The sequence below is a fragment of the Tachyglossus aculeatus genome, chromosome 18, assembly GCF_015852505.1.
Source record: "Tachyglossus aculeatus isolate mTacAcu1 chromosome 18, mTacAcu1.pri, whole genome shotgun sequence".
Lineage (NCBI taxonomy): Eukaryota > Metazoa > Chordata > Mammalia > Monotremata > Tachyglossidae > Tachyglossus > Tachyglossus aculeatus.
This window is the reverse complement of record NC_052083.1, coordinates 40,296,583-40,404,169: the sequence shown is the minus strand read 5'-3', so window position 1 is coordinate 40,404,169 and position 107,587 is coordinate 40,296,583. Positions and strand designations below refer to the sequence as shown.

Sequence of the window (107,587 nt, the reverse complement as noted above, 5' to 3'; positions counted from 1 at the left end):
GAGCCTCTGACCACTCGGCCACAGGGAAAAGACTCTCCTCGGTTTCTCAGTGACTTTCAGAATCCCCTTCCAGGAATTAAACACTTTGATTATCTTGTACCTACCTCGGCTTGGCACATAGTAAACACTTAACAAGCATTATTATTATTGTTATTAAAATGGAGAAGCAGCATGGCATAGTGGCTAGAGCATGGGCCTGGGATTCAGAAGGTCATGGGTTCTAATCTCGGGTCCGCCATTTGTCTGCTCTGTGACCTTGGGCAAGTCACTTCACTTCTCAGGTCCTCAGTTACCTCATCTGTAAAATGGGGATTAAGACGGTGAGCCCCACATGGGACAACCTGATTACTGTGTATCTACCCCAGGGCTTAGAACAGTGCCTGGCACATAGAAGGTGCTTAATAAATACCATTATAATGATGATGATGATAATAATAACAATAATAATAATTATTATTATTAAACTTGAGTTCTAGTATATCCATCCCTCATGACAAGAAGCAGCATGGCCCAGTGGAATGAGAACGGGCCTAGAAATCACAGGACCTGGGTTCTAATCCCAGCTCTGCCACTTGCCTGCTGTGTGACTTTGGGAAAGTCATTTCACTTCTCTGTACCTTCTACCTCACCTGCAAAATGGGTGTTCAATACCTGTTTTCCCTCCTTCTTAGGCCAACAGCCCTGTGTGGGTCAGGGCCCATTCCAACACTTAGTACAGTGCTTGGCACCAACTGAGGGTTGAACCAATACCACAATTATTATTATCTCACAGTCCCAGAAGGACTTCCTAAGGAGAAGCAGCATGGCTCACTGGAAAGAGCACGGGCTTTGGAGTCAGAGGTCATGGGTTCAAATCCCAGCTCCGCCAATTGTCAGCTGTGTGACTTTGGGCAAGTCACTTAACTTCTCTGTGCCTCAGTTACCTCATCTGTAAAATGGGGGTTAAGACTGTGAGCCCCACGTGGGACAACGTGATCACCTTGTAACCTCCCCAGCGCTTAGAACAGTGCTTTGCACATAGTAAGCACTTAATAAATGCCATTGTTATTATTATTATTATTAAGGGGAGATAAAGCCCTTTCGGAAATTCAGGCCTCAAGCAACGCACAGTTCAAGGACGAAGTTGAGCTGAACAAGGGGAGGGGCAAAGAAGGAAGAAGAACAGGCCACAATACAGTCCCTTCGCAGAGCGGAGTTACGATACTGAACAGAGAAGCTTAGATGCCAGCTCTGTGCTGACAAAGCCCAGCCGGCGGTTTACGGGGAGTTAAAAGGCGTGCAGCTGGCATCAACCAGAGCCGTCCTCGGCTTTCTGAATAGAAACAAGGCTGGAGCTGCTACCCTCTGCTGGAAATTAAACCGTGAAATAAAGAGAAAAGGGTTTCTGGGAACACTGGGACAGAAGCAGCTTCAGCAGCAAAGTGCCAATTTTTACCATCTGCGCGAGAGGTGGCTTTCTATCTACTGGCGAGCCAGAAGAAAGAAATCCAGAGGGACTCCAGGCTCTTCACTATCACCCATCCCGGCAACAAACTTGTCTGAACCCTGAGACTCGGGTGGAGGGACGGGGGGAGACACTTACATCTGGCATGGTTAGTGACTGCCCAGCAACAGCAATGTGCCTCAGTGCCCCATGAGACTGTCAGCTCCTTGACTGTCAGCTCACTGTGGGCAAGGAATGTATGTACCAACTCTGTTGTACTGTACTCTCCCAAGTGCTTAGTACAGTATGGTGCACATAGCAAGTGCTCAATAACTGACTGATTAAAGGCAGGGATGATGTCTACTAAGTCTACTGTCCTCTCTCCGGAGGACGGGGGTGGTCGGTGGTTGGCCCGTGGTGTAGGCCCTCGGTAACTGTTACTGAGCAGTGGCTTGGTTGGCTGACTGGGCCCTGTGAATGTGATGGAGCAGTTCAGGCAAACAGGGTTTACTCACAACTGCAAACTCATCCCGGTCCAGCATGCCATCGTGGTCAATGTCACTGAGCTCCCAAACCTGCAACAGTCGAAACAGAGAGGGCATGGTGCTTTTCAGTGCTTTTCACCCCAACTCCTCTCTCGCCCGGCAGAGGGGTACGAATGCCCAAAGCACACCTCTCGGTCTCCCGCCCACCCACGCGATAAACCTTTCCGTTGAACCACCCCACTTCTTGTTCTATGAGTCTTGAATCATCAGTTTTGCTCTTCGATACACAGAAGAGACAAGTCCTGGGTTTTGGAAGACGATTCTTTATTTTCCCCCATTGGTAGCAGTAATAGTATTTATTAAACCCTTACTGAATGTAGAGCACCACACTATATGCTGAGAAACAATACCCAGGTCCCCAAGGTCCCTAGCCCTTGAAGGTTTGGGGAGCTTACAAGCTGAATAAAAGTGACAATAAGCAGCTCTATAAGACCACTGTGATCAAACCTAGAAAACCTTGAAGCCCTTTTTACAACCAAATGTCCAGTGTGGCCCCACCCCTTCAGATTTAATATTACCCCAAAGATGAGCGAAAGCAAGGAGTGAGAGCTGGGTGCCAAACGACAATGGCGGGGGGCATCTGCTTTGGCCAAACTGTCGGGAAACTTGGCTTGCGCAGGGAACAATAGCCAACTGGGAAGCAGCAGGCTCTCATCTTGCCCTTCGGCTTCCGAGTCCCGAACATCCTTAGCATGAAGGGCCCCTCAACGCCGGGGGGACCAACCCTCCACCCTGCCTCGCCTCGGCTCAGACCAGTCCAGACCCGGGACGAGCCCTGGCTTAGGTGGCCCGGGGCGGGTGCTTCGGAAAACAAAAAAAGGTGGTTGGAAAATTGTCCCTATGGCAGATAATGGCCAAGCTGTGAAACCGCCCAAGTCAGGGTTTATGGAGTCCCCTCTCCCTAGTGCCCAGTTAAAGTGCCCTTCTCCCCGTGAGTTGCGCTTCCACCCTTTCCAGGCCCAGTCTTACCCTTCCTAGGACATCCACCGGGAGTTTGGAGTTGAGCAGCACGGGCTTCACTTTGTCCCCGGATAACAGCCCGTTCACCGGGTTCAGGCTGTCGAAGATGGCATCATATTTGGCCTTCTCTTCTACCTGCAAAGTCCCACAGAAGATGACACAGGCTCAAAAACGACGGTACCGTCCACCTCTCGAGGACACAAATATGTACCCCTACAATCTCTTTGAGGGAAGGGGAGCCATTCGAAAGAAATTTACAATAATGACTACTCAGAGGTTTGTTTGCTTCCTCCATACTGTTGGTTGCTGGGAAAGGAGAACTGAGGGCAAAATGGCAGTGACACAGTCTTTATTCCTTAATCAATCAATGGTATTTATTGAGCACTTACTATCTGCAGTGCAGTGTACTACGTGCTTGGGAGAATAATAATTATGATTATTATTATGGTATTCGTTAAGCGATTACTATATATCAGGCACTGTACTATGTGCTGCGGTGGATACAAGCAAATCGGGTTGGACACAGTCCCTGTACAGCGTGGGGATCACAGTTTTAATCTCCATTTTACAGATGCGGTAACTAAGGCACAGAGAAGTTAAGTGACTTGCCCAAAGCCACAACAAGTGGCAGAGGCAGGATTAGAACCCATGACCTTCTGACTTCCAACCCCATGCTCTATCCACTACACCGTGCTGCTTCTCCAACGGAGAGTACAATACAAGAGAGATGGTAGACACGTTCCCCGCAAGAGGAGCTTACAGTCTCTAACCACTAAGACAGTCCTTTTTGCCAAATAAAATGATGATCCCCTTTCTTTCCAAGAGGAAGAACCCATTTAGCAGCCAGAAGAACAAGTGTTACCCTCTCCTTAGATAATTACTGCCTGACTGCTAATTAATGCTGACTGCATTTGATGAATGCAAATGTTGCAAGATGTCATTTCCCAGCTGAGTTCAGAGCTCAAAAATGTGGACTTGGCCCTTAATAACTAGCTGGCTGGCAATGATTCCAGGTGGCTTTTTCTTAGCCCGGTCAGCAGCAGGGATCCATGGTCTGCTCCCGCATCCCACACAGCCCACTATTCAGCTCACCGGGTGGGGAGGGAGGGTGGGCTCCCGGTTCCCCTACTGCCTCCCGGATCCCAGGCTCTGGGCAGAAGGCAGACTACCAGGAGGCACCCCAGCTCGGAGCTGCGAGCACAGAGGCTGGGAAAGGGTCTGTCTTGGGTCCGGAAACTAGGCCCTGCCTCTGAGGCTTCCCTGGGCATGCTCTTGTCCCAACAGGAGCCTCCCCTGGGCACTCAATCAATGACTCCTGGTCAGGCACTCCTCATTTAGACTGTGAGCCCACTGTTGGGTAGCGACTGTCTCTATATGTTGCCAACTTGTACTTCCCAAGCGCTTAGTACAGTGCTCTGCACACAGTAAGCGCTCAATAAATACGATTGATGATGATTTCACTAGCTCACCACCGGGTACTTCATCCACCAAGCGCTACCACCGTCTGGGTTTCCATTTGCCGGCATGTCTCTGGGCCCACCGAACCACTAATGACCCAAGGGCTGAATCTGGAATCCATTCATTTGGAATAGGGAAGCAGCGTGGCCTACTGGAAAAACCACGGGCCTGGGAATCAGAGGAAATGGGTTCTAATTCTGCCTCTGCCATTCAGCCGCTCTGTGCCTCAGTTTCCTGATCTGTAAAATGGGCGCTCAATACCTGTTCTCTGTCCTACTTTGAGTGCGAGCCCCAGTTGGGATTAGGGAGTGTGTCCAACCTGATTAACTAGCATCTACTTCACTGCTTAGAACAGTGAAGCGTTGAACAAATACTGTCATAAATAAATTAAAATGAATATTTCAGAAAGATAATGGAAGTGTCACATCTTGGTGCTACAGCTTAATTTGAAACCAGGCAAGATACGGGCTTCTCCCACATCCATAACTAACTGTGTGTGCCCCACAAGTTTCCCCAAAGTGTGTGTGTGTTGGGAAGGGGGATACCCAAGAGGGAAGGGACCACAGTCTCTAGATCCCACCTGGGCACCTCTTCCGATTTTTTACTGACCTTGACGGCCCACGGGACCTCCGCCGATACAGCTCCGCTGATCCGCAGAGGGCTACTGGGCTCATGCTAGAAGCACAAAACACTTGACGTTTAATAAAAACCCATTCGCAGAAGGCAAGAAGAAGAAATGCTCATTTAGAGGGGTCAGGGAGGATCTGATTCGGCTGGTCATTCAATATTTCTCTGACGTGCAAATCTACCCTTTAACTTAAGAGTTTGGTGTCATGTATCTTGACATTGTTACGGTATTAGGATCCCGGAAGTCTAAAACAAAACACCTTTTAAGCGCGTTGTCTCTACATTAAGCTCATTGTGGGCAGGGAATGTTTCTGTTATAGTGTACTCTCCCAAGCACTTAATACACTGCTCTGCACACAGTAAACGCTCAATAAGCACGATTGACTGGCCTTTTACCCACTCAAACCCGGCTCCAGAAGCCAACCAGATCTCAGACATGAGGCTTCAACGGCAGCCAGCTAGCCGAGGGAGGCAGAGGGCAAGGAGAGCGCAGGGAGTCCCAGCCTGCAGAGGGCTAAGAGAATCGCGGGGAGAAGCTCCGGGGCCAAAGAATGCCAGTCTGGGGGAGGGCAGGCTGGGACTGTGGAAGCAGGAGGAGCCAAGATATGGAGAGATGGTCTGGAAGAGAAGAGGGGCAACCCTGGGTACCTGCTGGGGGGTGGGGGCAGGGGAGGAGAACCGCCCCAAGAGGGAATGTGGTCCTGAGTCTGGCCCAGGAGACATATCCCAGGAGACGGTCCCAAGATCCATCTGGGAGCGACCCTGAAAGCCTGACTGGTTCCAAGCCCCCACAGCACTAGAAGACAACTTGGCTCCCTCAAAATGGATTCTGCCCACCTACTCTGGGTGCGTTTGTCGTCCCCAGCACCCCAAAGCCCCAGCCTGATGTCCCAGAGCTCTTCAGCCTGCCTGTCACTCTCAGAACCCACCACCACCTCAGGGGTCAGAGGGCATCTCGGGAAGCTGGCAGGCCCGAAGGCATTCCCAACTCCCGAAAACCTAAGGGCGGGCTCTCGGCAGGACTTCCCGGGTTACGGAGTGAAAGCCTGTGCTCCTTACGAATCGGGGTGGAGGGACGGGCAAGTGCAGGCTGCTCAGGGAGACGTCCAATCCGTTCTGGGCACACGCCACAAGCCGCAAGGCCACGAAGAATTCCTGGAGAGGAAAAGCACCCTGTGAGCGCGGGAGTGCCCAACGGCTAACGGAAAAGCTCCAATACGATACTCCCTGCACGCACTGCATGGACGTGGCACGGGGGTGTGGAGAGAGCTACGGCTTAATAGCATGTCCTTGTGCAATGTTACATCGAGCAGCTCTCTCCACGATCTTATAAATAGCTCACCCAAAAGGCCAGTGCAAGTGTGCATGTTGGAAAGGTTATTTTCATGCTGCCACAGGGGTGGAAATCGATCCCGCTGGGAGCCGGTGCAGCATGGCCCCAATCCCTAGCCCCCGAGCTTCTGGACTCCTGCTTGGGCTCTGCTTTCCCGAGCAGCAGAAGAATGGGGAACTTTGTGGAGAGATCACCGGGGGACAGGAAAATCCTGTCTAACGTCTCTCCGGTCGCTCAACACGAGGGACCACCAGGCCCTTTGTCGTGACCCAGATCCCAGGCATTAAAGAAGGGAAGAGAGCTGTGATAAAGAAGGGATAATCAATTGGTCGATCACATAAAGTGGGGAGGCAGTGTAACCTGGGGGAGAGAGCGTGGGTCTGGGAACCAGGAACCCTGGTTTCTAAGCCCAGTCTGCTGTGTGACCTTAGGTAAGTTCTTCCACATCTCTGGGCCTCGGTTCCCCATCAGAAAATGGAGCTATTCTTAGACTGAAGCCCCGTGTAGGGTAGGGCCTGTGCAATCTGATTATCTTGCATCTGCCCCAGAATTTACCACAGTGCTTGGCACACATTAGTGCTTAACTACCGTCACCATCACTGAGCACCTGCCATGGGCTGAGCATTGTGCTAAGCACCTGGGGGAGTTAGCAGACACGGTCCCTGCCCTATGGTAGTTTCCGATCTACAGAGGGAGATGGAACCATAAATACTTTACAGAGAGGAGGAAAAAGAGGGGGATGAAAAATGATCTAAGTAATAGGGATAAAAGAGAAGTACATCACTGTTTCAGGAGGTGGAGGTTCTTCACTGCCCCCGAGAAGCCTCAAAGTACACAACCCACCCTTTTGGTTTAAGTTGTAAGCGCACGAGAGTGTAAATAATCCAGAATTATCCCATAGAGATGTTTAACAGGGGGGAAGCTTACCTGCTTGCTCAGGGCCCCTTTGCCATCTGAGTCAGCTAAATCCCAAATCTACGAGGGGTGGGGGGGGAGAGGGAGTCACAAAGACAACGGTTTAAAATCTTCACATTTTGCAAGGCCCAGTCCCCCCACAAGCCAGCCAATAAATGGCTCCTATAGGAAAGAATCCAAGTACCAGGGACACAGGCTCCTGGAAACCCAGTATCTGGGAAGCGAGTGCACGTGTTCACTTGGGAAATTAGGAAAACACCAGGTCTGACGTTTGCTTTCTCTGCCTTTTACCCTGAGGTCCCTGGTTTCCCCCATGAGGTGGCAGACTCGGGGGGGGGGGGGGGGGGGGGCAATGGGAACTAGGCCTGGGGCTCTGAAGACCTCCATGTAGCACAGCCCCTTCCAGCCTTCAGACCAGCCTGGCAGTCACTAGGCAGTGGCTCGTGCCAGTTTACGGGCTTGCCCATTAATGAGGGAGTGCTCCGGGCTGCCCACCCATGGCTTGAATGTTCAGGTGGAGAGGGGGTGGCCTAACCCAGGTGGGAGCAGCCCTGGGAGAGAGTTTGGTGGTGTGGGGGAGTCCTGCTGAGCCTGGTTAGGGGACGGGCACAATTCATTAGCTCCTCCCGGGAGCTTGGGTTAACCCTCGCCTTGGCACCAGTCTTCCAGATTATGATGGAAAGGAGAAGTGATGGTACCCCGGGGCCCTGAGAAGAGACACAGCATCTCATCTTTGGACACCCGTAAGGACACCCTTAAGGAAAGGCTTGGCTTGGATGCCTTGGCCTTTCACCAGCCAGGGGGCAGGGGGCTGGCCAAGATGACCTCATGGCTCTCAGACTCTAAGAAGCCATTTCTTTCTTTGATCAGAAAGATCTCCTGTACAATGTATGCTCCTCCAGAAAGTTCAGGGATTCGGGGGCCCTGCATCCTTCTAACCCTTCTACACCAGCTTCCGACACCATTTTTCATTAGTGGGTCGGCAGGAGGGGAAGAATGGAGGTGAGGTCCAGGAAGCCATCCCCCAACACCCCCCACAGCCAGACCCCCAGAGCAGATGGGGAGCAGCTGGAGGAGAGCTGCAGAAAGCCCAGACTGGCAGTGAGAACACCAGGAGGGTGCAGGCTAGAGGTGAGCCGGGGGCCACCTGCGTTCCCCCCTACGGTGCTTGGGCCAAGAGCTGCCACTCCCTCCTCGGTGCCCAGGAGCACCCTGGGTCCTGGCGAGTGTTGATGGCCCCCACTGAGTTTCAGGGACCGAGCAAATCGGTAAGCGAGACGCTACCTTGCCCAGGATCAAGTCCGTCAGCCCTGATTTTTTCAGAAAAGCCGCAGCCTCAGAAGCCAAGACCCTTCCGGTGTTCCCCGAGTCCACCTGAAAAACAGACATGCAGCTCCAATGACTCTCCTCGATTTCAAAGCCTTACTGAAGGCCCATTTCCTCCAAGAGGCCTTCCCCAACTAGGCCCTCATTTCCTCTTCTCCTGCTCCCTTCTGCATCACCCTGACTTGCTCCCTTTATTCATCCCCCCTCCCAGCCCCACAGCATTTACGTCCATCTCTGTCATTTATTTACTTATATTACTGTCTAGACGGTAAGCTCACTGTGGCAGGGAATGTGTCGGTTTGTTATACCATACTCTCCCAAGAGCTTAGCACAGTGCTCTGCACACAGTAAGCACTCAATAATAACTACGATTGACTGACTGAACAGTTACGCAGGCACTTCCCCGCTTCCTGCCAGCTGCCAGTCTAATCCTGTTTTCTCTCGGTCAGGGGCACGGGAAGCAGGGGGCCGGCAGAAAGGTGGAGGTTGGAGAACTTGTAGTGAGAGAGGCCCCAGCTGCTCAGCTGAGCTCCTTGGATGGCAGGTGGGAATATGGTTGACAGGACACAACTGAAAATGGGGCCGACATTGCTGCTTTCCCTCCCTCCCTCCCTCCTGGCCCGTGAACCCCATGTGGAGCACGGACTGAGTCTGGTGTGCTCTCATCTGGGCCCGGGTCTGCATCTTCCCAAGCGCCGAGAACCCCGCTCAGCAATGAGTCAGATCTGGCTGGACACCATAAAGGAGGGTAGCAGTGTGGCCTAGTGGATAGAGCCTGGGCCCGGGAGTCAGGACCTGGTTCTAATCCCAGCTCTGCCACTGGTCTCCTGTGTGATTCGGGTGAGTCGCTTCACTTCTCTGGGCCTCACCTGTAAAATGGGGAGTAAGACTGTGAGGCCCATGTGGGACAACAGCCTGCGTCCAACACTATTTGCTTTTCTCCACCCCAGCACTTAGAAGAGTGGCTGCCACATAGCAAGTGCTTAACAAATGCCACTATTATTATTATTATTATTACTACTAAACTAACTTCCTTCTGTCCAGGGGAGGCCACCCTTGACAGTTGACTACCACGACCCCTCTGAGAGCCCAGAAACTTGGGGTCACGCTCCCTGGGGAACTTGTAATCTAATAAGTGACATTTTCTAATAGCGGATATTTTATCTTCCTCGAAATTGGTTCCTGCCCATTTCAGAATGATGGGTGTTTTGCAGACATCCAGAAGATCCCTAAAAATCCACAAAGACCTCACTGACTGTTCTAGTTCGGGAAGTTTGAGGAAGCAGCTGAGGTTATTCAGGGGCCTGTTTATTTAGAGGGGCCCCATCCAGGCAAGACCCACAGCCAAGGGGCTTTCTGATGAGGCTGCTCGGATGGTGAGCAGGTCCAAGTGCAAACAAATACTACTTGGCAGTCCAGCGGAAGAGAAATCACAGATGTAAACTTCACCCAGAGTTTTAATGGCTACGAGCTGGCCCCTGGAATCACGTCGGGGCTAATTGGAATTAGAAAAAGAAGAATTGGCTAAAACAATTCTTAACTTGGTGGAATGAAAACTCGGAATCAGATTTTTGAGTAAAAAAAACGACGTCAACCTTTCTGGGGACCAGTTAAATAAACTGCAAATTTACTCAGTTATATATTTCATGCCAAACATAGTGCTAAACCCTAGGGTGGATTGGACACAGCTCTGGTCCCACATGGGGCTAATGGCCCAGGAGGGAGGGAAGGAGGCAAGGAGGGAGGTAGGGAGGAATGGCAGGAATCTTAGCCCCATTTTACAGATGAAGGAAACTGAGGCCAAGAGAGGTTCTAACTACCTCACCCAAGTTCCCATAGCAGGCCAACAGCAGAACCCGGACTAGCAGCCAGCTCTCCTGACTCTTGTGATCTTGCCATCAGGCCAACCTGCCTCCCCTCCAAATTGTGCTCACTTTTAAAAATGCGTCTGGTCCAGAAAAGTGCCACATTTGCATTTACTTCTATAGCCCAAATGGCACTCTTGGGTGCCTTCCCTAGACAGCAAGCTAGCTGAGGAGGGGGGTGCAACAGAAAGTCAGCGGTGACCACCAAGACTTTGCTGTGATCAGAGCCCTCAGGCCAGGACCAGAAAACACTCGGTCCGGGAGCCAAGGCTCTCACTGACCCAAGCCCTCTGGCTGGCTTTTTCTACTTTCATTCAGTGGTATTTATTGAGTGCTTACTATGTGCAAAGCACTGTACCAAGCGCTTTTTGCGTAAAGGATTTCTGGCACATCCCTCCCTGTTGCTGCTTCTCCCCTCAGAGAAAGATCTGGGACTTGGGTGAACCAGCAGGAATTTAGACTGTATGCTCACTGCAGGCAGGGAATGTGTCCACCAACTCTGTTATATTGTACTCTCCCAAGTGCTTAGTATAGTGCTCAATAAATACCATTGATTGACTGAGTGAGCATCTCAGCCACAGGGTTAGACATTGATGACCAAAGGTTCATCTCGGAGAAAGATCCCTAGATTCACTGAAGCAAGAATGACTTTACTGTCAGCAGAGGAGAAAAGAAAAAGATCCACAAATGCCTTACCTGACGATAGTACTTCTCGTAGACTGGATTTCCACTCGACAACTACAAAAAGAAAAAAAAAAAACCCATTTAGAAATTATGCCTCCTGATGCCTGAGATGGATAACACACTTTTTTTTTTACCAGCTGGGCAGATAAATCAGTATTTTTTCAATTCCAATTGAACCAAATGCTTACCATTTGCCTGATGAGGAGAGAGCCACAGTGACTCCTAGCCACTTTTAAATGTCAGACTTATTGCAACTGTGAGTCATACCCTCATCTGATCACAAAATTCTCATGTCACACACACACACACACACACACACACACACACACAAAGCACCCACTCTCCATGAAGGAACCCAACAGTTTTTTTCCCTTTAGTATTTGTTAAGCACTTACTATGTGCCAGGCACTGTACTAAGTGCTGAGGTAGACACAGGCTAATCAGGTTAGACACAGTCTCATTTGGGGCTCACAATCTTAATCCCCATTTTACAGGTGAGGGAACTGAGGCACAGAAAAATGAAGCGACTGGCCCACGGTCACAGAGCAGACAAGTGGTGGAGCCAGAATTAGAACTCAGGTCCTCTGACTCCCAGGCTGAGGCTCTATCCACCAGTAATAATAATGATGATATTTGTTAAGCACTTACTATGTGCAAGGCACTGTAGCAATATTGTGTAAACCGGAGATCTCGGGGACCCTCAGCTGGGAGCCTTTATTCCAGACCAGGCCTCTCCTTGCCCCTTCCCCAGAGCCATCGCAATTGCAGGCCAATCTGAACTCTTCCGGGCTGGCTGCACATTTTCAATGATTCCAAATCCAAGGAGAAAATAAAAGGGACAGAACTTTTAAGCCTGCTTTGATTTGGAGGCGTATTTCCAGCAGGAAGTCAGTGTGACCTACAGCAGAAATCACAAGACCGAGTGCAGAGAGACCCAGGTTCTAATCTCAGCTCCTCTACCTGCCTGCTGTGTGACTTTGGTCAAGTCACTTTGTTTCTCGGGGCTCCAATTTCCTCATGTGTAAAATGAGGATAAGATTCCTGGCTTTTCCTCACAGCATGAGTCCCATTTGGGACAGGGACTAGGATTTTTGTTGTGGTATTTGTTAAGCGCTTGCTACATGCCAGACACCATATTAAGCGCTGGGATGGATACAAGTTAATCATTCATTCACTCATTCATTCAACCGTATTTATTGAGCGCTTACTGTGTGCAGAGCACTGTACTAAGCGCTTGGGAAATACAAGTTGGCAACATATAGAGACAGTCCCTACCCAACAGTGGGCTCACAGTCTAGAAGGGGGAGACAGAGAACAAAACAAAACATATTAACAAAATAAAATAAATAGAATAAATATGTACAAATAAAATAGAGTAATAAATACATACAAACATATATACATATATACAGGTGCTGTGGGGAGGGGAAAGAGGTAAGGTGAGGGGGAGGAGGGAGAGAGGAAGGAGGGGGCTCAGTCTGGGCACAGTCCCTGTCCCACAGGGGGCTCAGAGCCTTACTCCCCATTTTACAGATGAAGGAACTGAGGCACAGAGAAGTGAAGTGACTTGCCTAAGGACACACAACAGACAGATGGAGGTGCCACAATTAGAACCCAGTTCCTTCTGATTCCCAGGCCCATGCTTATCCACTAGGCCATGCTGTTTCTGGACCGAGTTCGCTCCAATTGTCCTGTATGTGCCCTGGCGCTCAGCGGTGCTTGGCACAGTGAGTCCTTAGTAAATGGCATCATTATAGTAGGCGGGCACGGCCCACAGAGCTGTGGGAGCCCAACACCCTCCCGGCCTGGCTCATCCTAGGCCTCGGACCCGACCCGAGGGCTTCTGATCGGGACTGGTAGTTTTCTGGCCTGTGGGGTTTTTGTACTCACCCGACCCTCATCCCCGCTTTAAAATCCCAACCCCGTTTCTGTCCTCATCCTCCCGAAGACGGTTTCCAGTAAGCCCGGTGAAATCGCCAGGGCTGCCCTTCGGTTAGCCCCGCACCAGGTCAAGATTAGCTAGTCCACAAGCACAGAATCTCATCACCAACCCTGATAGACTGTCCTCTCCCAAGCACTTAGTACAGTGCTCTGTACCCAGTAAGTGCTCAATAAATAGGATTGACTGATTGATGGATCCCCACTGAGTGGCCGTGGGGGTTTGGGGGGTGTCTATGTCCCCGGGGTGGGGGTTCAGAGACTTGCTTCACTTGGCAACCGGACCATACACCTCCGTGTCCTTTTTATGGTCAAGGGAAGTGAGGCTATCTGAGGGTTCAAAGCAGCGCTGAGCATAAAACTCAACTCTTTAATCCTTTCCCTTTTTTTGTGGCATTTGTTAAGCACTTACTGTATGTCAGCAACTGTACTAAGCGCTGGGATAGATAACAGCTCATCAGGTTGGATTAATCCCCTCTAGACTGTAAGCTCATTGTGGGCAGGGAATGTGTCTCTTCATTGTTATACTGCACTTTCCCAAGAACTTATTACAGTTCTCTGCACAACAGTAAGCGCTCAATACAACTGAATGAATGAAATCCTGCACGTTAAGGTTTGCTGCTGTGAAGAACCTATGTCTCACCTGAGTTGTCATTACTACTCATCAATCGTATTTATTGAGCGCTTACTACTACTACTAATAAAAATAATTGGGGTATTTGTTAAGCGCTCACTATATATCAGCCACTGTACTAAATGCTGGGGTGGATACAACTAGATTGGGTTGGACCCAGTCTCTGTCCCACATGGGGCTGACAGTCTTAATCCCCATTTTACAGAGGAGGTAACTGAAGCCCAAAGAGGAGTGAAGTGACTTACCCAAGGTCACACAGCAGACAAGTGGCTAAGCCAGGAAGAGAACATAGGTCCTTCTAACTTCCAGGCTCTATCTATTATGGTACACTGCTTCTCAGTTGCTCTAAACTCAGTACTGCTGAAAACTCAGAGATTATGGGGTAAAATTAGACACTTTGCATTTGGCTTTGGGCTACAAAAAAACACTAATCTGGGCTACAAAAAAACCCACTAATCTAGGCTACAAAAAAACCACTAATCTGGGCTACAAAAACCCCTACTCTGGTCTCGCTTGGGAGCCGAAACGTCCTTGGAATTTCACTGCTGGTCTGTGAAGACTTTCAGACAGAAGCAACCAAGCAACTTTCATTCATTCATTCATTCAATCGTATTTATTGAGAGCTTACTGTGTGCAGAGCATTGTATGAAGTGCTTGGGAAGTACAAGTTGGTAACATATAGAGACGGTCCCTACCCAACAATGGGCTCATAGTCTAGAAGGGGGAAACAGACAACAAAACAAAGCATATTAACAAAATAAAATAAATAGAATAGTAAATATGTACAAGATCTTCTACATCTTCTTCTAGATGCGGGGTGGGATTCCCAAAGATCACAGCTACAGAAACCCAGCATGGCAGGCCCAGCGTCTTGATGACTGCAATTTCTACCAACAACTTGCCAGGCGGCATTGTGCAGACGTGGTTTGTCAGGAAAACACACCCTAATTCCTCAGCAATGTTCTCTCTCAGGCACTTGGATTTTTGGGGTTTTTCTTATGGCATTTGTTAAGCACTTACTACATGCCAGGCACTATACTAGACACTGGGGTAGATACAAGCTAATCAGGTCAGGCATAGCCCCATTTTCCAGATGGGGTAACTGAGGCCCAGAGAAGTGAAGGGACATGCCCAAGGTCACATAGCAGACAAGTGGCAGAGCCGGGATTAGAACATGGTCCGGGAGAAGTGACTGCTGTGGCAAAATCAAGCACAGAATTTCCCATAGGCATGTGTGGGTGAGGGCTACATGCAGCTGATAACATGCTGAGTGGCTCTGGGAACCTCACAACCTTCTGGGGCCTTAATTTTCCCAGGTGTAAAATGGGATAATAACACCCGCCCCATCCTGCTTCCCTACTGAGAGCTCACCTCCTCCAGGAGGCCTTCCCAAACTGAGCCCCCTTTTTCCTCTCTCCCCCCATCCCCTCCGCCCTGCCTCCTTCCCCGCACAGCACCTGTATATATGTTTGTACGCATTTATTACTCTATTTATTTTACTTGTACATATTTACTATTCCATTTATTTTGTCAATGATGTGCATCTAGCTTTACTTCTATTTATTCTGATGACTTGACACCTGACCACATGTTTTGTTTTGCTGTCTCCCCTTCTAGACTGTGAGCCCGTTGTTGGGTAGGGACCACCTCTATATGTTGCCAACTTGTACTTCCCAAGCGCTCAGTACAGTGCTCTGCACACAGTAAGCGCTCAATAAATACAATTGAATGAATGAATGAATGAATGAATGAATGAATGAAACACTTTGCAGGGCAAATGATATAGTGGAGAAGCAGTGTGTCCTAATAGAAAGTGCCCGGGCCTTGGAGCTAAAGAACCTGGGTTCCAATCCTGGCTCTGCCACTTGCCTGCTCTGTCACCTTGGGCAAGTCACCTCACTTTTCTATGCCTCAGTTCCCTCATCTGCAAAATGGGGATTAAGACCATGAGCCCCATGTGGAACAGGGATGTGTCCAACCTGATTAGCCTGTATCTACCCCAGGGCTCAGTACAAAGCCTGGCCCATAGTAAGCGCTTAAAAAAAAAGTTTCTAAAAAAAAAAAAGTGCCAGCCCCTTCATGACAGGAACATGCAGGCCTGCTTTCTGCCAGGAAACCGTTCCACAGGCCGGGCTTGGGGACAGGAAACACAAACTGTCTTCGGGGCTGGAACATGCCAACGGAACAATAGCGGAGAGCCTCCGAGCACTTCCGGGGCAGGCTCCCCAGCGCTCCCGGACAAACCTCTTCCAGCACAGGGCCACGGGGAAAGGACGTCTTGGGAACGGAACCACAACTACCGGGAAAACCACAATGACTCGAGCCAGTTTAACGGTCCATTACCACCCTGCCCATTTCCTCTCCCCACATCCACCTGCAACTGCTAGGGAGACGGAAGAGAATGGGGATGCTAACTCCAAGAGGCGGTGTGGCCTAGTGGAAAGAGCTTGGGCTTGGGAGTCAAAGGACTTGGGTTCTAATCCTGCCTCTGCCACTTGTCTGCTGTGTAACCTAGGGCAAGTCACTTCACTTTTCTCTGCCTCTGTTCCTTCATCTGTAAAATGTACATATATATATATATATATATTTACCTGTATATATGTATATATGTTTGTACATATTCATTACTCTATTTATTCATTTATTTTACTTGTACATATCTATTATATTTATTTTATTTTGTTAGTATGTTTGGTTTTGTTCTCTGTCTCCCCCTTTTAGACTGTGAGCCCACTGTTGGGTAGGGACTGTCTCTATATGTTGCCAATTTGTACTTCCCAAGTGCTTAGTACAGTGCTCTGCACACAGTAAGCGCTCAATAAATACGATTGATGATGATGATGATGATAAAATGGGAATTAAGACTGTGAGCCTCATGTGGACCCTGGACTCTGTCCAACCTGACTGCCTTGTATCTACCCCAGCGCTTACTACAATGTCTGGCACAAAGTAGACCCTTAACAAATGCCATTAAAAGCCAAAGTGCTGGGAACTGAGAAAAGTTTAAGGTGGCCCCTTTGTAGGGGAGGGGAGGAAGTAATAACAGATGACCTGGATAGGAAGAAATAATATTAATGATATTTATTATTAGGTGCTTACTATGAGCTGCACACTGCGCCCAGCTAGTTCATTCATTCATTCAATCGTATTTACTGAGTGCTTACTGTGTGTAGAGCACTGTACTAAGTGCTTGGGAAGTACAAGTTGGCAACACATAGAGACGGGTCCGTAACCAACAACGGGCTCACAGTCTAGAAGGGGGAGACAGACAACAAAACAAAACATGTGGACCGTCATTTATTTATTTCTATTAATGACTGTCTCCCCCTCTAGACCGTAAGCTCGTTGTGGGAAGGGAATGTGTCTGGTTACTGTTATACTCTCCCAAGCACTAGGTACAGTTCTCTACACACAGTAAGTGCTCAATAAATACAACTGAATGAATGAATGAATACCTTTGGAGTCTGGAGGACTCCAGGACCCGGCGGGTCCACGCCTGCCCCAACAGCAATCCCAACGTTCAGGAAATGCCCCCCCACCCCCACCCCCACCCCCAGAGAACTCTGTCCAGGCTAAAATCGTTGGCAGCGAACCAGCCCAGGCTCCGGAACAGAGAGCCTGAGATCAGCACCAGTGGCAGGGGAGGGGGGTAGCCGGAAGCCCTCCCCGACCATGGGGTGCTCCAGCCAGCGGGCACACGGCTCACCCCACGCACCCCAAATGGCAGTCCTGCCCTCCGGGACACACGGCGTCCAGAGGACAGCCCTGGAGACTCCAAACCACATGGAAACCACTGGGCACCAAGCCTGGCGACTAACCCCACCGGACTTCCACGCTCCGGGGCCCTGGCTCCGGGCTCAGCCTGGCTTTGTGCACAACAAGTTTCCCAAGCACCTGCAGTGTGTTCTCTCTACAACAACAACAATTGCGGTATTTGCTAAGCGCTTCCTACGCGCCAAGCACTGCTCTAAGCGCCAGGGTAGATCCAAGATTATCAGGTGAGACACGGTACCTGTCCTGCATGGGGCTCACGGTCTAAGTAGGCGGGAAAACGGATATTGAAACCCCTTTCTACAGATGGGGGAACTGAGGCACACAGCAGTGAAGTGACTTGCCCAAGGTCACGGGGCAGGCGAGTGGCCGAGCCGGGTCTGGAACCCAGGTCCTCTGATTCCCAGGCCCGTGGTCTTTCCACGTTGCTCCAAGAGGAAGCCAGTCAAACATCCTGTCCTCAAAGCTGACGCGCTCACCAATGAATGGGAAAAATTCCCGAACTTCCTTTCACTATGAGTGAGCAAGAGAGACGGAGGAGGACAGAGAGTGTGAGACAGTGAGAGAGAAGGAGAGAACATCATCACTGCTGCTTCAACATCAGCCTCCGAGAGACAAGGATTGGGACTCAACACCTCTCATCACCCTCTAGACTGTAAGCTCCTTGTGGACAGGGGAAGTGTCTACCAATTCTGTTTATTTGTACTTTCTCAAGCACTTAGTACAGTGCTACACACATAGTAAGTGCTCAACAAATACCACTGATTGGCGATAATATTAATAAAGCTGGCATTTGTTAAGCACTTACTATGTGCAAAGTACTGTACTAAGTGCTGGGAGGGAAACAAGGTTGTCCCATGTGGGTCTCACAGTCTTAATCCCCATTCTACAGATGAAGTAACTGAGGTTCAGAGAAGTTAAGTGACTTGCCCAAGGTCAAACAGCGGACATGTGGAGGAGCCGGGATTCGAACTCATGACCTCTGACTCCAAAGCCCGTGCTCTTTCCACTGAGCCACACTGCTTCTCTAATAATCCCATAATGGATTATTATGGATATTATGGATAATAATCCCATAGCAGATCCCATAATCCACCCCAGATAGAGTCTGGTGCAGTGCTTGGCATACAGTAAGAGCTAACTCGCCGGAAAGGGGGCTTCAGATGGGCCCAACGGTGACCCCAGAAGGCAGAGCAGCCGGGGGGGAGGAGGAAGGCGGGGGTGAGGGAGAGAGGCCCAGGGAGACAACCAAAACGGTGCCGGGACGACAACATGGCAGAAAGCCCACTTCTTCCCGTTTGCCAGCTCTTCTCCTACTCAGGACCAAGGTTGGAGGGGTTTGGATTTGCTAACCCTCACCTGGCATTCTAGACTGTGAGCCCACTGTTGGGTAGGACCTGTCTCTATATGTTGCCAACTTGTACTTCCCAAGCGCTTAGTACAGTGCTCTGCACACAGTAAGTGCTCAATAAATACGATTGATTGATTGACTGATTTCCCTGACCGTTAGGACTGACCGGTGGGTGGGCGGGTGGGCTGGAGCGGGCTCCTGGGGCCTGCTGATGTGGCAGGAAGAGCTCATGTGCGGCTCAGGGCTCCTTGAAAAATGAGATTAGAGTCGTAAATGACCCAGGCAAGTAGGAGGAGTGGGTGGAGAGAGACAAGATGAAGTTTGACGTTGGACCAGACAAGTCCAGCATACTTGGTTGCCCGGGAACGGCCACCTGGCCAGGAACGGGTCAGAAGGATCTGACTGGGCTACCAGCAGGATAAATGCCTGCATACCTATCAATCAATCAATCATATTTATTGAGTGTTGACTGTGTGCAAAGCACAGGGAGAGTACAACACAGAATTGGTAGACACGTTTTCTGCCCAGGCCCTGTCCCCAATCCCTGGGCTAGTCAGGACGGCCTTCCTCTCCCACAACCGGTCAAGCTCCCAGAGGATACCCCACCGTCCAAGGTCGAGGCCCCCAAGTCCCGCAACGACCTGGGAAATCCGGCAAGAGGCCGGAGGGGGGCTGGGAAGGTGAGTGAAATGAGCCTGCTGACGGCAGCAGGGAAATGGAAATGGGAAACAGTTGCTCAGCTTGGAGAAAACGGGAAGGAAGAGCCCATCTCTGTCCAGGCCTGGACTGCGGAATGTCGCTTAACCACACGTCAACCGCCCGAGTGTGTGGCGGGGGTGGGGGGCGGTGGGCAAGTCTGGCCCCGTCCTCCCCCGCTGAGTTACGTCGACTTTAAGTCACGATCCGAGACCACCCTCCTCCCACCCAATTGCTCTTTAAACTACTGGTGCTGGCCTTTCCCAGTCAAGTCAGCGGAGAAGCAGCGTGGCCTAATGGATAGAGCACGGGCTTGTGAGTCATAAGGACCTGGGTTCAAATCCCAGTTCCACCACTTTTCTGTTGGGTCACCTGAGGCAAGTCACGTCACTTTGCCTCAGTTACCTCATCTGTAAAATGAGGACTAAGACTGTGAGCCCTATGTGGGAGATGGATTGAGTTCAACCTGATTAGCGTACATCTTTTCCAGCACTTAATACAGTGCCTGGCACATAGCAAGCGCTTAATACCATAAAATAAAATGTAAAAAAAGATCAAGGTTTTTTTGTAAGCTTGTTGTGGGCAGGAAGCGCTTAGTACAGTGCTCTGCACAAAGTAAGCGCTCAATAAATACGATTGATTGATTGATTGTTGTGTTGCATTCCCCAAGTGCTCTGCACAGAGTAAGCGCTCAATAAATGTGATTGATTGATTTTTGTAGTCTGACAGTCATTTCAGAGCCCCCTCCGTAATCCAAGTCAGCAAACACATTCGGCGCCCCCAGCATCGCTGCTTCGACCCAGAGCCCGACCAAGAGAAAATGGGGTTCTAATTGTTCTGACCTGAGCAGTTTTAAACTCTTGCTAATTACAGCCAATATAATTCCCCCCCTATTATCTTGTGAAATGCTTTACGAGAAGTTGCATTGCATAATGGCCATTGACCCAGTTGGGAGAGTAAGAAATCGGGAGGTGGGGGCAGACGGGACAGGCTATTTGGATTGTCACTCTTCAAAGAGCTTGCAAAGATGTTTTTTCTTTTCTTAATTTCAGCAGGAAAAGAGATTGGTTTTCTCACCTCCCTGAGACAAATCAATCCAGGAGACTCCTGCGGCGGCAATGGAGGATCGTGACTGGAATAGCCTCATCTTGGCACCGTTTTAGATGCCTGCCCAACTCCCCGCGGGTTCAGGATCCAATTTCTCAAAGGTGAATTAAAGCCACAGCCTCACCGGCTCGCCGGTCCTCAGAAGGGCAGTAAGGCAGTCTGGCTCAGGCCCTGCCCCTCCTCTGCCCTGCCCATCTCAGCCAGTTTCGGCCTGGAGTCGGCACTCACTTTGAGCCAAGGAACAGTGCCCAACACGGGGTCTTCAGATGGGAAGCAGTCCCCATCCCTCAGGGGGCTCGCGGTGCAAGCTGTGGGCAATCAGTCAGCCAGTCAATGCTATTTATTGAGCACTCGGTGTGTGCAGAGCATTGCACTGAGCACTTGGGGAGAGTACAATACAACAATAAACTGACACTTTCCCTGCCCATAACAAGCCTACAGTCTGGGGGGAAGAAACGTGTTTAATAATAATAATAATGATGATGATGGCATTTATTAAGCACTTACTACGTGCAAAGCCCTGTTCTAAGCGCTGGGGGATACAAGGTGATCAGGTTGTCCCACGTGGGGCTCACAGTCTTAATCCCCATTTTATAGATGAGGTAACTGAGGCCCAGAGAAGTGATGTGACTTGCCCAAAGTCACACAGCTGACAAGTGGCGGAGCCGGGATTTGAACCCATGACCTCTGACTCCAAAGCCCGTGCTCTTTCCACTGAGCCACTCTGTTTCTCTCTGTTGTATCGCCCTCTCCCAAGAGCTTAGTACAGTGCCCTGGCCACGGTCAGCGCTCAAGAAATACCACCGACTGACTGACCGTGCGGGGATCCCGGCTCCAGGCCTGGAGTTGGCACCTCTGGCAGCCAAGAGTCTGGCCCCAGGAGGATGGGCAAGGGTCAGCAGGGCAGAAAGCAACGAGCACTGCTGCCTCCGCTGCCCCAAGCCCACCGGTGGCAGAGGCAGGACCTCCGCCGTCACCGAGGTCCGGGACCCAGTGCCACCTTTCAACCGTTTCCCTCCTTCTAGACTGTGAGCCCGTTGTGGGCAGGGATTGTCTCTGTTGCTGAATTGTACTTTCCAAGCGCTTAGTACAGTGCTCTGCACACAGTAAGTGCTCAATAAATATGACTGAATGAACAAATGAATGAACCATCAGATTCCCAGGGGCCTCTGGGGTGGGGGAAGGGAGGGGATGGGGCCGGCTGCTGAAGCTGCTGGTTTTATGAGGGCACGAACTCCAAACGCTACCATGAAGCAGCAGCCGCTGCCACTACCACCCCCAGAAGCAGCAATCGATGAACGGTTCCCTCCGCCACCGCCCGCCCCGGCAGGAAAAGCCCCCCTCCTGGGCTCCAGCCGGGCAGCCAGGCCAGGGCTGGGTCGGGGCCCAGGGGGCTGCCCACCCTGGGGGAAACGGATGAATTCACCAGCACAGAGTGGTCGCCCATCCACCTCCACCCACATCCCGTTGTTGGGTAGGGCCCGTCTCTATATGTTGCTGATTTGTACTTCCCAAGCGCTTAGTACAGTGCTCTGCACATAGTAAGCGCTCGATTGAATGAATCAAATGGAAACTCCTTGCCATCAGCTTTAAAGCCCTCAATTAGCTCGCGCCCTCTTACCTCACCTCTGATTTCCTACTGCAGCCCAGCCCACACGCTTCACTCCTCTAAATGCCAACCTACTCACTGTACTTCCGTCTCACCTACCTTGCCGCTGACCTCTCACCCACAGCAATCAATCAATCGTATTTACTGAGTGCTTACAGCGTGCAGGGCACTGTACTAAGTGCTTGGAAGATTATGACACAAGAACGACCTGCCTCAGGCCTGGAAAGCCCTCCCTCTTCATAACCTACAAACTCTCTCCACCTTCAAAGCCTTTTTGAAGGCACGTCTCTTCCAGTCAGTCTTCCTGACTGAGCCCTCATTTCCTCTTCTCCCACTCTCAACTGTGTCACCCTTGCACTTGGATTCGCTCCCTTTACTCCCCCGTCCCTCAGCCCCACAGTACTTAGGTGTTGAATTGTACTTTCCAAGCGCTTAGTACGGTGCTCTGCACACAGAAAGCGCTCAATAAATATGACAATGAAGGAATGAATATCCGTAATTTATGTATTTATATTCATGTCTGTCTCCCCTTGAAGCTCGCTGTGGGCAGGGAATGTGCCTGCCAACTGTTATACTGTGATATACTGTACTCTCCCAAGCTCTTAGTTACTGTTCTCTGCACACAGTTAAGTGCTCAATAAATACAGCTGATTGATTAACTGATTGAAAAGTCCAACTCTGCGCTCCAGGCGCCAAAGCAGACACAGTATTGGCCAATGCTTTCGACCTCCACGTCTCCCCCAAGGGGCATCCGGCCCAGAGCCACCGGAGAAGGCAGACCGACTGACAGTCCATGGCCGAGATCTCTCCGGGCTCAACCCAGAGCTGCTCTGACAGCGATGGAGAGAGGACCTAGACTGATACTTTTGGGGCTCCTTGCTATTCCCCAAAGATCAATTCCCTCTCTGGCCCAGCCACTCCTGCTGACCTTAGGAAAAGAAGCCACCCAACAAATACCAAGGCCCAACATGGGCTCACGTACACAGGCATGCACACACACACTCACTCTCACAAGCATCCTTTCCACCCGAGTGTGACTGTTCAGAGGACACCATCACCGTGTCCCCTCCTATCTTATCTCCCTAATTTCCTACTACAACCCAGGCGGCACACTTCACTCCTCTAGTACCAACCTTCTCACTGTCCCTCCATCTCGTGTAACTCGCCGCCGACCCCTCGCCCACATCCTGCCTCTGACCTGGAACTCCCTTAATCTTCACATCCATCAGAGGATCGCTCTCCCCCTCTTCAAAGCCTATTAAAACCACATCTCCAAGAGGCCTTCCCCAACTAACCCCTCATTTCCTCTTCTCCCACTCCCTTCTGTGTCGCCCTGACTTTCCTCCCTTTATTCACCAACTCCACTCAGCCCCACAGCACTTATGTTCATATCTGTAATATAATTTTTTTTACGGTATTTGTTTTTGGTGTGGTATTTTTATTAATGCCTATCTCCCCCTCTAGACTGTAAGCATGTTATGGGCAGGGAACGTGTCTACCAACTCTGTTATACCCTGCTCCCCCAAGCACTTGGTACAGTGTTCTACATGCAGTAAGCACTCGATTAAATAGGATCAATTGATTCATTGATTGACTGCCACAACCCACGGGTCCCTGAGGCTGATTGCGTCTCCCGGGGGGACCCCAGAGATTGCCGGAGGCTGTGAGTCAGGGTCCGCTTGGCGGCAGGAATGCCCGCGGGCATAAACCCAGGGGCCGGGGCTCCAGGCCAGGCAGGTGAAATTGACTGGTACACCTCCTTACCTTGGATCCCCCGGCTGCCACCTTGGTCCTTACGAATCATCCAAGGTTGACACAACCACCCGAGTGTCTCGTACAGCTCTTACATAGACTCTATTATCCCCAACCATCCATCTGTTTTTTTATGGTATTTGTTAAGCCCTATGTGCCAGGCACCAATAATAATAATGATGGTACTTGATAAGTGCTTACTATGTGCCAGGCGCTATAGCACTAGGATAGATACAAGATAATCAGGTTGGACACAGCCCCTGTCCCACATGGGGCTCACCATCTTAATCCCCATTTTTCAGATGAGGTCCCCGAGGCACAGAGAAGCGAAGTGATTTGCCCACGGTCACATAGCAGACCCCTGTGCTTAGAACCCAGGTCCTTCTGACCCCCAGACCCAGGATCTAGCCACTAGGCCACACTGCTTCTCAATGCCAACAACTGTAATGTTTGCCGGGTCTGTCTCCCCCACTGGACTCTGAGCCCCTTGAGGACAGAGATTGTCTCCCAGCTCGACTGTATCCCTCAACCAGAGCTCAGAACAGTGTTCTGCACCCAGCGGGCGCTCTAAATACCACGGGTGAGGACAGCCATGACCTTCACTGTGATTTCCAGATTCAGAAATAGTTAACTTCCTCAAATCACTTCAGGAAGTAAACGCCAACATTCTCTCGGGTAAAGACCGAGTCCCTCACCCCCAACAGGGCACAGCGCGTGTTTTCCCCCTCCGCGGGCTCTGAGGGTCCGGCGGGGGGGCATCGACCCATCGGGATGTCTGAGGTTGGCCTCAGACCAAGCACGGGGAGGAGGGACGGAGCCAAAATAGGCCTTGATGAGAAAACCGTTTGGATGAGATTACTTCAATCTTCTCCACTGGGTCACTTCTGATGCCAAACTGAAGACAACCCAAAGGGGAACAGAGATCAGCTGAGCCTTCATTACCTGAATCAACTGACCAAATGGTCATAAAATAGTCTGATAAGAAAGCCCTGGCCATATTTAGACTTTAACCCTAGACTGTAAGCTCGTTGTGGGCAGGGAACATTGTCTAAACTCTGCTGGATTGTACTCTCCCAGGCGCTTAGTAAGGTGCTCTTCACACAGTAAGCAATCAGCAGAGAAGCACTGTGACCCAGTGAGCATGGGACTGGGAGTTAGAGGACCTGTCTTCTATTCTCAGCTAGGCCACTTGCCTGCTGGGTGACCTTGGATAAGTCACTTCTCTGTGCCTCAGTTCCCTCGTCTGCAAACTGGGGCCTCAATACTGTTCTCCCTCCTACCTAGACTGTGAGGCCTATGTGGGCCCTTATTATTATTATTTTATATCTATTCTAGTGCTTGGTACAATACTTGCTACATAGTAAGAGCTTAATAAATACCACAATTATTATTATAATTATCATTATTAAATACCACTGACTGATTGATGGATATTGTTTTGGAATTCTAGCACATCCAAAGAGAACATCCACAGCTCTGAAGAACCGGGAAAAGGGGGGGGGGGGGTGAGGAAGGGAGGTGGGAGGAGGAGGGAGAGAGACATTAAGGTTCAATGTTGGAAGTGGAGTTTCACACTAAGCACACAATAAAACTCTCCCAAGTTCCCTTTTGAAGTCTGCTAAAAAAAAATTCACATATACATTTTACACCCTGCCTACAGGACTTTCCTCCTAAGAAGTTTCCTTTTCTGAGACCTTTTGTTCCGTCGCCCCTTAAAAACCTCTTGAGTTAGTGTCCTAGTTTTGATTTTTTTTTTCTGCCGTTCACAATGAACGATTCTCTTGGACAGGAAAGAAATTCCATGACTGCAAACAAGAGACTTTATTTTCTTCTCTCCAATTCATCACACTTTAGCCTTATTTATCACGCTAAGTGGGGATAAAAGTTAGTGATGCCAGGGAGCTGATATTCAAATGCCAATCGCCATGCAGTTTTTGTCGTTAAAAGGTCTCTCTTTTGACCTCGGCGGGCAGATTGATTGTAAACAACTTCTGCTGAAGCAGAGGCTTTTTCCGCTCCCCACAGTCCGCTCCGATGCCAGCGGCAGCAGGACTAAAGCCCCATGTGTGAGACTGGGGCTGGGGGAGGTGGAGAGGAGACGTTTGCCAAGCCTGGAGACCAAACGCGCTTCTCGCTCTCAGCAGCTGTGACACTAAAGTGGTTGGGTTTCTCAACTCTCCTATAACGGCGGAGCGCCAAGAGGGCTCTGGAACCTGCGACCCTGGGGACCGCTGACAAGCAGTATGGCTAGTGGTAAGAGCATGGGCTGGGAAGCTACAGGACCTGGGTTCTAATCCCGACTCTGCCACCTGTCTGCTGTGTGACCTTCACTTCTCTGTGCCTCAGTTCCCTCACCGCTAAAAGGGGGACTGAAACTGTGAGCCCCATGTGGGACGGGGACTGTGTCCAACCTGATTAGACTTTATCTACTCCAGTGCTTAGTACAATCAATCGTATTTATTGAGTGCTTACTGTGTGCAGAGCACTGGACTAAGCGCTTGGGAAGTACAAGTTGGCAACACATAGAGACAGTCCCTACCCAACAGTGGGCTCACAGTCTAGAAGGGGGAAACAGAGAACAAAACCAAACATTAACAAAATAAAATAAATAGAATAGATATGTACAAGTAAAATAAATAGAGTAATAAATATGTACAAACATATATACATATATACAGGTGCTGTGGGGAAGGGAAGGAGGTAAGACGGGGGGATGGAGAGGAAGGAAGGGGCTCAGTCTGGGAAGGCCTCCTGGAGGAGGTGAGCTCTCAGTAGGGCCTTAAAGGGAGGAAGAGAGCTAGCTTGGCGGATTTGCCTGGCACATAGTAAGCGCTTAGCAAATACCACACTTATTATTATCATTATTATCATCAGACCATGTAGAATGCCACAAAACCTATGGTCATCCTTGGGCAATCCGGCTTTCAGAGAGACCGCTGGGAATAGACTGCATGCAAATATCCCAATTCACTTTTAACTCCGAACTTCCGGTGGTTATTTCCTGTGGTAATTTACCTTTGACCTAAAACGCACACCTGCCCTACAAAGCAACCTGAACTCTGCTAAAAAAAAAAAAAAACCATGTGCTCAGACTCAGTTTCCACAACTCTGAGCCTCTCTGCCGGGAAGTGACTTTACTGGGCAAGGACCTTCACCTAACTCTGTTGTAACGGACTCTCTCAAGTGTTTAGTACACTGCTCTGCACACAGTAAGCACTCAGTGAACACCACTGATTAGTCACTTCACTACTCTGTGCTTCAGTCTCCTCATCTGCGAAATGGGGATTCAATACCTGCTCTCCCTCCTACTTAGATTGTGAGCCCCCTGTGGGACCTGAATATTTTGTATCTTCCCCCGGGGCTTAGTACAATGCCTGGCTCACAGTAAGCGTTGAACAAATACTATTAAAAAAGCAAAAGGTTCACTAAGCTCCCCAAAAACTCAAAATACACTTTGTAGTCACACAGAGAGACTAGAGAAGCAGCATGGTCTAGTGGGTAGAGCACAGGCTTGGGAATCAGGAGGATCAGGGTTCAAAATCCTGGCTCCGCCGCTTGTCAGCTGTGTGACTTTGGGCAAGTCACTTCACTTCTCTGGGCCTCAGCAACCTCATCTGTAAAATGGAGATTAAGACTGAGAGCCCTATGTGGGACATGGACTGTGTCCAACCTGATTACTTGTATCTGCCCCAGCGTTTAGAACAGCACCTGGCGCTTAGTAAGCGCTTAACAAATACCATAAAAAAAAAAAGGTTGAATCCCAAAATGGCAGGCCATGGAAACCAGGTAAGAACGAAGCCACTTAAACAGCGATTTCAAAGGGGTTCGTTCATTCACTCAATCACATTTACTGAGCACTTACTGTGTGCAAAGCACTGTACTAAACGCTTGAAGAATCTGCCTTTCCCAATGTAGAAACACATCCAAGCTGCTTTCCTTCTGTAGTTGCCTCTGACGGCTTCAGAATCGGTAGCCCTGGGCAGTCGGCATCTCGACAAACACTGACACAGCAGCGGAAGCGACACTCACTCCAACTGCTGGGACGGCGGGCAGGGAATATGTTTGTTTATTGGTGTACTCTCCCAAGCGCTTAGTACAGTGCTCTGCACACCGTAAGCGCTCAATAAATACGAATGAATGAGGACGGCGAGGTCAGGAACAGGCCAAGGATTCATCAACCCGACCTGAATTCATTCAATCATTTATTGAGTGCTTGCTGTGTGCGAAGCACTGTACTAAGTGCTCGGGAGAGTACAATAGAACAATATAACAGACACATTCCCGGTCCACAACAAGCTTCTAGTCTAGAGGGGGAAGCTTACATAGGACTGCGCTGTGCAGTTGAGAGAGTACAATATAATGAACTTGGTAGACACGTTCCCCGCCCACAATGAGCTGAAAAGCAGCGTGGCCAAGTGGATAGAAAACTGGCCCAAGAGAAGACCTGGGTTCCAATCCTGACTCAGCCACTTGTCTGTTGTGTGACTTGTATGACTTTCTAGACTGTGAGCACACTGTTGGGTAGGGACTGTCTCTATATGTTGCCAACTTGTACCTCCCAAGCGCTTAGTACAGTGCTCTGCACACAGTAAGCGCTCAATAAATACAATTGATTGATTGATTACTTTGGGCAAATCACTTAAGATCTCTGTGCCTCACTTATAAGACTGACTGCATCCACCCCAGCATTTAGTACAGTGCCTGGCACACAGTAAGCACTTAATGAATCCCACAGTTATTAAGTGACAGAGCCGGGATTAGAACCTGCAGAAAATCCAGGGCCCTGGGATGACCCTGCAGGATTTTCTGCTTCCGGCCTCCGGGAATCCAGGGGGAGGAGAGCAGGTTGCTGAGGGCGGGACCCTGGGGGACGGGGACAGGGGGGCAGGCAGCTTAATTGTCCACTTCACCAGTGTGCTCCCCCACAGCATGAGGCCTCCTTTTGGCCAGTGGCTTGTCCAGGATCCCCCTTTTCTTGGTAACCTCCCAAGCACCCTGCTTCGATCTTTGGGGACCGAATGCCAAATCAGCACGCCCGTGCCACCTAAACCTTACCTCCCATACCACTTCTGTGCCTACTTCGGTACTAATGCACCGACGCAGGCCCTTGCCCTTCTTCATCACATTTCTAATATAAGTCAGTCATTCATGGAGAGCCGCGGGGATTGCGTCTACTAACTGTACTGTACTCCCACAAGCGCTCAGTGCAGTACACGCACACCGACGCTCGGTACACACCATCGATCGCTATTTGCACGGCAGCACTCAAAACTTTTGACAGTGACGGGTGAAAGTGGTCATTTTTGCTGGGGCTGCATCAAAAAGCTAAACACCGGGAAGTGCAATTATACGCTCTGTTCCTCTAGTGCCAGCAGGCCTGTTGGACCCCGATCTCATCTAGCTCGCCATCGACCCGTCACCTATAATAATAATAACGATGGCATTTATTAAGCGCTTACTATTTGCTTTGCACTGTTCTAAGCGCTGGGGAGGTTACAATGTACAGGCCATATCCGTCCTCTGGCCTGGAATGCCCTCCCACTTCATATTTGACAGACAATCACTCTCCCCACCTTCAAAGCCTTTCTAAGGTCACATCTCCGCCAAGAGGCCTTCCCGGATTAAGCCTTCTTTCCCCCAGCTCCTTCTGTGTCATCTATGCACTTGGACCTTTGACCTTTGGGAATATGACCCCACCCTCAACCCCACAAAACTAATGCTTATATCTATAAATTATTATGATTTATTTATTCATATTAATGTCTGTCTGCCTCCCCCTCTAGACTGCAAGCTCCCTGTTGTCCTGTACTCTCCCAAGTGCTTAGTTTTACATCGCTCCAGAATGGGATTTGCATTCAAACACAGGCCCGCACTCTCTTCGTTCCCCAGGGAACGGAAGCCCAGCCCACGCTCAAAGGACACGGGGACCCACCCCAGCCGAACCGGCGGCAGAACACGCGTGCCTTCCACGCCGCGGCACAGCGAGGGGAGGATCAACTAGTGAACCCGATAGTGGTCTACCTAGAAGACCTGCGCTCCAGCTGACCTTCCCTGCCCGCTCTTTTATTTCATAGATTTAATAACCGATAATAATCATGAGGTTTATTAAGCACTTCAGAGGTGCCAAGGACTGGGCTAAACACTGCACTAAGTGCCTGGGGAGACATGGGATAATCAAGTTAGACATAGTGCCTGCCTCACTGAGAGGGACAGTAGTATCTTATTTGATCAGTCACTGGTATTTATTGATCATTATGGCATGCAAAGCACTGGCCTAAGCAATGGGAGCAGTACAATATTGTAGGTAATAATGATGATATTTGTTAAGCACTTACTATGTGCCACGCACTGTTCTAAGCACTGGGGTAGATATTCGGTTATCAGGTTGTCCCACGTGGGGCTCACAGCCTAAATCCCCATTTTACAGACGAGGGAACTGAGACACCGAGAAGCGACTTGCCCAAAGTCACACAGCTGACAAGTGGCGGAGCTGGGATTAGAACCCACGACCTCTGACTCCCAAGCCTGTGCTCTTTCCATTAAGCCATGCTGCTTCTCTAGGTAGACACGATCCCTGCCCTCCAGGAGCTCACAATCGAACGACTGTAAAACTTCTTTTTTACAGATGAGAAAACTGAGTCTAGGGAAGTTAAGTGACTTACCTAAGGTCCCACAGCAGGCCCGTGACAGAGCTGGGACGAGAACCCGTACCCCCGCCCCCAACTCCCCAATTTCCCTCGTCTGCCCTCTGAGCCAAGATTCCAACAAAGTCATATGCTTTCAGTGCCCAAGATCAAATGTCAGAAGCAGAACACTGACTTTAGGGACACCTCTTTGGTTGCCTGGGTTATTTTTATTTGGGGCAGAGGACGGATGGGAATGGGGAAGGAAAGAAGATACCATAATCTAAAGCCTTTATCAGAATATCCTCCCGCCCTTTCATTTTCCATTATTTTATACTGCACGACTTTAAATCACAACTTCTCTGACAGAGGGAGCCGGTATGGCCGCTCTGTGGATTTCGGCACCGTGACAGGTCCTGAAGTCGTAACTCTGAGGCTCATCATCATCACTTTTTTTTTATGGCATTTAATAAGCATTTACTATGTGTCAGGCACTGGTCTAAACTCCGGGGTAAATATGAGCAAATGGGGTTGGACGCGGACCCTGTCCCACGTGGGGTTCGGTTTTAATTCCCACTTTAAAGATGAGGGAACTGAGGCCCAGAGAAGTAAAGTGACTTGCCCAAGGTCACACAGCAGACAAATGGTGGAGCTGGGATTAGAACCCAAGGCCTTCTGATTCTCAGGCCTGGGTTCTACCCACTATACCACTCTAATCACTCACCTGAAGGCAGGCAGGACAAGTTGCTGTCTCTTCTCTGAGGGCCGTGACTCCAATCCCTCCCTCCGTAGCCAGTTGCGATGTTTTATCACCCTGTCAGGACATTCTCCCTTACAACCAACTGCAATCTCTTCTGCTTTCATTTAAGCCCACTTCCTCCTCTGCGCACCCCAGGATTATAATAATTGTAGTACGTGTTAAGCATTTACTATGTGTCAGGCACTGTACTAAGCACTGGGGTAGATACAACGTAATCGGGTTGGACGCGGTCTCTTTCCCACTTAGGGCTCTCCCGGTCTTAATCCCATTTTACAGAGGAGGGAACCGAGGTCCAGAGAAGTGTAGTGACTTGCTCGAGTAGTGTCACAGCAGGCAAATGGCGGAACCAGGATTAGAACCCAGGTCCTTCTGTCTCCCAAGCCCGTGCTCTATCACGCTGTTTCCCTAACCTTTCTCCCTCTGTGACCACGAGCAGCCAAAGCCAGCTTCACTGCATTCTCTCTTCTCACTTGGTAGTCCCTGTGGGCTGGGCCCTCTCATCGACAGTTTGCATTTGCTCTGGTATTAAAGCAGAAGCGAAAGAGCCATTAAAAGCCTCCGCCTTTTCCCCCATCCTCGGCTACCGACTGTCCCTTCATGTTTACCGGGAGGATGACAACACTGTCCCTCACCCTCTTCTCCAGCTCCACAGAATCTCAGAACGTTTTCTCGTTTTCCCTGACGTCTCGTGCGCTCTAGCTATCTCTTTTCTCATCTCATCCCTAAACCGGTGTGCTCCTCCCTCCTTCTCCTCTTCCCTAGTGGGTCCAAAAGCCTTAATAATCGCGGTATTTGCTAAGCCCTTCCTATCATCATCATCAATCGTATTTATTGAGCGCTTACTATGTGCAGAGCACTGTACTAAGCGCTTGGGAAGTACAAATTGGAAACATATAGAGACAGTCCCTACCCAACAGTGGGTCCACAGTCTAAAAGGGGGAACTTACTAGTTGCCAGGCAGTGGGGAGGATAAGAGCAAATCGGGTTATTCGATCGTATTTATTGGGCACTTACGGTGTGCACAGCGCTTGTAGACACAGTCCCTGTTCCACAACTTAATCCCCATTTTACAGCTGAGGTAACTGAGGCCCAGAGAAGTGAGGGGACCCGCCCTAGGTCACCAGCAGACAAGTGGCGGAGCCGGGATTAGAAGCCAGGTCCTTCTGACTCTCAAGGCCGGGGCTCTAGTCACTAGGCCACGTTGTTTCTCACTGCTCTTTGGGCCACTGGGTATTTGAGGTGCAGGCCGACCATGCTCCCTACTCCCCTCCTCATCCCGGCTTGGCCCAGGCCGCGTCGGTTCCCGGACTGTTTCCAAACAATGGCAGGAAGCGATCCCGGCCGACGGCCTGCTGCAAAGACGGCACATCGGGCCCGAAAACCAGTCGCCGAAAACGTGCGGCCGTCCTGGAGTGCCCACCCGCCTGGCCCCAGGGCACCGAGGGGCTGTCACCAGCTCACGGGCCCCGCCGGTCGGCTCCACCATCTGTGGTGTTATCTCCTCGCGCACACGCAAACGGGAAAACATTTTCCATACACACCCTCACGCAAATGCATGCACACATTGCTGGGGCGTTTTAGAAATTTCCCCGAAAGGATGCGAAGGCATCTAAGAAACAAGAACGGGTGCCGTTTCGCCACACCCGGGGCAGTTACGTCTAATTAATCAATCAATCGCATTTATTGAGCGCTTACCGTGTGCAGAGCACTGTACTAAGCGCTTGGGAAGTACAAGTTGGCAACATATAGAGACAGTCCCTACCCAACGGTGGGCTCACAGTCTAAAAGTCTAATCAAAACTAAACCTCTGCTTTACGCCTTTATAGATCCGGGAGAAATTCCTCCACCAGCCTCCTGCCAAAAGCAAATGAAAATGAACTCTTAAGCTGGAGCCGGGCCCCAGTGGCGGGCCCACTTGGGGTGCAGGTGGCACGGCCAGGCTCCGGAGAACCACGACCGGGCCGGTGCTGCCCGGTCTGGGCCCCGCTGGCGGGCCCATGTGGGGTGCAGGTGGCACGGTAAGGCTCCGGAGAACCATAAATAGGCCGATCCACCCAGGGGTGTGAGTGGCACGGGAAGATTCAGGAGAACAGTGACTGGGCCCGGGTTGCCCAGCCCGGGCCCCGCCTTGGCGGACTTGGCTGTGCCCAGCCGCGGGGCCTAGTGGAGCCTGGGCATTCAGGAGGCAAAGGAGGAAGTGAAACGGCTCAAAACCCTGCCCACGTCCACGCTACCGATGCCCACCTGACTCGACGTGGCAGGCCTGCCCAAGGGCAGCCACCAGCCTGACCTCGGGCCCTGGCCGGGCAAAGGTGTGAAGCCGGGGATTGGCGGGTAGGCCCCGGGTCGGGGCCTGGGGTTTGGCCTGGGGCCTCTGCGGCTCCTCCAGGGGTGGGCTCGGCTTGCCACCCACTGAAGGGGCACCGGCCGGGGGCTTGCCCTAGTTCTTTGCACGTAGTAAGCAATTAATAAATGCCATCATTATTATTATTATCCCCTGGCTCGGTACATCCCTCGTGGGCAGGAAACGCGTCCACCCACTCCCGCGCTCTCCTCCCCCTCGGCGCCAGCAGTAAGCGCTCAGTATATAGCCCTGGCCGCTGGATTCCCGGGGGCACATGTGCACTTGTCACCTCGGGGCACCAAGTGCTCAATAAATACGATTGAAGGAATGAATGAATGAATAGTCCAGTGCTCTGCACACAGTAAGCGCTCAATACGATTGGATGAATGAATGAAATGACAACCTGATGACCTTGTATCTACCCCCGCCCTACCTCCTTCCCCTCCCTACAGCACCTGTATAGACGTTTGTACAGATTGATTACTCGATTTATTTTCCTTGTACATATATACATATTCTACTTATTTTATTGTTACTATGTTTTGTTGTCTGTCTCCCCCTTCTAGACTGTGAGCCCACTGTTGGGTAGGGACTGGTCTCTCTATGTTGCCATCTTGTACTTCCCAAGCGCTTAGTCCAGTGCTCTGCACACAGTAAGCGCTCAATAAATACGACCGAATGAATGAATGAAATGACAACCTGACGACCTTGTATCTAACCCCACCCTACCTCCTTCCCCTCCCCACAGCACCTGTATAGATGTTTGTGCAGATTGATTACTCGATTTATTTTCCTTGTACATATTTACATATTCTATTTATTTTATTCTGTTAATACGTTTTGTTTTGTTCTCTGTCTCCCCCTTCTAGACTGTGAGCCCGCTGTTGGGCAGGGCTGGTCTCTATATGTTGCCAACTTGTACTTCCCAAGCGCTTAGTCCAGTGCTCTGCACACAGTAAGTAAGTGCTCAATAAATACGACTGAAGGAATGAATGACACCCGCGTGGCTCTGTGGAAAAGGGCCCGGGCTTTGGAGTCAGAGGTCGTGGGTTCAAATCCTGGCTCTGCCACTTGTCAGCTATGTGACTCTGGGCAAGTCACTTCACTTCTCTGGGTCTCAGTTCCCTCATCTGTAAAATGGGGATTAAGGCTGTGAGCCTCCCTTGGGACAACCTGATCCATCAATCAATCGTATTTATTGAGCGCTTACTGTGTGCAGAGCACTGTACTAAGCACTTGGGAAGTACAAGTTGGCAACATAGAGAGATGGTCCCTACCCAACAGTGGGCTCACAGTCTAGAAGGGGGAGACAGACAACAAAACAAAACATCAATCATATTTACTGAGCGCTTACTGTGTGCAGAGCACTGTACAAAGTGCTTGGGAAGTACAAGTTGGCAACATATAAAGACAGTCCTGACCCAACAGTGGGCTCACAGTCTAGACGAGGGAGACAGACAACAAAACAAAACATCAATCAATCAATCAATCGTATTTAATGAGCGCTTACTGTGTGCAGAGCACTGTACTAAGCGCTTGGGAAGTCCAAGTTGGCAACATAGAGAGACGGTCCCTACCCAACAGTGGGCTCACAGTCTAGAAGGGGGAGACAGAGAACAAAACACATTAACAAAATAAAATAAATAGAATAGATATGTACAAGTAAAATAGAGTAACAAATACGTACGAGGGTCACCTTGTAACCTCCCCAGCGCTTAGAACAGTGCTTTGCACATAGTAAGCGCTTAATAAATGCTATCGTTATTATTACTATTATTAGCCGGGCCAGTCCCGAGGTCCCCGCGGGCTCGGGGGCCGCTTTTGGGGTGGGGGGAGGGCTAGGAGAATCAATCAATCAATCGTATTTATTGAGCGCTTACTGTGTGCAGAGCACTGGACTAAGCGTTTGGGAAGTCCAAGCTGGCAACCTATAGAGACAGTCCCTACCCAACAGTGGGCTCACAGTCTACAAGGGGGAGACAGAGAACAAAACCAAACATACTAACAAAATAAAATAAATAGAATAGATAGGTACAAGTAAAATAAAAAGAAGGCGGGAGTCTCCCCGCGGCGAGGGCCCGGGAGGCGGAGGGGCGAGTAGGAGCAGGCCCGGATGTATATATGTATATATATTTGTACATATTTATTACTCTATTTATTTATTTATTTTACTTGTACATATCTATTCTATTTATTTTATTTTGTTAATTGGTTTTGTTCTCTGCCTCCCCCTTCTAGACTGTGAGCCCACTGTTGGGTAGGGACCGTCTCTAGATGTTGCCAACTTGGACTTCCCAAGCGCTTAGTCCAGTGCTCTGCACACAGTCAGCGCTCAATCAATCAATCAATCGCATTTATTGAGCGCTTACTGTGTGCACAGCACTAGTCTAAGCGCTTGGGAAGTCCAAGTCGGCAACACCTAGAGACGGTCCCTACCCAAGAGCGGGTTCAATAAATACGATTGATTGATTGATTGATTGATTGAGGGGCGGGCGGGCGGGGTTACCTGGGTCAGGGGGAGTCGTGCGGCCGCGGCCATGGCGTTTCCATCCTGCAGAGGAGGGAGGAGGCGGGCGGGCGGGCGGGCGGGTGGGCGAGCGGACGGGGCAGGCGGGCGACCGGGCGAGCGACTCGCCAACTTCGGCAACTTCCCGGCGGGCGCGGAAGCCGGGGACCCACCCGCTCCGCCCCCTGCCGGCCGCCGGAGGGAAAACCCGGAAGGGAACGCCCGGACCCATCCGGGACCGCCGCCGCGCCCCCTGCCGGACGCCGCCGCCGGGAAAGCCCGCCCCCGCCGTCCCCGTCCGCACCGCGCCCCCTGCCGGACGCCGCGGGAAAGCCCGCCCCGGCCGGCCCCATCCGAACAGCGCCCCCTGCCGGCTCCTGCAGGGAAAGCCCACCCCGGCCGTCCCCATCTGCACCGCGCCCCCCTGCCGGACGCCGCCGGGAAAGCCCGCCCCGGCCGGCCCCATCCGCACCGCGCCCCCTGCCGGACGCCGCCGGGAGAGCCCGCCCCGGCCGTCCCCATCCGGACTGCGCCCCCTGCCGGACACCGCCCGGAAAGCCCGCCCCGACCGTCCCCATCCGCACCGCGCCCCCTGCCGGACGCCGCCGCCGGGAAAGCCCGCCCCGGCCGGCCCCATCCGCACCGCGCCCCCTGCCGGACGCCGCCGGGAAAGCCCGCCCCGGCCGGCCCCACCCGGACCGCGCCCCCTGCCGGACGCTGCCGGGAAAGCCCGCCCCGACCTTCCCCATCCGCACCGCGCCCCCTGCCGGACGCCGCCGCCGGGAAAGCCCGCCCCGGCCGGCCCCATCCGGACCGCGCCCCCTGCCGGACACTGCAGGGAAAGCCCACCCCGGCCGGCCCCATCCGGACCGCGCCCCCTGCCGGACGCAGTCGGGAAAGCCCGCCCCCGCCGTCCCCATCCGCACCGCGCCCCCTGCCGGACGCCGCCGCCGGGAAAGCCCGCCCAGGCCGGCCCCATCCGCACCGCGCCCCCTGCCGGACGCCTCCGGCATAGCCCTCCCCGGCCGTCCCCACCTGGACCGCGCCCCCTGCCGGACGCCGCCGGGAAAGCCCGCCCCGGCCGGCCCCATCCGGACCGCGCCCCCTGCCGGACGCCGCCGGGAATGTCCTCCCCGGCCGGCCCCATCCGGACCGCGCCCCCTGCCGGACGCCGCCGGGAAAGCCCGCCCCGGCCGGCCCCATCCGGACCGCGCCCCCTGCCGGACGCCGCCGGGAATGTCCTCCCCGGCCGGCCCCATCCGGACCGCGCCCCCTGCCGGACGCCGCCGGGAAAGCCCGCCCCGGCCGGCCCCATCCGGACCGCGACCCCTGCCGGACCCTGCCGGGAAATAATAATAATAATAATAACAATAATAATAACAATAATAATAATAATAATAGCATTTGTTAAGCGCTTACTATGTGCAAAGCACTGTTCTAAGCGCTGGAGGGGGATACAAGGTGCTCAGGTTGTCCCACGTGGGACTCACAGTCTTCATCCCCATTTTACAGATGAAGTAACTGAGGTGCAGAGAAGTTAAGTGACTTGCCCTAGGTCACAAAGCTAACAATTGGTGGAGGCAGGATTTGAACCCATGATCTCCGACTCCCAAGCCCGTGCTCTTTCCATAGAGCCAGCCCGCCCCGGCCGTCCCCATCCGGACCGCGCCCCCTGCCGGACGCTGCTGGGAAAGCCCGCCCCGGCCGTCATTCATTCATTCATTCAATCGTATTTATTGAGCGCTTACTGTGTGCACAGCACTGGACTAAGCGCTTGGGAATCATCAATCAATCAATCGTATTTATTGAGCGCTTATTGTGTGCAGAACACTGTACTAAGCGCTTGGGAAGTCCAAGTCGGCAACATATAAGAGACGGTCCCTACCCAACGGTGAGCTCACAGTCTAGAAAGGGGAGACAGAGAACAAAACCAAACATATTAACAAAATAAAATAAATAGAATAGAGATGTACAAGTAAAATAAATAAATGAATAAATAGAGTGATAAATATGTACAAACATATATACATACATACAGGTGCCATGGGGAAGGGAAGGAGGTAAGACGGGGCCGTATTTATTGTGCGCTTACTGTGTGCACAAGCACTGGACTAAGCGCTTGGGAATCAATCAATCAATCGTCTTTATTGAGCGCTTACTGTGTGCATAGCACTGGACTAAGCGCTTGGGAAGTCCAAGTTGGCAACATACAGAGACGGTCCCTACCCAGAGGCGGGCTCACAGTCTAGAAGGGGGAGACAGAGAACAAAACAAAACATATTAACAAAATAAAATCGATAGAATAAATATGTACAAATAAAAAAGAGTAATAAATACGTACAAACATCTATACAGGTGCTGTGGGGAGGGGAAGGAGGTAAGTTGGGGGGATGGGGAGGGAGAGGAGGGGGAGAGGAAGGAGGGGGCTCAGTGTGGGAAGGCCTCCTGGAGGAGGTGAGCTCTCAGCAGGGCCTTGAAGGGAGGAAGAGAATCCCCCCCCATCTGGACCCGCCGCCGCGCCCCCTGCTGGACGCTGCCGGGAAAGCCCCGGCCCGCTGTGGGCCACGCCCATTGCCCGCCTAATAATAATAATAATAATAATAATAATAATAGTTTTTATTACGCGTTTACTACGTGCCAGGCACTGATCTTGAGAAGCAGCGTGGCTCAGTGGCAAGAGCCCGGGCTTGGGAGTCAGAGGTCACGGGTTCTAATCCCGGCTCCGCCACTTTCATTCAGCCATTCAATCGTATTTATTGAGCGCTTACTGTGTGCAGAGCACTGGACTGAGCGCTTGGGAAGTCCAAGTTGGCAACATAGAGAGACCTAACAACGGGCTCACAGTCTAGAAGGGGGAGACAGACAACAAGACAAAACATGTGGACAGGTGTCAAATCAGCAGAATAAATGGAAATAAAGCTAGACGCACATCATTAACACAATAAATAAAATAGGAAATATGTGCAAGTAAAATAAATAGAGTAATAAATATGTAATAATGGCATTTGTTAAACGCTTACTATGTGCAAAGCACTGTTCTAAGCCCTGGGGAGGTTACAAGGTGATATACACCTGTATATATGCACCTGTATATATGTATATGTGTTTGTATGTATTTATTACTCTATTTTATTTGTACATATTTGTTGTATTTTATTTTGTTAATATGTTTTGTTTTGTTGTCTGTCTCCCCCGTCTAGACTGGGAGTCCACTATTGGGTAGGGACCATCTCTATATGTTGTTGCCAACTTGTACTTCCCAAGTGCTTTGTACAGTGCTCTGCACACAGTAAGTGCTCAATAAATACGATTGATTGATATACAAGGTACAAGGTAATAATAATATTACTAATGGTTTTTATTAAGCGCTTACTATGTGCCAGGCACTGATCTAGAGAAGCAGCGTGGCTCGGTGGAAACAGCCTGGGCTTGGGAGTCAGAGGTCACGGGTTCTAATTCCGGCTCTGCCACTTGTTGACTGTGTGACTTTGGGTGAGTTGCTTCACTTCTCTGAACCTCAGTGACCTCATCTGTAAAATGGGGATGAAGACTGTGAGCCCCACGTGGGACAACCTGATCACCTTGTATCCCCCCCGGTGCTTGGAACAGTGCTTTGCACATAGTAAGCACTTAACAAATGCCATTATTATTATTATTATTATTTCTAAGCACTGGAGTAGATACAAGGTAACAGGTTGTCCCACGTGGGGCTCACAGTCTTCATCCCCATTTGACAGATGAGGTCACTGAGACCCAGAGAAGTGAAGTGACTTGCCCAAAATTACACAGCTGACATCGCTGCTAGAGAAGCTGCGTGGCTCAGTGGCAAGAGCCCCGGCTTGGGAGTCAGAAGGCGTGGGTTCGAATCCCGGCTCCGCCACTTGTCAGCTGTGTGACTTTGGGCAAGTCACTTCACTTCTCTGTGCCTCAGTTACCCCATCTGTAAAATGGGGATTAAGACTGTGAGCCCCATGTGGGACAACCTGATCACCTTGTATCTCCCCCAGGGCTTAGAACAGTGCTTTGCACATAGTAAGTGCTTAACAAATGCTATCATTATTATAATAAGTGCTTAACAAATGCCATCATCATCCTCATCATCACACGGACTGGCCCAGGTGGGGGGCCGGGGGGAGAGCGAAGTGCCGAGACCCCTTCTTGTTCATTCATTCGATTATATTTATTGAGTGCTAACTGTGTCCAGAGCACTGTACTAAGCGCTTGAGCACTGCACTAAGTGCTTGAACCACGACAGACCTCTCCTACTGCGTGCAGGGCAATGGCCTGGGGGGTTGCTATTTGCAGAGTAATAATAATAATAATAACTGTGGTATTTGTTCAGCGCTTACTATGTGCCCAGCACTGTTCTAAGCACCAGAGCAGATACAAGGTCATCAGGTTGTCCCACTTGGGGCTCCCAGTCTTAATCCCCATTTTACAGATGAGGGAACTGAGGCACAGAGAATCGAAGTGATTTGCCCAAAGTCACACAACAGGCAAGTGGCGGAGCCAAGATCCACGTCCTCTGTCTCCCAAGCAGGTGCTCTTGCCACTAAGCCACGCTGCTTGTCTACTATACTATGTACTATAGTCACTGACTACCAGGGGCAGGACTCTGTACTGGACCCTACAAGGGGGCACAGCTTTGAACTGAGCAACTGCTGGCCATAACTGGCCATAGTTATGGGAAACCGCATGGCTCACCGGAAAGAGCTCGGGCTTTGGAGTCAGAGGTGATGGGTTTGAATCCCGGCTCCACCACATGTCTGCTGTGTGACCTTGGGCAAGTCACTTAACTTCTCTGAGCCTCAGTTCCCTCATCTGTAAAATGGGGATTAAGACTGTGAGCCCTGCATGGGACAACCTGATCGCCTTGTATTCCCCCCCAGCGCTTAGCACATAGTAAGCGCTTAATAAATGCCATTATTATTATTATTATTATTATTATTATAGTTGCCAGAAAGTTGACAAAGGGATGTTACCCTCCTGAGCATGCCTCCAAGCAACGTCATCGCTACCATGTCTAGGCAGTAGTAGGTGGGGAGGCACCCCCTCTACGCTGTAAACCCATTGTAGTCTTGTCCTCTCCCAAGCACTTAATACAGTGCTCTCCACATAGTAAACATTCAATAAATACAGTTGATTGATTGACTGAGGCAGGAGTTCCTCCACTGGAAGTCTTTGCCTAGCCGTCCTGCACTCTCCCACACTGGATCCTTTTGGCCCAACCCCACGTTTTCCATTACCACGGGGCCAATTCCCATTGGCCTGGTGCCGGGCTCCCATCCCCACCCTCGTCCATTTACTGGAACCAGCCCTCGGCACCGTCCCGAATTCCAGTGGCTGATGGGCCTGTGGGGTCGGAACGGGAATCGTGTCTGGACCTGCCAGTCTCTCTCAGCAGCATCTGAAGGGTTAAGTCCACTCCAGCAGTGTCATGTGGAGAGAGAGGGGCTTCTGGGGCTCGTGTCTGTGCCGAGAGGGTGGGCACTGGAACAGAGTCTGGGGCCACCGAGGGCCCAGACGGGCCCAGGATGTTCTGATCTAGACCCGGGAGCTGTTCGGTCTAGCCCAGCGCAGCCTGATGCCCGTGGCCCATGTGGACATTTGCCCTCGGGTTTCAGAGCGTCAGCCCCTTCAGGGCTGAGACATCTTGAAAACCAGAGAAGTTCCCATCGCCCTTGGGCGAGTCTTACTTTTCCCCGGGGTTTGGCATGAAAATTCATTCCTGGGGTCTGTTTGGCGAGCGCTGACGGGGGAAGGATCCAAGCAGAAGGATTCCGTGTCTGCCAATTTATTTCTTAGACTTGGAGTGGAGGAACACAAGGGAGCATCCAGGGGTGTTAAGTGGCCTCGTCATACCCACAGACAGGGTTCGACTATTCCCACTTGACAGGGCACACGTACATGTACACACAGGCAAATGCACATATATGCACAAATATACAGACACGTTCACACAAACATGCACACAAATGTATGCACACACTCACCCAGAGACACCCACGCACACACACCATCTCTTGCCCACCCATGCCCATACACACGCACAGCATCTCGAGCATCAGGAACTGCCCTTTCCCATCACATTCACCAACCATCACAATTCATCTTTTCCCTCTCCAGGACCCTCCCCTCCTTGCTCCTGTTGTTTCCCCCTCTCCTCTTCGCCTTCCCTCGGCTCTGTGGCCTCTCCCCTGTTTCCCTCAGACACCAGCTCCCATTCTCCCTCCTCGTCCTCCTCCTCCTCTTCGTCCTCCTGGGCTCCCTCGGCTTCCTCTTTCGCTTTCTGATCCTTTTCCAGCTGCTGTCGCTGCTTCTCCTCCTCATCCTGCTTCTCTTTCATTTGCTTTTCCGGCTCCTAATGCGGAGAAGGTGAAGCATCAGCTCTGCCTTGATCTAGGCACAGCTGGTTTCTGGAGGGCCGGGAGAGAGCCGTGGATGATCGCCTTTCTTCTCGGGGGTCTGGGATGGGGAGCCCGTTTCCGGCTTCACTCTCAGCTCACAGCCCAGTCAGAAGGACAGGCTTCTGGAACCAGAGCTCTCTCTCGGGGCCAGACTCTTCCCAAAACTTTAGAAAGGGCCCCAGACTGGATCCTCTCTCCCAGAAAACTGGGCCTCACACCGATCTGGAAAAAAGCCACTCAAGGCCACTAAAACTCCAGAAAACGTGCCACCCATGGCCACCATGGCCCGGGGAGCAGCTCTCAAGGTCCCCTGGATGAGAGGGGACGTCAGCACCGGGGTGTTGGTGTGATCCCGATGTCTGAGGGAGGCAGAGGGCCCCATGTCCCTACCCTTCCATGAAGTCCCACATCCCCAGGGAGCCCCAGTGAACCCAAACCCAGTTGTTCCTCCCAACCTGTGTTTCCTGCTGCATCCTGCCAGGGACACCCCCAGCTTGGGAGATGGGGTGCAGAAGCCAGCCCTCATCCCGGGGGGTGGGAGGTGGGGGGAGACACTTCTGCCCTGCCAGATCCCGTTACCTTCGTCTCCCCCCAGGTCTCGTTCCCAAACTGCTCGGCGAACACTTCATCGTTGGTGAGGAGAAAGTTGTCGAATATGGTTCCTGACTTGACCTGTTGGAATGGGAGAGCAGAGTGGGGACCCTCTCCCCGGTCCCCACCCTAGCAGGAACCCCTCCACTCATTGGGAGCTCCCGGAGGGCAGGGATCGGGTCTACTGACCTTACTGTCCTCTCCCAAGCACTCAGTGCAATGCTCTGCACACAGTAAGCACTCAATAAATACCATTAATTGATTGGTCAGGGGCTATGTCTCATAATAATAATAATAATAATAATAATGATAATAATAATAATAATGGCATTTGTTAAGCACTTACTATGTGCAAAGCACTGTTCTAAGCACTGGGGAGGATACAAGGTGATCAGGTTGTCCCACGGGGGGCTCACAGTCTTAATCCCTATTTTACAGATGAGGCACAGAGAAGTTAAGTGACTTGCCCAAGGTCACACAGCTGACAATTGGTGGAGCTGGGATTTGAACCCATGACCTCTCACTCCCAAGCCCGTGCTCTTTCCATTGAGCCATGCTGCTGTCATGTTATCCCTTCTCAAGCGCTCAGTAGAGTGTCTGGCTTCCAGCGGAAGCTCAGGAAACACCACTGCCACCAGTACCACTCAACGCAGTCGCCAGCGGCTTTTTGTACATTTCCCTCTCCAGGATTTCTGGAGTGCCCGTGAGAACTGGGCCAGGAATGCTCAAGCCAGGAGTACATGTACCAGAAAGTGCTCATGCCTGGAGTGCTGGCACCAGGAGTGTTGCGGGATTGTCAGGAAAGGCCATCCACCATGCCGTTTGTGAGAGTCTTAAGGTCCATGGGGAAAACAAGCCGTGTTAGCCCAGCCATTATGGGTTGAGCCGGGGAAGACCTCCAGGAGTCATTCAGTCGGTCAATTGTATTTTTTGAGTGCTTACTGTATTCAAAGCACCATACTAAGTGCTTGGGAGAGTACACTATATAAGCAGAGATATTCCCTGCCCACAGTGAGCTTAGAGTCTAGAGGGAGGAGGTGGGGACTCTTTGAGAAGGGCTTGGAAGGTGGAGAGGGAACATGGTTTGAAGGATTTGAGGGTGGGGGATTTCCAGACTAGCAGTTGGAATTGGAACCGATCACTGGCCAGCTTGAAGTTTTCAAGGACCCTTCTAGACTCTAAGCTCACTGTGGGCAGGCAACGTCTCTGCCAACTCTGTTGTACTGTATTGTCCCGATCACTTAGTACGCTACTCTACAAATAATAAAGGCTAAGTGAATACCATTGATTGATTAATGAAAGACCCCTTCCCTTTAATGGTTGGGTAGGTTCCAAGCCACATGGCTCTCTTAGGGAGACCTCGGGGTCCTCAGCCCCCAGATCTCCAGAGGACTTGCTGCTGACTCCATCGGCGGGGAGTGCTGGCCCCCGGAGAAGCCGCCTGCTCCCCACACCCTGCTGGACCTCAGTCCCTGGAATGGTGCCGGGCTGAGCCTGGCTGGGGCAGGGGAAGCGGCCCAGGGAAAAGGAAGAGACAAAGCCAAAGTCTCAGCCAGTCAGAGCCAAGGGCTCAACCTCAATCCCGGCTCCGCCCGCTCCCAGCTGGGGTTTCCAGAAATGTTTGCCCTGATTCCGCCATAAAAGGCCTAGTTCATTTTTAAGGTCACAATTAGGTCGGGCCTCCTCCCATGGTGGTAGCCATACCTGCCACAGATCCAGCCCCAGGACGCTGATGTTGTGGAATCGGTAGATGTAGGCGTCAGCCTTGTACTTTGGGTTGTCGATTATTGGGTGCACCCACTCCCCCTTGTAGTTGGGGTTGTCGATGATCTGGGGCTTCCACTCCCCCTGCATGAAGGGCAAACCAGTGGCAGTCAGAGGGCAAGTCAGGGAGCTGGGGGGCATAGCAGACCTGACTCTTTGAGAAAGGCAAGTGTGAGTGAGGCCAAGGGAAAAATTGGGACTCAGGGCCAGGAAGACAAGAGGAAAACCTAAAAGTAAAGATTGCTGAAATTTTGGAATTTGTGATCCCCCCCTCGTGGGAAGATGGGGGCCTGGGACTGTCTGGGAGAAGTTGCTTGTTCCCAAAGAGGGAGTTGGCAACAAACTGAAGTCCAGGAAGCCCGGGGCCGCCCTAGAGATGGCAGGTCCGGCCCCCGGGGGGCCACAGGAGCAGGCAGGGGTGAGTCTCCTTTTCCCTGGGCTGAACCAGCTCCCCTTCGACCCTCACAGGGCTTGATCGGAACCGTGGTCCTCCTCCATGGCCAGGAAGGGAGGCTATGTTTACCTTGTACTTGGCGTTGGGGATCAGGGGCGGCTCCCACTTGCCATCCATCTCGGCATCCCAGTCACTCGGCTTCTTGGCCTCGGGGTCAGGGATGAGGGCGAAATCCTCCCAGTCCTGAGTGGGAAGGAAACAGCCATCACCGAGCCCCGGGGCAGGTCCTCAGTTCCTCCTACAGCCACCACTGCCATCCCAGGAATCCAGTCCACCCTGCCTTGGCCTCACAGTCACGCTCGCACCTACGGGTGGCCCCATTACCAGGGCACCCCCTTCCACAGCAAAGGGCAGTGCGGGGGTGGACTCCGGATCCCGGTCGGCCTCGTGTCCTAAGCAGAACCAGGTGGGGCCAGGGGCACTCCTGTGGGTCTCCCCACGCGTGGGCGAGGTGCATCCCACTGAAACTGGGATCCGGGGTGGACCCGCCTACCCACCTATAAGAGACAAGTGTGGTTGGCTGGACCGTGAGGACACAGGCCCCCATCCCCTTGGGGTGACCCCCACTTAGCTCCAAGCTGGACTGAGAGGAAGGGCCAATAGGTGGCTGCTGACGGTTTGGGACAGACGGTCACCCAGGCACCACAAAGGGACATGGTTCCGGGCCAACCACCAATCTCTGGGAATGTAGTGAGTCCCCGCTGGACCCTGCCCAGGAGTCTCCCTGTAGTGTTGCTCCTCTCCCCTGAGTGCTGTTGTTCTTGAGGCTGCAGTGTTGGCTCATTCCCCCAGTAGGCTCTGATGTACAAGTACGTCTGTCCTGTTCTCCTGGGCAGGGCTACCCTCTAGCTGCACTGCCTTTCTCCTTTTTCAAGGGCCTGTATGATGACAATGATGATGATGATACTTCTGGTATTTGTTAAGCAATTACCACGTGTCAAGCGCTGCTCTAAGCGCTGGGGTGGATATGTCAATCAGGTCATCCATTCAATCATATTTACCGAGCACTTACTGTGTAGAACACACTATACAAAGCGCTTGGGAAAGTACAATACAACAAGAAACAGTTTCCCCACCCACAGCGAGCTGACAAAGTCCCTGTCCCACATGGGACTCACAATCTAAGTAGGAAGGTAAATATGTATTGAATACCCATCTTACAGATGAGGAAACTGTGGCACAGAGAAGTGAAGTGGCTTTCCCAAGGTCACACAGCAGTTAAGTGGTGGAGCCAGGATGAAAACCCAGGTCTTTCTGACTCCTAGCCACGTGCTCTTTCCTCTTGATCAGGCTGCTTCTGTATACAGCCTCTCCAGGTATTCAGCTTTCCCAGAAAACCCTACTAGCCATTGGATTGTAAGCTCCTGACAGGCAGTGATCATGAGCTAACACTTGATACACTACATCCATTTCTGTTTGCTCAGGGTGACACCTCTTTCCCATTGATTTCAGAATCTTCTTCAATCCCCTATTCCTGGGAGAGACTTCAGGCTCATCCAGTTACCCAAAGAGACTCCCCAATCCTGACTTTCCTACTCAGAGGCCTAGGGAAAATGTGGAATGCAAATCATAGACTTCCTGGAAAAACAGGATACTGGCTCAGTTGAGCCAGAGGGAGGCAGCAAAACTCTGGGAAAGATCCTTTCTTCCTCCTCCCTTCTACCTCTCCCTGCTTCCCCCCACCCCATCCCACCCCATCCCCACCCCCACACCCAACCCCTTTTCCTTAGGGACACGGAAATGGGGCTCATCTTGGGGTACCTTCCTGGTTTCTCATCCTGGGACTCTTTGCTACCTGGCTCACCCCAAATCCCGGGGCTCCAGAGAGCACAGTTGAGACCCTCAAGGGGACAGGCAAAAAGTCGGTGTCCTAGGTACCCCGGTTCCAGATTTCAGTCCTGCCCCAGATGGACAAATAATAATAATAATAATTTTGGTATTTGTTAAGCACTTACTATGTGCAAAGCACTGTTCTAAGTGCTGGGGAAGATACAAGGAGATCAGCTTGTCCCATGTGGGGCTCACAAACTTAATCCCCATTTTACAGATGAGGGAACTGAGGCCCAGAGAAGTGAAGTGACTTGTCCAAAGTCACACAGCTGACAGTGGCGGAGCCGGGATTTGAACCCATGACCTCTGACTCCAAAGCCCAGGCTCTTTCCACTGAGCCACGGTCTCTAAGTGTCCTTGAGGTTCTTGGGAAAATCTTGGGCATGCATCAAGCTGAGGTGTCTGGTTGAGTCCCCCCTCCACTTACAAGGGCTGACTGGACACCTGTGGTAACTGTCCAGATGTTGGCGGGGATGGGAGAACGGATGGATGGATGGATGGATGGATGGATGGATGGATGGATGGACGGATGGACAGACGGATGGACAGAATGCATGTAGGGCCAGTTCTTTGTCATACATGATGAGATGATGGACTGTGCGTGACCCCATGAAAACCTCAAAACTGAACCAAAGCCCAGAAAAGCCCCCAGAGAAGGGAGGAGGTGACAGCTCAGAGCTCCGGCCCTAGCCCTTCCGCAGGCCCACCTCCGGCTTCTTCTCGTTGGGATCCTCAATTTTCTCCCGCTCGTCCCACTTCCGTGGCTTCCGGGCGTGGGGGTCTTTAATTCTCTTTGGGGGTAAGAAATCCCAGTCTTCCTCCAAGCTCCCTGATTCCACCAGCTTGTTGTCGATCTTGACCGCATACGTGGAGTTGGGCCGAATGATCAGTGTGTACAGGTGGGTGAGCTTGTTTATCTGAAAGGACCATGGAGAGCAGGGACCCGACCCTAGGCCCAAAGAACTTTCCTTAAGGGGATGAAACCTCTTCTCCCTCCCCCTTCTTCTTCTTCCTCCTCCTCTCCTTCCCCCATTCTTCTCCCTCTTCCTCTCCCTCCCCTATTCCTCCTCTGCTTCCCCCTTCTTCCACCTCCTCTCCCTCCCTTATTCTTCCTCCTCCTCTCCCTCCCCTTTCTTCTTCTGCCCCCTCCTCTCCTTCCCCCTTCTTCCTCCTCCTTTCCCTCCCCCTTTCCATCCCCCCTTACTCTTCCTCCTCCTCTTTCTCCCCTCTTCTTCTTCCTCCTCCTCCTCTCCCTTTCCTCCTCCTCCTCTCCATCCCCCCGTACTCTTCCTCCTCCTCTTCCTCCCCTCTTCTTCTTCCTCCTTCTCTCATATCTATTCTATTTATTTTATTTTGTTAGTATGTTTGGTTTTGTTCTCTGTCTCCCCCTTCCAGACTGTGAGCCCACTGTTGGGTAGGGACTGTCTCTATATGTTGCCAATTTGTACTTCCCAAGTGCTTAGTACAGTGCTCTGCACATAGTAAGCGCTCAATAAATACGAGTGATTGATTGATTGACGGCCTCCGGTCTCTCCCAGAATCCCTGGGTGGTGGGCGGGACACTCGGCATTACTCCATGTCAGTGGGGTAATAATAATAAGAAGAAGAACTATTATTATTTCTGTACTCGATGAGCGCTTACTGTGTGCCAAGCACTGCTCTAAGCGCTGGGGTAGATACAAGGTCATCAGGTTGGACACAGTCCCTGTCCCACGTGGGACTCACACTCTTACCCCCGTTTTACAGATGAGGTAACTGAGGCCCGGAGACGTGAAATGACTCACCCAAGGTCAAACAGCAGACAGGTGGCGGATCTGGGATTAAAACCCAGGTCCTTCTGACTTTCAGGCTTATGCTCTATCCACTAGACGACCAGCACCAATATGATAATAATAATGACGATGGCATTTGTTAAGCGCTTATTTTGTGCTTTTATTTATTTTACTTGTACATATCTAGTCTATTTTATTTTATTAATATGTTTTGTTTTGTTCTCTGTCTCCCCCTTCTAGACCGTGAGCCCACTGTTGGGTAGGGACCATCTTTATATGTTGCCAACTTGTACTTCCCAAGTGCTTAGTACAGTGCTCTGCACACAGTAAGCGCTCAATAAATACAATTGATAGATTGATTGATTGATTGTGCGAAGCACTGTTCTAAGCGCTGGGGGGGGTATACAAGGTGATCAGGTTGTCCCACTTGGGGCTCACAGTCTTACTCCCCATTTTACAGATGACGGAACTGAGGCTCAGAGAAGTGAAGTGACTTGCCCAAGGTCACACAGCAGACATGTGGCAGAGCCGGGATTCGAACCCATGGCCTCTGACTCCCAAGCCCGGGCTCTTTCCACGCTGTTTCTCCACTGCTTCCGCTCCACTGCCAACGTTCCCACCACCAGCCCCCATGCCAACACCTAGGCTGGCACCAGCACCCCACCACCCCTGCCCCTGCCAGCCCCTATTCTAGCACCCAGACAGAAACCAGCACCCACACTCCTCCACCACTGCCAGCAACCCTACCCACTTCACCAGGGGCACCCACACCGTCGCCCTCTCCCAGACTCGCACCAGAACCCACACCTGTGCCAACCCAGCGGGAAGCCATCAGGAGAAGAGAGGCTGAGGGGAGAAGCGGGCGGAGATGCAAGGATAGAACCGGGAGGAGAAGGTGTTGGTCACACACAGGGCTGCAAAGAGGATCTAGCAAGGAAGCCGAGGGACAGGCTGGAGGCAGTAGACAGTCTTGGGGGGGTTAGAAGCTGGGTGTGGGTGGGCTCTCAGCCGCCCACCCCCAGCCTGAACCCCATCCCCCTCCTGCCTGAGAAAAGCAGGACGGAGGCCTAGTTCAACCTGAGGGACGAGGGACCGGGCTTGCTGACTCACCCGGCATCGGATGGTCTTGTTGTTGGCATGGTACTTCCCTCGGTAGTTAAGGATGGCATGAACATAGTTGTTTCCGGTTCCACATATGTCTGGCCCTGAAACGTCCATGGCGTGGGAGGAAATCAGTCCCAGCCTCTGCCAGGGCTGAGGATGGGAAGGGGCTCCCTTCCCTCTAACTTCAGAAGGGCCAAACTCCTCAGGAGCACAGACCTCCTCAGCCTCCGGACTTCCCCCCGGTGTCCAGCCAGTATTGACGCTTGGATTTGCACTTGTACACTTGGAAACTACACTTGGATTTGCTCCCTTTCTTCACCCCTCCCTCAGTCCCACAACATTTGTGTCCATATCTGTAATTTATTTATTTATATTAATGCCCGTCTCTCCATCTAGACTGTAAACTCGTTGTGGGCAGGGAACTTGTCTACCAACTCTGTTGAAGTGTACTCTCCCAAACACTTTGTACAGTGCTCTGCAAACAGTGCGAGCTCAGTAAATATGATTGATTGATTAATTGATTGATTCACAGGCTGAGACCAGCAGGGCAGAACCGACCCAGGGGATGAGGGGAGGTTCCTGCCCTGAGGGGCTGAGAGTAAGGTTCATCCAGATTGAAAGCAGAGCATAACACCTGGGGATCAGATGCCTGTCAGCCCCCCAGGCTCCTCGGGGCACTGACCCCCGAACCCAAAAAACTAACCAGAGCCTAGGGGTTCGGTGGGGAAGACTTCACATTGGAGCAGGGGGAGGTAGGAAGGGGAAGGAGAGGAGCAAAAGTGCCACTTGATTGTGCAAAGCACATTGTTCTCCCATCCCTTGTCTCATTTTATCATCCATCCAAGCCCCGGGAGGTACAAATGACTCCCAGCCCAAGTGCAGGGGTAGCAGGGGAGGTCGGGAGAGAAACCAGGATTCGGAGAGAGAAATCTGCCCTGGGGGATTTCTATCACCCTCCTGCCTCTCCATCCATCCATCCATCCATCCATCAATCAATCAGTCATATTTATTGAGCACTTACTATGTGAAAATGACTGTACCAAGCCCTTGGGAGAGTACAATACAACAATAAACAGATACATTCCCTGCCCACTACAAGCGTACAGCCTAGAAGGGGATACAGACATAAATATAAAAAAATGCCTTCACATCCCAGAATCTGTGCTACACTACAAATTCCCCTATCTTTAATGTCTGTCTCCCCCCAGACCCCTTTTTTTATTTTTTTTTTTGGTATTTGTTAAACACTTTATAATGTGCCAGGCACTGTACTAAGCAGTAGGGTAGATACAAGGTAATCGGGTTGGACACAGTCCCTGTCCCACATGAGGCTCACAGTTTTAATCCATATTTTACAGAAGAGGTAACAGAGACAAAGAGAAGTGAAGTGACTTGTCCAGGGTCATCCAGCAGACAAGTGGCGGAGTTGGAATTAGAAACCAGGTCCTTCTAATTCCCAGGCCCATGATCCATCCACTAGACGACACTGATTCCTTGTGGGCGGGGATCGTGTCTACACGATTGTACTGTACTCTCCTAAACGCTTGTACAGTGCTCTGCACACAGTAAATGCTCAATAAATACTACAGATGGATTGAAGAGCCAGCCTCCTGTCTTCCTTCTAGACTGTAAACTTGTTGTGGGCAGGGAATGTACCTGTTTATGTTATACTGTACTCTCCCAAGTACTTAATATGGTGTTCTGCCCACAGTAAGCTCTCAGTAAATCAATTGAATCTCAGCAGCTCTCTCCTCCCCGGCAATCCTCCCCGGCAATTGTCCCCAGCAGGAACTTCCCAAGGCAGAGCTCATTCCTGACCTATCCCATCCCCGGCCCCGGGCCCGGGGCGATTAATCTGGGGAGGAGGGCTGAGCCCTGGCCAGGCCGAGGTGGTCCAGCTGCACGGACTCACCGAACATGATGAGGTAGCGGGAGTCAGAGTGCATGTCCCTCTGGTCCAGCTCGGCCGGAAAGAGTTTGACGTAGCCACCACCACAGTCGATGCCTTGCTCGTGCTTCACTGTGAACTGCACCACCAGGCTCTCGCCCTCGTTGCTGAAGGGCTGGAACCTCGTGGACAAGGCATAAAACTTGGCATCCTGCGTGGTCTGGAGGCCTGTAGAGAGGGACGGAGGCCAGCGCACATACTGACCAGCGGCCTGGACCGGAGTCCTCGGGGGCAAGGCAGAGGAGAGCTGAGGGGTTGGGATTGGGGCACCATACATGGGTTCAGAGCAGGCTGCAATGGGATGGGAAGGGTGTGGTCCTTAATAATAATAACAATTCGTATAATTTGCTAAGCACTTACTATGTGCCAAGCACTGTTCTAAGTACTGGGAAATATACAAGATAATCAGCTCCCACATGGGCTCACAGTCTAAATAAAAGGGAGAACAAGTATTGAATCCCCATTTAGCAGCTGAGGGAACTGAGACATGGAGAGATGAAGTGAGGGCCATGTGCTACGGGGCTGGGGGTGGGGGTGGGGGTGTGCATAGGAAAGCTATTGGGCAGAGACCCCATCTGGAGTCTTTCCAGCCCCGCTCAGTTGCTCTAAGGCCCAGTCAGAGACCCGGTGTGAATGAGGTTGGAATCCAGCCCAGACAGATGTAGGGACACCGGTGGGGGCACCAGCCCCATCAACCCCATAGCCGGGGTCCAGGGGCACCAATCCCACCGTCGGGATGCGGGGTCGCTGGCCTCGTCATTCCCGCAGCTGGGGTCCAGGGCACTGCCGGGGTCCGGGGCCAAGCTCACCTTTATCTTTCTCTTCGTCACCGTAGAAAGAGCCGGCCGAAAGCTGGAATTTGCCATAGTCTGAACTGTGTTTGGATTCCACCCAGCGGCTCTTCCACCCGTCTGCCCAGAGACACAGATATAAGGGGCTTTGGGTTAACGGTGCCCTCCTCCCTGCAGGCCTGACCTCCGCTCTCCTGCTACCCCAGGTCCCTCCCGCTGCTGTCGTGCCCCTCTCCCACTCTCCTGTCCCCCTGATGCCCTGCTCCCCCTCCCCCCCTTTGCCCTTACCATGTGCGGAGCACTGTACTTATTGGGAGAGTACAATACAACAATAAATGGACACGTTCCCTGCCCAAAACGAGCTTACAGTCTAGAGGGGGAGCCAGACATTAATGTAAATCAATAAATGACACATATGGACACCAGTGTTGTGGGGCGGGGAGGGGATGATGAGCCCCCTGAGGGGCAGGGACCAGGTCTAATTTCTGTCTGTGGATTCTCTCCCAGTTTAGCACAGTGTTCGGCGCAGTGCTCTGCATGTTGATTACTTAAGAAGTAAATATTATTGCTCCTGCTAGGGATAATGGGGCCGGAAGACCCAGTAGACCCTTCATCCACCTCGCTCCTAGTCTCTGCGAGGCCTATAGAGCTTCGGGGGGCAGGGATGTCCTGGGCCCGTGCTTTCTGGCCGTGTTTACCGCTCTGCCACGGGCACCTCCCTGTGCCCAGCCCCTTGGGGCCTGGGATGCATGTTGGTTCATGTCTGGAGGCCGGAGGAGGGGGAAAAGAGGATGGAGGGGGGAGGTAGATGGGGTGAGAAGCAGAGTGGCCAGCTCAGGGCTCACCCCCAGCCCAGCCCAGGCAGAGTTCGGGATCTGAGGACCCTCCTCTTCCCAGGGTCCCTCTAGATGGGAAGCATCTTATGGGCAGGGAATGTGTCCGCTAATTCTGTTGTACTACTCTCTTCCAAGCGCTTAGTAAAGTGCTCTGCACATAGTAAGCTGTCAATAAATACCATCGATCGATTGATCGATTGATCGAGCGGGACCCTGAGCTCTTCTGAGCGGCCTCCAGGCCTGGGCGCCGGTGATGGGGTAGAGACAGGTTCGGGCAGAGACAGGCAGGAGGAGACTTCTAGACTGTGAGCCCACTGTTGGGTAGGGACCGTCTCTATATGTTGCCAACTTGTTCTTCCCAAGCGCTTAGTACAGTGCTCTGCACACAGTAAGCGCTCAATAAATACGATTGAATGAATGAATGAGAAGACTGTTGGCTCACTGTGGGCAGGGAATGTGTCTGTTCTACTCTTGATGATGATGATGATGATATTTGTTAGCCTCTTACTATGTGCCGAGCATTGTTCTAAGCGCTGGGGAAGATACAAGGTAATTAGGTTGTTCCACATGCGGCTCACAGTCTTAATCCCCATTTTACAGATGAGGGAACTGAGGCACAGTGAAGTGAAGAAGTGGCTGGCCCACGGTCACCCAGCAGACAAGTGGCGGAGCTGGGATTAGAACCCACGTCCTCTGACTCCCAAGGCTGTGCTCTTTCTACTAAGCTATGCTGCTTTCTCTTATTATATTTCATTCCCCCAAGCAATTTAGTACAGTGCTCTGCACACAGTAAGCGCTCGATAAATGACTGACTCTGAGATGAGAGCAGGGACAGGGATGGGCCAGAGACAGAGAAAAAGATAGTGAGGGGGGCGGAGACCGAGATGCATTTGAAAAAGGGACAGAGACAGGTCCAGAGGTAATAATAATATAATGATAATAATAATAATGGTATTTGGTATTTGTTAAGAGAAGCAGCGTGGCTCAGTGGAAAGAGCCCGGGCTTTGGAGTCAGAGGTCATGGGTTCAAATCCCCGCTCTGCCACTTGTCAGCTGTGTGACTTTGGGCAAGTCACTTCACTTCTCTGGGCCTCAGTTACCTCATCTGGAAAATGGGGATTGAGAATGTGAGCCCCACGTGGGACAACTTCATTACCTTGTATCTACCCCAGCGCTTAGAACATTGCTTTGCACATAGTAAGCGCTTAATAAATGCCATCATCATTATTATTATTAAGGGCTTACTATGTGCCAAGCAAGAGAAGCAGCGTGGCTCATTGGAAAAGAGCACGGGCTTTGGAGTCAGAAATCCCGGCTCTGCCAATTGTCAGCTGTGTGACTTTGGGCAAGTCACTTAACTTCTCGGTGCCTCAGTTACGTCATCTGTAAAATGGGGATTAAGACTGTGAGTCCCCTGTGGGACAACCTGTTGGCCTTGTAGCCTCCCCAGCGCTTAGAACAGTGCTTTGCACATAGTAAGCGCTTAATAAATGTCATCATTATGATTATTATTCATCCTACCTCCGTCTGTAAACTGCTCCCGCAGAAAAACGCGCCGGGTCTCGGACCCGCAACTTCGGGCCAGCAGAACCAGCAGCAGCAGCAGCAGCGCCGGCCCGGGCCCCGGGCCCCGCAGCCTGTCCATGCCGTGCGGAGCTCCGAGCCGCCGGGTGCGGGAGCAGGGGAAGGTGAGGGAGAGGACGGTGCGGGGCAGGGAATGCAGATGTGGATGATAATAATGTAATAATGATGGGATTTGTTAAGCGCTTACTATGTGCAAAGCACTGTTCTAAGCGCTGGATGGAGCGGGGCAGGGAGGTACAGGCGTGGGTGGAGCGGGGAAGGGGGGTGCGGACGTGGATAATAATAATATAATAATGATGGGATTCGTTAAGCGCTTACTATGTGCAAAGCACTGTTCTACGCGCTGGATGGAGCGGGGCAGGGAGGTACAGGCGTGGATAATAATAATATAATAATGATGGGATTTGTTAAGGGCTTACTATGTGAAAAGCACTGTTCTAAGCGATGGATGGAGCGGGGCAGGGAGGTACAGGCGTAGGTGGAGCGGGGAAGGGAGGTGCGGACGTGGATAATAATAATATAATAATGATGGGATTTGTTAAGCGCTTACTATGTGCAAAGCACTGTTCTAAGCGCTGGGTGGAGCGGGGCAGGGAGGTGCGGACGTGGATAATAATAATATAATAATGATGGGATTTGTTAAGCGCTTACTATGTGCAAAGCACTGTTCTAAGCGCTGGATGGAGCGGGGCAAGGAGGTACAGACGTGGATGGAGCGGGGCAGGGAGGTGCGGACGTGGATAATAATGATATAATAATGATGGGATTTGTTAAGCGCTTACTATGTGAAAAGCACTGTTCTAAGCGCTGGATGGAGCGGGGTAGGGAGGTACAGGCGTGGATGGTGCGGGGCAGGGAGGTGCGGACGTGGTTAATAATAATAATATAATAATGATGGGATTTGTTAAGCGCTCGCTATGTGCAAAACACTGTTCTGAGGGCTGGATGGAGCGGGGCAGGGAGGTGCAGGCGTGGATGGTGCGGGGCAGGGAGGTGCGGACGTGGATAATAATAATATAATAATGATAGGATTTGTTAAGCGCTTACTATGTGCAAAGCACTGTTCTAAGCGCTGGACGGAGCGGGGCAGGGAGGTACAGGCGTGGGTGGAGCGGGGCAGGGAGGGGCAGACGTGGATGGAGCGGGGCAGGGAGATGCAGACGAGGATGGAGCGGGGCAGGGAGGTGAAGGGAGGATGGAGAGGGGCAGGAGATGCAGGGAGGATGGAGCGGGGCAGGGAGGTGAAGGGAGGATGGAGAGGAGCAGAGAGGTGAAGGGAGGATGGAGAGGGGCAGGAGATGCAGGGAGGATGGAGCGGGGCGGGAGATGCAGGGAGGATGGAGCGGGGCAGGATGTGCAGGGAGGATGGAACGGGTCCGGAGCAGAGTGAGGCAGGTGCAGGGAGGACGGTGCGGGTCCGGAGCAGGGTGAGGCAGGTGCAGGCGTGGTGGGTCGTCGTGGACGGCTTGGTTGGTCGGTCGGTCGGTCGGTCGGTCGGTCGGTGGGTCGGTGGGTCGGTGGGTCCTCCCGGTGCCCGGGCCTCCCTCTGCCCCGGGCCGGCGCCCCACACATGGCTCCTCCCCATTGGCCAAGCCGCCGGGATGCCGCGGGCCTGCAGCCAATCAGAGCGGCCCGGGGGAGGGCGGGGGGGGGCACCGACAGGGGGGCACCCATAGTGGGGCACGGAGAGGGGGGCACCGACAGGGGGGCACCGACAGGAGGGGCACCGATAGTGGGGCACCGAGAGGGGGCACGGAGTGGGAGCACGGAGAGGGGGCCCGGACAGCCCGAGCCCACGGGTCGGGTAATAATAATAATAATAAATAGTAATAATAATAGCATTTATTAAGCGCTTACTATGTACAAAGCACCGTTCTAAGCGCTGGGGAGGTTACAAGGTGATCAGGTTGCCCCACCGGGGGCTCACAGTCTTCATCCCCATTTTACAGATGAGGCAACTGAGGCCCAGAGAAGTGAAGTGACTTGCCCAAAGTCACCCAGCTGGCAATTGGCCGAGCCGGGATTTGAACCCATGACCTCTGACTCCAAAGCCCGGGCTCTTTTCCACTGAGGCACGCTGCTTCTCTACACAGAAGCAGCCTGGCTTAGTGGCAAGAGCCCGGGCTTGGCACTCAATCAATCAATCAATCAATCAATCCTATTTATTGAGCGCTTACTGTGTGCAGAGCACTGTACTAAGCGCTTGGGAAGTACAAGTTGGCAACATCTAGAGACGGTCCCTACCCAACAGCGGGCTCACAGTCTAAAAGGGGGAGACAGAGAACAAAACCAAACATATTAACAAAATAAAATAAATAGAATAGATATGTACAAGTAAAATAAATAAATAAATAAATAGAGTAATAAATATGTACAAACATATATACATATATACAGGTGCTGTGGGGAAGGGAAGGAGGTAAGACAGGGGGATGGAGAGGGGGACCCGGGTTCTAATCCCGCCTCTGCCACTCGTCTGCTGGGTGACCTTGGGCCATCCGCTTCACTTCCCTGGGCCTCAGTTCCCTCATCTGTAAAATGGGGATGGAGACTGTGAGCCCCTCGTGGGACAGGGACTGTGTCCAACCCGATCTACTTGTATCCAGCCCAGCGCTTATTACAGTGCCTGGCACGTAGTTAAGTGCTTAACAAAGACCATAATAATATCCATCCATTCATTCAATTGTATTTATCGAGCGCCTATTGTGTGCGGAGCGCTGTACTAAGCACTTGGGAAGTACAATTCGGCAACAGAGGCAATACGCAGCGTGGCTTAGTGGAAACAGCACGGGCTGGGAGTCAGAGGTCGTGGGTTCTAATTCTGACACAGCCACTTGTCAGCTGTGTGACCTTGGGCAAATCACTCAACTTCTCTGGGCCTCATTGACCTCATCTGTAAAACGGGAATTAAGATTGTGAGCCCCACTTGGGACAACCTGCTTACCTTGCATCTACCTCAGCGCTTAGAACAGTGTTGGGCACATAGTAAGCGCTTAACAAATACCATTACTATTATTATTATTACCATTAAAAATAAATCACCAGGCCCAGGGAACTGGTCAGAGTTTAGAACAATGCTTCACACATAGTAGACGTTTAACAAATTATATTAAAAAAAAACCGAAAACAACACACGGGGCCCAGGGAACTAGTCAACAGTGCTTGACACATAGTAAGCGCTAAAAGAAATGCCATTAAAGAAAAAAAAATCACGGGGCCAGAGAACTGGTCAGTGATTAGAACACAAAGTAAAGCGCTTGACACATAGTAAGCGCTTAAGAAATGCCATTAAAGAAAAAAAATCACGGGGCCCAGAGAACTGGTCAGCGCTTAGAACACATAGTAAAGCGCTTGACACATAGTAAGCGCTTACCAGATGCTATTAAAAAGAAACAGGTCAGTAATAGGGGGGACCTCACGTTCTTCAGCTGACCTCTCCCCATCCCCTAGTTACCTTATCTGTAAAATGGGGATTAAGACTGTGAGCCCCCCATGGGACAACTTGATCACCTTGTAACCTCCCCAGCGCTTAGAACAGTGCTTTGCACATAGTAAGCGCTAAATAAATGCCATTATTATTATTATTATTATTATTGCACACTCCTGCGAGTTCGCAACGTTGCGTTCGCGGGGGCATTTCCCACCCAAAATCGGCCTCGCCGGAATCTCCAGTTTAGGCCGGACTTCCCAGAGGATACAGAACATTCCGGTCCGGGGGCTGGATGCGGGGAATCAATCAATCAATCGTATTTATTGAGCGCTTCCTGTGTGCAGAGCACTATACTAAGCGCTTGGGAAGTACAAGTTGGCAACATTTAGAGACAGTCCCTACCCAACAGTGGGCTCACAGTCTAAAACATGCCCGGGTTCCCCCGGAGAAGCAGAAAGATGAAGAGCCGTGAGAACGAGGAGCCCCCCACCCCCGACCCCCGGGCCGCAGCTTGGCTTAGTGGAAAGAACCTGGGCTTGGGAGTCCGAGGTCGTGGGTTCGAATCCCGCTCCTCCACTTGTCAGCTGTGTGACTTTGGGCAAGTCACTTCACTTCTCTGTGCCTCGGTTCCCTCATCTGTAAAATGGGGATTAAGACTGTGAGCCCCACGTTGGACAACCCGATCACCTTGTATCCACCCCGGCGCTTAGAACAGTGCTTGGAACATAGTAAACGCTTAACAAATACCATCATTATTATTAGTATTATCTGGGTCCCCTTCTGTCCTCCATCTACTCCCATAACAATAATAATAATAATAATGATTACGGCATTTTTAAGCGCTTACTATGTGCCAGGCACTGTACTAAGCACTGGGGTGGATATAAGTAAATCGGGTTGGACGCAGTCCCTGTCCCACGTGGGGCTCACAGTCTCAATCCCCACTTTACCGATGAGGGAACTGAGGCCCAGAGAGGTAAAGTGATTTACCCAAGGTCACACAGCAGACAAGTGGCGGGGCTGGATTAGCACCCACCACCATCGGATTCCCAGGCCCGGGCTCTATCCCTACTTCTCTATTTATTTTATTTTGTTAGCATGTTTGGTTTTGTTCTCTGTCTCCCCCTTTTAGTCCGTGAGCCCATTGTTGGGTAGGGACTGTCTCTCTAAGTTGCCAACTTGGACTTCCCAAGCGCTTAGTCCAGTGCTCTGCACACAGTAAGCGCTCAATAAGCGCTCTCTTCCTCCCTTCCAGGCCCTACTGAGAGCTCCCCTCCTCCAGGAGGCCTTCCCAGACTGAGCCCCTTCCTTCCTCTCCCCCTCGTCCCCCTCTCCATCCCCCTCATCTTACCTCCTTCCCTTCCCCACAGCACCTGTATATATGTTTGTACATATTTATTACTCTATTTATTTATTTATTTATTTTACTTGTACCTATCTATTCATTTTATTTTGTTAGTATGTTTGGTTTTGTTCTCTGTCTCCCCCTTTTAGACTGTGAGCCCACTGTTGGGTAGGGACTGTCTCTAGATGTTGCCAACTTGGACTTCCCAAGCGCTTAGCACAGTGCTCTGCACATAGTAAGCGCTCTATAAATACGATTGATGATGATGATGATGAATCAATACGATTGATGGATTGATTCTGCTGCTACTCCATCTCCACTCCGGGGGTCGCATCTCCCGACGCGTGCTGCGGCGGAGTCCTCCCAGGCGCTCAGTACGGTGCCCCCAGAAAGGGTTCAGTAAATCCCCCCTGGCTGAGCGGGGCTGGAGCCTCGGACACTGGGAGGGGAGTTGGGCGGTGGCGGTCCGGAGCCGGTCCGGTGAGTGAGTAGCCCCCCGCCGGCTTCTCCTGGCCGGCGGCGGGGCCCGGGGGCAGCTGGCTGGCATTGGGTGCCGGGGAACAACGGGCACCCGGCGGCGGCGGGAGCCCCGCCTCCACCCGCAGCCCCACCCCCTGCCCCCGCCCCCGCCCCCGCCGCCGGACCGGATCGGGACGGGACGGCTGGAGCCCCCGACACCCCCAAGGACAGACATGAGCGCACCCAACGCCCCGGGCCCCGGGCCCCCCGGGTAAGCCCAGCCCCCCGTGGCAGGACGGAGGCCAGCTCGGAGGAGGGGGGCTGCCCCTGCCGGGACCGGCCTGGGATCCGTGGGCCCCCACACACCCTACTTCCCCTAAGACCCCCATCCCCCCCCCCCCCCCAACAACTTTGGCTTCCTCCCTTCAAGGCCCTACTGAGAGCTCTTCCTTCCTCTCCCCCTCGTCCCCCTCTCCATCCCCCCCATCTTACCTCCTTCCCTTCCCCACAGCACCTGTATATATGTACATATGATTGTACATATTTATTACTCTATTTTACTTGTACATATCTATTCTATTTATTTTATTTTATTAGTATGTCTGGTTTTGTTCTCTGTCTCCCCCTTCTAGACTGTGAGCCCGCTGCTGGGTAGGGACCGTCTCTCTATGTTGCCAACTTGGACTTCCCAAGCGCTTAGTACAGGGCTCTGCACACAGTAAGAGCTCAATAAATACGATTGAATGAATGAATGAATTCTCTCCCCCTTGTCCCCCTCTCCATCCACCCCCCTTACCTCCTTCCCTTCCCCACAGCACCTGTATGTATGCATATATGTTTGTACAGATTTATTACCCTATTTTACTTGTACATATCTATTCTATTTATTTTATTTTGTTAGTGTGTTTGGTTTTGTTCTCCGTTTCCCCCTTCTAGACTGTGAGCCCGCTGCTGGGTAAGGACCGTCTCTCTATGTTGCCCACTTGGACTTCCCAAGCGCTTAGTACAGTGCTCTGCACACAGTAAGCGCTCAATAAATACGATTGAATAAATGAATTAATTCTCTCCCCATTGTCCCCCTCTCCATCCCCCCATCTTACCTCCTTCCCTTCCCCACAGCACCTGTATATATGTATATATGTTTGTACATATTTATTACTCTATTTATTGATTTTACTTGTACCTATCTATTCTATTTATTTTATTTTGTTAGTATGTCTGGTTTTGTTCTCTGTCTCCCCCTTTTAGACTGTGAGCCCACTGTTGGGTAGGGAATGTCTCTATATGTTGCCAACTTGTACTTCCCAAGCGCTTAGTCCGGTGCTCTGCACACAGTAAGTGCTAAATAAATACGATTGATTGATTGATTGATTGATGGTTTGGGGACGTGGAATCCGGGTCAATATTTGCCAAATGATCCGAGCCCGGGCTTTGGAGTCAGGGGTCATGGGTTCGAATCCCGACTCCACCACATGTCCGCTGTGTGACCTTGGGCAAGTCACTTCACTTCTCTGAGCCTCAGTTACCTCATCTGCAAAATGGGGATTAAGACTGTGAGCCCCACGTGGGACAATTTGATCACCTTGTATCCCCCCAGCACTTAGAACAGTGCTCTGCACATAGTAAGTGCTTAACAAATGCCATTATTATTTTCTTCTAGACTGTGAGCCCACTGTTGGGTAGGGACCGTCTCTATATGTTGCCAACTTGTACTTCCCAAGCGCTTAGTACAGTGCTGTGCACACAGTAAGCGTTCAATAAATACGATTGATTGATTGATTGATTGATCCGATTCTAACCAACTTTCTCCTCCTTCCCTTTCTCTTTCCTGGGGAGGCCCGGGGGAGCCTCGCCGCTCTCCCCCCCCCACCCTCTGGGAAAGGGGCAGGGTCCTGCAGGGATCGGGGAAGCTGAGGGGGACCTCGGGTGGATTTCTCCCCATCCACTGGCCACGCCACCCCCAAACCCAGCGTGCGCCTGGCGCGGGACGAAGAGAGAGACCTGGCACCCAGGGCTCTGCCATCTTCGCCCTGTGGAGCTTCCGAAGGACAAAACCTGAAGCTCGGGCGCCCGTAACTATTTGCTTAACTGGGAGGAGGAAGAAAGTTCCATAAAATAGTCTTTGTTATCTGCAGTAGCCAGCTGGAAAAGGCATCGCTGGATGGCTCAGAAGGCAAGCAAAGGTCAGAAAGGGTAGAAGGGCCCTTGGTGGGGGGCTCCGGCGAGATGGGGGGTGGGGGCGTGGGTTCCTGAGCCCACCGTCGGTTCCTGACTGGACCATCCCGGTGGGCGAGTGGCAGAGGGGAAGGGAGGAGAGAGGGTTGACCCCCATCAAGAACCCCCGGCCCTCCTGAAGAGCAGCGGGGCCGGAGGAGGAGAAGGCAGCACTGCCCCTAAAACATGACAAGTGCCACAGCACCCACACCAGATCACAGTGCCGGAGAGGCTAGTGCAGACCACAGGGCAGCCCGGGCCAAGATCCCTGACCCCAATCGTCCACTGTGGGAGCCGGGGTCTGGGAATCGACCAGCAGGCAGTTCTGGGCTGAAGCCGAGGTCTGCGCTGGAAGGATCACTGGGCTGACCAGAAATGGTCCCAGCCTGGGAGCCTATCGGCAGTTGGTTCTAGGCCAACACCTGGGCTGGAAGAACTACTTGGCTGACTGGGCAGTGGTTGCTGTCCGTGTCCCTAGAAGGTCCTGGGGCCTTATTTCCCTCTTCCTCCAAGACACGCCTGCCGCCCCCACGCCTGCCTCTTGGAAGGTTAGCTGGGCAACTTCCTGGGCAGGGACCCAGGTCTCCTGAAAGCCCACCTCCTCCTGGAGGCCTTCCGCGATCAGTTTCCTCTTTCCCAGCCTTATTCTTCCCGACAGCCACTTCAGCCCTCAGGCACCCACAACAGTCGGAGTGCTTTTGTGTGGACCGGACTGTGAACCTGAAGACTTAGTTGTTCACTCATCCATTGTTCCTTAGTTGTTCCACTCCTCCATTGCTCTATCCTCTCACGACGATATGGAGAGGGGAAAGTCAGGGGTGTGGGATGGCCCATCTGGAGCCATGAGAGTGGGTTTCCAGGGAGGTCACCAGCACATATCTCCTCCAAGTATCCTGCCAGTGATAGACTCCTACCTGGAAAAGTTGGGGGGCAGAGCTTCGTGTGTTTGTGTGTGTGCGTGCACGCACACGCAGGGGGTCACTCAGGGTCTCATGTTCTTTCCCTTAGAGGTGAAGGGGAATTGGAAATAACATTTTTCTCAGGAAAAAACAATTGATGAGGGTGTAAACAAGAAGGAAGGAGAGGAAAAAATTTCACAATTGAGTGACTTTCCTTCTTTTTGGTCGTACAGATCTCCGGCGCCCAGTCTGAGCACGGCGCTGGACGAGTGCATGGCCGCCCTGGACCTATTCCTGACCAACAAGTTCTCGGCCGCCCTGACCTGCCTGGAGCCCAGGTACCGGGGCCCCCACCGGGGCAGGCTTGGGGAGGGGGACCCGTTGAGGGCATCACTGTACAAGGAAACGGATCCCGGACCAGACGCCCGCTGAGGGCCGGGAGAAGCGGTCAGGGACCCATTGGTGGTGGTGATGGTAGGTGGGCAACTGTAGGAGCCCCGCTCGGGGTACCATGACTGCCGATGCCCCATTGCCAAGGCTCCCAAGGTTCACATTACCAGGAGCCTCCCTTGAAAGGGCGGTTTCTGGAGCCTCCTCCCTCAATCAATCAATCAGTCAATCAATGTGGTACTTATTGAGCATTTACTCTACGCAGAGCACTGTACTGAGCATTAGGGAGAGTACATATAACTGAATTAGCAGACATGTTCCTGCCCATAATAAGCTTACAGTCCACTTCCTCTTCTTCCTCCTTTCCCACCTCCTCCCTCTCCCCTCTCCACTCGGTTGTATTTATTGAGTGCTTACTGTGTGCAGAGCACTGTATTAAGTACTTGGGAGAACACAGTGTAACAATAAACAGAAAGAGTCCCTGGCCACAGTGAGTTTACAGTCTAGAATCTGCACTCCTGCACCACCACCAGTCCACCAAGTAATAGTATTTGCTGAGCACCTATTGTGGGCAGACCGCAGTACTGAGAACTTTGGAAAGCTCCCTAGCGTAGGTAGATGTGATTTCTGCTCTTTATTGCATACTGAATGTTGTGCTAGCAGTTGGGAGAGTACAATGCAATTACCAGACATGATCCTTGTGCTCAAGGAGTTTACAATCTAGCACTATAATGACTTACCGATTGGGCTTCTCGACTGTGAGCCCATTGTTGAGCAGCGACCGCCTCTATATGTTGCCAACTTGTACTTCCCAAGCGCTTTAGTACAGTGCTCTGCACACAGTAAGCGTTCAATAAATACAATTGAATGAATGAAATGAATGGCTATGAATGAGAGCTTAAGTAAAAGGATATCTGAATTCTTAAGAGAGTAGTTGGAGGATGTTATAATCTGGGGAGATGAGAAATTAATTGGGTAAAGCTTCCTGAAGCAAGTGGGATTTCAGAAGGGCCTCTGAAGATGGGGAAGAGTTCTCGTCTGGTGGATTTGAAGCAGCGTGGCTCAGTGGAAAGAGCCCGGGCTTTGGAGTCAGAGGTCATGGGTTCAAATCTCGGCTCCGCCACTTGTCAGCCGTGTGACTTTGGGCAAGTCACTTCACTTCTCTGGGCCTCAGTTACCTCATCTGTAAAATGGGGATTAAGACTGTGAGCTTCCCGTGGGATAACCTGATCACCCTGCAACTTCCCCAGCACTTAGAACGGTGCTTTGCACATAGTAAGTGCTTAGTAAATGCCATCATTATTATTATTATTATTATTAAGAGGGAGTTCTCGGCATGAGGAAGGATGAGGTCAGTGGTCAGGGAGACAAGAACGAGGCCCAGTGAATAGGATGGCTTGAGAGGAAAGAAGAATGCAGGCTGGGGTGTACAGGGAGAAGAGAGTGGATAAGGAGAGAGAGAGATCGGGACTTGGAGGTGTCATCAGGCATTCCGTCCCGACCTGGGGCGCGCTGGAGACATCAAAAGGCACTTGGGCCTTCTCTGCAGGCTCAGGGCGGGTGGGTGCAGGGCTGGGAGGGGTCAGGCCTTCGAGCACCAGATCATCGACTCCTGAGCACCGCCCTCCTTCCCCTCCATCCCCCACCTCCTCCAGTCAGCTCTCCGGTTGGTCCAGGATGGGATGGTGGGAAGGAAAAGATGGGAGACGCCCAGGCAGCGTGCGTTGAGATCTGGCATTTCCTAGCTGTCCCTTTGCCCTGGAGTGAGGGGGTGGTGACTCCCTCCCAGCTAGGCTCCTAGCTACTGCCCAGGTGAGCCAGGCCATGGTCTGCTGGGACAGTGTGTCCTGGACTCGCTCACGTGGCAAGGGATGCTGCTGTTCCTGTGGGTTGGGGAGAGGACAGGAAATTCCAGTTCCTGGGCCAAGGGCTTCCGGCCGACACCGTCCACACCCGGCTGAAGCGTCACGGGAGGCAGGGCCATGGGACCAGCCTGCCGGTTGGTAGGAACGCTGAGAGATGCCCACCTCTTCCTGAGAGCGAAGGGAGGGCCCCGGCCGGTGGGCAGGGCAGACAGGTGGGCAGCAGGAGCAGGATAGGCTGGCAGGGTGGTGCGGGGCGGGCCCACCCGGAGATGCAAACAGTGGCCTCTGGGAGAAAGGGGCAGGTTGGGGAACAGTTCCATTTCTTTGCTGAAGGATTATAACAGCTCTTATCAGTGACCCATCCCGTCAGGCGAAGGCTGACTTGTAGGAAGTCTTCATGGGGTCAGGTGTCTGACAGGAGAGCACCCGGCAAAGCACCCACTGGCCGATGCCCAGCCCAGGTCCGCGTGGCCGCCTGAAACACCCCGGTTTCAGTCCTGGAGAGCAGACCCTGCCACCAAGAAGGCCAGGCCTCACTGCCTCCCCCTCTCCCGGCACCGGGGGCAAGGGCCCAGCCTCATCCCTCATCCTAATCATGATAATACCAATAATAATAATGGGATTTATTAAGCCCTGTAGACCGCAGGCTCTACGTGGGCAGGGAACATGTCGGCTAATTCCGTTGTTTTGTACTCTCCCAAGCGCTTAATACGGTATATCCCCCTCTAAGATTGTAAGCTCCTTGTGGGCAGGGTTTGACTCAATTTGTATAAATTTGTACATATTTATTACTCTATTTTCTTTGTACATATTTACTATATTTATTTTATTAATGTGTATATAGCTATAACTCTATTTATTCTGATGGTACTGACACCTGTCTACTTCTTTTGTTTTGTTGTCTGTCTCCCCCTTCTAGACTGTGAGCCTGTTGTTCGGTAGGGACTTTATATGTTGCCGATTTGTACTTCCCAAGCGCTCAGTGCAGTGCTGTGCACACAGTAAGCACTCAATAAATACAATTAAATGAATGAATGAATGAATGATCTGCACTTAGTAAGTGCTCAATAAATACCATTGATTCACTGATTGATAAATCAATCAATCAATCAATCAATCGTATTTATTGAGCGCTTACTGTGTGCAGAGCACTGTACTAAGCACTTGGGAAGTACAAGTTGGCCACATATAGAGACAGTCCCTACCCAACAGTGGTTTCATCATCATCATCAATCGTATTTATTGAGCACTTACTATGTGCAGAGCACTGTACTAAGCGCTTGGGAAGTACAAATTGGCAACATATAGAGACAGTCCCTACCCAACAGTGAGCTCACAGTCTAAAAGGGGGAGACAGAGAACAAAACCAAACATACTAACAAAATAAAATAAATAGAATAGATATGTACAAGTAAAATAAATAAATAAATAGTGGTTTCGCAATCTAAAACCCTTATTAGATACGAAGCCCTGTGCTAAGAGCTGTGGTGGATACAGGATAATCAGACCAGGCCAGGTCCCTATCCCACACGGGGCTCCGGGTAAGGAACGCAGTTCTAGAGGGCTCTCTGCCAGACCCACAGGTGTGGGCCACTAAGCTCCCTGAGGACAGGGATCGCGTTTACAAACCGTATCACACTCTCCCAAGTGCTTAATACAGTGCTCTGCACACAGATGCTCAGTAAATACCACTGACCGATCGGAGGGGCTATTACCATCCCCCCCCCCTCGAGCCCAGCCCGCCACTCACGCTCCGCTCCCCTCTCAGAATCAAGCAGAGTATGTACCACTCTCTGACCTACGCTACCATCTTGGAAATGCAAGCCATGATGACCTTCGATCCCCGGGACATTCAGAGCGCCAGTAACATGATGAAGGAAGCCCAGAGCCTCTGCCAGAAGTGAGTGGCCTACAGCAGGCAGCTTGCACCCTCGCCCAGGAGTTCCGGGAGGCACTGCCCTGGGGTGGGACGGGGAGAGCTTCCAGGCAATGCTTTGCTGCAATCCCTTCCCAACTATTGAGAGTCTTCCGGGGGGGTCGGCGTCTCCTTCCTGGGCCATGGCTGGAACAGGTCAGTGAGGGGGGGAAAAGGCAGGATGGGATGCAGGGAGTCTGGGCACGCACCGCGAAGCCGGCTCCGGATACTCCCCTTTCCCAACAGGTACAGGAAGAAAGCCTCCGTAGCCGATTCCTTCAGCAGCCTCGTGCACCGACAGAGCTTAGAACAGTTCACTGAAGGTGAGGGGCCTCTGGTCTGCTCCCCACCCACGCTCCCGGCCCCCCCGAGGGCCGGACCTGACCCTGAGCAAGGGGACGGGCCTATGGATTAGGATCGGGCCCCAGCTCCGTCCATGCTGTCTTCCCCGGTGGCTGGGAAGCCCAAGCGGAGAAGCAGCATGGCTCAGTGGAAAGAACCCGGGATTTGGAGTCTGAGGTCGTGGGTTCGAATCCCGGCTCTGCCACATGTCTGCTGTGTGACGTTGGGCAAGCCACTTCACTTCTCTGGGCCTCAGTTACCTCATCTGTAAAATGGAGATTAAGGCTGTGAGCCCCACGTGGGACAACCTGATCACCTTGTAACCTCCCCGGCGCTTAGAACAGTGCTTTGCACATAGTAAGCGCTTAACAAATGCCATCATTATTATTATTATGGGGGACGGGAGGTGGGACTGGCAGCGGATGGGTCTCTTCAGGGTCTCAGCGGTGTGACTTAGTGGATAGAGCACGGGCTTGGGAGTTAGAAGGACCTGGGTTCTAATTCTAACTCCACCGCTGGCCTGCTGAGTGAACGTGGGCAAGTCCCTTAACTTCTCTGGGCCTCAGTTACCTCATCTGTAAAATGGAGAGTAATTTGGCATCCCCATGTGGGACGGGGACTGTGTCCAACCTTTCTTTTTTTGTTAAGAGCTTACTATATGCAAAGCACTGTTCTAAGTGCTGGGGGAGATACAAGATGATCAGGCTGTCCCGGGGGGGCTCACAGTCTTAATCCCCATTTTCCAGATGAGGTAACTGAGGCACAGAGAAGTGAAGTGACATGCCCAAAGTCACACAGCTGACAAGTGGCGGAGCCAGAATTTGAAACCACGACTGTGCTCCCCCCCCCGCCACTTTTAGACTGTGAGCCCACTGTTGGGTAGGGACTGTCTCTATATGTTGCCAATTTGTACTTCCCAAGCACTTAGTACAGTGCTCTGCACACAGTAAGCGCTCAATAAATACAATTGATGATGATGATGATGATGTGCTCTTTCCACTGAGCCACGCTGCTTCTCTGATTAACTGATTAACTTGTAACCAACCCAGCGCTTAGAAAAGCGCTTGGCACATAGTAAGTACCCTAATTACTATTATTATTGTTCTTATTCTGCTCAGAGGAGATTCACGCAGAGGTTTGCTACGCTGAGTGCCTCCTGCAGAGAGCAGCGCTCACCTTCCTGCAGGTAGGGGCAGGGCCGGGGACAGTAGCGGGGAGCTCCTGGGGGAGGAAATAACTCCTTTCCTCTGCCCCTACATCCCCCCTCCAGCCCCTACCCCTACCAACTCTCCCGTTTGATCGGGGCAGCGTTCCCCCTGGGGCTCCAGAGCTGAAACAGCATGGTTGGGGGCCTCAGCTTGGGGGGTCAGGCCCACCCCAACCTTTTTTTAGGAGGTTCAGGCCTGAGCTGGGGCAGCAGGACCACTGGGGCATATCTTCAATCTTGTGCGGCCCATCTCCTCTCTCCCAACTCCACCACAATTCTCCATGCTCTCAAGACAGGCTGATTATCTTGTACTCACCCCAGTGCTTAGAGTAATGTTTAACACAGAGTAAACACTTAATAAATGCCATAATAATGCTTCCAGATGCCACCAACAGACCATCCTCACCCAGCATTCCCAAGAGCTGCCCCTGTTGTGGGGATCAGATCCCAACTGGTGCCTTCTCTTCAGGCCGAGGTGGACCGGGCATGCGCTTCTGCCGTCCCCCTCCCCACCCTTCTGGCCCTCACCCTGGGTCACGGGCTCTTTGCTACTCCCTTGGGGGTCCCAGGGCAGGGGTCCACTGCATCCAGCTGACCATCCTAGCCCCCAACGTCCTAAGGAATCTCCCCAATCCCCACAAGAAGACCCACCCTCCAGTCCGGGGCTCCCCACAGCTGCCCGCCATGGCCTCATGCCCCCTGCCCAGGGCCCGCTCGTGGGGGTCCTGAACCAGGAACCTCTCCTTGCTGCAGGATGAGAACATGGTGAGCTTTATCAAAGGGGGCATCAAAGTCAGGAGCAGCTACCAGACCTACAAGTGAGTGCCGCTCACCACGGCCACCGGCCCAGGCTTCGGTTTGCGAGGGTGGAGCGGGAGTTCGCCAGGCTCTCTGAACCTGCCGTCGGGACTCTGGGTCTGGGCACTCCCAGGCTGCAGCCCTCATCTCCAGCCTTGCCCTGGGCCCTGCAGTGCTCATGGCTCACACCCCTGTCTTCCTTGGCCACTGCATCGTGTCTGTGCCCAGTTAACAGGCAGGTGGGCTTTGTGTGTGTTCCCTGAGCCATTCATTCCCAGGCAGGCACCCCTACCCATGCTCAAGGCAGCTTCAGCTGTGGGTGGGAACTCCAGGACTGGCTCGGTGCCGGATAACCCAGGGCCCGAGGAGGGGCTGCAGTGGGAGAAAGCCCAAAGTCGTCATAGACATTTGGCTGATTGGGTGGTGGGTGGGTGGGCTTCCCTGACCTGGGTCACCCGATTCCGGTGGCACCGGGAAGGGAGACCCCCCTCAGTGGAGGAGGAGGGATCTTCCCCGTGCAGGTGGCATCTTAGCCTGTCTTTCTCGTCCCAACCCTGGCTGTCTGGGCAGGGAACTGGACACCCTCGTCCAGTCTTCCAGCTATGCCAGAGGAGAAAACCACCACCACTTCGAGGGCGGAGTGAAGCTGGGCGTCGGAGCATTCAACCTGGTAGGTCTGCCGTCCTCCTTCCTCCCCCGGCCCTGCCAGATCTGACTCCTGTGGGGAGGGGCCTCGCCAGAGCTAAGAGGAGGGGATGGCGAAGGGGGCAGGCAGGTGGGCCCAGGGCGGGACATGGGTGGCAGAGCATTGCTGCCCAAATACCAGGCAGGCCACCGAGGCAGTAGGTTCTTAGACGGTCAGCCCCCTGAGGGAAGAGACCATGTCTCCTCCACTGTTTATTCCCCAAGCAGATGCCCAGCCCAGAACTCTGGAAAGGAGGGAACAATGGTTGGTTCCCCGATCCTGTGGGGAGGGGGATGACGTTGGGCCAGGGCAGCAGACCAGACAAGTCGGGGGGCGGGAAGGAACAGTGGTTAGTTGCCCTGGCCCTGCGGGGAGAGGGGCACTGTTGGGCCAGGGTGGCAGCCTGGGCAGGGATGGAGAGGGAGGAGGCAGGGTGGGAGCTCCCCGCTGGCCTATCACACTTACTCAGTGGCCACTCTCCCCAGACGCTCTCCTTGCTGCCCACCAGAATCCTCCGACTGCTGGAGTTTGTTGGCTTTTCTGGGAATAAGGTAAGCCCGGCCCTGGCCTAGACCCGGCCCCAAAACCAAGGCCCAGAGTGAGCAGGGGGAAATGGGGGAGGCACAGCCCACCCTGAGTGGGGCCACTAGGCAGATGTGGAAGGTTGACTCTGTCCTCCCTGATCTTTGCCCGGCTCCATGGGGAAGGGGTTTCTGCCCTGCAAGAGTCTTGCCCTTCCTATAGAAGAGGTGGCCTGGCCTAGTCCTCTCTGGGAGGCTGGGGACACCACCTGCCCACCCATTCTTGTCACCACCTCTGCCCTCCTGCATGCTTTTCTCTCTGATGGGCAGGTTCAGGGTGCCAGGGAGAAAAGGAAGAGGGACTTTCCCCTTCTTGACCCCCTTCCTCCTCCTCCCAACATCTCCCGCCGGCCCAGGCCCTGTCCATTGTCGGGCCTCAGAGAAGTCCCTTCCGGCCCACCTGAGCGGACACCGGGAAACGTGGTCCCTGCCCTCAAGGAGCGCCGGGCAAACGGGCGGCTCCAGGGACCGAAATGCTAACACAGATACCAAATTTCACCCAGCCTCCCTCCCTTTCTGCTTCCCTGCCTTCTTTCTGAGCCGCCCCGGGCTTCACCCCCATGCTGTCTGCCCAGGCCCCAGAGCAGGCCCTGCCTTGCTACCCGCACCGGTGCCAGGGAAGGGGGCGACCAGCTGAGCTGACTGCGGAGCCCAGTCCCCTGGCCCAGTGAGCGGTATGGCGAGAAGAGAGCTCGGCCCCTTCCTACGTGGTAGCCGACCCTGTGCCCATGAGCCCCAGGGGCACGTGAGCCTGAGCCCCACAGCAGAAGCCTGAGAGTCAAGGGACCTAATCCTGGCTCCGCCACTTGTGTGCTGTGTGACCTCGGGCAACTCACTTCACTGGGCCTCAGTTTTCTCTTTTGTCCAATGGGGACTCAATCCCTATGTTCTCACCCCCTTAGATCGGGCACCCCATGTGAGGCTGGAACCGTGTTTGATTCTGATCGTACGGCATCTGCCCTAGTGGTTAGCATAGCGTTGGGCACATGGTGACCTCTTAATGGCTACCCCAGTGGTGATGATGATGATCCCTGTGCAGGACTATGGGCTGCTGCAGCTGGAGGAGGGTGCTGCTGTTCACAGCTTCCGGGCTGTGCTGTGCACTATGCTGCTGCTGTGCTACCACACCTTCCTGAGCTTCGTGTTGGGTATGACGACAGCCCCTCGCCTCCCTCCCCCCCCTGCCCACCCGCCTGCATGCATGGGTGGGCGGGCACACACGCCTGCAGACCCCCGCCCCCGCTTCGGACCCCACTGGCTGAGGCCTGCGGCTGTGGGTGGGGAGTAAAGAGTCGCTTGGGATAACAGCTAGTGCTTTGGAACCCCTTCCCCTCTCCTCCTTCCAAACCCCTTCTCCTCTCCCCTTCCCATTTTGTTCTCACAGCAGCCCAGTGCCGCAGGATTTAGAGGCATTGCAAATGGGAGAACTGAGGCCCAGAGGGGCTGTGACTTGCCCAAGGCCACCCTGCAGGCCCATGGGACCAGAATCTGGGTCTCTCTCGCCTTCCGGGCCTGCGTGTGCTTCTCCCACAGCTGGATATTTCCCGACGGGCGGTGGTTTAGCAGGATTCAGAACCTCACACCCACGCTCTGGGGCCGGACCTGCCCCCGCCCCGGGGTGCCACTGAGGGAGATGGGGGGTGGGTGGGACAGCTCACACTTATCGCCGGGGCTGACCCCCACTGCCCTGCAAGGGATGCCAGCCCTGGTCCCATCCCGTCTCCCCCAAACTTCCAGGTACCGGCAACGGCAACGTCGAAGAGGCTGAAAAACTGCTCCGGCCCTACCTGGGCCGGTATCCCAAGGTGCGGCCCCCCTCCCCAAGCTTCTCACACCCAGCATCCCCCCATCCTGGGGGTGCATTGTTGCTCCTTTCTCCTTGTGCCCATTGCTGCCCATGACCCAATGCTCCCACGTACCCTTCCTCTCTGTGCCCGGTGCTTCCTGTATCCCAATGCCCCTATGCCCCCTCCCTCCCATGTTGCCCATGCCCACTGCTCCCTAGTCTCTTTCCTCCCCATGCTGCCTATACCCACTGCCCCCTTGTCTCTTTCCTCCCCGCGCTGCCCATGCCCACTGCCCCCGGGTCTCTTTTCTCCCTGTTCTGCCTGTGCCCACTGCCCTCTAGTCTCTTTCCTCCCCATGCCCACTGCCCCGCGGGTTTCTTTTCTCCCCGTTCTGCCTGTGCCCACTGCCCCCTAGTTTCTTTCCTCCCCATGCTGCCCATGCCCACTGCCCCCGGGTCTCTTTCCTCCCCGTGCTGCCCATGCCCACTACCCCCAAGTCTCTTTCCTCCCCGTGCCGCCTATGCCCACGGGTCTCTTTTCTCCCTGTTCTGCCCATACCCACTGCCCCCGGGTCTCTTTTCTCCCTGTTCTGCCTATGCCCACTGCCCTCTAGTCTCCTTCCCCCCCTTGCTACCCATGTCCACTGCCCCCGGGTCTCTTTCCTCCCCGTGCTGCCCATACCCACTGCCCCCCGGGTCTCTTTTCTCCCTGTTCTGCCTGTGCCCACTGCCCCCGGGTCTCTTTCCTCCCCATGCTGCCCATGCTCACTGCCCCCGGGTCTCTTTCCTCCCCGTGCTGCCCATGCCCACTGCCCCCGAGTCTCTTTCCTCTCCGTGCCGCCTATGCCCACGGGTCTCTTTTCTCCCTGTTCTGCCCATACCCACTGCCCACGGGTCTCTTTTCTCCCTGTTCTGCCCATACCCACTGCCCACGGGTCTCTTTTCTCCCTGTTCTGCCCATACCCACTGCCCCCGGGTCTCTTTTCTCCCTGTTCTGCCTATGCCCACTGCCCTCTAGGCTCCTTCCCCCTCGTGCTGCCCATGTCCACTGCCCCCGGGCCCCTTTCCTCCCCGTGCTGCCCATACCCACTGCCCTCTAGTCTCCTTCCCCCCGTGCTGCCCATGTCCACTGCCCCCGGGTCTCTCTTCTCCCTGTTCTGCCTGTGCCCACTGCCCCCGGGCCTCTTCCCTCCCCTTGCTGCCCATGCCCACTGCCCCCGTGTCTCTTTCCTCCCCGTGCTGCCCATGCCCACTGCCCCCGGGTGTCTTTTCTCCCCGTTCTGCCCGTGCCCACTGCCCCCGGGTCTCCTTCCTCCCCGTGCCGCCCATGCCCCCGGATCTCTTTCCTCCCAGTTCTGCCCATGCCCCCTGGCCCCGGGCCTCTTTCCTTCCCGTGGTGCCCACGCCCCCTGGCCCCGGGTCTCCTTCCTCCCGGCGCTGCCGGTGCCCCGTTCCCCCCCGCGGGCCCTGGGCGGCAGCGCTGAGTGGGGCCCGTCCCGTCCCGTCCCGTCCGGTCGCGTCCGTCCCGTCCGGTCCGTCCGTCCGTCCCGTCCGGTCCGTCCGTCCCGTCCGGGCGCGTCCGTCCCGTCCGGTCCGTCCGTCCCGTCGCGCCCGGTCCCGCCGACAGGGGGCGGTGTTCCTGTTCTTCGCCGGCCGGATCGAGGCGCTGAAAGGCAGCATCGACACCGTAAGTGCCCGACCCCCGCGGGGCGCCGGCCAACACTTGTGCCGCCCAAGCGCTCAGTACAGTGCCCCTGCACACAGTAAGCGCCCAATCCCCTTGAAAACCGCTCTCAGAAATCTGTCAAATCGTCCTTCGTAAATCCCTAAAACCGTAATGACCGAGCACTTTCGTCACTTTTTAAAATCAGCCCATTTACTGAGCGGTCTCGTAAATCCCTAAAATCAGCCCATTTACCGAACGCCTTCATAAACCCGTCGAATCGTCCTATTTACCGAGCGCTCTCGTAAGTGTTTTGTTGTCTGTCCCCCTCTTCTGGCCTGTGAGCCCGTTGTTGGGTAGGGACCGTCCCTCTATCATCATCATCATCATCATCAATCGTATTTATTGAGCGCTTACTATCATCATCATCATCAATCGTATTTATTGAGCGCTTACTATGTGCAGAGCACTGGACTAAGCGCTTGGGAAGTACAAATTGGCAACATAGAGAGACAGTCCCTACCCAACAGTGGGCTCACAGTCTAAAAGGGGGAGACAGAGAACAAAACCAAACATACTAACAAAATAAAATAGAATAGATATGTACAAATACAATAAATAAATAGAGTAAAAAAAATGTACAAACATATATACATATATACAGGTGCTGTGGGGAAGGGAAGGAGGTAAGATGGGGGGGATGGAGAGGGGGACGAGGGGGAGAGGAAGGAAGGGGCTCAGTCTGGGAAGGCCTCCTGGAGGAGGTGAGCTCTCAGCAGGGCCTTGAAGGGAGGAAGAGAGCTAGCTTGGCGGATGGGCAGAGGGAGGGCAGAGCACTGTACTAAGCGCTTGGGAAGTACAAATTGGCAACATATAGAGACAGTCCCTACCCAACAGTGGGCTCACAGTCTAAATGTTGCCGACTTGGACTTCCCAAGAGCTTAGTACAGTGCTCTGCACACGGTAAGCGCTCAATAAATGCGATTGAATGAATGAATGAATGAATGAGTGAATGAATGAATGAAAACCCGCCCCCCCGATGAACGGGACCGCCCCTTCGGTGACGTCCCCGAGCGTGCGCGCCGTGGGCCCCGCCCCTCACTGACATACGGCACCGCGCATGCGCCGAAGCCCCCTCCCCCGAGGGGGCGGACCGACTGGCCGGTGGGCTTGCTCCCCCTGGCGGCGGCGGCGGCGCCTGCATCATCATCATCATCATCAATCGTATTTATTGAGCGCTTACTATGTGCAGAGCACTGTACTAAGCGCTTGGGAAGTCCAAATTGGCAACACATAGAGACAGTCCCTACCCAGGCCATCCGTCCCCTGCAGGCCATCCGACGGTTCGAGGAGTGCTGCGAGGCCCAGCAGCAGTGGAAGCAGTTCCATCACATGTGCTACTGGGAGCTGATGTGGTGCTTCACCTACCAGCGCCAGTGGAAGATGGCCTACTTCTACGCCGACCTGCTGAGCAAGGAGAACTCCTGGTCCAAGGTGCCGGGCGGCCTGGCCCACACTCAGCCCCTTCCTTCCTCTCCCCCTCGCCCCCCTCTCCATCCCCCCCATCTTACCTCCTTCCCTTCCCCACAGCACCTGTATATATGTTTGTACATATTTATTACTCTATTTCACTTGTACATATCTATTCTATTTATTTTATTTTGTTAGTATGTTTGGTTTTGTTCTCTGTCTCCCCCTTCTAGACTGTGAGCCCACTGTTGGGTAGGGACTGTCTCCATATGTTGCCAATTTGGACTTCCCAAGCGCTTAGTACAGTGCTCTGCACATAGTAAGCGCTCAATAAATACGATTGATGATGATGATGATGGCCCGAAAAAGAGCCCAGGCCCGGCAGCCAGATCAATCAATCGATCGTATCTATTGAGCGCTTACTCTGTGCAGAGCACTGGACTTCCCAAGCACTTAGTACAGTGCTCTGCACACAGTAAGCGCTCAATAAATACGATTGATTGATTGATTGGGAAGTCCAAGTTGGCAACATATAGAGACAGTCCCTACCCAACAGGGGGCTCACAGTCTAAAAGGGGGAGACGGAGAACAAAACCAAACATACTAACACAATAAAATAAATAGAATAAATATGTACAAGTAAAATAAATAAATAGAGTAATAAATATGTGCAAACATATATATGTATATACAGGGCAGCCAGATGCCGGCTTTTCCACTTACCCGCAGGGTGACTTTGGGCAAGCCACTTTACTTCCCTGCGCCTCAGTTCCCTTGTCGGCAAAATGGGGATTCGATGCCTGTTCTCCCTCCGACGTAGGCCCTGAGCCCATTAGCTTTGGTCCAGCGCTTAGAACAGTGCTTTGTACATAGTAAGCGCTTAACAAATGCCATCATCATCATTATTAGTAGTAGTAGTAGTACCCCAGAGCTCAGTAATAATAATAATAATGTTGCTATTTGTTAAGCACTTACTATATGCCAAGCACTGTTCTAAGCGCTAGATACAATAATACAATAATAGATACAATAGTAGATACAATAGTAATAAAATATAATAATATATTATACTAATAATGATGATGGCATTTATTAAGCACTTACTATGTGCAAAGCATTGTTCTAAGCGCTGGGGTAGATACATGGTGATCAGGTTGTCCCACGTGGGGCTCACAATCTTTATCCCCATTTTACAGATGAGGGAACTGAGGCCCAGTGAAGTGACTTGCCCAAAGTCACACAGCTGACAAGTGGCGGGGCTGGGATTTGAACCCATGACCTCTGACTCCCAAGCCCGTGCTCTTTCCACTGATCCACGCTGCTTCCCTACAGTACAGCGCTTACCATGTGGCTCAGTGGAAAGAGCCTGGGCTTGGAAGTCAGAGGTCATGGGTTCAAATCCCAGCCCCGCCACTTGTCAGCCGGGTGACTTTGGGCAAGTCACTTCACTTCTCTGGACCGCAGTTACCTCATCTTTAAAATGGGGATGAAGACTGTGAGCCCCACATGGGACAACCTGATCACCTTGTATCCTCCCCAGTGCTTAGAACAGTGCTTTGCACATAGTAGGTGCTTAACAAATGCCATCATTATTATTATTATTATTATTATTACCGCAATTCTAAATTATTATGGCGTACAGGCCACCGTGTCAAATGGCCCAGCTTTGGCCAGGTTGGCCCCAGTGGACCCTGACTCTTGCTTTCAAGTTATCACCTGGTGAAGAGCAGGCTCTGGGGCCCCTAAACCTCACAAGGCAGGAAGGGAGTCCTATTTAGGGCTAGCCATCCCCCTGCCTCTGGTCCGGACTGGGCACAGCACCCCTTGGAACCTGTCTGAGGCAAGGAGTCGGGGAAAGACGTTTTGCCCACAAGCTCTCCTAGAGCCCCTCCTCAGTCCCTCTCGCTGCTCTTCCAGCCCACGCTGATCATCCTACCTCAGTGGTTTCCACCGGCGAGTGCGGGGTCGGGGTCCAGGTTGACCAGAGCGACAATCCCTCCGGCTGAGATCACCCGGCCTGGGGTCCTCTGGCAGCTGCAATCTTTCACTTGACTCCCCCCCACCCCGAGACGGGTCCCTCGGGGTCAGGGCTCCCACCGATCCGATCCAGCGGGAGATGGAGAGTCGAGGCCCAGCTGGCGGTTCGGCACCATCCCCCAGGCCCCGGCCGGCCGGACAGGGGCCCAGCCCTCAGGTCCCCTGGGTTGAGGTGGGGTGGCCGCAACGGCTGGCTGCTACTCAGCAGATGCCCCCCCGGGCCACAGCGTAGGCACCGTCAGCCAGGAGTGGACAGTCCTGAGATGGGTGGGACGGCAAGACCACCGGACCTGTGGGAAGGGCCCAGGACTATGCTGGACATGGCCAGTGCCCCGAGGTCCGTTAGCAGCAGGGAGGCTCCCGCAGGGGCTGGGTGACCGGCAGGCAGCGGCCGGGGTGGCCTCTGACGTCACCGATGTCATTATCCGACTCCCCTCCCGCCCCACCTTCCAGGCCACCTACCTGTACATGAAAGCCTCCTACCTCAGCATGTTCGCCGACGGCGACCACAAGCCCTTTGGCGACAATGAAGTGGAACTGTTTCGGTGAGCTGAAAAGAACCGGGGACCCAGGCTGGCGGGGGGCCATGTGCGGGCCTGGGCCCCAGCAGCTGGCCCGGGGTCGGGGGAACAAACCGCGAGAGGTCAAGCAGGCCATCCCCCTGCCTTAAGGCAAGGCCCCAGCTAGACCCTCCCAGCAGGTGAGACTCCCCCAGTCCGTAGACATCTTCATCCAAGCAGCGTGGCTTAGTGGAAAGAGCCTGGCCTTGGGAGTCAGAGGTCATGGATTCTAATCACTTGTCCACTCGTCAGCTGTGTGACTTTGGGCAAGTCACTTCACTTCTCTGTGCCTCAGTTACCTCATCTGTAAAATGGGGATTAAGCCTGTGATCCCCACATGGGACAACCTGATGACTATGTATCTACCCCAGTGCTTAGAACAGTGTTTGACACATAGTAAGCGCTTAATGAATACCATCATCATCATCAATAGCCTCAGCCCACAGGGCCCCGGGAGTCAGAATACTCCTCATTAGAGTAAAACACATCCCTCATCCCTGTCCTGATGATGGGGTGGCAGGAGGGAACACACCCATTTTAGCGGAAAGAGCCCGAGCCTGGGAGAATCTGGCTTCTAGTACCGGCTCTGCCCATTGCTTGCCTTGTGACCTTGAGCAAGTTGCTTCAGTTCTACGTGCCTCTGTTACCTCATCTGTAAAATGGGGATTAAATCCTCCTCCTTCCAATTTAGGCTGTGAGCCCCATGTGGGACAGAGATTGGGCCCAATCTGATTATCTTGTATCTACCCTGGCGCTTAGAACAGCGTTTGACACAGAACAAGCGCCTGAGAAGCAGCATGGCGTGGTGGATAGAGCACGGGTCTGGGAGAGAGACGATCATGGGTTCTAATTCCGGCTCTGCCACTTGTCTGCTGTGTGACCTTGGGCGACTCACTTCATTTCTCTGGGCCTCAACTACCTTATCTGTAAAATGGGGATTGAGACCATGAGCCCCACGTGGGACAGGGACTGTTTCCAGCCAGCGTGGCTCAATGGAAAGAGCACGGGCTTGGGAGTCAGAGGTCGTGGGTTCGAATCCCAGCTCCCCCACATGTCTGCTGTGTGACCTTGGGCAAGTCACTTAACTTCTCTGAGTCTTAGTTACCTCATCTGTAAAATGAGGATTAAGACTGTGAGCCCCACGTGGGACAGTGTGATCACCATGTATCCTCCTAGTGCTTAGAACAGTGCTTTGCACATAGTAAGCGCTTAACAAATGCCATCATTATTATTATTATTGTTTAGTAAGTGCTTAACAAATACAATTATTAGTTTTATTATTAATACCATTGAAAAAAACCTGAAGCTCAGGGCTGGCCAGCAAGGCAGTGGCAGAACTGCGGGTAAGGCCCAGGGTCTTGACGATGAGAGGGCAGATCTCCTGGGAGGCCGGTGGGCGGGATCAGCAGGGGAGACCCTTTGGAGGGTCTGGGTCCTATGGGAGTGGCTACAAGGGGTGGGATTCATCCAGCAGACCCCGGGAGCCGCTGTGGCACCAGGATCCGTTAACCCCAGTGGTTTCCATCTCCGTTCCTCTCCAGAGCCGTGCCCGGTCTGAAACTGAAAATCGCCGGAAAGTCGCTGCCTACGGAGAAGTTTGCCATTCGGAAGTCTCGCCGCTACCTCCCTTCAGATCCAATCCCGCTGCCCGTTCCTGCTCTGGTGGGTGGGATGATCCCGGGACCCCTAGGCCACCCTCACTGCCCCTGCCAGGGCTGATGCCCCCCCAGTCCCCGGGGTGGCTGGGGTCAGCACAGATCGGCTCAGACTGCAAGCCCTGTGTGGGGTTGGGTCCGTCCTGATCACTTGGTGTCTATCCCAGCACTTAGTGGGGTGCTTGGCACATGGTACAGGCCGGGTGAGGACCCCCAAATAGACTGGCAAAACGGGCCGTGGCCGGAGCTGGGGATGTGGGTTGGGGCTGGAGATAAGGCAGGCCACCCCAGCATTTCCCATGGGCCTGGGGTTAGCTGGCAGCATCATTCGGAAATGGGGGTGGAGGAGGCATCAGCTTGGCAGAAGTTTCTGGAAAACTGACAACGATGCCAAGCTCTGTGGGTACCATTCGCAACAGCGCAATGGGAGCAACTTTTCCATGTCTCCCCCTCCGGGAAAGGAGCTTGCCAACACGTCTGCTAGGCCTGGTCCCGACCCAGAGCAGACCCGATGGGTCTTGGCAGCTGGAAGGGGCGGCGTGGGCGCCGACCCCTGAGCGGCCTTTTCCCTGGGGGCTCTAGGAAATGATGTACATCTGGAACGGCTACGCCGTGATCGGGAAGCAGCGGGCCCTGACCGAGGGGATGCTGGAGATCCTCAACCAGGCCGGAGAGGCGCTGGACAGAGCCCCAGGTGCTACTGGGGGAGGGGAGGGTCAGGGTGGGCCGGCTGGCTGCTGCTCTCTCCGGGACCCCATCCCCCCGAAAGGGGCACCGGCTCGCCCCTGTGGGGCCTGGCCTCTCGCCCTCCTGGGGGGTCCAGCACTCGAGGAGAAGCCACTCGGGTGCCCTCACAATGCTGGGGTGTGGATGCCCTGCCGGGCAGGTCCGAACGTGACATGGGGGGATGGGGGCGCCCGCTCTGTTACAGCGTCCGAGTTCTCGGCCGACGACCGGTGCATGGTGAAGCTGTTGAAGGGGTTGTGCCTCAAGTATCTGGGCAACGTGGCAGGAGCAGAAGAGTGTTTCTTGGCCATCCACGCAGCGTAAGCGGTGCCCGCCTCACAGCCCGGGGAAGACGGGCTATGGGGCCTATCCCTGTCGTTCAGAAGCACTTCGCTCTGTTGGTAACAAGAAGAATTGTGGGATTGGTTCAGCGCTTACTATGTGCCCAGCACTCTACCGAGCGCTGAGGGAGACGCGAGAAAAGAAATACGCCCGAGACCCTGTCCTACCCCCAGCCCCGGTTTAGGAGGGAGGGGGAGCGGGGGGTTGTGTCATCTCGGTACTCAGGTGGAAAGATGCCCCAATCCAAAAACATTCATACTGGGCTTGCTGTGCTGACCCACCCTGCCACCGGCTTGTTGGTGGGCACCGGCCTGGTTGTATCAGTCTTCCCCACACCGGGTTGGGGCACATCAAGCTGGGTTTCCCTGCTCCCTCGTATGAGCAGCTGGGGCTGGCCAAAGGGACAGGGTGCACGGGTCTGCATCCAACCCGTCAGGCCCAAACCCAGACCTGGCAGAGGCCAGAGGAATGGGATCTCGGCTCTGGGGAGGCGTTCCCTGTGGGCAGGGAACGTGTCTGTTATATTGTTGTATTAGACTCTCCCAAGCACTTAGTATAGTGCTCTGCACTCAATAAGTGCGCAGTCAAGACGACTGACTGACTGACGGACAAATGGGTTTTGCTGACTGGACACCGGCCCGCTAGAACGGGCACCTGTGGGAGGGAGGGCCTGGCCTGGCAGAGATGCCGTGCCCGTGCCAAGGGTGTGGGTTGAGGTGACTATTGCCCCTGCTTACAGGGGATGGGAGAGTGCCCTGCAGGGCCCCAGCCAGCCTCTGACCCGCTCTCCCTCCACCCCCAGGGAGAAGAAGATTAAGTATGACCACTACTTGGTCCCAAACGCTCTCCTGGAACTTGCTCTCTTATTCCTGGACCAAGGCCGCCACGAGGACGCCGTAAAGCTCTTGGTGTCGGCAAAGTAAGGCCCTCCCCGGGACCTGCCCGCAACTAGCCCCTGTCTGTGGGAGCGTTCAGTTTTGGCTCAAGGGCACTAGGGCCCTGCCCCCCGGGGAGATCAGTTGGTTAAATAATAATAGCAATATCTGTTAAGCTCAGCGTGGCTCAGTGGAAAGAGCAGGGGCTTTGGAGTCAGAGGTCATGGGTTCAAATCCCGGCTCCACCAATTGTCAGCTGTGTGACTTTGGGCGAGTCACTTAACTTCTCTGTGCCTCAGTTCCCTCATCTGTAAAATGGGGATTAAGACTGTGAGCCCCACGAGGGACAACCTGATTACCTTGTAACCTTCCCAGCGCTTAGAACAGTGCTTTGCACATAGTAAGCGCTTAATAAATGCCATCATTATTATTATTACGTGCCAAGCACTGTTCTAAACACTGGTGTAGATATCAGGTAATCAGGCTGGATAGAGTCCCTGCCCCACATGGGGCTCACAGTCTTCATCCCCGTTTTCCAGACGAGGTGACTGAGGCACAGAGACGTGAAGTGACTTGCCCAAGGTCACGCAGCAGACGTGGCAGAGGCGAGATTAGAACCCACATCCTCTGACTTTCAGGCCCGGGCTCTTTCCGCTAGGCCACACGGAGCCTCCCCCGGCGCTGCCCACACTTGCGTAAACTCCTCCTGGATATGGGGGGGGTGTTCCACCCAGTCCCCCACACTCCCTCAATCAATCATATTTATTGAGCGCTTACTATGTGCAGAGCACTGTACTAAGCGCTTGGGAAGTACAAATTGGCAACATATATCCCTCAAGGGCCCCACTGCTCTGCCCCGTCTCAGACAGAACTACAAGAACTACTCCATGGAGTCCCGGACGCATTTCCGGATCCAGGCGGCCCTGCTCCAAGCCCGACCGGCCGCCCCCTCGGCCCCCGCCTCGCCGGACCCGTCCGCCTGGTCCGGGAGCGGCGGGGCCAAGCCCACGCTTCAGCACTGACCCGTCTGCCTGGCCCAGACCCCGGGGCCCGGGGAAGGTCTCCCCACTAAGGATGGCGGGACGGGCCGCGGCCAAGCAGTCCCCCTGTGACTACCACCAAGATTGAAATCGCCAATGGTTTCCATCAGCAGGACTGTGGTTTTTAAAGACTCCTTTAAAGAGTGGATGTACAAATGTGTGTTTCTATCCCACTTGGGGTAAACACAGATTTACATTCCAAGCCATTTCCAGTTTCCAGAGCTGTTTTCCTCCCGGGGAGGGTCTACTTCCCGGCCTCCGCCCAACCCAAAGGCGGCCGGCCGGCAGAGGCGATTTCTGAGCCGCCTCCAGAGCGACCAGTCTCCCGGAAATGCTAGGAGGAGAAAGGACCACTTCTCTGTGGATGGAGCAGCACCCCGGGGCGGGCAGGGACTGAGTGACCCCCTCCACCAGGAAGCCCTCTGCCAGGATGACCCAGCCCACCCCCGCACGTAGTGGAAGCAGGAGGGGATTATGAAAAGCTCCTCTCTGATATTCAAACGTGCCTTCTCAAATGAAGACAGGGTTCCAATCGTTGCTTTTCACTGCTTGGCTGTCAAGGGCGGGGACAGGCCAGTTCTCAACCACCCGGCCCTCCTCCTCCGAAGACGTTTAAGCTAAATTCTGCCTACAAGGCGCTAGCACCCCGGAGGACCAAGGCTGAGACGGCCAGGCCACGGGCGCGACACTCTGACCGCGGCTCCGCACCCGCTGGGAGAACTCGGGAGATGAAGCGCTGAGGTCCGGGTGAGGCCGTGGTGCCACCCAAGCTCTCCGCTCTGAATCAGCCGGGCGGAAAAAGCAGAGCCCCCAGGAAAACTGGGTGAGACCCATTAGTAGTAATAATAATAATAATTGTGGTATTTGTTTAGAGCTTACTATGTGCCAAGCACTGTTCAAAGTGCTGAGGTGGAGACAACCAAATCAGGTTGGACAGAGTCCCTGCCCCACATGGGGCTCACGGTCTTAATCCACATTTTACAGATGAGGGAACCGAGGCCCAGAAAAGCAAAGTGACTTGCCCAAGGTCACACAGCAGACGAATGGCAGAGCCAGGATTAGAACCCAGGTCCTTCTGAATCCTAGGCCCGGGTTCTATCCACTAGGCCATGTTACTTCTTACTGTTCAAGTATCAGGGTGAGTGGGCATGGCAAGGAGTGGTAAAGTGGCTGCTCTCTCCCAGAGTTAGGCTCAGGTGAGACTAGTGGTGTTGGGGACTTACCCTCATGCCCAGAGGTAGGACACCCCTCCAGAGAACCTGCTGAGCATCTGCCTTCTTGTGTCCTGGGACACAAGGCCTCCCTAAAACTCCATTTCCAACAGGGTCTCCGTGTAGAGAGTAAGGCGGAGATGGCGCGGGGCTCAGGCGTGGGTAGTGCTCCTGGGCCAGCTGATTAAGAAAGGCTGTCGTTGAGCATGGCCCCTGCCACCTGTGTTCAGAAATAATAATAATAATGATGGTACTCATTAAGCACTCTGTGCCAAGAACTGCTCTAAGCACTGGGGTAGACAAAAGTTCATTCATTCAGTCATATTTATTGAGTGCTTACTGTGTGCAGAGCACTGTACTAAGCGCTTGGGAAGTACAAGTTGGCAACGTGTAGAGACGGTCCCTACCCGACAGCGGGCTCACAGTCTAGAAGGGGGAGACAGACCACAAAACAAAACATATTAAAATAAAATAAATAGAATAAATATATACAAGTAAAATAAATAGAGTAATAAATACGTACAAACATATATACAGGTGCTGTGGGGAGGGGAGGGAGGTAAGGCGGGGGGATGGGGAGGGGGAGGAGGGGGAGAGGAAGGAGGGGGCTCAGTCTGGGAAGGCCTCCTGGAGGAGGTGAGCTCTCAGTAGGGCTTTGAAGGGAGTTAAGTTGGACACAGTCTGTGTTCCAAACTCATCCCCATTTTACAGAGGAGGTAGCTGAAGCACGGAGAATTGAAGTGACTCGCCCAAGGTCATACAGCAGACGAGTGGCGGAGCCGGGATTAGAATCCAGGTCCTTCTGAATCCCAGGCCAGTGTTCTATCCACTAAGCCAGGGAAAGATGATTGTTGTTATTACTGTGGTTATCATCGATTACCGAGGGAATTCAGTTTCTGGATATACAAAAAGCCGCCTCCGCCTGAGGGTCTCCCTGGCCCTCACTCCCACAAGCCAAGCCTGGATGAGGGCAGAGATGGGGCTCACAGATGGAAGGGACAACGATCCCACTGGTTAGGCTTTCTAAATTGAACCATATCTACCCCAGCACTCGGCACAGGGCTGGGTAATCCATCAATCAACCACGGTATTTATCGAGTGCTTACTGCAGGCAGAACACTGAGCTAAGCACTTGGGAGAGTATGATACAACCGAGTAGGTATAGCCCACATGTTTTGTTGTCTGTCTCCCCCTTCTAGACAGTGAGCCCATTGTTGGGTAGGGACCATGTCTATATGTTGCCAACTTGTACTTCCCAAGCGCTTAGTACGGTGCTCTGCACACCGTAAATGCTCAATAAATACGACTGAATGAATAGCCAATCCCTACCCACAAGGTGCTTACAGACTTGAGGGGCAGACCGACATTAAAATAAATTGCGATTGATAGGTACATACAGAGATCAGTCAATCAATGGACTTTATGGAACCCTTACGGTGTGTGGAGTACTGTTACTCCATGCTTGGGAGAGTATGAGGCAACAGAGTTGGTAGACACATTCCCGACCACGACAGTCTAAACGGCAAAGACCCTATTTGTGAACGATTCTCTCCCTACGCGAAAAACTTCACCTGATCTGGTCAAGTCCGCTCTTATAAATTCACCTCCTCTGGCCAAAGGCCCGACGAGCCCCGAGGTTGTCACAAGGACAGTGGTCAGCGAGAGGAGAAGTGGGGGAGATAAAGACCTGCATCACCCAGAGTGTGAAGGGGCCGGAAACGGATTCTCACCCAGCTGATGGGCTTGGTTTTACTCTGAGCATATCTCTGGGTGAAGAAAGGGGCCGGTAGAAAAGAAACAAAACAAGCCCAGAGATTTGCCCTGTCACTCCTAAACCAAGCCCCTCAAACTGAAAACCCCCTCCTAAAATCAGATGCATCCATGTAAGGCCTGGACCCCGGACGTGGGAGGAGGCAGGGGGGTAGGACAGGGACAGTCTCCTCACATTGACGCATTCCTGGTATCCACAGACCGCAACGGCCTGGGCCCAGAGATCCTTCAAGAATCAGTTTGTAAATAGTCTTGCGTGAATCAATCAATCAATCGTATTTATTGAGCGCTTACTGTGTGCAGAGCACTGTACTAAGCGCTTGGGAAGTACAAGTTGGCAACATATAGAGACGGTCCCTACCCAGTAGTGGGCTCACAGTCTAGAAAAGAGATCTCGGTTGAGGAAAAATAAGCGGATCCCCGGATGGAGGCCGGCAGAAGAGGAGAAGAGGAGAGGAGACGGGGGCAGGGGGGAGAGATGGGGCCAGGAACTCCCTACTCCTCTCCTGCCATGAGGAAGCAGGGGGAGCATAACCAGGAGGAAGACCGGAGACTTTAGAAGGTGAGAAAGGGAAAGAAATCCAAGATGAGGAGAAGGTAAGGGAGCTGGGAGACAGAACTGCTGACATGGCAGCTGCTCACTGGGGCAAATGAAACAGCAGCCCTCCGTGGCAGGAGCCCCACCACCTCCTCACTGGGTCTGCCCTCCTGACACCCAACTTCTAGCCCCAGGGTCTTTGGAATTGGGCACAGAATTGGTTCCCAGGCTCAGTCCTCCCGCTCCACTTCTTTTCCCCTTCGCTCCTTGAGGGGTAGAGCAGGCAAAACCCTCCTTCCTCCCTCCCTGCCCCCAACAGCCTGGTTTGGGGGTGCTCGGAGGGCAGGTGAAGAGACAAATCTCTCTGGTTCTGGGCCTCAACTCGGTGCCCGTGCCTGGGGCAGGCGACCCACCCGTCAGACCAGTTTGGAGCTCAGTCTCTACACCATTCCCGACACCCTGGTCTCAGTTTCAGGGCAGCTGACGCTTTTCGAAGACCTACTGGAGTACTTATTAATATTAAAAATAATAATGGTTATTAATAATAATGGTAATAATAATTGTGTGATTTGTTAAGCTCTTACTCTGCGCTCTTACTAAGCACCGGAATAGATACAAGATATTCGGGCCAGGCACAGTTCCTGTCCCACATAACGGCTCACGGTCTTAATTCCCATTTTACAGATGAGGTCACAGGCACTGAAAAGTGAAGTGATTTGACCAAGGTCACGCAGCAGACCGATGGCGGAGCCGGGATTAGAACCCAGGTCCTCTGACTCCCGAGCCTGTGTTCTTTCCACTAGGCCATGCCGCTTCGGCCGGCCCTCTCCCGTTACCCATTTGGGTTTCTGATTCTAGCCCCTCTCAGGGTCCGGCAGCTGGTTCCACTTAGCTCAAAAGGGCGGGTGGAGCAACCCCAGAAGACCTTAACCCCTCCATCCGAGGCCTCATCCAAAGACCCCCACCAGGATTTTTCAACCGTCTAAATGCTCCGTCGAGTCGGCATTTGTACACCTGCTCTTCCAGCCTCCTCTCATCCCTTCCCAGCGAAGGGCCAAGGGCCAGATAGTTGGTTCGGCGGGGTCCGGCAGCAGGTCCAGCGGGCACAGAAGACGGCCCGAGAGCCCGACATCCAGAACCCCAGGTGGCCTCTGGCCCATTTCGAAAGGAAAACCCGTCCGCGTCTCCCGGGGGAATCTCCCGGCCACCGGAGTCCCACTCGGCCGCCCGCCCGGCGGGCAGAATCCATTACACCACAGTACGGCACCTGGAGTCTTAAAATCGATTTGTTTATTCACTCTATTTACAGGTCACTAGTCAAACAGAGGGCTGCTTCTGGAATGTTCTCAGAGCCATCGGCTCTCAACGTAGCCCCGGACAACTGGATCGTGACTTTCTCACAACTTAGTAAAAGCAGATATTTACGTTTTTAACATAGTGTGTGGAGCTCAGTGTTAAAGTCCAACAGTATAAAGTGTCTAGAAAAGGATGCAATGGAGCAGACCCAAGTCACTGCGAGAATCCTTCCCAACGCTTCCTAACCAAGCCTTGTAATAAATAAAAGACTAACAGCAACATGGAAGATGTTAAAAAAATAGTTCTTTTGCCAATTTTCACAAGCTAGAAAAAAAGAAAAATAAAGTCTGGCTAGAATACACCCGACGCCATGGGGGTTTGGGTGGGGGGCGGGGGGAGAGGGGGCATCACATTTCCAAAGAACACCCCCAAGATGCACCGGTGTAGCTCCCGGATAATATTGCACACCTGCTGGTCTTTCCTCTCCGGTCTGCTTCGTGCAAAGGGATCCCGACGAACAGACGACGCTTCGAGCGCCGTGAACGTCTGGGAACCCGGTTTGGAATTTTCTTCCCGTGGCCCTCCCGGAGGTAGCGGGCCTTTCCGCGGCGGCCACGGGGAGAGGGTGAACGAGCTCCTCCGCCCCGACCGGTGGTGACGCCGCCAGTCCCTTCCTCAGCATGCGCCGTGTCCCCCTCCGGGCCCCCGGGTCTGCCAACGCCAACCCGCCCCCTCCGGAACTCGGCCGGACACGAGCCGGGCAGTCGGGAGAACGGCCGGGGCCGCACCTCGCTCGGGGGATCGGAGGTCAGAGGAAAGGAACGGCTCCGGGTGGGATACGTGAGCACCACGTAAAGTACATGAAGGAAAAACCACCATGAGCTAATGGTTAAAGGGATTACTACCACACCTTTACTAGACTGTCTCTACCAAAAAACACGGAATTATTTTCAGTTTTTTGTTTTTTCACTTCTGAGGCTTACAGACTCACAGCGCTCTGAATTCGGCTGCAAGAGACAGAGGAGAGGGGGAGAATTTTCAGCAGGGTTATTCTGAAATCATGTTTGAGTGTCTGTGTTCGTTTGTGTATGCGTGTTTGTGTCTGAGCGTGCGCACAGGACACGAAAGCCTTTTCTGCCATCCTCAGGTCTGCTCGCCGGTGACTGATCCCAGACTGAGCTCTGCCCAACCGAGTCACTGCGACCCAGCTCCCGGAGGCAGAGACAGCAGCCCCTGGCCACGACGGTGCTTGAGAAGTGGGAAAGGGAGCACGGTTCTTCCTCTGACCTTCGCTCGTCTCCTCGACCCAAGCACGGAGCCCTGGCTCATGTCCGGCCCATCAGAGATCTCCGTAGGGAAAGTTTTGTCTGGCTTGAGCCCCGCTGGCCTGAAAGCGGGTGCAAGTTAGGTACGAGTCCCATCCGTTTCTACCCCGGGCTTCCTAGCACCCTGGCCCTATGTCATCTTGAAGAGCAGAGAGAGTTGGGGGGACCCTCCGTTTGCTTACAGAGCTGGGATGGGAGAAGCACTTTGAATTCTGCTTAACCCTACCAGCCAGCAGAAGGGAGCACTTCTCGGCAGGTGCTAAATGAACGTGTTTAAGCATCCGGCCGTCCCCGCCAACACTACGCTGCTGCGGAAGACGACCTAAGGCAATGGACTCCATTTCTGGGGGAGAATGGAAGTGTGCAAACAAAGCTCAAAGAGGCTCCATGCCGGCCGCCCTAGAACGGAGCCCTCCCACCCCGCCGGCCCAGAGGCCGGCGACCATGGAGACTGTCAGAAATAAAAGAACGGATGATCCCCCTCCCCCTTTCCCGGGCATGGTTTCGGACCCCCGACGAGGGCAGCCCCTTGCTCCAGGAGAACCGTCGGCGCTGAATTCGACGACATCCAGGACGACGAGCTGAGACTTTGGGGAAGAACGCTTCCCCGATCCTCTCCGCGGCCTCGTGGGTCGCCGGCGGGATGGGGGTGGGGGGGACGTGGTGTTTCCACCTGCCCCGGTGTCAAGCTGTTCGGGGGTGGGGGTGGTCCGTGAGTGGCCCCTCGGGGCCCCGGAGGGAAGGGCGGGAGGCGGGGGGGTGGGCACGGGCTCAGTTAGTCTCGTAGGAGGAGAGCAGGGCCGCGTCCACAGGCTCCATGCACGAGGGGCAGGTGAAGGACCTCATGAGCCAGTCGTCGATGCAGTCCAGGTGGTAAATGTGCATGCAGGGCAGGAACCGGATCGGGTCTCCGTACACAAAGTCCATCATACAGATCACACACCTGCGGCGGGGAGACAGAGTGCGGGGGAGGGCCATTAGAGAGCGGCTAAATAACAATCATGATGAGGGCATTTATTAAGCGTTTACTATGTGCCAGGCACAGAACTAAGCGCTGGGGTGGATACAAGCAAGTCGAGTTGGGGACAATCCCTGTCCCAGGTGGGGCTCACAGTCTCAATCCCCATTTTACAGATGAGGTCGCTGAGGCCCAGGGAAGTGAAGCGACTTGCCCAAGGTCACACAGCCCCTGGACCGTGAGCTCGTCGTGGGAAGGGAATGTTTATTGCCATACTGTACTCTCCCAAGGGCATAGGACAGTGCTCTGCACACAGTAAGCATTCTAATACAAGTGAATGAAGTGGCAGATATGGGATTAGAACCCATGACTTCCGACTCCCAGGACCATACTCTATTCACTATGCCACGCTGCTTTAGGCAGGGCCACCCAGCAGGGCATAAAGGGGGGTCTGGCTGGGGCGGTACGGCGATCTCGGTTCGGAGGTTCGGCTTGAGCCGCTTTAACCACACGTTCTGCCCTGAGGCGGGCAGGCTGATGGGGCTGACTGATGGGCGGATGGACCTCTTCCCTCTAGACTGTGAGCTCGCTGTGGGCAGGGAATCAATCAATCAATCAATCATATCTATTGAGCGCTTACTGTGTGCACAGCACTGTACTAAGCACTTGGGAAGTACAAGTTGGCAACATATAGAGACAGTCCCTACCCAACAGTGGGCTCACAGTCTAAAAGGGGGAGATAGAGAACAAAACCAAACATACTAACAAAATAAAATAAATAGAATAGATATGTACAAGTAAAATAGAGTAATAAATCTGTACAAACATATATACATATATACAGGTGCTGTGGGGAAGGGAAGGAGGTAAGATGGAGGGGATGGAGGGGGGGATGAGGGGGAGAGGAAAGAAGGGGCTCAGTCTGGGAAGGCCTCCGGGAGGAGGTGAGCTCTCAGTAGGGCCTTGGAATGCATCTACTGTATTGTTTTGAACTCTCCCAAGCACTTCGTACAGTACCCTGCTCATAGTAAGTGCTCAGTAAATATGACTGATTGATTCCTATCCAGGCACTGCTTTCTGGCAGCTTTCCCCAGCCCACTCTGGGCTCCTACTTAGAAATCCCCTCTTAGCCAAGGGACCTTTTGCCTCGATGGGCAGGCGGAGGGTGGTCTGGGTGGGGAGACCCGCCTGCGAGCCCGGGCCCTCCCCTCTCCCAGCACTTCAGTCCATACCCGTAATTCATTTAATTCTATTAACGTCCATCTCACCCTCTAGACTGTCAGCTCATTGAGGGCAGGGAATGTATCTGTTCTACTGTACTCTTAGTACAGTGCTCTGCACACAGTAAGCGCTCGATAGATTCAATCGACCGAGCGACCCCCGCGGAGGGCGTCCACTTACTCGCGGATCTTCTTCTCCGAGCCGTCTCTGCCGGGGTCGTAAACCCCCTTGGGCAGGTGCTGTATGAGGCCGATCCTCTGCGCTATCCGGATCTGCTCCTCTTCCGTCAGCTGGGTGGCGAGCCGCGTCTGGCTGGGCGTCGGATGGTACACGGGAACCGCCACTTGTTCCTGCACACAACCGGAAAAGGGGTTACCCTCCTGGGCGGGCCCGAGGCTCGCTCTCAGCCACGCGGCCCGGTCCTTGTGGCCGACTACTCTGGTAGGTGGAGGATAGGGGGATGATACCCCTCCTGAACCCCTAAGAGGGCCAACCCACAAGGGCAGCCTATACAGAGGCCGGGAAGCTGAGACATTGGTTCCTGCAGTGTCCCAGCTAGGCTCCCTGAGAACGCTGCACATACGCAATCTGGTTTTCCAAGGCAAATAATTTCCTTCAGGAAAATGTTCTTTTCCTGCTCCTAATTATGGTATTTGTTCGGTGCTTACTACGTGCCAGGCACCGGGCTAAGCGCCGGGACGGATTCAAGCAGATTGGGTTGGACATTCATTCATTCAATCGTACTTTTTCAGCGCTTACTGTGTGCAGAGCACTGTACTGAGCGCTTGAGAAGTACAAGTCAGCAACATATAGAGACGGTCCCTACCCAACAACGGGCTCACAGTCTAGAAGCGGGAGACAGACAACAAAACAAAACATGTAACCAGGTGTCAAAATAGTCAAAGTTACCCCCACGTAGGGCTTACAGCCTTAATCCCCATTTTACAGATGGGGTAACTGAGGCCAAGAGAAGTGAAGTGACTTGCCCAAGGCCACAGAGCAGACAAGTGGCGGAGCCAGGATTAGAACCCATGACCTTCCGACTTCCAGGCCTGTGCTCTAGCCATTAGGCCACGTTGCTTCCCCTGTCCCTCCTCTGCCAGCTCCTGCCCCCCATTACCATCAGATCTCATTCCCCACCACCCTCCCCACCCGGGGGCCCCGGGAGCGGGCGGCCTGTCGGAGAGGGGAGGGGGCAGTGGGGCCACCAATCCCCTTCCGTCCGCCCTCCCAACCGATGCCGCAGTCGGCCTCAACGGTCTGGTTTGTCCAGGTGCCCGGTTTCCGTCCCCCTTCAGACTTTGTGGTCCTGGGCTTGGAACGCTTCCCGCCGGGCTCCCTCCCCCCCAGGCGGTTTCCTCCGCGTGCGCTCTGAGTACGGCAGCCAGAGCAGCGTTGGCTGGAGGCCTCCAACGGTGTGGACAAAGTGGTCTGAAACCGCCCGAGCCCACGCGTGCACTCGCACGCACGCACTCTCCCTCCCTCGTCCGTCTGACCCAGACGAGGCACCCTACCCTGCCAGGCGGGCACCGTGCCACAGCCGCGGGGCCCGTTGGGACGTGTTCAGCTCTCTGGGGCTGCGAGGGGAACGGCGGGGGCCAACTTACCCAAAACACCTGCCCCTCGCAACAGGGGCCGCGAGACTGTCACGGCTCAGCTGGAGCTGCCCGAGGTCCGGCGCGGCGACCTCGATCCGCCCGAGCCCACGGACAAAGCAAGTTCCTCCTTGACTTTGGAAAGCTAACATACCATCCCAATCTGCCAGACCGAGCCCGCGGGGGGGCTGCTGCCTTTCCAGAGCGGCTGCTATCAGCGCCTCGCAGGCGGTCTAATCGACTGCGGGCATCTGGAAGGGTCACCCTGGGCCTGGCCGGCCGCCTTGTCCTCGGTCACCCTGCCGCAAACCAGAATGCTTTCCCAACTCTCCACTGTAGACACGCCTAACAGCAGGGTCCACCTTCGGATCAAAATAGATGCATTGTGCATAGTGTGTGTGCGTGCTACAAATGGCTACAAGTGATGATAAAGAATGTGAGCCCCATGTGGGACAGGGACTGTGTCCCACCTGATTAGCTTGGTTCTACCCCAGCGCTTAGTATAGTGCCTGACACATAAGTGCTTAACCAGTATTCAATAAATACGATGGAATGAATGAATGAATGAATGAATGAATGAACCAGTACCACGATTATTATTATTATGACTTTGCCCTGGGCATCCCGGGACCCACTGGCCCATCCGGGCTCCTCCAGAGTGCGGGCCTGGGGTGCCCGCTGGCCAGCTAGCGGTCGGGCGTGAGTTTGGGAAGAGAGAGACGGAAACCTCTGGCAGACGGGCCCCTTGACTCGGAATCTCTAATGTTCCACAGATTGCCTGGCACGTGGGGTGGGGGGAGCCACAGGGGGACCCCTGCCTCTGACCAACCTGCCCCAGGGCAGTACCGGGGGGGCCCGTTCAAGCTTTCAAATGTTAGGAAGCGCTGACGGACTGGATGCAGCCTCCTTGAGGCCCCTACAGGTCCCCTGGACCACCAGACACATTGGGCTCTAAATTTTACCTCTTACATTGGTATTGTCTTTCTATTACTTCCCCTCTCCTCCGGTATCTCCCACACCCATCACTGCCCCTGGAGGGAGGGGCACTGTGCTGAATTCTCATCTAGGTGTTTTTTTCTCCCAGCACACAGAGCTTAATACTTACAACTACTTCTACAACGACAACAACAACAACACGATCCTCATCACCCTTGCAAGTCCTCATCAAGGCAAGCTACATGTCTAAACACCCACTGTTCCATCCATCAAAACAGCTTGTTTCTCCTGCCGCACCTCCCTTGTCTGCTAATCGATCAATATTTATTGAGCACTTATTGGGTGCAGAGCACTGTACTAAGAGCTTGGGGGAGTAGAACATAACACTATAACAGTCCCATTCCCTGCCCACAGTGAGCTTACAGTCTAGAGGGGGAAGCAGGCATGAACAGAAATCAATAAATTAGAGTTATACACCTTCCCGGCTCTAGATCTCTCTGCTGAGTGGAGCACGGCCTAGTGCAAGGAGCCCAGGACGGGCAGAAAGGGAACCCAGGGCACCTGGGCTCCAATCCCAGCTCTGCCGCTCACCTGAGCTGTATGACCTGGGGCAAGTCTCTTGACCTCTTTGCGCCTCAGTGTCTTCGTCTGTAAAATGGGGATTCAATACCTGGTCTCCCCCCTGTTTAGAATGTGAGCCTCACGTGGAATGGGGACTGTGTCTGATCTGATTACCTAGGTACCCCAGCAGTAAGCCCATTGCTTGATGCTTAGTAACAATAATAACAGCTATTATTATTATTATTGTGGTATTTGTTAAACGCATACTATGTTCCAAGCACTGTATTCAGTGCAAGGGTGGATACAAAATCATCAGGTCGGATGCAATCTCTGTCCCTCGTGGCACACCCAATCTAGTAAGGTACTGAGTGAAGACCACACATTATCATCATCATCATCATCATCAATCGTATTTATTGAGCGCTTACTATGTGCAGAGCACTGTACTAAGCGCTTGGGAAGTACAAATTGGCAACATATACAGACAGTCCCTACCCAACAGTGGGTTCACAGTCTGAAAGGGGGAGACAGAGAACAAGACCAAACATACTAACAAAATAAAATAAATAGGATAGATATGCACAAGTAAAATAGAGTAATAAATATGTACAAACATATATACATATATACAGGTGCAGTGGGGAAGGGAAGGTAAGATGACCATCATGACCATCAGCGCTTAATACAGTGCTCTGCACACGATAATGATGGCATTTGTTAAGCGCTTACTATATGCAAAGCACTGTTCAAAGTGCTGGGGGGGATACAAGGTGAGCAGGTTGTCCCACGTGAGGCTCACAGTCGTAATCCCCTTTTTACAGATGAGGTAACTGAGGCTCAGAGAAGTTAAGTGACTTGCCCAAGGTCACACAGCAGACGCGGTGGAGCCGGAATGCGAACCCATGACCTCTGACTCTAAAGCCCGTGCTCTTTCCACTGAGCCACGCTGCTTCTAAGCGCTCAGTAACATGAATAACGCATTTCTGAGCCCTGCCCTGGCAGGTGGTAACCCTTACACCGAGCCTGCCCTAAGTGCCACCACGTAGTATGGGTCGAGAATGTAGCGGGCAGCCAGTCAATCCATCAGTGGTGTTAACTGAGTCCTACTGTGTGCCGAGCACTGTACTGAACACTTAGGAGAGAGCAGTGCAGGTGAGTTGACCGACGCAATCTTTGCCCACAAGGAGCAGCAGCATGGTGCGGTGGATTGAGCACGGGCCCGGGGGTCAGGTCACGGGTTCTAATCCTGCTCCGACACTTGTCCGCTGTGCGACCTTGGGCAATTCACTTCACTGGGCCTCAGTTACCTCATCTGTGAAAGGGGGATTGAGACTGTGAGCCCCATGTGGGACAGGGATTGTGTCCAGCCTGATTAGCTTGGCTTGTACCCAGTGCTTAGCAGAGTCCCTGCATGTTGTAACTGCTTAACAAGTGCCACAATTATTATTATTATTGGAAATCACGGTCTCAGAGGGACCAGGGCGAAGGCTTTAGGGCCACTCAGAGAGGTTGCTCTTATTCTCCTTGACTGGCCATGGGGGAAGAGGAGTCTGGCACCCAGAGGGCAGGGGAGGGTGAAGGTGTTGGCCCGTCCGAGACTCAAGCTGAATGCCAAGATTAAATGTCAGGGCTGCCAGTCTGAAATTCCGTTGCTGTGGGGGTCGTGGGGGAGGGGCAGCGAAAACGAGCACCTCACAGGCAGATCCCAAACTCAACTGCAGATTGTTCATTCAATCGTATTTATTGAGCGCTTACTGTATCAACACGCACGGCTCCGGCCGTTCCTACGAGCTAGGCTAGAGTCCCTACGAGAGAACTGGGCCGGGTCTTGGAAAACGAGGGTGCTGCTGTGGGCTAGTTGGTCCCGGGAATTGAGAACCTAGTTTAGCCAGTCGGAGCCTGTTCTGTGAACCCAGGAGAAGCAGCGTGGCCTAGTGGATAGACCGCAGGCTGGGAGTCGGAAGGCCCTGGGTTCTAATCCTGGCTCCACCGCTTGTCTGCTATAGACAAGTCACTTGGCTTCTCTGGGACTCAGATCCCTCATCCGTAAAATGGGGATTGAAAGTGTGAGCCCCATGTGGGTCATGGACTGTGTCTAACCTCATTAGCTTATATCTATACCAGTGCTTACAACAGTGCCTAGCACATAATAAGCACTTAACAAATGCCATTTAAAAGAAAACAACGCGGGTCCCTTACCCCACAGGGTTGTGACCTCCCAAAGACTGCAAGACTGCCGTGGTTTTTGTGCAGCGCGTAACTCTTCATTTTAAGCCCACCTCAGGCCTGTGCTCTAACCACTAGACCACGCTGCTTCTCCCCAGCGTTTCCTTAGGCACTGGAACCGAGAGGCAACTGATGAGAGGCGAGAGCCACCCGGCTCTGTGTCAGCCCCTGCCAGCCAGCCTGCCCCCTGCCCGGGGAGTGGGTGACTGGCGATTTGGGTTCTAGCCCTGAAACTGAGCCCGCAACCTCTGAACTCTCGCCTCGGGACAAAACACTTCGCCGCTAATGTTGGAAAGGGATCGCATCCAGAACGGTCCCCTGAGGCTCGCTTTCCATGGACACGGTCAGTGGCTGCCCCTGGTGACTGCCCCCCCCCAGTCATCCGGGGACAAGGCTGAGCCCGTGGACCAGTCCGAGGCCTGCCCCGGGATATTTTTGGAGCACCCGTCACCCTTGGCACGACCCACTTTGCCCCCTCCAGCCATCGAGGGCCCCCTGCCCTCCCCCTCTCCCTTCTCTGGCGGCTTCGCTCTTTCCGTCTCGGATTCTCTCTCCGTGGCCCAGGCGCCGAGCCGAAGCTCACATCCCCTCCGATCTGAGGCGGACCCTGGGGCGGTGCCCGTGCCCAAGCAGGTGATGTCCGGCCCACCAGCTGCTCCCGCGGGGCCTGGCGGGAAAGGTCACAGGACTGGGAATCGGGAGACCTCGGTTCCGACCTCGGCTCTGACACCCGCCTACTGTGTGACCTGATGTGAGTCGATTAGTTGATCAGTTTTACCTGTTGCGTGCTTACTTTGTGCAGAGCACTGTACTACGCGCTCGGGAGAGTACAATGTAACACAGTGGGAAGACACGTTCCCGACCCCCAATGAGCTTGCAGTCTAGCCACTTAATTTCTCTGTGCCTCAGTTTCCTCACTGGCACGTTGGCGATTGAATGCCACCTCTCCCTCCTGACTTCGACTGTGAGTCCTGCTGTATAACAGGGATTGTGTCCAACTTGATAATCTTGCCTCTGTCCCAGCGCTTAGCCCAGTGCTTTGGCACATGGTAAGCACATTTTTTTGTCGGTATTTGTTAAGCGCTTACTATGTTCCAGGCACTGTTCTAAGCACTGGGGAAGATTCAAGCTAATCAGGTTGGACACAGTCCATGTCCTACATCAGGCTCTCAGTCTTAATCCCCATTTTACAGACAGATGAGGTAACTGAGGCCCAGAGAAGTGAAGTGACTTGCCCAGGGTCACAAAGAAGAGAACACTTAATACCACAATTAGTCTCCTTGTTGTTACTGTTGTTTTTGTTAAGACAGAGTGGAGTGGGGGTTTCTGACCCAAGCTTCCCCACCCCTCAGTTGGGCATGACATCTTCCGGAAGGCGACAGCACTTGGATCTATGCCCTTTGGGCATCTGATATTCGCTCCACCCTCAACCTCATAGCACTTATGTACAAATCTATAAAGTACACATTATAACTGATTTATTTATATTAATGTCCGCCTCCCCCTCCAGACTGCAAGCTCATTCATTAGGAAGCAGCATGGCCTAGTGAATGAGAGTATGGGCCCGGGAGTCAGAAGGATGTGGGTTCTAATCTGCCCCTTGTCTGCTGTGTGACCTTGGGCAAATCGCCTAACTTCTCTGTGACTCAGTTATCTCATCTGAGTAATGGGGATTAAGACTGTGAGTCCCATGGGGACAGGGACTGTGTCCAACCTGATGATCTTGTACCTACCCCAGCGCTTAGAACAGTGTTTGACACATAGTAAGCGTTTAACAAACAGCATTATTATCATTAGTATTGGCAGGGAATGGGTCTTGTGCTCTCCCAAGTGCTTAGTACGGTGCTTAGCCCCTAGTAAGCGCTCAGGAAATACCACTGGTAGACTGAGTTCCTCACTGGCCCCTACCTGCTGCTAAACACACGGCCAAGGGAGAGTCCTTGCAACTACCCTCCATGTTCGCACTGAAGAGGCCAGTTCACTTATAACAACAACAGTAACTGTAGCATTTGTTAAGCACTGTACTAAGCGCCAGGGCTGCTGTCCCACTTAGACTCACCTAAATCAAGGCCTATTGGAAACAGAACGGGCTTGGGAGGAAGAAAGACCTGGATTCTACTCCTGGCTCCGCCACTTATCTGCTGTGTGACCTTGGGTAAGTCACTTCATTTCCCTGTCCCTCAGTGACTTCATCTGTAAAATGGGGATGGAGACTGTGAGTCTCATGTGGGACAGGGACTGTGTCCAGCCTGATTAGCTCGTATCTATCCTAGCGATTAATAAAGGGTCTGCCACAGAGTAAGCGCTTAAATACCGTAAAAATAAAAAGAGGACATTCGTGTCCTCAATACGGCAATACCGGGAGCCTCCGGTTGCTGTGGCAACCACAACTTTCAATTTCCTCTTGGGCTGCTACATTCTCCACCAAAATAAGTCAGGGAGAGGGGCTGGCGGCAGACGTGCAAGGAGCGCTTACTCTACAACATAAAAGACGAGGGTGAATCCGGAAACTAACAATGATGAGGACAGTGACTGTGGTATTTGCTAAGCGCTTCCTACGTGCCGAGCTCCATACTAAGCGCCGGGGTAGGTATAAGACTAGAAGCACGATGTGGTAGAGGATCCAGAGCTTAGAAATGTGCCTGGCCCACAAGAAATGCTTAACAAATGGCATTGTATGGACGGTTCAGGGGCCGGAGGGAGAGAAGCCTGCCCTGGATGAGGCCTTCTGGTCCTGCTTCCTGGGGCAAGTGGCTTGTGGTAATAATAATAATAATAATAATAATAATAATAACAATAATAATAATAATAATGTTGGTACTTGTTAGGCGCTTACTGTGTGCCAAGCACTGTTCTAAGCGCTGGGGTAGATACAAGGTAATCAGGTTGTCCCACGTGGGGCTCACAGTCTTCATCCCCATTTTACAGATGAGGGAACTGAGGCCCAGAGAAGTGAAGTGACTTGCCCAAGGTCACACAGCTGACAAGTGGTGGAGCAGGGATTTGAACCCACGACCTCTGACTCCAAAGCCCGTGCTCTTTCCACTGAGCCACGCTGCTTCCCAAGCAGTTGGGTAGGGACTGTCTCTATATGTTGCCAATTTGTACTTCCCAAGCGCTTAGTACAGTGCTCTGCACATAGTAAGCGCTCAATAAATACGATTGATGATGATGATGATAATCTGGGGAGACCCTCGTCGGGGAGGGTGAGGAGCCGGCCCCACCGCCCAGGGGATGACCGGGATGATGGCAGTGTTGGCCCGCTGCCAGGGAGCGGCTCCGGCAGCGGCCAGCAAGCTTTCAGGAGGCGTTTCTGAGAGGACTCCCACCTCCCAAGCGCAATTCCCAAGCGATTGTTTACTTGGGGGAGGGTTGGAATTCACCAAGGACGGGAGGGGATTCACAGCGTCCAAGCCCTCACTGGCCCAGTCAGCGCGGCCTAGTGGAAGGACCTCAGGTCTGGGAGTCGGAGGACGCGGGTTCTGATCCCGCTTCCGCCCCTCTCTGGTTGGGCGACCTGGGGTGAGTTCTTTGCTTGGCTTCTCTGTGCCTCTGCTTTTGCTTCTGCAAAACGGGGATTCAAAATCTTTTTAATGGTATTTGTTAAGTGCTTACAATGTGCCGGGCACTGTATTAAGCACTGGAGTAGGCTGGATGGAGTCCATGTCCCATATGAGGCTCACATTATTAATCCCCATTTTACGGGTGAGGGAACTGAGGCACAGAGAAGTGAAGTGACTTGCCTGAGGCAACACAGTAAGAACCCGGGTTCTACCAACTAGGCCATGCTGCTTCTCCCTCCTACTCAAGACACCTGTTTCCCCTCCTACTCAGACTGTGGGTCCTAATGATCTTGCATCTACCCGAGCTTACTACAGAGCTTGCCACATAGTGAGCGCTTAATACCATTATTATTATTATTATTAGGTCACCATGCGGGAGGGCCTATCATAGCCTCTTCCCAGGGGCAGGGTGGAGACCGATATCAGAAGCACACAGAGGAGGCTAACTCTCTGCGGACTTCCAGCAGAAGTTTTTGAAGCCTTCCCGACCAGGAAATGGCAACCTGGCATTCTGGGAAATGTAGTCCAATTCCCGCAACACCTCTTCCCTGTAGGCCCTGGGCCCCTCCTCCACCAGGAGGTTTGGGGGACTGTTTCCAAAATTCACAAGACCCAAAATTCATGTGCCCACACTGCAGTCACCACATCCTGTTGGATGAAGAGAACTACCAAGCTTTGCCTCAGCACACCTCACCCCATCTCTTCAACACAACTACCCATAATAATAATAATAATGATGGTATTTGTTAAGCACTTACTACGTGCCAAGCACTGTTCTAAGCACTAGGGTACATACATGGTCATCAGGCTGTCCCATGTGGGGTTCACAGTCTTAATCCCCATTTGACAGATGAGGGAACAGAGGCACAGAGAAGTGAAGTGACTTGCCCAAAGTCACACAGCTGATCTCTATATGTTGCCAACTTGTACTTCCCAAGCGCTTAGTACAGTGCTCTGCACACAGTAAGCGCTCAATAAATACAATCGATGATGATAAATGGCAGAGCCGGAATCAGAACCCATGACCTCCGACTCTCGAGCCCGTGCTCTTCCACTAACCCACGCTGCTTCTCATGCAGATACACTTTAAGGGGTTAAAAAACAAAACAAAAAACAAAAAACTCAGGCATGCAGTAAAGTCTGTGAGCTAACAATTTAAAGATGGAAGAAAAAAAATAAACCAAAATAACGCTCATTGGTACTTAAAGAAAAAAAGGAAAAGAAAAAGGTAAACCAGATCTTTGAGAACAAATGCAGGAGTCAAACCTAGGGAGGAGCCATTTCAGCTGCCACCCAAGTGCCCACATGACACTAGGGAAGCAGCAATGACCTAATGGAAAGAGCACAAACCTCGGAGTCAGAAGAACCGGGTTCTAATCCTGCATTTCACTGTGTGACTTTGGGTAAATCACTTTAATTTCTCTGTGCCTCCGTTCCCTCATCTACAAAACGGGCATTAAATCCTCCACTCTCACACGGACCGTGAGCCACAGTTCCAGGTAGGACAAGGACTGTGTCCAACCCGATTAGCCTGTATCATCCCCAGCGCTTAGTACTACTACTACTAATAATAATAATTGGCATTTGTTAAGTGCTTACTATGTCCAAAGCACTGTTCTAAGCGCTGGGGAGGATACAGGCTGATCAGGTTGTCCCACGTGGGGCTCACAGTCTTAATCCCCATTTTACAGATGAGGGAACTGAGGCCTAAAGAAGTTAAGTGACTTGCACAAGATCACACAGCAGACATCTGGTGGAGTTGGCATTCGAACCCATGAGCTCTGACTCCAAGTACAGTACCTGGAACTTAGTGAGCGCTTAACAAGTACCATAAAAACATTAGAGACTTGTCGAATGAAAAGGACTAGATTCTTTGGAACAATAATCATCACCATGGCACTTTTGCTGTTCCATGAGCAGGGCTAGACACCAGCTAAGCGGGACACATAATGCCCATCCCACAAAGGACTGGATCATCCCCTATTTTACGGCTAAGGAAACGGAAGCCCAGAAAGGTTAAGCAGGTTACTCAGGATCACACAGCAAACCAGTGGCTAAAGATGGGTCCAGAACCTGGGCCTCCTGACGCCCAGCCCTGTGCTTTTTAATCATACCAATAATAATAATTATTGTGAGCCCCCCATGGGACAACCTGATCACCTTGTAACCTCCCCAGCGTTTAGAATAGTGCTCTGCACATAGTAAGCACTTAATAAATGCCATTATTATTATTAATAATGAGAACTGTGATATGTTAAGAGCTTACTATGTGCCAAGCATTGGGGTAGAGACAAGACAATTAGATTGGACATGGCTCCTGTCCCAGCTGGGGCTCTCGGTCAAATTGGAGGGAGAATATCTATTTTTTAGTTTGGAATCTGTTAAGTGCTTACTATGTTCTAAGCGCTGTGGAAGACAGAAGCTGATCAGGCCAGACACAGTCCCTGTCCCACAGGGGCTCACAGTAAGAGACAGCACAGATATTGAATCCCTTTTTGGAAGTTGAGGAAACCGAGACCCAGAAGTGAAGGTCACACATCAGGCAAGAGACAGATCCGGGATTAGAACCCAGGCCAGGGCTTTTTCCACGAGGCCACGCTGAGCCGTGACGCGTCACCCTCGAGCTTCTGTTGTGGGAAAGCCATGGCCGGGCAAGTAAAGGCTTGGACGCTGCTGCCTCGAATGCTATCAACGGAGTTGGCTGGTTGGCTTGGAAAACTCCCCATCTTGCTCGTTTCAATCCGCCCGGCTATAGTGGAAAGGTCACCTGTGCTGGCCACAAACTTCCCTAACGCACAAGGCACCAGGTGAGTTCGGAGGAAATGGGCCACAGAAAGCACATCTGGTTCGGTTTCAGTGGGATCGGAGGGAAGGAATTGAGATTTTAGATGTTGCTTCTTTTGTTTCTTAATAGTATTCGTTACTATGTGTCAGGCCAGGGCTAAGTACTAAGCACTGGGATAGAGTCGAGCTAATCAGGCTGGACACAGTCCATGTCCCATGGGGGACTAACAGTCTTAATCCCCATTTTATAGATGAGGGAACTGAGGTGAAGAGGAGTGATTTGCCCAACAACCCACAGCACACGAGTGGCAGAGCCGGGATTAGAATTTGGGTCCTTCTGAGTTCCAGGTCTGGGCTCTACCCACTAGGCCGCACTGCTTCCCCCCAACATTTCCCTGGGGACTGGCACCGAGAGGCTACTGATGATAGGTAAGAGCCAACCCACCATATGCCAGCCTGATTGGGGGGCAGCCTCTGCCAGCCTGCTAGACCGTAAATCCGTCTCTATATGTTGCCGACTTGTACTTCCCAAGTGCTTAGTACCGTGTGCTCTGCAATCAATCAATTGTATTTATTGAGCGCTTACTGTGTGCAGAGCACTGTACTAAGCGCTTGGGAAGTACAAGTTGGCAACATAACATACTCTGCACACAGTAAGTGCTCAATAAATACGACTGAATGAATGAATGAATATGGGCCTGGGAGTCAGAAGGACCTGAGTTGTAATCCAGGCTCCACTGCCTGTCTGCTGAGTGACCTTGGGCAAGCCACTTCACTTCCTTGGGCCTCAGTTCCCTCAACTGTAAGAAGGGGATTAAGACTGTGGGCCCCAGGTGGGACCTGGACTGTGTCCAACCTGCTTAGCTTGCATCTACCCACCTCCCCCACATGTCTGCTGTGTGACCTTGGGCAAGTCGCTTCACTTCTCTGTGCCTCAGTTCCCTCATCTGTAAAATGGGGATTAAGACTGTGAGCCCCACGTGGGACAACCTCATCTCCTTGTGTTCCCCCCCCGCGCTTAGAACAGTGCTTTGAACATAGTAAGCGCTTAACAAATACCAACATTATTACTATTATTATTATTATCTACCCCACTGCTTGGCACACAGTAAGAGCGTAACAAATACCGTCCCTCCAGTATGCATCATCCGGCACGATGGGAGGTGGGGGGAGAGCACGGAGGAGGAAAGGGGGTCGGCGAGGGTGTGTATGTAAAATTACATATTTAAAACTCTTGCCCCGATGGTCCCAGATGGTGAGGTGTGGGTTTTTCTGGCGCAAGGGCTCGCTGGTCTACTCAAAGCAATGAGGAAAGAGCAGGCCCGGATGGTGATGTCACCACACCACGACCCAGTGGGTAGATACCCCCACTCCCTCGGCAGCCCTATGGCCGTGGAAATCCCCCCCAACAGCTCAGCTCCACGTTTCCCGACCCCCGATGGGAAGGCCGCCCGCCTCCCCCCACCCCCTCACACCCCCCAGGCTGGGCTGGGCTAACACAGGCCTTTTGTCTGGTTCACTTGGAGCCCCGCTGGTGGTTTGGACTCTGCGGGCCGCTCAATAAATACGATTGAATGAATTAACCCATTCTCCCCCTGAGCCTGGGGGCCTTGCGAGGAGAGAAACTGGTAACTTCTTTCGGACTGGCTCCACTCGGCTTGACTGTAGATCCTTGTGGGCAGGGAACGTGTCAGTTTGTTATGGTGTTCTCTCCCAAGCACTCTGTACAGTGCTTTGCACCCGGTAAGCGCTCAAAAAACAGAATTGAATGAATGAACGGATGGATGGATGGATGGATCTGGTTGGTCTACAACCTGGGGCTTGGAAAGTGGTGGACAAACCTCAAGACCCGAAATCCACTCCCCCCGCCCCCTCCCCGGCAAACTTCTCCTAATCGAGGGGGCTCCCGGCTAGGTTTTAAAGCCTTTAGAGCAACACGAGGCCACGGAACTGAGTTTGAGGAGTTCCACCTATTGGATGCATTACCGGATGGCTGATGGTTAAGGAGGAAGAAAAAAAAAATCATAGCTAAAACAAGCAGCATTGTGGTGTCCCCCTACTGAGTAATTATTTGACTTCTCTCTACCCTTGCCACTCCCTCGCCCTCCCCAAGACTGAAAACTCCTTGTGGGCAAAGATCTGTGTTTTCTTCTATTGACCTTGTTTATTTGTATTACTTGTAAATACCTATTCTATTTATTTTATTAGTATGTTTGGTTTTGTTCTCTGTCTCCCCCTTTTAGACTGTGGGCCCGCTGTAGGGTAGGGACCGTCTCTAGATGTTGCCAACTTGGACTTCCCAAGCGCTTAGTCGAGTGCTCTGCACACAGTAAGCGCTCAATAAATACGATTGATTGATTGACTGACCTCACCTAAGCCCTCAGTACAGTGCCTTGCACCCATTCGGCATTTAGTATATACTACCGACAGCACCAAAGTCATCTCCCGCCACCCCTCCCTCCCCGGACTGCCTGCCTGTCCTAACTAGAGAGAGGCTTTCTCTCCCATTCCCCTAGCCCCCACCCTTAGTGTCTCCACCTCTGACCTCCCCCCCAGCTCTCTTCTGTTCTCTCTATTCCCACCGGCCAGTCTGTCTCATCCCCCAGGTCTCTCTGTCTCTCCCTCTCTGTCATTCATTCAATAGTGTTTATTGAGTGCTTACTGTGTCCAAAGCACTGTACTAAGCGCTCCCCCCAGCCCTGATCGCCCTGTCTCCCCCTATCACGGTCCCCATTCTCTCTGTCTCTCCCTATCATGCTCCCCCATCTCTCCCTCCCCCTCCCTCCGTGTCCGGCCGTCTGCCAGTCCCGGTGTCGGTTGTTGTCCCCGCTGTTGTCCCCCGGGCGCTGCGCGGGTCCCGGGGGCGGGTGCCCCGGTTGGGGGGCGGTGCGGTGGGGTGCGGGGCGATGTACCTGATATGGGGGCGGCGGCTCCTGGTCGGGCTCGGTGCCCTCCCCGAAGCTGGCCCGGTCGGACTGGGACTCGTGCAGCAGGGAGATGTCATCCGAGGTGGGGGACTTCAGGCAGTTCCCCATCGTCCGGGCGGGCCGGGGCCTGACGGGGCCGGGCCGCAGAGACGGGGCCGGGGCTCAGAGACGGGGGCGAGGGGCAGAGACAAGGGCGGGGGGCAGAGACAGGGGCGGGGGGCAGAGACTGGGGCGAGGGGCAGAGACTGGGGCGAGGAGTAGAGATAGGGGCGAGGGGCAGAGATAGGGGCGAGGAGCTGAGACAGGGGCGAGGGGGCAGAGACAGGGCCGTGGAGAAGAGACTGGGGCGAGGGGCAGAGACAGGGGCGAGGAGTAGAGATAGGGGCGAGGGGCAGAGATAGGGGCGAGGAGCTGAGACAGGGGCGAGGGGGCAGAGACAGGGCCGTGGAGAAGAGACTGGGGCGAGGGGCAGAGACAGAGGCGAGGGGCAGAGACAGGGGCGAGGGGCAGAGACTGGGGCGAGGGGCAGAGACTGGGGCGGGGGGCAGAGACAGGGGCGGGGGGCAGAGACAGGGACGGGGGGCAGAGACAGGGGCGAGGGGCAGAGACAGGGCCGGGGAGCAGAGACTGGGCCGGGGCTCAGAGACAGGGGCAAGGAGCAGAGACAGGGGCGAGGGGCAGAGACAGGGCCGGGGGGCAGAGACTGGGCCGGGGGGCAGAGACAGGGGCGAGGGGCAGAGACAGGGCCGGGGCTCAGAGACAGGGGCAAGGAGCAGAGACAGGGGCGAGGGTCAGAGACAGGGCCGGGGAGCAGAGACTGGGCCGGGGCTCAGAGACAGGGGCGAGGAGCAGAGACAGGGCCGGGGGGCAGAGACAGGGGCAAGGAGCAGAGACAGGGCCGGGGAGCAGAGACAGGGCCGGGGGGCAGAGACAGGGCCGAGGGGCAGAGGAGCAGAGACAGGGCCGAGGCTCAGAGCCAGGGTCGGGCCTCAGGGCCGGGGCCGGGGCTCGGCGGATGGAGGCCCGGGGCGGGGGGGGCGGGGGTCCGGGGGTCCGTCAGGCGTCAGGGGCGGCCGTTCCCCCG

The 107,587-nt window shown here is 53.1% G+C and overlaps 4 protein-coding genes across 7 annotated transcripts in view; 1 reads left to right on the top strand and 3 right to left on the bottom strand.

Annotated features, from left to right (window-relative positions):
* EPS15 (epidermal growth factor receptor pathway substrate 15) overlaps positions 1 to 36,295 on the bottom strand; it is a 79,205-nt gene extending 42,910 nt beyond the window's left edge. For both annotated transcript variants that reach the window (XM_038759959.1, XM_038759960.1), the window contains exons 1-8: positions 36,228 to 36,295; positions 11,149 to 11,190; positions 8,546 to 8,635; positions 7,274 to 7,321; positions 6,073 to 6,168; positions 4,996 to 5,061; positions 2,938 to 3,063; positions 1,939 to 1,998 (exon numbers count right to left, since the gene is read on the bottom strand). In XM_038759959.1, coding sequence (XP_038615887.1) covers positions 1,939 to 1,998; positions 2,938 to 3,063; positions 4,996 to 5,061; positions 6,073 to 6,168; positions 7,274 to 7,321; positions 8,546 to 8,635; positions 11,149 to 11,190; positions 36,228 to 36,260 — 561 coding nt within the window. In that variant the 5' untranslated portion in view covers positions 36,261 to 36,295. The remainder of the gene's footprint in view (positions 1 to 1,938; positions 1,999 to 2,937; positions 3,064 to 4,995; positions 5,062 to 6,072; positions 6,169 to 7,273; positions 7,322 to 8,545; positions 8,636 to 11,148; positions 11,191 to 36,227) is intronic.
* Positions 36,296 to 42,014: 5,719 nt separating this feature from the next.
* LOC119940309 (calreticulin-like) lies at positions 42,015 to 55,369 on the bottom strand. The gene is made up of 9 exons (XM_038760512.1): positions 55,246 to 55,369; positions 52,907 to 53,008; positions 52,062 to 52,265; positions 50,156 to 50,250; positions 47,981 to 48,190; positions 45,513 to 45,626; positions 44,930 to 45,073; positions 43,214 to 43,306; positions 42,015 to 42,588 (listed from the first exon to the last, which is right to left on the bottom strand). Exons 1-9 carry the CDS (start codon positions 55,367 to 55,369, stop codon positions 42,328 to 42,330), a joined length of 1,347 nt encoding a protein of 448 aa, XP_038616440.1. The 3' UTR covers positions 42,015 to 42,327.
* A 7,316-nt stretch (positions 55,370 to 62,685) lies between these two features.
* On the top strand, positions 62,686 to 83,790 carry TTC39A (tetratricopeptide repeat domain 39A). Of its 3 annotated transcripts, XM_038760269.1 has the most exons (18): positions 62,686 to 62,725; positions 63,889 to 63,993; positions 67,679 to 67,810; positions 68,072 to 68,148; positions 69,286 to 69,353; positions 70,128 to 70,192; positions 70,743 to 70,842; positions 71,343 to 71,408; positions 72,478 to 72,586; positions 73,176 to 73,243; positions 74,852 to 74,911; positions 76,220 to 76,381; positions 78,848 to 78,939; positions 80,496 to 80,616; positions 81,192 to 81,303; positions 81,541 to 81,655; positions 82,480 to 82,596; positions 83,418 to 83,790. In XM_038760269.1, the coding sequence occupies exons 2-18, from the start codon at positions 63,929 to 63,931 to the stop codon at positions 83,572 to 83,574; spliced, it is 1,686 nt and encodes a 561-aa protein (XP_038616197.1). In that variant the 5' UTR covers positions 62,686 to 62,725; positions 63,889 to 63,928; the 3' UTR covers positions 83,575 to 83,790. The 3 variants fall into 3 exon arrangements, with proteins under 3 accessions (XP_038616197.1, XP_038616195.1, XP_038616196.1); XM_038760267.1 differs by lacking the exons at positions 62,686 to 62,725; positions 63,889 to 63,993; positions 67,679 to 67,810; positions 68,072 to 68,148; positions 74,852 to 74,911 and having other exon boundaries at positions 69,290 to 69,353; XM_038760268.1 differs by lacking the exons at positions 62,686 to 62,725; positions 63,889 to 63,993; positions 67,679 to 67,810; ... (1 more) ...; positions 69,286 to 69,353; positions 70,128 to 70,192 and adding an exon at positions 70,369 to 70,411.
* Positions 83,791 to 88,379: 4,589 nt separating this feature from the next.
* On the bottom strand, positions 88,380 to 106,673 carry RNF11 (ring finger protein 11). Its single transcript, XM_038760510.1, has 3 exons — positions 106,489 to 106,673; positions 92,092 to 92,261; positions 88,380 to 90,675 (listed from the first exon to the last, which is right to left on the bottom strand). Exons 1-3 carry the CDS (start codon positions 106,609 to 106,611, stop codon positions 90,504 to 90,506), a joined length of 465 nt encoding a protein of 154 aa, XP_038616438.1. The 5' UTR covers positions 106,612 to 106,673; the 3' UTR covers positions 88,380 to 90,503.
* Between the last annotated feature and the right edge of the window lie 914 nt (positions 106,674 to 107,587).

What these genes read in the sequence shown, in the direction of transcription:
- RNF11 (XM_038760510.1), bottom strand. Translation starts at nt 106,611, where the DNA reads ATGGGGAACTGCCTGAAGTCCCCCACCTCGGATGACATCTCCCTGCTG. An exon ending in AGCCGCCGCCCCCATATCAG is followed by an intron (nt 92,262 to 106,488) that starts GTACATCGCCCC and finishes GGTTGTGTGCAG; the next exon opens with GAACAAGTGGCGGTTCCCGT. An exon ending in TCGGAGAAGAAGATCCGCGA is followed by an intron (nt 90,676 to 92,091) that starts GTAAGTGGACGC and finishes TCCCCGCCGCAG; the next exon opens with GTGTGTGATCTGTATGATGG.
- TTC39A (XM_038760269.1), top strand. Translation starts at nt 63,929, where the DNA reads ATGGCCGCCCTGGACCTATTCCTGACCAACAAGTTCTCGGCCGCCCTG. An exon ending in CAGCGCTCACCTTCCTGCAG is followed by an intron (nt 69,354 to 70,127) that starts GTAGGGGCAGGG and finishes TCCTTGCTGCAG; the next exon opens with GATGAGAACATGGTGAGCTT. An exon ending in TTCTTGGCCATCCACGCAGC is followed by an intron (nt 81,656 to 82,479) that starts GTAAGCGGTGCC and finishes CTCCACCCCCAG; the next exon opens with GGAGAAGAAGATTAAGTATG.
- LOC119940309 (XM_038760512.1), bottom strand. Translation starts at nt 55,369, where the DNA reads ATGGACAGGCTGCGGGGCCCGGGGCCCGGGCCGGCGCTGCTGCTGCTG. An exon ending in GGAGCAGTTTACAGACGGAG is followed by an intron (nt 53,009 to 55,245) that starts GTAGGATGAATA and finishes GTCTCTGGGCAG; the next exon opens with ACGGGTGGAAGAGCCGCTGG. An exon ending in TGACGAAGAGAAAGATAAAG is followed by an intron (nt 52,266 to 52,906) that starts GTGAGCTTGGCC and finishes CCCTCTCTACAG; the next exon opens with GCCTCCAGACCACGCAGGAT.